The 144,179-nt window shown below is 38.6% G+C and overlaps 2 protein-coding genes across 3 annotated transcripts in view; one reads left to right on the top strand and one right to left on the bottom strand.

Annotated features, from left to right (window-relative positions):
• Positions 1–7,871, top strand: part of LOC149816651 (low affinity sulfate transporter 3-like) — a 12,675-nt gene extending 4,804 nt beyond the window's left edge. Inside the window, exons 8-13 of the mRNA XM_089986941.1 lie at positions 5,400–5,526; positions 5,636–5,922; positions 6,209–6,402; positions 6,468–6,550; positions 7,320–7,396; positions 7,488–7,871. Coding sequence (XP_089843067.1) covers positions 5,400–5,526; positions 5,636–5,922; positions 6,209–6,402; positions 6,468–6,550; positions 7,320–7,396; positions 7,488–7,631 — 912 coding nt within the window. The 3' untranslated portion in view covers positions 7,632–7,871. The remainder of the gene's footprint in view (positions 1–5,399; positions 5,527–5,635; positions 5,923–6,208; positions 6,403–6,467; positions 6,551–7,319; positions 7,397–7,487) is intronic.
• Positions 7,872–24,821: 16,950 nt separating this feature from the next.
• On the bottom strand, positions 24,822–140,987 carry LOC149816650 (uncharacterized). 2 transcript variants are annotated; one of them, XM_089986685.1, is made up of 13 exons: positions 140,786–140,987; positions 138,014–138,123; positions 137,783–137,956; positions 137,640–137,697; positions 106,921–107,010; positions 68,720–68,814; positions 68,500–68,553; positions 67,384–67,527; positions 26,897–26,954; positions 26,657–26,771; positions 26,278–26,347; positions 25,230–25,301; positions 24,822–25,136 (listed from the first exon to the last, which is right to left on the bottom strand). In XM_089986685.1, exons 1-13 carry the CDS (start codon positions 140,967–140,969, stop codon positions 25,020–25,022), a joined length of 1,341 nt encoding a protein of 446 aa, XP_089842811.1. In that variant the 5' UTR covers positions 140,970–140,987; the 3' UTR covers positions 24,822–25,019. The 2 variants fall into 2 exon arrangements, with proteins under 2 accessions (XP_089842811.1, XP_089842812.1); XM_089986686.1 differs by having other exon boundaries at positions 137,783–137,893.
• Between the last annotated feature and the right edge of the window lie 3,192 nt (positions 140,988–144,179).

Genomic DNA, 144,179 nt, shown 5'->3' with positions numbered 1-144,179 from the left:
AGAAATTTGAAGGTGCCGTGGCAAGCTATAATATCAACTTGATTTGACCATATAGATGTGCTTAGCACAGCTTGCTTTTCTAGCATGGTACCTTGCATCATGCTGTTTGAATTATGAATATTATTCTTTTTATTTTTTGAAAGAATTTCAATGTTTTACTGCAGATAGGAAGAATTTAGCATGTTATAGTAGCTTTGAGTAAGGGAAGTGATGAGATACGGCTTCCCTAAAAACAAAGAACATAGTTACAAGAGATCCCATCTAAGACCCTTCTCTCGATCCTTAGTAAGCAATTACGAGACCATAAAGTTGGTACCCTTTCCTCCACATTAACACCCTTAGGAGACGTCCACTTCCCCCTTGAAGGTGAAGTCTACCAAAGACAATTTGTACTTGGCACCACCAACTGGGAGAGCAAAGGATTCTTGCGTGTGGTAGCATCACAACGCTCTTACAGGGGAGCCAAACTGAAAAATCCCATAGATTGGCACTCCGTGATAAACCATGTAGCTTTCCGTGAAGAATATGTGTCCGATCCCAAAATGTGATCAGAACTGACTGTAGTGCCCGAAAGATGTAGCTTGCTGCGTCCTGTGTTTTTAATAGGTAAAAGCTGATGAGTATTGAACAGTCGACTACTCGCAGGGAAGCCAAGCTGAAAAGACCCACAGATTGGCAACCCGAGATAGACCAGGTTGCTTTCCGTGAATGATATTCAACTGATCCCAGATCAGATCTGACTGTAGTTCCCGAAAGATGTAGCTTGTTGCTGATGAGGCGAACCCGTATACAATCACCCACTCTGATACGAGTACGACAGTCCGACACCTGAAACCGTCCGACAGAGATACACCCACACAGGGGACACACACCCAGTGACACCCGGCCACAGTAACGCATACCCCTACAGCATAGTGACACCCACCCACTGATTCTTTCCGTCGTGAAATTTTAGGTAGATTGTGAACTTTTAATCTTTGAACTGCTTGAAAATTTTGCTTACACTATACAAACACAATTGAAGGTGGAGGCTCATTTTCTACTAAATAAATCATGTAGATCACGTGTATAGTGTCTAATCTACCAAAAGTTAAACAAAATATAAGAAAAAATTGGCCATTCCTACTCAGTGGCTTGGTACCTTTGACAGTACTAAGTGTAAAACTAAAACAAGTAAGATCTCTCTCTCTCTCTCTCTCTCTCTCTCTCTCTCTCTCTCTCTCTCTCTCTCCAGTTACCTTCATTTCTGTACTTTCTCCCATTCAATTGTCAGCATGATAGGTTTACAAAAAAATGCTAATCACAGTAAACAAATATTAAACCATTCACGCCCACAAGAGCTGCTCATCTGGTAATGGTGACTTGTGAATGTCACCAAGTTGACAGGACATTATATGTTAGAAACCCATGGGTTGCTTCCCTTGCCACAAGGCCAAAGTTGGGTGTACTCCGGCGGACAAGGGGGGGCCTCAAGGGTTTTACCAATTGGAGGCCAGGTAATGTGCAGTCGGTAATTGGGAGAGGGGGCCTTTCCCTTGGATTATATATATAAGACCATTCACAATATACTTCGTCCTCCTCCACCCTTCTTTCTCTCCATCAATTTGACCAAAGCCTTTTAGCGAGGTTTTTAAATTATATTTAAGGGGTAGCTGTTGGTGATCGGACCAATATTGTCCCATTCACTTAGTGCCATCCATCTCTTGATCATTTATGTTGTTAGCCCTTGGTCAAATGATCGTATGCTTAGATCCTGCCCACATTTTAATCATCTTTCAACAGTTCGACAATGGTTCAATCTTGAGCCAGAAAATCTTTTAGCTTTATTAGTAAAACATTTTGTCGAGTTTGATATGAGCAAACTTCTTGTTCAGAGGGAGGGATGGGAGTGAAGATGTGAGAGATAGGACATGAGGGATGGAGGGAGGTATGGGCTGCCTGGGGTGGCAAAGTTGAGAGAGAGAGTTGCTTCAGGGGAACCTTGAGTCCTAAAACCGATTGCTTGGCCAAAGAATCCTCATTTGTTAATTTCCTTAATGCATCAATGGAAGAATATTTTAAGCTCCAAACCATAATCCAAAATCCTTATGATCTTCTAAATATACACATCTCCCTTACAGTGAATTCAAACCAAAATTCAATTCTAACACTGAAAACCGTAACCTAAAACCAAAATAATCTTTATAAACTCCAGTACGTTTACTAATACTTTTTGAATTTCACTTGTTTACATATAGATAAAATCATCAAAAATGTCCTAGTTGAGTAGATCCCTAGCTTGGACATCAACATCATTTTCCTTACCTGGGTACGATTAACATTCCAATTAATGGAGGTCACGTTTTGGCATTTGTTAATGATAGGAAGATGGTGCTTTCAAATAATTGACTCTGATCCAATAATGGGTACCCACTAAAATATTTAGCTAAAGTTCAAGCAAGTAGTGGACAAACTTTTCTTAGACCAATACCAGCAAAAGCTAAAATAATTTCTTACACCATATGTGGGCTGGGAAAATAAGTCCTCATAGCTTTTGTTGCCACCATAAACTTGTGTTTTTTTTCACTCTGCAACTCCATTTTTTGGTGATTCAATATACCCAGAAACATCAACTTGACATTTGAACAGTCCTCTAATTGGCTACATCCAAAGGCAACTATGCCTAAGCAAAAACAATACTTCGCCAAATGCGACATCATGGGGGCATAGGATACCAAAACGCAGGGGGGACTGGTACCCCCATAATGTTGTAAATATAATTTAAGAGAAAAGCATAACAATAATTAGTTTGTACAATATATAGTAAAATATATGCTGCTACAATCTTTTTATTTAACAACCACACTACAGTAATTAGGTGGTCTACATGTTTTGTTTATTAGGAAATGGATTTGAGATCATGCGATTGTAGTATATAAGCAGGCGTTCTTAAAGGCTTTAAAAATCAATTGCCCAAAATATACTAATTGGTCACAGGTGGGAATGAACAATCACATCTGAGAAAGTAGACGTGATTGTTGGTCACAGTGTCAATCTTGTGACCAACTATAACAAGATATAAAGGCTAAAACAATCACAGCTGGCAATCATAATCATAACTTGTACTTTTCTCATCTTATACTTTTCTCGTCTTTTACTAGCCTTGAGAAAATGTGGCGATTCTGATTTACAATAGAAAATCCAAGTATCACATGGCATTGCAAACATGCCCTGTTCTTATGTTGGAAAAACACAATCCAAAAGTTTGATCCTTTCTACACTAAATATGTGGTCAGTTGATACAACTTGCACCTGTGATTTCCAGCTCTATTTCTTTAGCTTCATTAGTGTCAAATATTTACTCTTATTTTCACGTAGGGCAAAGGAAATGCCTAGAGGTAGACATAATGGCAAGGACGCTCATTCCCCACTCCCCACTCCCCTCCCACCCTCTCCAACCACCACATGAAAATCAAAGTGAGGAGCCAACTACCAGGGTCAAATCAGGGGTGCAGCCTACAACAAGTTTTAATCCATCTCAAAGATGTATAGGCCGGAATATGTAGGATGTGTCATGAAACAGTGGACTTCCATGAACTTGGCCACTCTAGTGATGTGGCAGACATACTCTTCGATCATCCATCTCGGAGAATGTTCCATGCCTCAGACAAAGAGGTAGGACAAATACTGTGTGCAATAAGGATTTGCGGTTTGGCTCAAAATGGAAAGACCCCAGCCTCCAAAGTTTGAGATTCAAAAAGCACCAAAGTGGTGGTCCATGGGATGTGTGTGACCAGTAGTTGGTACACCTGCAGTGGCCCACATGGTGAGCACCATTGATGGAATTATGAAAGAGAAGTGAAAACCCCAGCTACATCATTTAGAAAATGGACGCCATTACACTTGCATATGTGTGCTTGAATTGAGATTGGCCACACACGCAAAACAGAAAGGTGGAACCCCAGTGGGTCACACTTAGTTGGTTTGAAAAGCATCAACCCACTAAGAGACATCCACCACTCACAAGAGCAGCCATTGGAGGCCCATAAGGGCTCCATCATAGGGTAGGGGTGACTTGTGAACATCACCAAGTTGACAGGAAGTCATGAGCTTGAAACCCACTGAGAGGATCCCTTGCTGCAAGATCGAAGCTGAGTATACTCCCCGATGGGCCAAGGGGACCTCATTTCCCTGGGCGAAAACAAAAGGGAGCGGCTATTGGGAATTAAGGCGAGAAGTAACCACTGCAGTAAGGGAAACATAACATTACATGCTTAGGGAGTCTACCACAACTGAAAGGCAAATTTCTCCATCACAATCGACATTAGGCCATGAATGTAAGATCAAACCAACTCTTTATCAAGTTATTTGCTGAAATGGATCAAAGTGTGTTTTGTTAGATGCATCATACTGTATTCCAGTTAAATGGCAGATGTAGGAAGAAAATGATCTGATTGCTACAAGTAGCGTAGCCTCAGATTTTTTTGATGCATCTATAAATATATATTTCATTTATTCTCTATGCATCAAATATTCATTTTTGTTCATCGTGATATTTTCAAAAGCCAGAATCATCCTTAAAAGATCATGATTTATCTGATGGAAACACTTTATACTTTTTTTAGATATTGCCTTGTAGATTTATCTACTATTATATATTTTGCCTTTCTATGTAGGTTTTTTTTCAAAATATTCCTAAAAACAAAAAAAATTAATTTATCGCAAGAGTGATGATAGTCACGTCAAGAGCAAAGAAACACTGTAAAGGAAGTTGGTGTAGAGATTTAGAAATATGGAAGAAAATTAATGAAAACTGATCGGATAAGAGAAAACATCATTAGGAACATGATAATATTCTGGCATCTTCATTTTGGAGTTCTTCAATTTATGGAAAAATAATTAAAAGCAAGATAAGTCCAAATGTTGTCAATATCGAAGATTATGATGAAAACTAAGAACCTATTTATAGTTGCCTTCTATACATAAATTCACAATAGCAAGTTCATTAAAAAATATGACCCCAATTATCCAATATATTGCATTACTTCCAGTAGAACTTGTCAGTTAGTTGAAGTATCATCCAATCTTAAGGAAACATTTCACAAATCAAGGCTGTATCTTATTTACACCTTTGCAAATGAAAATTTTAATGGTTTATTTTAATTTTAAAATTGTAGTACTATACATACACAGTAGTGTTTTGCATTTGTTGGATAAGAAGGATATACCTATCATAAAAGATAGAACGTGGCTGTTAATGAAGGGGGGTGACTGCAATTACAAATGCAAACTGAGGTTCTCATTAGTGGTCAATTAATGAGTAAAACATGAGCAGCACCAGTAGGAAATCTTTTTGTTTGATATTATGCACAAGTGCTGAATGATCTGTGATCAAAAAACACTTTTTTTAACTATTTCAGGAAGCCGTTGCTGTGGGAAGATCATTTGCGTCTATCAAGGGTTACCAACTTGATGGGAACAAGGAAATGGTAGCCATGGGTTTCGCCAATATAGCAGGATCGATGACTTCCTGCTATGTTGCTACAGGTAAGCTTACCAGTATGTGGTTTGCACCTTTCCCTAGCTTATATTTAGATGCTTTCTTTACACTTTTCATATTTCATATTCTAATGCTTGGATACTGTATATTTTTTAGGTTCTTTCTCTCGAACAGCCGTGAATTTCAGTGCAGGCTGTCAAACAGCAATATCCAATGTGGTCATGTCTATCACAGTCTTCTTGGCAATGGAGCTGCTAACTCGGTTATTGTACTTCACTCCAACAGCAATCCTTGCTTCAATCATTCTCTCTTCCCTTCCAGGACTAGTTGACATTGCAGAAGCATCAAGGATTTGGAAAGTTGATAAATTTGACTTCCTGACTTGTATTGGAGCTTTCATTGGTGTGATATTTGGATCAGTTGAAATCGGTCTTCTAGTAGCGGTAGGTTGCTTAACAGTACAATGCATTTTTATTGTTTGAACTTCATGTAAATATCATGGCAAAGGGCATTTTCAGTCTTTATATTATCCCGCCTGACGTTCTGTGGTAAGATAAAAATAAAATGTCCTTCACCCGCTAGTGTAACTTTCATTAGCTTCTCTGTTGGTGTTAAGCACTAGTAGGAACACATTGATACGCTTGTTGGCACAAGCTTCTTTAGTGACAGAAGAATATATTTATTTTCATAATACCTTAGCACTAAAATGTTTTGGTTTCCATCAAACAGGTATCCATTTCCTTGGGAAAGATTCTACTAGATTCAAGCCGACCACGAATAGACATGATTGGAAGGATTCCAGGAACAGACATCTTTTGTAGCATGAAGCAATATCCATTTGCACTCAAACTTCAAGGAGTTGTTATAACACGAACAAACACAGCCTCACTGTGTTTCTTCAATGCTAGATACACTGGGGAAAGGTAGATATCATTTTCTCTCATAGACATGAGGACAGAATAAAAACTAACCACCACTTATATTTTAGGATTACAAAGTGTGTTGAAGATGAAAAAGAAAGGACAAAGTCTGAGGAGCAAAGTCTGCAAGCTGTGGTACTCGACATGTCAAGTAATGTCAATTTTCATAAATAATAGAAATATATGCATATCTCAATGTGCACACCAAACCTTGGCTCATCAATTATATTGTTAAATTTCTTGCACCATAATGAGCACCTGTCTGAGACAAGTGTGTGTGCATCTCCTAATAAAAAGCTTTTTAATTTAATGAAGATTCCTAGTTTCACAGTATATATATATATAGGGAAATGAAAACCTATAAAATGGGCACGGTGCAAAATGAAAGATGCTATTGGATTTCTGGTGTTTTTTCAAATTTCTGATCGTACAGATGTGATCTATATGCTTGTTTTTATAGGAATCACTTCTTGGAGAGTTTGATTCCGATGCATGATAGGTTTTTATACGGTTTCAAAAATCAACGGCCTACAATTTTCATAAATTTTTGAGGCCCCAAATAACATTTTTTTCATCCAAAATGCATGATCCAAGTATAGATTTCTAGTAAATCAATCATGCTGAACACATTTATGGGGTCGGAATTTCGAGAAAAAAACATCAAAAAATTCAATATCATGTTTCATTTAGCACGGTGCCCTATATATATATATATATATATATATATATATATATATATATATATATATATATATATATATATATATATATATATATATATACACACAGACAGACAGAGAGAGAGGATCATCCATCAAATGTCTTGATCACATGAAAGAGAAAAGTGTTGTATTTCATTTGAGTGGTTCCTAAAATAATTAGCATTCACAAACTTTGATTTGGCTATTTTGTTTCAACAGACATAATGAGTATTGATTCAAGTGGCATCGGTGCACTAGAAGAACTTCACAAGAAGCTGACATCACTTAACTTGCAGGTAAGTACAGACACATAATTTCTCTATGATAAGTTATGGAAATTAAAACTGTGGAGGATATAAAAGATCTAATGGAGGGTCTTACTTGCAGCTAGCTCTAGCTAACCCAGGATGGGAGGTGATACATAAGCTCAAATTGGCAAAGTTTGTGGATAAAGTTGGAGGAGAATGGATCTTCCTTTCAGTTGCTGAGGCAGTAGATGCATGTCTCAGAATTAAGAAGAGTATGGTCTGAAGTCTAATTTTTAAGATGATTTCATAGGAAGACCATATTACAAAGTTTTAGCTATTGCTCTCCTCAAACTGAAATATGAGAAAGATAATCTTTCTTCCTAGGGATAGGCGTGGTAAAATAAAAATTCAGAAACCAACATAAGATTTCTAAGATCAATATATTTCCTGGCTTTTTTTGGTGTGCTAAAATTCAACTCTACAATTACATGATGCATGAATACCTGACTGTGTTGCATTGGTCGATGGCCTTTTTACAGTTTTCCCTTACCAGATGTTCCCCCTAAAGTGACCATGTAATATGAAAATATCTAAGTGTGGCATTGTACCATGTGTGTTACCTGGTGTTATAGTTTTAGTTGTGCATGTGTGTGTGTGTGTGTGTGTGTGTGTGTGTGTGAGAGAGAGAGAGAGAGAGAGAGCTTCGTTAGTACCAAGTCTCTTTTCTTGTACCAAATATTGATTAAAGGAAGAAGAAAGAAAGCTTGAAAGTCAGCCCGGTGGTTCTGCAAAAGTCAATTTCATGCTCAAAGATATGTTTCAACTAATTCGCTAGTAATTTTTCTTTATGTGCCTCTAGTTATTTTATCAAGTTAATGCCATTGCTTACCAGATAGAAGATAAAATAACAAGCAGATTATACTTAATCCCACTCCAACACTCTATTTGCTCAATTTAAGCACTAGTTTGTACAACAGATTATTTGATTTTAAAAAGAGAACTCATATTGCACTAGATTGAATGGGATTCTGATTGCATTTCATTTATCAGAGAATGATTTGGAATAGATTGACCAAATAAAAGACAAGCTAACGTATTCATAAAATTGTACGACAATGATGGGTTTACACTTCACCACTTTGTTTCATCATGCATCACCTCATTTCTCTCAATTATTCAATAAAATAATATTACTCTACATAAACATAAAAGATCGATGGAAATAATATTCCCTCACATAAACAACTTGAAGAATTATATGCAGAAGAAATTTCAAATGAGGATTTAGGAAACTTGAAATATTTTAAGAACTTGATCGGAACAATCACACAATGTTTCTCTCACAACAGAAGTATGCCTTGGACTTACTCAAGAAGAGTGGAATGAAAGACAGCAAACCTGTTTCTGCTCCTAAAAGCATAAGGGAAGGCATACAAGCATCCTAGATTGTATAGGGGCATTGTGGGAGCCCTTCAATATTTAACTTTTACTTGTCTAGATATTTCATATGTTGTGAATCTAGTATCTCAGTATATGCATGATCCACGAGAAGGTCATATGGAGGTTGTAAAGCGTATATTAAGATATCTTAAAGGGACGATAAATGATGGGCTTAGATATGGTATCGAAAGAGATAATCTGCTGATTGTTGTTGGCTACACAGATGTAGACCGGGCAGGTGATTTAGATATGAGGTGTGAAGATTAGCCTTGGTATATGTACTTCACTTGGATCCCAGACAAGACAACGAAGAAGAAGATGATGAGAGAAAAGATGCAGAAAAGCAGATTGAGATCATTCCCTTTGGGATGCCCCTGTTATATTTATATTGGATGATGTGAGAATAAGAGGCTGAAATTACATGTATTTCTAACATACCCCCTCAAACTATACATGTGTGAGAAACAATCATGGATAGTTTGTGGTTCATAACGGATCTAACTAGGGTCCTAATTCAATTTAAACTCTTGAATTTCACTTGAATTTAACTTGAATTTCGCTCGAATATAAAAGTTAAAGATGAATCAATTCGCAGGTGTTACATATCATGTAAGGATCTCTTCAATGGGCCCCATATTGATGTCAGCTCATATTTGTCATTTTCATTTTTTTTGACATATTAAATATAATTATATAATTAAAAATTGTATTTTCAAACTTGAAAATATCGGAAAATTTTACGAGGTATTACATTGATTGAGTAAATGCAATTTCAGTTCATGGTTTAAAAAAAATTGATTGGGTTGTAAATATTAAAACTGTAATGTGCCCCGGGTCCTTGGGAGGTTTTCCGCGATTGTTTAAAAAAAAAATCTGCATTTTTCGAAGGTCAGTTTGGAGGTCGTTACAGAGTTGGTATTAGAGTCAGTCAGAACCACCACCATAAAGATCATAAACTCGCACTCTAAAAGCAGTCTCCACATCACTGGTAAGAGGTATCTTGTGAATTTTTGTTTCCTTACTGTCTTTAAATTATAGAAAAAAATTATTTTGACTATATGGGCAATTACAATTAAATCAGTGTTTGATGGTTTAATTTACATGCTTGATGTGATTATGTGTCTTTAACATGATCAATCCTAAGAGGTAGACTTGATCTAGGGGTATAGATTGAATAATATTTTTTGGTTGATTTTTTTTAAATGTATACTCGTAGTCATACGAACGTTCTCGAGAACTGGCAAGAGCAGAGGGATTTTCTAACAAATACCCTCAACAGTCTGGCCGAGACAGTGACTACGCACATCCAGGCGCAGATTGCTCAGCCTACGACATGTGTGCACCCTGCATCAGTTGTGACTTCGAACACTGATTCAGTGACGTATGAGAAATTCTTGATGTTGGATCCACCAACTTTTTTGGGGAAGGTCGATCCTGAGGCCATTGAGAGCTGGGTCGAGGAGATCGAGCGTCTTTTCCGTGTTATGCCCGTACCAGAGGACAAGCAGACAGATTTTGGTATATACGGTGGGACACCGTGCAGAAGGTGAAGAAGGCTACGAAGGAGTCCATTCCCTGGGAGACCTTCCAAGAGGAGTTCTTGGAGGCCTACTTTCCCTCCTTTGCCAGGGAAAGGATTCAGCAACAATTCCTCGAGCGAACTCAGGAGAACATGAGTTTGGTAGTCTATATCACCAAATTTCAGAGCCTGGAACGATACTGCCCCAACATGTTTACCGATGACAAGGCAAGGGCAGCAAAATATGTGAGAGGGCTCAAGGACGGGCTACGTGTTCGGGTGATGACCAGCCGCTCTACGGCGTTTAGTGATACCATTGAGTCGGCTTCCATCCTGAATGAGGAGTGTGAGCAATTCAAGGGAGGACAGTCGAAGAAGGATGGCAACAATAATGGTGGAGCTCGAAAAAACCCACTTGCTGGTGGCAAGACACAGGAGAAGAAACAGAAGACTCAGCAGAGAAACCACCAAAATCGTCATCAACAGAAGCAGCAACAAGGAAAGGCACAACAGACATGCAGGAGATGCAACAAGAGCCATCCCATCGATTATTGTCCTCTCTTCAAGGGGCTCTGCTATCAGTGCAAGCAGCCCGAACATGTCGTTCAGTACTGCTCGAACAAGCCAGGATCCTAGGGCAGCCAGCAGCAGCAAACACAACAGTAGCAGGCGCAGAGGAAGACCAATAGATGGGTGTACGCTGCTGCAACCACGGAGCAGGACGATCAAACTGATCTGATCAAAGGTATTATTGTAGTTGTTGATCACCTTGCTCGTGTCATGTTTGATTCGGGGGCAACCCACTCTTTTATATCCTCTTCTTTTGTTGGATTGCATGACATTGCACCATCTAGCTTAGGGAATGCATTAGATGTTATGTCTCCGATGGGTGTGTCTCATCGATATGCAAAGTACCTCCCTACAGTTCGAGTAGTTATAGAGGAACACGAGTTGTCAATCGATCTTGTCATACTCGAGATGACATTCTACGATATCATTTTGGGCATAGATTGGCTATCACGACATAACGCGACTCTTTAGTGCCGAAGCATGGTCTGCTTAGAGCGACCGAATCTGGCAGTGTTAGTGTTGCAGGTGACTAGGCCGGTGGGTGAGGTGAAGATTGTATCAGCGATGAAGATTTCTATATAATACAAGCAGGGTTGTGCAGTGTTCTTGGTTGTTGTGCTCGCTACGAATAGCCAAGAGACACCATTGGAGCAGTTGGACGTGGTCCGCGAGTTTGTCGATGTCTTTTCAGAGCACTTACCAGGTTTACCGCCTCACCGAGAGATCGAGTTTTCGATCGAGTTAATGTCTGGTACGACACCAATGTCACAAGCACCGTATCGTATGGCACCCGTTGCGCTTGTTGAGTTGAAGAAGTTGCTGCATGAGCTTCTTGACAAGGGTTTTATCACGTCGAGTGTGTCACATTAGGGTACACCAATTTTATTTGTCAAGAAAGACGGATCTATGAGACTCTGCATTGATTACCATATGCTGAATAAGGTGACCATGAAGAATAAGTATCCTTGGTTCAAAATTGATGACCTGTTTGATCAGTTGCGCACAACGAAGGTGTTCTCAAAGATTAATCTTCGTTCAAGATATCATCAATTACGGATCAAGGCAGAGGACATCTCGATGACAACTTTCAGGTCCAACTACGGGCATTACGAGTTTTTAGTGATGTCTTTTGGACTCACGAATGCCCCAACAACATTTATGGGCTTGATGAATCGAGTCTTATGGTTGTGGCTGGATGAGTTTGTCATTGTGTTCATTGATGACATCCTGATATACTCAAAGAGTATGAAGGAACATAGAAAGCATCTGAGGATCGTGTTGAGAAACTATGTTTTGATGATACATGATAAATATGATATGCTTTCATGATGCATATATATGATACATGATAAAAATGACATGCTTTCATGAGATATGATAAATATGATATGATTTTATATATGAAACTGAATATGTTATATTATGACTGGATATGATGTGCTATGAATCTAACGTGTATTTGATGCAAGGATCTTTGACTTGAAGATAGTGAAGGCTTTATATTCAAGTACAACATCTTGATGCAATCATACTCATGGATTGAAGAAAAAGCTTGATGAGCCAAAGAAATGCATTAAAAATTATCCAAGATGATCGGCTACTTCAAGATGCCTTTTTTCTTCTTTAGAGTTATATGTAACAGAACCTTCATTCTACATGCATATTTCATATTAGATTATATGCTTTAAAATCATACAAGCTATTCATATACAAAAAGACAAGCTTTCATAAAAAGAACGTTAGTCAAAAGCACCTTTTTGAAACAAATCATTGTACTTACTACAAGCATTTATGAAAAAGACAAATTGACAAGATATAATAGCTCATGATTTCAAAAGCATTAATTGTACTTCCTACAAGCATTTATGAAAAAGACAATTTGACAAGATATAAAACTCATGATTTCAAAAGCATTTATGTAAGAAAAGACAAAATGCATTGGTTCATAATACACAAACATTTACGTAAGAAATTTCGGTTCATAATACATAAACATTTATGTAAGAAAAGACAAATTGTGAAAAGATGTATTGGTTCATAATACACAAGCATTTATTTGAAAAATGACTATTTGTAATATAAATATTACTCAAGCATTTATTGTACTTCAAATCATTCATTTTAGAAATGACAATTTGAGAAAATAAACATTACTTTTATAACACAAACATTTATCGTTGAACAAAACATTTATTTAAGAAATGACAATTTGTGTTTATTTTATTTAAAGTACTTCAAAAACACTCACTCAAGAAGTGAAGACTTATATTTGAAGACATCTTTCTTCACTCAAGCATTTATGGTACTTTAAAGTATTTACTCAAGAAAAGATCTTTTGCAAAATAAGTACTACATAAAGCATTTATTATTTAAACAATGAAGTGACGATTTGTAATATAAATATACTTAAACATTTAATATACTACAGAACACTTATTTGAGAAATTACATTACAAATTAAATCTCATTTATAAATACACCAACGTATATTGTACCTCAAAATATTTAATTTAGAAATGACGACTTGAAGAAACTATCATTATTTAAATACACCAAACATTTATTACTTAACAATTTTTTTATTTATGGAATAGACGATTTTTGAAAAAAGCTATACATAGTACACACATTATTTTGACACCTTTTTCTCATAAAAGTTATGATGACCTAGCATCTCACATAACAAAAGAACAATTATTTCAAAGCATTTCAAAAAGCAACAACTATTTTTGAAGATCTATATATATATAGACAAAATAATATTTCAAATATACACATGTGAGCTTTCAAAGAGAAATATTCTTACACAACACACTGAAAAAGAGCTTAGAAAAAGAAAGAAAAAAAGAAAGAGAAAAGCTCTCTGACAAAAGAATCAAGTGTGTGTCTGAAGAAAAAGAGAAAAAGAATATTTTGTTCCCCAGAAAGATTATTCTGCCTATCTTAAAAAGAGAGAACATTCTGAGAGAATCTTCAAACGTGCATTCATATCCTGCATATCATTCTGAAGGTTCTATAGAAAAGTGTTGTAACTTTCTATTGTAATATTGTTGCCTTCTTATAATTAAGAAGAAGACCTCTGAAGAAGAGGGTGTTTTCCTTGTCTGTTGAGAGAAGTAGACCTATGAGAAAGAGGGTGTTTCCCTTCTCTGTTGAGAGAAGTAGACCTTTGAGGAAGAAGGTGTTGTACTATTTATCCTGTAACATGGATTATATAGTGAAAGGCTCAAGTGATTTACTTGGGGATTGAATGTAGGTCAGTAACTCGGCCGAGCCAGTATAAATCCTATGTTTATTGTGTTGTGCCTAATTGTCTTATTTTTTATATTATCGATCTGCAACAAATTACACTATTCACCCCCCCTCTAGTGGAATTTCAGATCGTTCTATAGACAGTCTGAGAACATAAGTTTTTTAAGTGTGAGTTTTGGCTCGACATGGTGATGTTCCTCGAACACATCATATTAGGAAATGGTGTTGAGGTAGATCCAGTTAAGGTGGAGGCAGTGTTGTCTTGGGAGCAGCCAAAGACAGTCACAGAGATCATAAGCTTCTTGGGGTTGGCAGGGTATTATCGTTGATTCATCCAGAACTTCTCTCGTATAGCTGCCCCGATGACGAAGCTATTGTAGAAAAGAGTGAAGTTTGTTTGGACAACACGTTGCAAGGAGAGCTTCCAAGAGCTGAAGAAAAGGTTAACCTCGGCTCTAGTCTTGACATTACCTTCAGGGTCAGGAGGGTTTTGTGAAGAATCCTTGCAAACAATCAAGTTTTCAAATAACTTGATACTTCAAATACTCAAGACACAAAATAAATGCACAGTGTTTATAAGCTTTACACTAAAAAAGAAGTGCAATAAATGCAAGTGTTTATAAGCTTAAGGAGACAAAACTCCTTACATGTAATATATATCTTTACAATGGGCTTACAACCCTTATAAGCTTAGCAACTTGTAAGAGTTGTTGGGCTGATTCCCAACAGCTCTAATTAGAGCCGTTGGGAGTCAGCCCAACGTCTCTTATTCTTCACTGTGTACAATAGTCAGTGGTTGACTGTTGTACATTGTACACTGTACACTGTCAGTTGCTGACTGTGTACAGAAATAGTACATAAAAAAGATAAAATAAAAAATGAAAAGTTACAAAAATAAGAAAAATTAAAAGAAAGAATTAAAATCATATTCAATGACATGAATATGCATAAAATGACTAAAATACCCCTACAGCTACTACAAGAAAGAAATATATTACATATATATAAGTAGATGGATACATGTACATATATATGAAATATATGTGTATATGCATCTTCTTTTATACATATAAAATATATATTAAAAAATACATTGTCTTATGGATTACAATTTAACACCCCCCCTCAAACTTAGGGCATAATGACCGAAAGTTTGTCAAGAAAGAAGTTGAATCGCGGACAGCACAACGATTTGGTGAAGAAATCTGTCAACTGATATTCGGAAGTTACATATAGAAGGTCTATGACTCCTTTAAGATATGTTTCTCGGACATAGTGGCAATCTATCTCGATGTGTTTGGTATGCTCATGAAATGTGTGGTGTTTGGCAATAAATTGCACTCTTGTTATCACAACATAGCTTGGTAGGCGCTTCTACATTAATCCCCATATCTTCTAGTAGCTGATGAATCCATACAATCTCCATGGTAGTAGTTGTCATGGCTCAGTATTCAGCTTCGGTAGAGGATGATGATACATTTTGTTGTTTCTTATATCTCCATGAGATTAGTGAGTCTCCTAAAAACATACAAAAAACAATGGTGGAGTGATGGTTATTTGGATCACCTCCCCAATCAGAATCAATATAAGCTATTAAATTTAATTCAGAAGAAGATAAAAAAATTCCCTTATTCAACGATCCCTTTATGTATCTGATGATCCACAGAATTGTACTCATATAAACGAATGTTGGTGCATGTTGAAATTGACTGGCAATATGAACTGCATATGAAATATCTGGTCTAGTAATACTCAGATACATCAAGGAGCCTACAAGTTGTCTGTAGGGAGTGGGGTCTTTGAGAAGAATTCCATCATCAATTTTCATTTTGGTTCCTACTATAGCAGAAATTTCACAAATTTTATCATCTGTAATACCTGATTTGTCAAGAATCTCATAAGCAAGTTTAGTTTAAGATAGAAAATAACCTCTATGTGAATATGCAACTTCAATTTCCAGAAAGTAGGTCAGAAATCCTAAGTTAGACATTTCAAATTTATCTTTTAAAATAGATTTTATGCTCTTAATTCCTTTAGAATCGCTTCCAGTGATTAGCATATCATCGACATATAAAAGCAATATTACTATTCCTGCGTTAGATTTTCTGACAAATAAAGCGGTGTCAGTAAAACATGAGGAGAAACCATTTTTCAACATTACAGAGTTAAATCTGTCATACCAAGCCTTAGGGGCTTGTTTTAGTCCATAAAGTGCTTTCTGGAGATGAAGTACTTTTCCTTTAGGAGTCTTCATTCCGGGAGGAGCATCCATATACACTTCTTTATTAAGATCGTCATTTAAAAAGACATTTTTAACATCTATTTGGTAAATGTTTTATTTTTTAATAGAAGCGATGGTAATAAGGCATCTTATAGTAACCATTTGTGCAACAGGGGCAAATGTTTCTTCATAGTCAATCCTGTATTCTTGACTATATCCTTTGGCTACTAGACGAGCTTTATATCTTTCTAGAGATCCATTGCTCTTGGTTTTGACCTTAAACACCCATCTACACCCTATGGTTTTCTTACCCTTAGAAAGATCTTGAAATTCCGAGGTCTTCGCTTTTTTGAGAGCTCTAAGTTCATTCTCCATAGCTTTTATCCATTCAATACTTTTTTTTGCTTCTTCAAAGTTTTTGGGTTCTACATATGAGTGAATAGCACTAAGGCAAGCTCTATGTTTAGGTGTGAATGAATCATAAGAAATGAACCTAGAAGGGACTTTTCTATTTCTCTCAGTTCTTTGTGGATTTTCCTCATTTAAAGAGGTAGTTCCACTAGATTTGTTATATTTTTCTATTGCACTTCTAAAATTATTTTTATCTCTATGGGAATATGTGATAGGATCTCTAGTTGTTTCTTCGTCAACATGTTGATAAGTAGATGGGTATAGTAAAGAGTTGTTTTCCTCAACTTCATTATCACTAGAGTTATTATGTGGGAACTCATCATCACTAGCATCATCATTTCTAGATAATAACTCCAATAAAAAAGAATAATCCATATTTTCTTTATGAGGTTCACATTTTTCAAAACCACTAACATTTTCCAGAAAACTCACATTTCTAGACACACATAATTTGTCGTTTTTAATATCATAACATTGAAACCCCTTTTGACTTTCGGAGTAACCAAGAAAAGCACATGTGATAGTTTTTGGGGAAAGCTTGTCATTCTTGTCTGTTAGAACAAAACATTTGCATCCAAAAATTCTCAACCTATTATAATCAGGTTCTTTTATGTACAACATTTCAAAAGGCGGAATTTTGTTTAAATTTTTGGATGGAAGCCGATTTATGAGATAGATAGATGTGAGAGTTGCCTCGGCCAATAATTTTTTTGGTATGTTATGTGAAATGAGAAGGGTTCGAGTAGTTTCAATGATATGTCTATGTTTTCTTTCGGCTAATCCATTTTGTTGAGGTGTTTTCAGACAAGATTTTTGACGGAGAATATCATAACTCTCAAAATATCTTTTTAATTCATTTGATAGGTATTCTCCTCAAGAGTCAGTTCTAAGAATTTTCAAGTCACCATTAAATTAGTTTTTTATCATCATATGATATGTTTTGAATGTCGTAAAAACCTCATGTTTGTGCTTAAGAAAAAATGTCCAACAATATCTAGTGTAATCGTCAACAAAAATCACATAATACGAAAACCCCCCTTTTGATAAAACAGGTGTCGGTCCCCATACGTCTGAATGAACAATTTCAAATGATCTTGTTGTAAACATAGATCTTTGATTAAAAGATAAACTTCTCATTTTTCTAAGAGTACAATCATTACATGTGAAATCACTTTTACAAAGATGTTTAACAAAAGGTAAGTAAAAAATTTTAACAATATTAGGATGTTCAAGCCTTTTATGCCATACATTAATATCTTTATGTTCGACAACATTACAAAAAGGGTTTTTTGGAATTTGAAGGAAGTCAACATAGTATAGATCTCCCTTCCTAGAGCCTTCCCCAATCAACCTCCCAGACCGGCAATCATGTATCCAACATTTATCAGATGAGAATTTTATATTGCATCTATGGTCTGAGAGTTGAGAGACCGAAAGTAAATTTAAGTTTAATTTTGGTATAAATCTAATTTTTGGGACAAAAAACCTTGTTTTTCAAAATTTCCAATTCCTTTGATTTCAAGAGAAATTTCATCCGCAGTTGAAACAAATGATAGAGAGAAATTTTTGAATATTTGAAAAATAAACAATTACTTGGAGACATATGAAAGGAGGCACCCGAATCTAAAAGCCAAGAAGTCTTACCGGGAGGAGAGAAAGTTGACATGGCGGCTCCAGAAATTGCCCCCTTGAGAAGAGGTTGAAGTGCTTTCACAATTTGATGCAAAGAAAGAGCTCCATTAGAAGAAGATGAACTTTCTTCCTTTTGGGGTTGGGATGTGGTAGTCATGGCTAGTAACTTCTTGCATTTTAGACAAACCGGTTTGATGTGCTCCGGTTCCTTACAAAAGTGGCACACAACTTTGCTATAATCTCTTTTTCCGCCTTGCCCACTATCTTTCCTTGCTCCTTCATTTTGATTTTTGAAGTAGGGAGGTTTGTAGGTTCTCAAATTGTTTTTCGGTCTTGAAACAGCATTAACACCTTCACCTTCTTCTTGGTTGGAAGGTGTTACAAGAACACGGGTTATTTTTGCTTATACTCATATGAGTCTCTTCCCTACTTAATTTAGTAATTACATCCTCAAGAGAAGGGAAATTAAAGGCGGATAGAAGAGAGGATCGTATTTGTTCAAATTCGGGTCTAAGCCCATTTAAAAAGTTGAAAAAGTAATCATCTTCTAATAGTTTATGCCTAAGCTCAATGGCTTTACCACTCCATTTGGGCTCAGGCATGGAAAGTTCATCCCAAATAGAGGACAACTCTGCGAAATACTCTCTAATAGTCATTTCGCCTTGTTGGAGGGTCAAGGCCCTTTTTTGAAGATAGTACTTGTGGGACAAGTCTCTTGAAGTGTACATTTTTTCAAGATATTGTTATGCTTGAGAGGCCTTTTTGAATTTGATAATGTTGGCATTAATTCTTGTTTCAATGGATGAAAAGATCCATGATAGGATTTTAAAATTTCTCATCTCTCATTCTTCATGCTTCTTATGACAGTCTTCAAGCGCTTTGATTCTCTCTTCACCTTCAAGAATCTTTATTTTTCCTCTTTCTACCAAGGTAATCATTGGTTCCGGTTCCGGTATTGAGCCTTGGACATATCCCCAAAGCCCTTTACCCTTGATATGGGCTTCCATATTACCGGCCCAAACATGATAATTTGAGCCATTGAGTTTGAACCCAAGAAAGAAGTGAGTCTTTTCCACCATTTTGAGAAGAAAGAAATATAGAGTGAAGAGGATCTTACCACAAGCGAGTCTTTTAGAGCTTACTTGATGTGGTATGATTCTTTCGATATATATTACAAGGAGTCTCCAAGTCGAGGATCAAGAGCAAGGTAGGTGCACGCATTTCGAGGCACGCGATCTTCTTCAACAATCACCTTTCTTCTTCAATAATTTTCAACGGCTCTGATACCATGTGAAGAATCCTTGCAAACAATCAAGTTTTCAAATAACTTGATACTTCAAATACTCAAGACACAAAATAATTGCACAGTGTTTATAAGCTTTACACCACAAAAGAAGTGCAATAAATGTTCAGTGTTTATAAGCTTAAGGAGACAAAACTCCTTATTGTAATACGTACCTTTACAATGGGCTTACGGACCCTTATTTATAAGCTTAGCAACTCATAAGAGTTGTTGGGTTGATTCCCAACAGCTCTAATTAGAGCCGTTGGGAGTCAGCCCAACGTCTCTTATTCTTCACTGTGGCTGAATGTTGTACACAGAAATAGTATATAAAAAAGATAAAAAGGAAAAAGGAAAAGTTACAAAAATAAGAAAAATTAAAAGGAAGAATTACAATCATATTCAATGACATGAATATGCGTAAAATGACTAAAATACCCCTACAACTAATACAAGAAAGAAATATATATTACATATATAAGTAGATAGATACATATACATATATATGAAATATATATGTATATGTATCTTTTTTTATATATATAAAATATATATTAGAAAATACATTGTCTTATGGATTACAATTTAACAGGTTCATGGTGTATAGTGATGCCTCGAGAAGGGGACTGAGTTGTGTCTTGATGCAGCACGAGAAGGTCATCGCTTATGATTCTTGACAACTGAAGGTGCACGAGAAGAACTACCCAACGCACGACTTGAAGTTAACAACCATTGTCTTTGCATTGAAGATTTTGCGTTACTACCTGTATGGGCAGTTTGAGGTTCTGTCTAACCACAAGAGTCTCGAGTATATTTTCTCGCAGAAGGATCTGAACTTGAGACAGCACAAGGGGTTAGAGTTCTTCAAGGACTGAGTTTTCTATCACTTACCACCCAAGTAAAGCAAATGTAGTGGTGGATGCACAAAGTAGGAAGACATCGGTTTCGGCTGCCAGCTTGATTGGTTGGAGTTGGGACTTACTTGAGGAGTTTGTTAGGTGGCAGCCGTTTGCCGATGAAGCCGAACACATCCATTGTGCAGGGATGAGGGCGTGACCCGATATCATCGATCGCATCGAGAAGCTACAATCAGTTGATTCGGACTTCGAGAAGTTATGTGAGAGTGCTCAAAAGCCGAATATGCAGTTCCATCGTGAGGAGGACGGGACCATTATGTTCGGGAATAGATGGTGGGTTTCGAAGGCTCTTCGAGAGGAGCTCATAAGTGAGACCCACAAGTCGAAGTATTTCGTTAATCCTAGTAGCACCAAGATGTTCAAGGACTTACTTAAAACCCGTGAAAAAATTCAAAAACAAAAATGGATCCAAACCCGGCACCCCCCCCCCCTTCCCATGTTTTCTATTTAAACACAGGGGGGTCTCCCTTTTACGTAAAAGGGAACCCCCACCCCACCCCGACTTTCACTCTTCCTCTCTACCTGACGCTCTCAGCCCCCAGTGTGCCCCTGTTTCCCCATGTGCTCTCTCTCCCTCTCCCTTCACCGAAGCTAGAGATGCAGCCCCCTGTCTCTCTCTCGCTCTCTTCTCTCCACCTCTCTCTCTCTGTTCTCTGATGGGGGTGTCGGCCCTCCTGTCTCACCCCCCCCCCCCTCTTTGTCCTCTCGTTAGCAGGGGAGGGGCATCGCCCCTCCCCGCTCACTCACTCTTTATTTAGCAAGGAAGGGGCACAATCCCCCTGCTCTCTCTCTCTCTCTCTCTCTCTCTCTCTCTCTCTCTCTCTCTCTCTCTCTCTCTCTCTCTCTCTCTCTCTCTCTCTCTCTCTCTCTCTCTCAGGATTCGGCTGGCAGGAGGGTCGTCGCCTGTGTTTCGGACCGACTGGCAGGGGGCGACACCCCTTGCCACCCCTATTTCAATTAGAGAGCAGGGGCGCTGCCCCTGCCTTCCTTTGTTTTTCGGCCGGCAGGCAGGGGCAACGCCCTACCTGGTCCTTTTTTTTCGACCAGCAGGCAAGGGCGCAGCCCCTGCCCTGCTTTCTTTTCTCCGGCCAACGGGCAGGGGCGCAGCCCCTGCCTTCTTTCCCTCTTTTTCTGGCCATTGTGCTTTCTTAGCCTTAATTCATTCTTATGTTGAGCTTGAGTCCTATACAGAAGCAGCAAAAAAGGAGGAGTGGCAAAGAGTCATGGTTGATTAAATGGATGCACTTGAAAAAATGCAGGCATAGGAACTAGTAAAAGCTCCTCCAAAGAAAAATATTATAGGCAGTAAGTGGGTGTACAAGGTAAAGACAAAGGCAGGCGAGACAGTGGAGAGGTATAAAGCTAGATTGGAAGCTAAGTGGTACAGTCAGCAATTTGGAATTGACATTGCAGAAACGTTTGCTCTTGTGGCTCATATGACCACGATTTGTACTCTTTTAGCAGTGACAGTCATACAACAGTCGGATCTTTGGCAGTTAGATGTCAAGAATGCATTCTTGAATGGGGATTTACAAGTATATATAGAGTTGCCACAAGGATACTGAGATCCAGAAGGCAGAGTGTGTAGATTTCGCAAAGCTCTATATGGTCTCAAACAAGCACCACGGGCTTGGTTTGAGAAGTTCAGTTTAACAGTGAAGTCACTTGGTTTTGAGCATAGTCATCATGATCCTACTTTGTTTGTATCTTCATCTGCTCTTGGAAAATGTATATTGCTTCTTTATGTAGATGATATGGTTCTCACTAGAGATGATATGAAGACTGAAGAGACCAAAAAAAATTGGCCAATATGTTCGAGATGAAAGATTTAGGGTGTTTGAAGTACTTTCTTGGGCTTGAGATAGCCTACTCTTCAAATGAATTGTACTTGTCTCAACATAAGTATGCCACGGATTTGGTTGTGAAAGCAAGATTGGTGGATGATGCGAAACAAGTAAATTCCCCCATGGAGGCTAACTTGAAGATAAGAGCAACCAATGGGGTTGAGCTAGAGGATCTTGTAGTATACAAGCAATTAGTTGGGAACCTTATATATTTGACTATATCTAGACCAGATATAACCCACGCAGTTCATGTAGTAAGTCAATTTATGAGTGCTCCCCGATCAGTTTACTTGGTAGTAGTGCTTAAGATCATCAGGTATGTCAGAGATTCTATGCACTATGGTATGTTTTTTTCGTCTTCGTTTAGCAAGGAGTTGAGAGCTTTCTGTGATGCTAATTTTAGAGGCTCCACTAGGGATCGTCTTTCCACTACAAGGTTTTGCGTTTTTCTTAGAAGCTCCCTCATCTTGTGGAAGAGCAAGAAACACCAAAGGGTTGCCTCGTCCACTGCAGAAGCAAAATACAGAGCAATGGCTAAAGTTGTGGCTGAGATTATTTGGATTTGATGGTTATTAAGGGAATTGGGAATTCTATGTGAAAAGAAGTCATCTATATTGTGACAATACCAGTGCTATTCATATTGCAAAGAATCCAGAGTTTCATGGGCATACTAAGCACATTAAAATAGATTGACATTATACAAGAAGGGCTTATAAAGATGAGATTATAGTTTTGAAACATGTCAACTCAAAGAATCAAATTGCAAATGTGTTTACAAAAGTCTTTCTCCATTACATGTCAGTTTCTTCATTGCCAAACTTGGAAGGATCCATTTACATCCTTCCAAGTTTGAAGGGAAATATTGAAAGTTTATGTAGTATAGTGTAGCATAGTGCTATGTAAAGTAGCTTTATATAAGTTAGTTTGTACATACCCTATAAAGAAGGGGCATAGTAGTCATTTCATATTTTTCACTAAAGGGGTTCGACCCTCTATGTGTAAATGTTCCTCGTTCCCGACAAGTAATAGAAGAACTTTGTTCTCCCCATTTTGTTATGCCTCCTCTAACCCTAACCTCTCTTACTCTTATCTCTTTGGATTTCTAACAGTGTCAAGAAACTTCCCCTAAATTTTGGGAATTTTATGTGGCATTGTTTAGGCATAGTGAATTTCCTACCGAAACCTGACAGAAAAACAGATACTGAAACCTGTCAGAAAAACAGAACCCTGTCTACCCGAGTTTGACTTTGACCTAACCCTAGACCTAACCGAGCTCACCTAAACCCACAAAACCTAATCCCAGACGCAGCCACACATAACAAAAAAGATTCCAAAAAATCCCAAATTCCATAATTTTAACCTATTACATTTGGTTGTTGATCCAAATCAAGTGAAAATTTGTGTGTTAGATAGTTTTTATTTTAGAAATATTATGAATATTTTTTATATTTTTATCATTTCAAAAAATCCTTTCTTTCAATTGAAACAGTGAAAAAGTTGGCGGTGACTTTCTTTTGGTATATATCATGGTAACATTGCAATGTTACTGTGATACATATTTTGGTGATATTCTGAAAATATCATGATATTTTGACTTTAATATCGGTGGAAGCCTTTTTAACTAATATCAAGGTATTTTGAAAATATTGGCGATATATGAGGCTACAAAAATACATATGCGCAAACTTGTCACCAATCTTTGAATTTAATTAAACAGCACCTAAAAAAATATATACTGAAAATCTGGTTCAGTGGGGCATAAAGACAATACTTATTAAGTGGCCCAATGACAATTTAATGCCTAGGGAAAGTAAATAAATCGTGAAAAATGTTCTGAAAAAATGTGAGATAGAAAACAGATAAAATATAGTGTAAAAAACAGAAATTTTTAGGGAAAAAAGAATTTTAATGTCATTTACATTTTTTTGGATAACTATCTCAAAATATGCTAATCAACAAGTTTTGTGCATCTTGAGCACATGTTCTGTATTTAGTCTTAATTTTCACTCACTATTTTCGGAAGGTACTTGTTTTAGTTATGAAATAAATCATGGGACTGACTTAATACATAACGATAATTTTTCCACCATTTTTCAATATGCGTCTTTGGGCTTAGAAAATTCATGAAATAGACCTGATATCTATATTAGGATAAATATTCAGTGCAATATCATAGGTTCAAGTCAGCTGCCTGCAGTTTTACATGCCATGGAACAAGCTCATGTAAACAAATCACGTCCAAATTTGCATGGGTTAACAATACCAGTAGCAGTAACAATAGCGGTAGCAGTAATAGTAGGTAACATATTATGAATGCAACTTACTATTATACTTTCTTACTTCAACAAAAGGAAAGGAGAATATTTATTATTGGATATTCTGCTAAATTAATCTAGAGATTATTAATAAAAGCAGATCTGTACATGGAAGAAGAAAAAGACCACATTTGCAAAGAAAAATAAAAGATACAAGTTTTCAGAATCAGACTGAAAGTTCCAAGTAAATATACAACAGGTTCTGTTCAACATGATCAACTTTTTAATGACGTTTGCTTGACAAACCTGCTTGAGAAACAAATTTTTACTATGGTACATGCTGAGCATGAATAGAATTCTGTATTGCATAACGACGATCAGGTGGCATTCCATTTACACGTATTTGCTCGAAGAAATCCACACGTAAAGTTTTGAACAGATATGCCTGCTTTATGTAGTATTAAACTATTAGCTATCCATTGGTTACAAAGAGATTCAGCAGCCAAGTAAGAAGAATCCAAAAGTTTCATGAAGGTACCTTGCCCTTCCAAGTAAAATCAACAACTCGATGAAAAGGATTGATCAATGTCAGTTTATCGCCTTCTTTAATCTGATGATAAATGCAGTATAATGTCAACATGGAGACGCATAATGAAATAGGCTCTTGGGATATCATGGCAAAATACAATGTGCTACAACTAAGATGCTGGCCCATTATCTGAGATTACTATTGGATTATCAAACAACTGAAGAAAGATTTGTCTACTTCAAAACTTTCAGGGGAACAAAACATTCAGCAGCGATTGCTGCAGTTTAGGGATGTAAACAGGTTGGATTCGGGTCAGATTTGGGCATTACCAAATCCTATAAATTGAATATCCAGTAATCAGAATCGAATATGCCCTAATCAGAGTGGGATACAGATTAGGACTCGAATATGAAAACACTCGAAACTGAATTTGAGTCTGACTATGGGAACAATAACCAAATTCAACTTGAAATCCACTTAAAGTGTGGTTCTGGTCAGATCCACTGATAGTGCTTATTAGAAAAATCTGCTACTTTAGTACAAGCATGTGACTAGACGTGTTTACTTGCGTTGGTCAGAAGTCATTTCATTGCCTTATGTCTCAGGTTCAAACATCTTTGGTGAAAACCTTTTGAAGGGTGTTAAGAATCCGACCAGATCATGCTCAAAAACAGAATCAGAATCTGTACCAATCAAATTCTACAATATAAAGCTTGTCCTACCGATTTCTTAACTGGATTCAAAAATTTAATCAAACCCCACTAAATGGGTTTGGATCAGTAAGGTATCTTACCCAAACCCATATCATTTACATCCCTACTGCTGTTAAAAAAATTGTAAAAACAAAAAATCAGTAAGACAATCCCATTTCATATTGGTCACAGATATTCCAGTCACTAATAAAACTTTATTGGCATATCAAGTTAATTTTGAATAGGCAGGCACGAAAACTAAAACAAAACTTACTTAGCTGATCAGTTAAGTATTAATCAGTATAATACTTAGCACAGTAATCCATAAAAAAGGTAAGTGTGAAAATGTAGGCCAAAAAATTTACCGCATCACTATGCAGCCCATAAACTGAAATAATGGCATGTGTCTCAACAGAATCAAGTACCAGAAAATATCTGCAAATGATAAAGTGAATTAATGGATGTAGATGAAAATAGACACCACTCATTTCTGTATCTTATCCCATCTGCAAATACAAGTCTTTAAACTTAGTTGCCACCACCTCCTTAGAAACATTGATACATTCTTCTTGATATAGATCAACCATTCTACTTTCCACAAACAAGGGCTCTAGTTTTGATAAAAAGGCCACTAAAAATGTTCTCATATAAGGACATGGAAGAAAAATCACATTGCTTCAATCCTGAGATTTTAAATGAACCAACGAGGAATCACATAGACCAGGATTGATGGGAGTAACTTACATAGGTGCAGTACTGTCATGCCTAATGAAAAGAAGCACAACAACTTCCAACACTATTGCTTCATTTTGACCCTCATGGAGAAGATTTATAGTGCTATTTCTGCAAGATGGATATCCTTGAGCCAAAAAAGTGAAAACAGATTATTAAACACTATATGACTGAAGAGGATAAGAAATGATAAATGGACCATACTCCATTTTAAATGTACTCAAGAAATCCATTAGTAGAATAAGTACTTACTATTAGCAGCTACCACATTTGACTGAATTGCAGCAATGCGTTTTGGCCTTATGAATCCCTGCCATAAAAGAAGAAAACATGTCAGGGTAAATGCAACTATAGAGAACAATCAAATCACTGAAGAAGTAAAACAGCTAACATGGAAACCATGCCAGATATAGCAGTTGGTAAAAAGCTCGTAGTAAAATTGCACACAAAGTGATATGACGATGCTAGTAAACAAACATGAGCAGTATTATGGAGATCATGAGGATCTCCTTGCACCTCACACAGTCTCAGGCTCAGGCTCAGGCTCTTACTCGCTGTGGTTTACAGTGCATTGTTCCTTCTTTTCATAGAAAAAAGATAATAAGGGTGCAGATCGCCTCGTCACCCTTTCTTGGTTCTCTCTTAATCTTCACTACTCTCTCCTCCTTGGCGGAGAAAACTCTTCAAGCCTCTAGGTGAGCTTAGGCAGACTCTGTGTAACGACCCCAACTCATACCCAAGAAAAAGTGGCATTTTTTTTTAAACAAATGCGGAAACAATCCCAGAGACCCGGGGCCTTACAGTTAAATACAACCACCACCACAAGGGATCTCATACTCATCTTTCATATGAAACCAAATCAAACCAAACTTTATTTATTCAAATATAAAGAGTTTCAGACATAAGCAGATGAAAGTAAAGAAAGCAAAGGAAAGAGCAATGTCATCCCAAGAATCTGCCCTGCAGTCGTGTAGTCCTCTCGTGACTCTTTTCAGAAGCAAGTCACCCCACTAGGCATCTGAGGCTGCGAAAAACACAAAAAGTAGAGTGTCAGAATCCAAAGAATGTTGCGTACGAATCCCTCTAATGAATCAAACAAGTACAAAAGAACATAAATAAAATTCATGCAATATTTTATACAAACGTAAATATAACGCATTCATAATTCAACTAATCATTCATGCAATAGGAAACAACTATTAAGCATGAGAGAACAGTTAATAACAACAGGGATCACAATTTAAGCATTAATGTAACGCCCCAAAATTTCGAACCTTATAATTTTCTTGAAATAGTTGGAAAATTCCTTTTCTTTACAGAGTTTATTTCTAAAATCAGCGGAAACGATTTCTTTTAAAAAAAGAACAGGTTTGACAACCTTGGGCACGTTAGCGAGAAAACAAAGATTTACCATGGACGATCTGCAATAATACTTAGGAAACCATTTCTTCTATTTAAAGAGAGTATCAAGTTTGTACAAAATTTGGGTTTCCTCAAGGGAGAACCGTATCAAAAACCAAAATGTCCAGGAGAAGAACTACGAGCAGAAACAGTGGATCATTAAATCATCTCGCAGTCGCGCCATCGCCTGATGCACCTAATCGTCACATGTACCAATGAAATGGGTTAGTTTTGCGACAAACTAGCAGGAGAGTACAAAGACAGATAGAACTAAATTAGGCATAGATAATTTATGCAGCAGGTAGTAACGAGCAAACTAAGCAGATAGACTGGAGGAATAAGCTAAGTACAACAAACTGAAAAGGGTGTGCATGCTCAATTTAGTTATTACTTGATAACCGGTCATGCGGGTACATACATGGCACGTGAGTCGAAACAGTCGAGTCTAAGCCGAGTGTTCATTATGTTAAGTATTTTAATATACCTCGGTTGTCTGACTGAATCCTATTCCTATGGAGACGACCGATGGTCGAGAGAGTAAGTCCCCAAGGCCTGATAGGGATGCATCCAACTTCTGCAGAAGTGTTAGGATAACTTATGTAGCCCCTATCCCTCCCCCTAACCACCGATGACTGGGGGAAAACGGGTCTTTTGCCCTTTTAAAAAGCCATAAATGGTCTGTTCATCGGAGTTGGTACCCTTCGTCCTCTCTCTTAACGAAGCCAAGTTGAATTGAGCGCGGCGGGGTTTCTTAGTCGTTGCCTCATTCTTTATGCTCTGGTCCCATTTTTTTTTTATATGTGTTTTCAACAACGTGCACTAAGCATCAATCGAGGTCATAAGACTCTCTCATCCAATCGTCGTAGTACTAACATGTCTCGCATGTTCAAGAAGTACACTTACGAGGAAAGGGATACAGGTCCTTAATAGGAGCCTCGGGAGTGTGTTTCGCAAAGATATAATGTTTTTTAAAAAGCTATTTTAACATTTCAAATCTTTCGAAACGACACACAACTTACCAACATATGGCATGTGATTTTCTCGAATCTGACAACTGATGACGCACAGTCTAGGTGTTATGCAAGTCACGACACTGGCTTTGGTAAATGGGCTTCACAAATGAACCCATCACCCAACAACTTGATCTTGCCCCAGATCGAGGGTTCTCCCAAAACATATTGGGTAAAAAGAGGAAAAGGTATTCCTTCTGAATACGCTGAGTCAAAGTCAAGGCAAAAACGAAAGACAATAATGCGAAAAGGAAGTGCCTGGGCGCGAAGCGCGACGGCAAACAGGAACTGTGAAAGTAAGGGACAAGGATCGCGAAACCGCGTCCTTGAATTAAAAGACAGTAAGTAGTAAATATGAAAGCAAAAGCCTGGGCGCAAAGCGCGACGGCAACAGAAACAGGAAGTGCGCAAGCAAAGGACAAGGACCGCGAAACCGCGTCCTTGAATTAAAAGACAGTAAGCAGTAAATACGAAAGTAAAAGCCTGGGCGCAAAGCGCGACGGCAAACTGAAATAGGAAATGCGAAAGCAAAGAACAAGGATCGCGAAACCGCGTCCTTGATTTAAAAGTGTACTTATATACGTATAAGTATATAAATATATCATTAAGTCCTTTCGATCATTAATTATTTAAGCTTGATTTAATTATTTAAGTCCTTGTGCAACTTCTCCTACCTTGAGGTATTGCGAGAATAAAGTCGTCTACGAACGTAGGTGATCGTCGGTTTAGTTCGCGGGGCGCAAACGGGCTCTGTTGCGTAAACTGCAAAAAATGTGATTTTAGAAGGCATAAACGAGCAAAGGTAGAGAGGAGACTCGGCTTCTCCAACCTCGAAAGGAAGGGGGCCTTCCCACCCCCTTCTGTTGGCCTGTCGGAAGGCAAAAAGAGAGAGAGACGAGGTCGCATGGGCCAAACGCACACCTGCGGCCCTCAGAAGATGAGGCAGAGGCCAAATGGCCCCTGCCGAGCTTTGCTTGACAGGAAAAGGGGAAGGGGCCAGAGGCCCCCATCGGGTCTCAAAAAAAAAAAAAAGGCAAGGGCCTTAGGAGGCCCTTGCTGGAATTTTTTTGAAAGAAAATGGAGGGGCAGGAAACTTCGGCTCCTGCCAGGTTTTTAAAAGAGAAAGGGGCAAGGGCCGATGGCCCCTGCCAATGGAACGAGTAGGGAGGAGGGAGCGCAGGGGCCAAAGGCCCCATGCGGCTTAATAGGAGAGGAGGCAGGGGAGTGCAGGGGCCAAAGGCCCCTGCCGAGCCCTTGCTCGACAGAAAAAGAGACAGGGGCCTCTGGCCCTTGTCGGTTAAAAGAGGGGCAGGGGCCAAATGGCCCCTGCTTGGTTTCCGAGGGGTGAGGTAGGAGCCTTTGGCTCCTACCTCCTCTCTTAAGGAGAAGGCTAGGGGCCATCGGCCCCTACGTGGAAAGGGAAGGGCAGGGGCCATGGCCCCTGCCAGAATGTTAAAAAGGGCAGGGGGCTCCGCCCCCTGCCTGCTAAGAAGAGGAAAGCAAGGGGGGCGGAGCCCCCTTGCTTGTCGAAAAAGAGGAAGGCAAGGGGACGGAGCCCCTTGCCTGCCGAGAAAAGAGGAAGGCAAGGGGGCGGAGCCCCTTGCCTGTCGAGAAAAGGAGGAAGGCTCGGCAGGGGCCGCCGGCCACCTGCCGGCCTTCCGGCGAATCTACGGAAGAAAAGAGGGGGGGGTGTTTACCTGGGCTGCCGAGGGGAATGAGGTCGCCGGGAAGGGAGCTAGTCGGGAGGGGAGTGAGGGATAGAGTCGGGGGGTCGGGGGAGAGAGCAGAGAGTGAGGGGAGAGACGAGAGATGAGAGAGAGAGTCGGGGGGGGAGCTTCGTAAGCCCTCCCCTCTCCCCTCTCGTCTTTTAATAAAGAGGGGGCGCACACAAGGCCCGCCCCCTGTGTCGCCGGAGAAGCCCCCTGCCGTGGGCTGCCAACCCCTCTGAAAAAGGAGTTTTCGAGGGGCTGGGCACGGGTCAGATCTCTTTTTAAATTTTTTTTTTTAAACTGGTTTTTACAATTAAAGACATTTAACATGCATTAAGAAACAATATTATGCATTCACCAATATATCACAGTTAAGGGAATAAGTAAATGTGCATGTTTTATGCATAGCAGGAATATGCAAGATTTCAGTGCAATGCATGAATAAATTATTATCTTTTATCAAAGTTTTTTATATATGCATATAAATATTAAATGCACACAATTTAAGTTCCTCTTTTTAATTACCATTGTCCGCGGATACTCAAAACGGGTAAGAATTTTCAAGGTCAAGTAGGATCCCCAGAGTAACTTAGCATACAATTGTATTTCATTATTGAGTTTCAAACTTAGCCCTCGACCGATATCAGGAATCAACACCATCCATCGAAACATTGGAAATCAACAACCAATGTCGGGACACTATGAAAATCAACAATCATAATGTCACTTTTCTTGGTATACCAAAACAACAGCTTTGTCCACACACCACCCCCAGGCAAAGTGGCGGATTCTCCATAAAACTACGGTCAGGAGAAGAACCTCAATATCGGGTTCAGGGACAATAACAACGCACATGGAGTTTTAGTATCCTCACGATTTTCCCAAAACCGCAATATCCAAGATTCTCACACTAAAGAAGGGACATCAAGGAAACATAAATTACATTGTTCTTTACTTTCTTTTATCTTGTTATTAATGCATCTCTTTTACATTTGCAAATCAACATACAGAATTAAAAACATAACTTGCAAATTAACATGTCAAGCTCTTCACGAGACTACAGCCTGTGGCATCATGGAACAGTGTAATAGAAACAACAATATCACATTTGATTTCTGCAATGCATTTAACAACTAAAACAAAGAGAAACCCATGCTCAAGGCTCACGCAGTCCGGGTTGATCCATTTGATCATCAATGCATTCATATGCAAAAATCATCAATCGCATGCCATTATGCATTCCTTTCAGATGCTTTTTAATGCACATTCATGTATGCAAAATTTTGAGATGTGCATGAAATAATAAAATTCATAGGCAGATGCATGAGTAAACATGTATTCAAGTTAAATGCATGTTTCCATTCAATACACACATTCATGACCAATGCATGCCTTAATTCACATGTTCATGTTGCATGCAAGCTTTCATGAAATACACATTTGAATTAAACATGTGAATATTCAAGTAATGGCGCATGTGCCAAACACATCAAATTAATGTATGCACATGCATAAGATGCAGTCTCGCAATATTGCTTTGATTCAACATAATGTATCATGTACAAGAAAGTGAAACACGTCATTCTTTTACATGCATGGGGCTGAATATAACACGTATATCGAATCTGGAAATTTAATCACATGACTGAAAACTTTGTTAATTTAACACTCATCTATGCATACAATGAACATACCGCTACGTGTTCATGCATAAGAGGACAACCTTGTATTACTACTTTTAATTCAGCAAAGACTATACAAATTAACGAGACATCTTATATGACGACCATTGCGGACGATTACATGTTTAGCTAAAATTATCGCAGCACTCAAAACCTTTCTGTCATATTGATTTCATTGATGCTTGCCTAACACTTTACATGATGCATGCATTTTGATTCCACTGTACACAGGCCTAGTAGGATGTATAAACATGGATCACGTATGCGGCTAAACAATCGGCATGTATAAACCACTTAAACACTCAAACATGAGTATATATATGTGAAAAGAAAACATCAGTTTAACCTGTGTAATTCTAGACTAACATATATATAATTATATAATGTTTCTTCTCCCTTTTTTTTTTTGAAACCACTCAACTGTACCCAGCCGGGCCACTCGGCTGGGCTGCCGAGTGTCTAACCACACCAGGTCGGGTCTGGTCCGACCAGACCCCCAGTGTAACACCCCAAAATTTCAAGCTTGCAAACCTTTCGAAAAAAAAAAAAAGACAAGAGACTAAAAAGGAATCTCTTCATCTCAAAGATGATTTACGAAATCAGCGGAAGACTATACTTTTATTAATTTCAGAAAGGCAAGCTGACAACTTTGAGCGCGTTAGCTAAAAGAACCAAAACGCACAACACATGCTACTTGCGGACACTTGGAAAAGCCACTTTCATTTAAGAAGTTCTCCAAATAGTACAAAATTAGGATCTCCCAAGGAAAATCCGTTACAAAACCCCAAACAACAGGACGCGAGCTAAGAGCAGGAAGAAGAACGTCTTGGAGCCATCTAGCCATCGCGCCATCGCCTGTGGTGTACCTAATCATCACTTGTACCCATAGAATGGGTTAGTTTCACGAAAAACTAGTAGGCGCACAAGAGAGACTACAAGGATCTGAATTATGTAATTTAATTCAGTAAGTTACACAGTTTAAAGCAAATATGCAGTTAAACATGTAAGCAATGCATGCAGATAACCAGTGCAAACGCGTAAGTAGTGCAAGCGAATACGTAGTGCAAGTGAATAAGTAGTGCAACGAATCAGTAGTGCAAGCAAGTCGGTGGTGCAAGCGAGTCAGTAGTGCAACGAATCAGTAGTGCAGCGAATCAGTAGTGCAACGAATCAGTAGTGCAGCGAATCAGTAGTGCAACGAATCTCACGGCCCAGCAACCAAAGTGAACAGACTTTATGTTCCGATATTACTGGCCTGCGGGTACGCGCAGGCAAAACATAGAAACAACTGAGACTAGTTCGGGCGTCTATTATTCTATGTATTTTCAATAACCCGAATAGCTAGTTGAGTCCGCTCCAAAGGGGACGGCTTTAGCCGAGAGAGGATTCCCCAGAGGCTGAAAAGCAGTGCCACGGATGCATCCAACTTCTGCAGAAGTGTTAAGCTAACTATTGTAGCCCCTTTCCCCTAACTCCAATGACTGGGGAGGCCGGATCTTTGCCCGTGGGGTGGTTGTTAACAACCTGTCCATTGGAGTTTTTGTACCGATCTGTCCTCTCCCTTGACAGACAACCAGAAGCGAACGGGTGCGTTAGGGGTTGCTTAACTAACGACCCATTCTATGCTGTGGTCTTTAAACCACTCGAGCATCTTGCCTGTGAAGGCGAATGTGAGGCCATTTATGTGATTACAACAGTTTGCATTTAGCGTTGTTCGAGGTCGCACGACCGTCTCATCCGATCATCGCAGTACTAGACGTGTCGTGCACGACTATAAGTACTCTACGATAAAGGGGGTATAGCTCCTCAATAGAAGCCTCAACAGGAGTGTTTCACAAAGATGTAAAGTTTATCAACTTTACTCTATCTTTTGAAACAGCAGTACCTTGTGCCAACATGATGCATGTGATTATCTCGAATCACATCCGCTATCGGGGTATCTACATGTCTCGCATGACTCGATACCGGCCTCGATAGACGAGATACGGGTTTCTCAACAGAACACCCGCTAAGAAGTTCGCTCGCTCCCGACTAAACTCTTGTCGCAAGAGGGAGAGTGGTAAATGCTCCTTGCATCCTCCACGAGGATGCCCTTAAGGCATCCGCAAAGAGCAAGAACCTGCACGTCATCTGCAACAGCCAGGCAATACCAACACGTATGCAAAAGCAAGAGGCTAGGCGCAGAGCGCGACGGCAAGGTAAAGGGCAAGGATTTGCGAAACCGCATCCTTGAGTGAAGTGGATACTCGTATAAATATATACATATATATATATATATATATTCAATGGTCGCTTTTAGTTCAATTGAACTTAATTCAAATATCCAAGTCTTCCGTGCAATTTTCCCCTACCTTGGAGGGTTACGAGCTTGCTGACGTCTGCGGACGTACACGATTGACGGCTCGGGTCGCGGAGCGCGAGTGGGATCCGTCGTAGCTGCAAATATGCGATATTAACAAGCAAACTCTGACAAAAGCAAAAGCAAGGCAAAGACTCGACTTTTCCGATACATAGGGTTGGGGCCAACCGTCCCAATTGACTCGAAAAGAAGATGGGGCAGGATCAAAAGACTCTAGCTGCCAAAAGAGGGGTGTAGTCAAATGCGAACAGATGACTCACGCTACTAGGAATTCCTCGTTGGAGACCAACAATTGTAATGATCTGTCCCCATCACGATATAGCTTCCAAAGATTCCCCGGGCTTGTCGGCCAAGGGTATCGGCTTGCGCACAAAGGGCAGGGGGCCATCGGCCCCTGCTGGCAACAAAAAGGCAGGGGCCATCGGCCCCTGCTGGCATAACAAAAGGCAAGGGCCATCGGCCCCTGCTGGCATAATAAAAAGGCAGGGGCCGATGGCCCCTGCTGACAAACTAAAAAGGCAGGGGCCATGGGCCCCTGCTGGCACAAACAAAAGGCAGGGGCCGATGGCCCCTGCTGGCATAACAAAAGGCAAGGGCCATCGGCCCCTGCTGGCATAATAAAAAGGCAGGGGCCGATGGCCCCTGCTGGCATAATAAAAAGGCAGGGGCCGATGGCCCCTGCTGGTACAATAAAAAGGGGCAAGGAGGAGGGGCTCGGCCCCTCCCCTGCCGTAACAAAAAAAACAGGGAGGAGGGGCTCGGCCCCTCCCCTACCGAAACGGAGAGCAGGGAGGGGTGTCGTGCCCCTCCCCTGCTAAAAGGGGGCAAAGGGAGGGGGTTTGACCCCTCCCGTGGCCACACAGAGAAATGAGGGAGAGAGAGAGAAGAGACGGAGAGGGAAAAAAGGGAGAAAGAAGAAGCGATGGCGTACCAGGGGGTTTTCGGAGGAACTCGCCGAAGAGGAGCTCGCCGGAAGGAAAAGGGGGGGGGTCGCCGATGTCGGTGGCGGCGGCTGTCGGGGGTCGCCGGCGTCGGTGACCGTGGACGAGCGAGAGAGGGAAACGGAGAGACAGAGAGCGAGTGGCGGTGAGGGGGGTTTCGTAACCCTCCTCCCGCCTGCCTCGCTGTCTTTTAATGACAGCGAGGGGCGGTGGCCCGGGTCGGGTCCGGGTCGGATCCGGATCCGGCCCAAACCAAATTTTTTTTTTTTTTTTTTTTTTGATATTACATCCTACCCTCCTTAAAATAATTTCGTCCGCGAAATTTCTATAGCATAAATTGGTCAAAATACAAGTCGGGGTATTTATCCCTGATATCCGACTCAAGCTCCCATGTACATTCACTAATTCCATGGTGTTGCCAACGTACTTTTACAAGAGAAATCGTCTTCGATCTGAGCACTTGGTCTCGACGATCAACGATTGCTACTGGTCTTTCCTCGAACGTCAAGTCCTTATGGATATCCACATCATCATAATGAATGATGTGCGATGGGTCGTGAACATATCTTCTCAGCATGGATACGTGAAAGACGTTGTGAATCTGAGCGTACTGAGGAGGCAGCGCAACGCGGTAAGCCGCCTCGCCGATCCGATCCAGGATCTCAAAAGGTCCGACGAATCGCGGACTCAGCTTTCCCTTTTTCCCGAACCGGAAGACGCTCTTGGTAGGAGATACCTTAACAAAAACCATATCTCCTGTTGAGAACACGAGCTCTCTACGTCGACGATCGGCGTAACACTTCTGCCGACTTTGCGCGGTACGCAGACGTTCCCTGATCATCTGCACTTGCTGAGTATAGTGCCGTAGCACTATAGGTGAATCTAGCATCCGTTCACCAACCTCATCCCAGTAAACGGGTGATCGACAAGGCTTCCCGTACAAGGCTTCGTAAGGGGCCATACCGATACTGGCATGGTAACTATTATTGTACGCGAATTCTGCCAACCCAGTATGAGAGTCCCATTCTCCCCTCCAGTCCAACATGCACGCTCGCAGCATGTCTTCCAAAGTCTGAATCGTGCGTTCAGATTGTCCATCAGTCTGAGGGTGGAAGGCAGTGCTGAATTTTAGCTTTGTGCCCAAGGCCAACTGCAGCTGCCCCCAAAACCTGGAGGTGAACCTCGGGTCACGATCGGAGATGATTGACACAGGAACACCGTGCAATCTCACAATCTCCCTGACATAGAGGTCTGCCAAGCTATCCAGTGACTGACTGAGCCGTATAGGGAGGAAATGCGCCGATTTAGTGAGTCGATCCACGATCACCCAAATCGCATCGTGTTTCCTCCGCGTCCTCGGCAAACCGACGATGAAGTCCATCGTGATGTCCTCCCACTTCCATTGTGGAATCTCCATTTGCTGCACCACTCCGCCTGGTCGTTGGTGCTCGATCTTAACCTGTTGGCAAGTCAAGCACTTCGAAACGTACTCGGCTACGTCCCGCTTCATTCCGTTCCACCAATATCTGCGCTGCAAATCTTTGAACATCTTTGTGCCGCCCGGGTGGATCGTGTACTTGGACTTGTGGGCCTCAGTGAGAATCTCATCTCTCAAAAAAGGATCTTCTGGCACCCAGAGACGATCCTTACGCCATACACCTCCTTCCTCACTCAGTCGGAAGGGGGTATCGGCCCGCTGCGCTAGAGCCTTCAGCTTATCATACTGCGCATCGATCTTCTGACTGACAAAGATCTTTGACAATAGCTCAGGCTGAGCTACCATGCTGGAAAGACTGATCGAAACTGGAGTGACCACAAACGGTTCCCACGATATCAGATCCTCGACCAGCTTCCACCCCGCAAACAACAAATTTACGAAAACGCTGGGAGACTTGCGGCTCAGAGCGTCGGCCACAACGTTCGCTTTTCCTGGGTGGTAGGACAAGGTAAAGTCGTAATCCTTGAGGAATTCCAGCCAACGTCGCTGCCTCATATTCAGCTCCTTCTGCGAGAACAAAAATTTTAGGCTCTTATGATCTGTAAAAGCCTCGAACCGCTCCCCATACAAATAGTGCCGCCATATCTTCAATGCGAAGACTACCGCTGCTAACTCCAAATCATGAGTCGGGTAATTCTTCTCATGTATTTTAAGTTGGCGCGATGCATAGGCGATCACTCTATCGTTCTGCATTAAGACGCAACCCAAACCTGTCCCGGAAGCGTCTGTGTAAATCACGAAGCCGCCTTGACCCGAAGGTAAGGCCAAAATGGGAGCAGTCGTAAGACGTTCCTTTAACCTCTGAAAACTGCTCTCACACATGTCGTCCCACACGAACCTAGTTTCTTTCTTCAGGAGCTGCGTCAAGGGTAGAGAGATCTTAGAAAAGTCCTGGATAAATCTTCGGTAATACCCAGCTAATCCAAGAAAACTCCGAATGTCACGAACATTCCTCGGTTGCTGCCAACTGAGTACAGCCTCAACTTTCGCTGGATCCACGGACACACCTTCCTTGGAGATGACATGTCCCAAAAACATGATCTCCTCGAGCCAAAACTCGCACTTAGAGTACTTAGCGAACAACCGCTCCTTTCGCAAGGTTTCGAGAATAACTCTCAAGTGCTCACGATGTTGCTCCCAGCTATCTGAATACACCAAGATGTCGTCGATGAACACGATCACGAAGGTGTCCAAAAAGGGTTTGAACACCCTATTCATGAGATCCATGAACGCTGCAGGAGCGTTAGTGAGTCCAAAGGGCATAACCGTAAATTCGTAATGCCCATACCTGGTCCGGAAGGCCGTCTTGGAGATATCATCTCCCTTAATTCTGAGTTGATGGTACCCAGATCTAAGGTCGATCTTTGAGAAGATCCTGGCCCTCTGCAACTGATCGAACAGATCCTCGATGCGCGGCAACGGGTACTTATTCTTTATTGTCGCCTGGTTAAGCATCCGATAATCGATGCACAACCGCAATGATCCGTCCTTCTTTTTCACGAACAAGACGGGAGCTCCCCAGGGCGAGACACTGGGGCGAATGAATCCCTGATCCATCAACTCCTGCAACTGCTTCTTGAGCTCTGCGAGCTCGGCTGGCGCCATCCGATATGGAGCCTTAGAAATTGGCGCAGTACCCGGCAGCAACTCGATGCTGAACTGCACCTCGCGAGGTGGAGGAAGGCCTGGCAGTTCCTCCGGGAAGACGTCTGGGAAATCTCGAACAATCTCCAAGTCTCCCATCGGGACTTGCGTCGGCCCGGACTGGATGACACTGACCAAAAAGGCAGTGCATCCCTTCCTCAGGTAGCTCTGCGCCTTCAACGACGAAATCAACTTGCTCGCCCGAACGGGTTTCAGGATCTTGAATTCCATCTTGGGCATTCCTGGTGGAGATAAAACAATCCTACTATCTCGGCAGAAAATCTTGGCATGATACTTGTGCAGCCAATCCATGCCTAGGATGACGTCAAATTCTGTCATCACTAGCAGGATAGCACAAGCCGGTAAATGCCGATCTGCTAAGACTACGTCCAACTCTGGTACGTAGGCCGCACAAATGGTATTTTTCCCAATCGGGTTATACACTTCAAGAGTATTATGCAAGGGTTTTACAGGTATGTGCAAACACTCGGCAAAATTTACCGAAATAAAAGAGTGTGTGGCACCACAATCAAAAAGCACAAAGGCCGCTTGGTTAGCGACAAAAAGGGTACCTTGCACTAGGTCGCCCTTGGTCAACTGCTCAGCCTTGGCTGAGTAGACACGTCCCGGCGCCCTCTTTTGACCGCTCGTCTGTGGTGGTGGCGACTGATACTGCTGTTGCGGCAGTGGCGGCCGAGGGAGCAAAGGTGCTCCGCTGGTCTGCCTGGAATCATCAGCCGCCTTTTTGCGGCAATCACGGACGTAGTGGCCCATCTTGCCACAATACAGGCATCCGCCTGTGTCGAGCGGGCACGCCTGCCCAAAGTGAGATCGCTGGCATCTGGGGCATACGCTGCCAGCCTGCTGCCTGGCTGGAGGATTGCCCCGTGGCCGTTGACGCTTCGAAGGAGGATATCGTTTCCTTCCTCCTTCGCTCTTTACAGGAAGGAACGGTCGTTTGCCTGAGTCGCCGGAAGGTGTCTTCGGCTCACCACCCGTAGCGGGTGGCCTCCTGCCCTGAGCACTCTTAGTGCGCTCCCATGCTTCACTCAGAACGGTAGCGGCAGCAACTGCCGCAGAGAAGGTCGAGGGCATGCTCGTTAGGACCCGATGCATGAGTCCCTCCTTCAGCCCCCGAACAAACTTTCCTGCTCGCTCGCGATCATCCGCGAACAGGTTAGGGCAGTAGGGTTCCAAACTCTGGAATTTGGCGATGTAATCCGTCAAACTCGAATTGCCCTGGCAGAGCTCCAAGAACTCCACCTTCTTCTTCTCCCTTGCGTGAGGTGGGAAGTAGTTCTCCAAGAAAGCCTTCCTGAAAGCTTCCCAAGGAATGGGCGAAATTCCCGAAAACTGCACACCCCGCGCCATGTCCCACCAACTGCGGGCATTCCCCTTCAGCCTGAAGGTCCCGAAAAGCGTCTTCTTGTCATCGGGTACTGACAAGACCTCGTACACTCGTTCTACCTCCTTCACCCAGTTATCAGCCATATCTGGGTCGGGCTTGCCGTCGAAGGTCGGGGGGTCAAGCTTCAGAAATTTCTCATACGTCACTGCGGTATGCGGGATCGGCTCAGGAACGGGCGTTGGTTCCCTTTGGGAACGAATTTGGTCTCGCATAGCCGCTGCCAGGGAACCCAGGGAATCCATCACGAATCCCCGCTGATCTGACCATTCGTCAGCAGACCCTTCGTTCGAGTTCCTTGCCATCCTTGGAGTAAACAAGGAATACCCATAATTAGAAATTTTAGGAAACTCAAAACAAGCAAAAACATAAGTACTATTCATGTTTAACATGAGTAGTTTATGAAACCCCAACAATGCTGGTATACACACAAAACACGTCAAGCCACTTAACTTAACAATGCCTTGAGCACCTACTAAGCAAGAGGAAAAGTATACTCACAGTGCGATGCGGATGCCCAATGGTCAAGAATCCTTGCTTCCCTTAGCTCTGATACCAAGTTGTAACACCCCAAAATTTCAAGCTTGCAAACCTTTCGAAAAAAAAAAAAAGACAAGAGACTAAAAAGGAATCTCTTCATCTCAGAGATGATTTACGAAATCAGCGGAAGACTATACTTTTATTAATTTCAGAAAGGCAAGCTGACAACTTTGAGCGCGTTAGCTAAAAGAACCAAAACGCACAACACATGCTACTTGCGGACACTTGGAAAAGCCACTTTCATTTAAGAAGTTCTCCAAATAGTACAAAATTAGGATCTCCCAAGGAAAATCCGTTACAAAACCCCAAACAACAGGACGCGAGCTAAGAGCAGGAAGAAGAACGTCTTGGAGCCATCTAGCCATCGCGCCATCGCCTGTGGTGTACCTAATCATCACTTGTACCCATAGAATGGGTTAGTTTCACGAAAAACTAGTAGGCGCACAAGAGAGACTACAAGGATCTGAATTATGTAATTTAATTCAGTAAGTTACACAGTTTAAAGCAAATATGCAGTTAAACATGTAAGCAATGCATGCAGATAACCAGTGCAAACGCGTAAGTAGTGCAAGCGAATACGTAGTGCAAGTGAATAAGTAGTGCAACGAATCAGTAGTGCAAGCAAGTCGGTGGTGCAAGCGAGTCAGTAGTGCAACGAATCAGTAGTGCAGCGAATCAGTAGTGCAACGAATCAGTAGTGCAGCGAATCAGTAGTGCAACGAATCTCACGGCCCAGCAACCAAAGTGAACAGACTTTATGTTCCGATATTACTGGCCTGCGGGTACGCGCAGGCAAAACATAGAAACAACTGAGACTAGTTCGGGCGTCTATTATTCTATGTATTTTCAATAACCCGAATAGCTAGTTGAGTCCGCTCCAAAGGGGACGGCTTTAGCCGAGAGAGGATTCCCCAGAGGCTGAAAAGCAGTGCCACGGATGCATCCAACTTCTGCAGAAGTGTTAAGCTAACTATTGTAGCCCCTTTCCCCTAACTCCAATGACTGGGGAGGCCGGATCTTTGCCCGTGGGGTGGTTGTTAACAACCTGTCCATTGGAGTTTTTGTACCGATCTGTCCTCTCCCTTGACAGACAACCAGAAGCGAACGGGTGCGTTAGGGGTTGCTTAACTAACGACCCATTCTATGCTGTGGTCTTTAAACCACTCGAGCATCTTGCCTGTGAAGGCGAATGTGAGGCCATTTATGTGATTACAACAGTTTGCATTTAGCGTTGTTCGAGGTCGCACGACCGTCTCATCCGATCATCGCAGTACTAGACGTGTCGTGCACGACTATAAGTACTCTACGATAAAGGGGGTATAGCTCCTCAATAGAAGCCTCAACAGGAGTGTTTCACAAAGATGTAAAGTTTATCAACTTTACTCTATCTTTTGAAACAGCAGTACCTTGTGCCAACATGATGCATGTGATTATCTCGAATCACATCCGCTATCGGGGTATCTACATGTCTCGCATGACTCGATACCGGCCTCGATAGACGAGATACGGGTTTCTCAACAGAACACCCGCTAAGAAGTTCGCTCGCTCCCGACTAAACTCTTGTCGCAAGAGGGAGAGTGGTAAATGCTCCTTGCATCCTCCACGAGGATGCCCTTAAGGCATCCGCAAAGAGCAAGAACCTGCACGTCATCTGCAACAGCCAGGCAATACCAACACGTATGCAAAAGCAAGAGGCTAGGCGCAGAGCGCGACGGCAAGGTAAAGGGCAAGGATTTGCGAAACCGCATCCTTGAGTGAAGTGGATACTCGTATAAATATATACATATATATATATATATTCAATGGTCGCTTTTAGTTCAATTGAACTTAATTCAAATATCCAAGTCTTCCGTGCAATTTTCCCCTACCTTGGAGGGTTACGAGCTTGCTGACGTCTGCGGACGTACACGATTGACGGCTCGGGTCGCGGAGCGCGAGTGGGATCCGTCGTAGCTGCAAATATGCGATATTAACAAGCAAACTCTGACAAAAGCAAAAGCAAGGCAAAGACTCGACTTTTCCGATACATAGGGTTGGGGCCAACCGTCCCAATTGACTCGAAAAGAAGATGGGGCAGGATCAAAAGACTCTAGCTGCCAAAAGAGGGGTGTAGTCAAATGCGAACAGATGACTCACGCTACTAGGAATTCCTCGTTGGAGACCAACAATTGTAATGATCTGTCCCCATCACGATATAGCTTCCAAAGATTCCCCGGGCTTGTCGGCCAAGGGTATCGGCTTGCGCACAAAGGGCAGGGGGCCATCGGCCCCTGCTGGCAACAAAAAGGCAGGGGCCATCGGCCCCTGCTGGCATAACAAAAGGCAAGGGCCATCGGCCCCTGCTGGCATAATAAAAAGGCAGGGGCCGATGGCCCCTGCTGACAAACTAAAAAGGCAGGGGCCATGGGCCCCTGCTGGCACAAACAAAAGGCAGGGGCCGATGGCCCCTGCTGGCATAACAAAAGGCAAGGGCCATCGGCCCCTGCTGGCATAATAAAAAGGCAGGGGCCGATGGCCCCTGCTGGCATAATAAAAAGGCAGGGGCCGATGGCCCCTGCTGGTACAATAAAAAGGGGCAAGGAGGAGGGGCTCGGCCCCTCCCCTGCCGTAACAAAAAAAACAGGGAGGAGGGGCTCGGCCCCTCCCCTACCGAAACGGAGAGCAGGGAGGGGTGTCGTGCCCCTCCCCTGCTAAAAGGGGGCAAAGGGAGGGGGTTTGACCCCTCCCGTGGCCACACAGAGAAATGAGGGAGAGAGAGAGAAGAGACGGAGAGGGAAAAAAGGGAGAAAGAAGAAGCGATGGCGTACCAGGGGGTTTTCGGAGGAACTCGCCGAAGAGGAGCTCGCCGGAAGGAAAAGGGGGGGGGTCGCCGATGTCGGTGGCGGCGGCTGTCGGGGGTCGCCGGCGTCGGTGACCGTGGACGAGCGAGAGAGGGAAACGGAGAGACAGAGAGCGAGTGGCGGTGAGGGGGGTTTCGTAACCCTCCTCCCGCCTGCCTCGCTGTCTTTTAATGACAGCGAGGGGCGGTGGCCCGGGTCGGGTCCGGGTCGGATCCGGATCCGGCCCAAACCAAATTTTTTTTTTTTTTTTGATATTACACCCAGCCAATTCTGGTGGAGCCTGGCAGATCATGCCAGCCGAACATGGTTCGGCTGGTCTGACAGCCAGCCCACCAAACTCTGTGAAATATTTTGTTTTTTTTAAAGCATGCCCAGCGGACTACTCGGCTGGGGCCCAACATAAAAAAAAAACAACTTATAAATTTTTTTTTCATCACACAGCCAGCACCCAGCGGGCTGGGCCAAACCCCCAGCCCAGCCAACCCAGTTGGCCGGGGCTGTCTGCACATGGCTCAGCTGACTGTGGTCGGCTGAGGCCCAACACAAAAGGAAGATAAAAAAAAATTGATAAGGAATACATTCATGTTCAGGAAACTATTTTAGCATGCGTGTACAGATTGTTTTATGAGCAGATATGCTTAAATATGCAGGCTTGGAAATCAACCAAACATGTATATGACTTTCCACTTTATGAAATATGAGCATACTCATATTTTCATAGATCAAGCAACAAATAACTAATGTTATGCAAAATCTACAGTTAGGCATGCACGTACAAACAGATTCATTCATGAGAACACATGCATATGCTTGTTTTGAGATCCCGTTATTGAGGGTTTTCATGCACTAAATCTGGGCCAGATTTACGCATGTTACAAACATGGCAAATCTGTCCCGATTTAGGGATCCACCAATACAAACATCAAGATATGTATTTTGCCCAAAATAAACTTTGAAAACAATGCAAATACATTAATCTTTAACCATGAATCTTAGAGTAAATCTCTTCTTAGGGTTTTTACTAAAACATTAGATGGGATACGAATTTTTTCCTTCTCTTTCTCTTTTCTCTCTTTTCTGAAGTCTTTTTATAGGCCCTATAGGGGAGGACGCCCCCACTTCTCCAGCCCATCTAAAAGGGCTGGAGAGAGAGAACTCTCATGAAAATAAAACTCTTTTATATGAGTTTTTCGAAAATTTTAAACTCTTCAAGTTTGACTTTTTGAAATTTTGTTAATAAAGAACTCTTAGTCTCTCAAATCCTCTTGAACTCTTCCATAGGTGTTTAAAGGCTCTTTCAAGAGTCCTAAACAAACCCCAAAATAAATTTTTGGAATTGCATTAAATTAATTAATTATTTATTTAATTAATTAATTAATATTAAATTATAAATAAATTTCCAAAAGTTTCCAAAATTTATCAAATTAATGTGGGAGGCTTCTTAACATAAATAAACCCAAATTTAAAGGTTTTTGATGAATTTAAAGTTAGAAAAATCATTGGGCATGGATTTGGATCTGGATCCGGATCCAAGATCCAAATCCATATCCGAAATCCAAATGAGTTTTAAACTGGATCAAATCCAGATTAATATGGGTTTAGGATAGGGTCCAAATCCATATTAATTTGGATCAAACCCCTCATATCCGGTTTGATTCAAGTCCGGATCTGAACCGACAAACTGCTCAATTTTTAAAAAAATGTGATTTTTGGCCCAACCATAGCCCGAATCGAGAAAAACAAAATATTATTGCGCTCAGAATTCCGCGATGCAGCCAACGACATATTACACGAATATCAAATTCTGAATTTCACCCAAAAATAACCCTAATTTTGCTTGAGTTTAAAGGTTAGAAATAAAACTTTTTCTCACGTTTTAAGTGGCGCGTTTAGACCTAGGTGATGAGACTTGGGCGAAGCCCAGACTCAAAAGCATTGATCTAAAATCGAGGTTCAAACGATTTTTCTCCCAAGCGTAGCCAAATTTTTTAGAATCTCAAATTTAACTAAGTGCGAAAAGACGCGACATTACCCCCTTAAAAGAATTTCGTCCTCGAAATTAGAACGTACCGAAAAGATGTAAGTTGGACCAGAATCAAATGTCACACAAGCCAAATAATCGACAACTAAGACGATACCTTCGATCAGATCAGTCTGATCACCCTGCATGGTAGTCGTAACAGCATAAACTCTCTCGTTGGTCTCGTACATTTACAATAGATACAATTATTATAACCTCAACATTTCTTAATTCATATCACAAGATTAAGAATTAAATCATGAATACATAAGAAATTTGCATACATTCATAAAAGTACCTCAGAGCCTTACCACTGAAGGAGACTGATCTGGAATACGAGGCACGACTTGCTGACATTCTTGGACATAGCTCATTTACCAAAAGAGAAATTTTGGTACCAAAAGAGAAATTTTGGTAAAAAAATATGATAGAATATAAGATTTTGTGGTACGCTCTGATACCAAACCTGTAACGACCTCAACTCATACTTAAGAAAAAGTGACAATTTTTTTTAAACAAATGCAGAAACAATCCTAGAGACCTGGGGCCTTACAGTTAAACACAACCATCACCATAAGAGATCTTATACTCATCTTTCATACCAATCCAAATCAAATCAAACTTTATTTATTAAAATGTAAAGAGTATGAGACATAAGCAGATGAAAATAAAGAAAGCAAAGGAAAGAGCCACGTCGTCCCAAGAATCTACCCTACAATCGTGTAGTCCCCTCGTGACTCTTTTCAGAAGCAAGTCACCCTACGAGGCATCTGAGGCTACAACAACAACAACAACAACAACTACAACAACTACGCCTTCATCCCAAAACAATTGGGGTCGGCGATATGAACCAAAAAAGAAAATCATTCTGGGTCTTCCACATGAATCCTTTTCCTCCAATCATTTCTATCCAATGCCAAGTCCTCGGTGAGGTTTAAAGCATTCATATCCTTTCTTATCACCTCCATCCATGTCTTCCTAGGCCTACCCCGACCTCTTTTAACTAATATATTTTCCCATTTCTCCATCCTTCTAACTGGAGCATCATTAGGCCTTCGCCGAATATGTCCAAACCATCGTAAACGATTCTCTCTCATCTTATTTTCAATGGGTGCAACGCCTACCTTCTTTCGTATCTCCTCGTTCTGAATCTTATCTTTTATTGTATTTCCACACATCCATCTCAGCATACGCATCTCAGCTACACTCATTTATTGAATATGATGTCTCTTAGCAGCCCAACATTCTGTATCATATAGTAAAGCGGGCCTAATAGTCGTCCTATAAAACTTTCCCTTCAACCGCAATGGCATTCTACGGTCGCACAACACTCCAGTTGCACTCTTCCATTTCATCCACCCAACCTTTATCCTATGATTTACATCTCCATCAATTTCTCCGTACTTCTGAATGATAGATCCCAAATATTTGAAACAATCATCCACCGGTATTTCTTGCTCACCAAGCTTCACTATACTCCCATCACTACTTCGTTGCTTACTAAATCGACATTCCATGTATTCTGTCTTACTCTTACTCAACTTAAAACCTCTTGCTTCCAATGTCTGTCTCCATAATTCTAACTTAGCATTAACCCCAGCTCTAGACTCATCAATCAAAACAATATCATCAGCAAACAACATACACCACGACACATTTTCTTGAATTGATCTCGTAAGCTCATCCATCACTATAGCAAATAGGAAAGGGCTTAAAGCAGATCCTTGATGTAACCCAACCGTTATAGGAAAATTGGTTGTCACCCCTCCACAAGTGCGGACATTGGTTACTACTCCTTCATACATATCTTTAATTATATTAATGTACTTGAGAGAAACACCTTTCTTCATCATTGTCCACCAGAGAACGTACATAGGTACTCTATCGTATGCCTTCTCCAAATCAATAAAAACCATATGCAAATCTTTGTTCCTCTCTCTATTTCTCTCAATAAGTTGTCTAAGAAGATGTATAGTTTTCATAGTTGATCTTCCAGGCATAAAACCAAATTGATTTTCCGATATCATGACAACCTTCCTCAACCTAGACTCAATCACCCTCTCCCAAAGTTTCATAGTATGACTCATGAGTTTTATACCACGATAGTTTGTGCAATCTTGTATATCACCCTTATTCTTATATAGAGGCACCAAAGTACTCTTCCTCCACTCATTAGACATCTTATTTGTCCGTCAAATCTTGTTAAAAAGATTTGTCAACCATTCTAAACCTTTCTCTCCCAAGCATTTCCAAGCCTCGATAGGTATACCTTCTGGGCCAACTGCCCTTCTTGATTTCATTTTCTTTAAAGCCTCTGCAATTTCTTTCTTTTGAATCTTGCGCATGAAGTCACGATTCATCTCATGAAAAGGAATGGAGAAGTCTCCAAGATCCTGAGCATGACTTTCACTAAATAGCTTATCAAAATAATCTTTCCATCTCTCCTTAATCTTCTCATCTTTAACTAAAACCCTTTGTGTTTCATCTTTGATACATCTAACCATACCCAGATCCCTCGATTTCCTATCTCTCATCTTTAAAAGCCTATAAATATCCTTCTCGCCCTCTTTGGTATCCAACTTGTCATAAACCTCCTTATATACCTTATCCCTCGTGTTCCGAACTACTTTTTTAGCTTTCTTCTTTGCTATCATATACTTCTCCAAATTCTCATTATTACGACTCTTACTTAGATTTCTATAACACTCTCTTTTAACCTTAATAGCTAATTTGACATTCTCGTTCCACCACGATGTATCCTTACCTAGCGGTGCACCGCCTTTAGACTCACCCAATACCTCATTAGCCACCTTTCTCATGTCACCCGCTATCTTATTCCACATTTATTCTGAATCCTCCTTGAGACACCAATCAACTTCCTTAACTACCCGCTCTAGAAACATTCCTTGTTTAGCTCCTTTCAGTGCCCACCACTTAATTCTAGGATATATCCTATGTCTATCTCTTTTGCAGCATTGTCTAATTCTAAGATCTAAAATTAAGACTCTATGTTGTGTAGCTACACTTTCTCCCGGTATAACCTTACAATCGATGCAACAACCCCTATCTCTCTTTCTAAGTAGGAAAAAATCTATCTGACTCGTATGAACCCCACTTTTAAATGTTACTAGGTGAGACTCCCTCTTCCTAAACCAAGTGTTTGGTAAGATCATATCATAGGACAAACCAAAATCTAAAATCCTTTCTCCACTTTCGTTTCTTTCTCCTATACCATAGCCTCCATGGATACTCTCAAATCCATCCCTACTAATGCCTACATGTTCATTAAGGTCACCGCCGATGAAAAGCCTTTCTCCATAAGATATCCCTTGTACTACTCCATCTAAATCTTCCCAAAATTGACGCTTAATGGAATCATCTAAACCTACTTGAGTTATATAAACACTAATAATATTAATAATATTTGTGCCTAATACTAATTTAATAAGTAAAATCCTATCACCCTTCCTACGGACCTCAACTACATTATCTATAAACTCACGACTCATAACAATCCCTACTCCATTCTTATTCCTATTTATTCCTGTATACCAAATCCAAAAAATCCTATGTATGAATCCCTCTAATGAATCGAACAAGTAAAAGAGAACATAAATAAGATTCATACAATATTTTAGATGGACGTAAATATAACGCATTCATAATTCAACTAATCATTCATGCAATAAGGAATAATTATTAAGCATGAGAAAACAGTTAATAACAAGAGGGATCATAATTTAAGCATTAAAAACATTTAACATGCATTAAGAAACAACATTATGCATTTATCAATATATCACAGTTAAGAAAATAAGTCAATATGCATGATCTAATGCATAGCAGAAATATACAAGATTTCAGTGCAATTCATGAATAAATTATTATCTTTTATCAGAGTTTCTTTTATATGCATGTTCATATTAAATGCGCACAATTTAAGTTCCTCTTTTTAATTATCATTGTCCGCGGATACTCAAAACGGGTACGAATTTTTTAGGTCAAGTAGGGCCCCCAGAGTAATTTAACACACAATTGTATTTTATTACTGAGTTTCAAATTTAGCCCTCGACTAATATCAGGAATCAACACCATCTATCGGAACATTAAAAATCAACAACCAATGTCGGGACACTATGAAAATCAACAATCATAATGTCACTTTTCTTGGTATACCAAAACAACTGTATCTACACACCACCCCCAGGCAAAGTGGCGGACTCTCCCTAAAACTATGGCTAGAAGAAGAACCTCAATATCAGGTTCACGGGCAACAACAACGCACACGGAGTTTTAGTATCCTCATGGTTTTCTCAAAATCGCAATATCCAAGATTCTTATACTAAAGAAGGGACATCAAGGAAACATAAATTATATTGCTCTTTACTTTTTTTTATCTTGTTATTAATTCATCTCTTTTACATTTGCAAATCAACATACAGAATTAATAACATAAGCTTGCAAATCAACATGACAAGCTCTTCACGAGACCACAGCCCATGGCATCATGGAACAGTGTAATAAAAATAATAATATCACCTTTGATTTTAGCAATGCATTTAACAACTAAAACAAAGAGCAACTCATGCTCAAGGCTCACACAGTCCATGATGATCCATTTGATCATCAATGCATTCATATGCAAAAATCATCAATCGCATACCATTATGCATTCCTTTCACATGCTTTTCAATGCACATTCATGTATGCAAAATTTTGAAATGTGCATGAAATAATAAAATTCATAGGCATATGCATGAGTGCACACGTATTCAAGTTAAATGCATGCTTCCATTCAATATGCACATTCATGACCAATGCATGCCTTAATTCACATGTTCATGTTGCATGCAAGCTTTCATGAAATACACATTTGAATTAAACATGTGAATATTCAAGTAATGGCGCATGTGCCAAACACATCAAATTAATATATGCACATGCATAAGATGCAGTCTCGCAATATTGCTTTGATTCAACATAATGTATCATGTACAAGAAAGTGAAACACGTCATTCTTTTACATGCATGGGGCTGAATATAACACGTATATCAAATCTGGAAATTTAATCACATAACTAAAAACTTTATGTGTTAATTTAACACTCATCTATGCATACAGTGAACATACCGCTACGTGTTCATGCATAAGAGGACAACCTTGTATTACTACTTTTAATTCAGCAAAGACTATACAAATTAACAAGGAGACATCTTATATGACGACCATTGTGGACGATTACATGTTTAGCTAAAATTATCGCAACACTCAAAACCTTTCTGTCATATTGATTTCATTGATGATTGCCTAACACTTTACATGATGCATGCATTTTGATTCCACTGTACACAGGCCTAGTAGGATGTATAAACATGGATCACGTATGCGGCTAAACAATCGGCATGTATAAACCACTTAAACACTCAAACATGAGTATATACATGTCAAAAGAAAACATCAGTGTAACTTGTGTAATTCTAGACTAACATATGTTAAATTATGTAATCAAACTTGTAATTTCGCATATATATTTTATATATATAAGGTAATACATATACATATATATAATATATGTATATGTTTTTACCAATTATATATATAAAATATATATATTCCTAGTAAGGGTAGTTTAGGAATTTTACACATTCTTTTTCGAGAATATGTTTTTGTATTTATTTTCCTTTTCTTTTTTCTTTATTCGTTTTTCTTTTTGCATTTAATGCATTGTACTTGCATTGGGAGGGGCCCAACCCACTATTCGTTGGACCCCTCCAACGGTCACATTTGTGACCGTTGGAGAGGCTCCAACGACTATGTGGAGCCCCTCCCAAGGCCTCCTCCAAGCCCTATATATATGGGCAGCTCCTCTTGTATTTTCTTAAGGGGTTTGGGATTATAGCCCAACCTCTTTAGTTGTTTATGAATCTTATGAGTGCATTTGCACATTTGTGATTCGGTGTGTTGTGCTTGTTGTGCACAAGTGTTCTTCGGTGTGTATGTTCACACATTTATTCTCAAGGTTATTGCGTTATCGACTAAAGTATCTTGTTGAAGATACTTTTACATGGTATCAGAGCAAGGTTGAAGAAGAAGAATTGTGATTCGCCTTCTCTTGCATTCCTCGAAAAGCGTGCCTTCAAGTTTTTTGAAATCAAAGAGGATCACCTTCTTCGAGCAATATTTTAGGAGCCTCACTTGTCAAGAAAGACGCGGAAAGTAATTAAGGTACGTACTATCCCTTGCATTCTTTCCTCTCTACAACAAATCGTAGAAGCACTACAACCTCTTCTCAAGGGAGGTACTTCCGGAGCCGCTATGTCATCCTTTTCCCCCGGTAAGACATCTTGGCTTTTAGATTCTGGGGCATCCTTTCACATGACCCCTAGCTATTGCTCTCTTTCAAATTTTTCTCAAAATTCTTTTTCATCCTTTGTATCAACCGCGGACGGAACATCTCTTGAGATTAAAGGAATAGGTAATTTTGAAAAACAAGACTTCTTTGTTGCAAAAATTCGTTTTATTTCAAACCTTAACCTAAATCTTCTTTCCGTTTCCCAACTCTCGGACCATGGTTGCGATATAAAATTTTCTTCTAATAAATGTTGGATACAGGATCGCCAGTCCGGGAGATTGATTGGGGAAAGCTCTAGAAGAGGAGACCTCTACTACGTAGATTTTCTTCAAGTTCCCAAGAGTCAATTTTGCAACGTCGTCCAACACAAAGATATTCATGTATGGCATAATAGATTGGGTCATCCCAATATAGTTAAAATCTCCTATTTGCCTTTTGTTAAACATCTTTGTAAAAGTGACTTTTTGTGTAATGAATGCATTCTTGGGAAAATGAAATGTTTGCCTTTTCCTCAAAGATCCATGTTTACGACAAAATCATTTGAAATTGTCCATTCTGATGTATGGTGACCGGCTCCGGTAATGTCAAAAGAAGGATTTTCATATTATGTGATCTTTGTGGATGACTATACTAGGTTTTGTTGGATCTATTTCCTTAAACATAAACATGAAGTTTTTTCAACCTTCAAAAGTTTTCACGCGATGATTTCAAATCAATTCAATGGATGTTTAAAAATCTTTAGGTCTGACTCTGGAGAAGAATACCTCTCAAATGAATTTAAGAGTTACCTTGAAAATTTTGGTATTCTTCACCAAAAATCTTGTCCGAAAACCCCTTAACAAAATGGGTTAGCCGAACGAAAGCACAGGCACATCATTGAAACAACTAGGACTTTGCTCATTTCTCAAAACATTCCAAAAAATCTTTGGGCTGAGGCAGCCCTTACTTCTGTCTATCTCATAAACCGACTCCCATCGAAAAATTTAAACAAAATTTCCCCCTTTGAAAAACTGTATGATAAGGAACCTGATTATAGCAGGTTAAGGGTCTTTGGGTGTAAATGTTTTGTTCTCACTGATAAGAATGACAAACTTTCCCTTAAAGCAATTCTTTGTGCCTTTCTTGGCTATTCTGAAACCCAAAAAAGGTTTCGTTGTTATGATATCAAAAGTGATAAATTGTATGTTTCCAGAAACGTGAGTTTTTTGGAAAATATTAGTGGATTTGAACGTTGTGACCCCCATAATGAAAATATGGATTATTCTTTTTTATTTAATTTACTGAATAAGGACGATGATACTAGTGATAATGAGTCTGATCAAAGTAACCCAAATGAATTTGAAACCGAGGAAAACATCTCCTTGCCTCATTCGTCACATCAACCTATTGGATTACCTAGAGACCCTATCACCTACTCTCACAGAGATCAAAACAACTTTAGGAGTGCTCTTGACAGATATAATGATGTCAGTTCCAGTGCCTCTCAGAATGAAGTGATCCCTCGTAGAACTGAGAGAAGTAGAAGGCCTCCTTCTAGGTTCATTTCCGATGACTCTTTTTCACCAAGATATAGAGTCTGCCTTAGTGTCATCCACTCTTATATAGAACCTAGAAATTTTGAAGAAGCACGAAAGTGCCCTGAATGGATTAATGCCATGGACAATGAACTTGAGGCTCTAAGAAGAGCCAAAACCTGGGAATTTCAAAATCTTCCTGAAGGCAAGAAAACAATAGGGTGTAGATGGGTTTTCAAAGTAAAAACTAAAAGTGATGGATCCCTTGAAAGGTATAAAGCTCGCTTGGTTGCAAAAGGATATAGTCAAGAATATGGTATTGACTATGAAGAAACTTTTGCTCATGTAGCTCGTATGGTCACTGTTCGATGTCTTATAACTGTTGCCTCTATCAACAAATGGAACATCTATCAAATGGATGTGAAAAATGTCTTTTTAAATGGCGACTTAAGCGAAGAAGTTTACACGGATGCTCCTCCTAAAATGGAGACTCCTAAGGGAAAGGTGTTTCGTCTTCAGAAAGCACTCTATGGCCTAAAACAAGCTCTCAAGGCTTGGTATGATAGATTTAACTCTGTTATGATTGAGAATGGTTTTTCCTCTTGTTTTACTGACACTGCTCTATTTGTTAGAAAATTCAATGCAGGGATTGTAATTTTACTTCTGTATGTTGATGACATGCTCATCACTGGGAGTGATTCTAACGGGGTTAAGAGTATAAAATCTATCTTAAAAGATAAATTTGAAATGTCTGACTTGGGTTTTCTAACTTATTTTTTGGGAATTGAAGTGGCATACTCTCTTAGAGGATATTTCTTATCTCAAACTAAGCTTGCTTCTGAGATCATTGACAGGTCAGGTATTACAGATGAGAAGCTTTGTGAAACTCCTGCGGTAGTAGGAGAAAAGATGAAAATTGATGATGGGGTTCCTCTTTTGGATCCTACACCCTACAGACAGCTTGTAGGATCTCTGATGTATCTGACTATTACCAGACCAGATATATCTCATGCAGTCCATACTGCAAGTCAGTTTCAGCATGCGCCTACATCCGTTCGTAAGATACATAAAGGGTACTCTAAATAAGGGAGTTTTTTTGTCCTCTTCTTCTGACTTAAAATTGATTGCTTATACTGACTCAGATTGGGGAGGTAACCCAAATAACCGTCACTCCACCACTGGCTTTTGTGTGTTCTTAGGAGACTCACTTATTTCGTGGAGATGCAAGAAGCAGCAAAAGGTGTCGTTCTACTCAACTGAAGCTGAATATCACGTCATGGCAACTACTACCATGGAGATTGTTTGGATTCACCAATTGCTAGAAGACATGAGGATCAAAATTGAAGGACCCACCAAGCTATGCTGCGACAACAAGAGTGCAATCTACATTGCAAAGAATCACACCTTTCATGAGCGGACTAAACACATCGAAATGGACTGTCACTATGTTCGTGAAGCATATCTCCGAGGAGTTATTGATCTTCCTTATGTCACGTCCGAATATCAGTTAGCAGATTTCTTTACTAAAGCCTTGTGCGCTCCACGGTTCAACTTCCTTCTTGGCAAACTTTCGGTCATCTTGCCCTAAGTTTGAGGGGGGGTGTTAAATTATGTAATCAAACTTGTAATTTCGCATATAATATATGTATATGTTTTTACCAATTATATATATAAAATATATATATTCCTAGTAAGGGTAGTTTAGGAATTTTACACATATTCTTTTTCGAGAATATGTTTTTGTATTTATTTTCCTTTTCTTTTTTCTTTATTCGTTTTTCTTTTTGCATTTAATGCATTGTACTTGCATTGGGAGGGGCCCAACCCACTAGTCGTTGGACCCCTCCAACGGTCACATTTGTGACCGTTGGAGAGGCTCCAACGACTATGTGGAGCCCCTCCCAAGGCCTCCTCCAAGCCCTATATATATGGGCAGCTCCTCTTGTATTTTCTTAAGGGATTTGGGATTATAGTCCAACCTCTTTAGTTGTTTATGAATCTTATGAGTGCATTTGCACATTTGTGATTCGGTGTGTTGTGCTTGTTGTGGACAAGTGTTCTTGGGTGTGTATGTTCACACATTTATTCTCAAGGTTATTGCATTATCGACTAAAGTATCTTGTTGAAGATACTTTTACAAAATATGCATAATTATATAATGTTTCTTCTCCCTTTTTTTTTTTAAACCACTCAATTGTACCCAGCCGGGCCACTCGGCGGGGCTGCCGATTGTCTAACCACACCAGGTCGGGTCGGGTCCGACCAGACCCCCAGCCGATTCTGGTGGAGCCTGGCAGATCATGCCAGGCGAACATGGTTTGGCTGGTCTGACAGCCAGCCCACCAAACTCTGTGAAATATTTTCTTTTTCTTTTTTTAAGTATGCCCAGCCAACTACTCGGCTGGGGCCCAACAGAAAAAAAAACTTAATAATTTTTTTTTCTTCACACAACCAGCACCCAGCTGGCTGGGCCAAACCCTCAGCCCAGCCGACCCAGTTGGTCGGGGCTGTCTGCACATGGCTCAGCCGACCAGGCCCAACACAACAAGAAGATAAAAAAAAAATGATAAGGAATACATTCATGTTCAGGAAACTATTTTAGCATACGTGTACAGGTTGTTTTATGAGCAGATATGCTTAAATATGCAGGCTTGGAAATCAACCAAACATGTATATGCCTTGCCACTTTATGAAATATGAGCATACTCGCATTTTCATAGATCAAGCAACAAATAACTAATGTTATGCAAAATCTTCAGTTAGGCATGCACGTACACATATTCATTCATGAGAACACATGCAGATGCTTGTTTTGAGATCCCGTTATTGAGGGTTTTCATGCACTAAATCTGGGCCAGATTTACGCATGTTACAAACATGGAAAATCTGTCCCGATTTAGGGATCCACCAATACAAACATCAAGATATGTATTTTTCCCAAAATAAACTTTGAAAACAATGCAAATACATTAATCTTTAACCATGGATCTTAGAGTAAATCTCTTCTTAGGGCTGTTTGTAATAACCTCATTTTTCTATTTATTTTTATCATAAAATCATACTTATTTTTTTTAAAAATAAATTGGGCCTGGGATCCGTGTTTAGGATCCAGGATCCACAATGGACTATATATATATAGTACTATAATAATATTATATATATATTAAATGTGTATATATATCAATAAATGGGTGAATCCACAGTTGGATCCATATGGATCCAACCCCAGGCTAATTGTGGATCCAATTGGGCAGACAAGTTGTGGATCCAACATGCGGTTAGATCTCGAGTCCCAGACCCGGACCCAAGCCGCGCCCCACGTAACTAAGAAGTTAAAAAACAAATTTATAACACAACACTAACGTTGTGCTGGCCCGATAAAGTGGGCGTTAGGGTTCAAAATGAACCCTAATGCAAGCCGATGGTGAGAGGGGGAGTGCGCAACCGCTGGGAAGGAGGGGGTAACCGCCTCCTTCCTTTCCGGAAGATTCCCCCCCCCCTACATAATGCCATGTCCACTCCCTCTTTCTCCCACACATTCTCTTTCTCTTTTGTTCTCGCACCCTTGCTCGGCAACGGAGCAATCGGAGACGAAGCACTCGACCTTCGCGACAACACTGTCGAGGCTCGGCCGACCTTCCTTTCGATGTGTCAACCGCCTCCAAAGCGTTGGCTCTAAGGTACGGGTCTCCTCTTTTGAAAATAGATGAGATATCGAACCCCGGTTCGATTTTATGCTTTTTTTGGATGGAATCCATGAAAAAAAAAATGTGTGATACCAGGGCATAGGTCGGCTGGCAGACAGCTGAGTGATACTCAGCTGACTGCCAGAGGCAGGTGATGCGCAGGCTCAGCCTGCGCTCTGCTTTGCCCGGACAAGCCCAACCGACTCAGTTGACTGGATTGGATCTGAGCCCAACCATGTGGGCTGGGTGTTGGTAGTGCCTATTTAAAAAGGCAAGGTGGGGGGGGGGGGGGAGGCGGTGTCTGTGCTGCGCAGTCTTGACAGCACCTGCACAGGCCCAGGCTGGGCTTGTGCAAGGGCTGTCAAGCCCAGCCGAAGAGCTCGGCTGGGCTAGCCCGGCTAACCCAGGGCTGGCAGGGCCTTGCCAGGCCCAGTCCGGCCTTGTGCATCGTCAGGCCCGGCCTGGGGTTGGTTTGCAACAAACCCAGCCGACCTTGGTCGGCTGGGCCTGTTGGAGCCCCAACCGATTGGGTCGGCTGGGTGTAAACCCTTATAATAATAATAAAAAAAAATCCAGATTTCTTGCCCTTGTGAAAGTCTCAACTATGTGCAGGCTAGAAAGTAATTTTTGCATGCCTATGATTGACTAATTGTACGCGATCAATAGGTGTTTAAAGGCTCTTTCAAGAGTCCTAAACAAACCCCAAAATAAATTTTTGGAATTGCATTAAATTAATTAATTGTTTATTTATTTAATATTAAATTATAAATAAATTTCCAAAAGTTTCCAAAATTTATCAAATTATTGTGGGAGGCTTCTTAACATAAATAAACCCAAATTTAAAGGTTTTTGATGAATTTACAGTTAGAAAATCATTGGGCATAGATTTGGATCTGGATCTAGATCCAAAATCCATATCTGAAATCCAAATGGGTTTTAAACTGGATCAAATCCAGATTAATATGGATCTAGGATAGGGTCCAAATACATATTAATTTGGATCAAATCCCTCAGATCCGGTCCGATCCAAGTCTGGATCTGAACCGACAAACTGCTCAATTTTTTAAAAAATATGATTTTTGGACCAACAGTAGCCAAAATCGAGAAAAATAAAATATTGTTGTGCTCAGAATTCCGAGACGCATCCAACGACATATTACACAAATATCAAATTTCGAATTTCACCCAAAAATAACATGAATTTCACTCGAATTTTGCTTGAATTTAAAAGTCGGAAATAAAACTTTTTCTCACGTTTTAAGTGGATCGTTTAGACCTAGGTGATGAGACCTGAGCCAAGCCCAGACTCAAACGCATCGATCTAAAATCTAGGTTCAAACGATTTTTCTCCGAGACTTTGCCAAATTTTTTAGAATCTCAAATTTAACTAAGTGTGAAAATACGCGACATTACACTCTGTCTCTTTATTGGTAGTAGGTGGCCGAGCAAAGCCCCATACTTAAGCCAGCGGCCCCTACCCCACCAAAGATGAAAAAGGTAACATTTACATCGTGACATTATGGTTTCCAGAGAACAGTGAATGCTTCCAAAGGCAACCCTCTAGAGTTGAAAAAGGGAACCTTTTGAACAGTGACCATCTCCTTATGTGTATATCTTTATTTTACTCTTCTTCTTTCCACACTTCACCATCCTTTCCATCTTCCACTATGTACATGGTTTCACGACGGTGGCCTGGATGCCACACTACATTACAAGAAGCATATCTCTTGCCTTAAGCACTTTAGCATGCACTTCCTAGGCACTTCTTTGACATGCACATCTTTTAACAAAATTTACAATTTGCAGTGATGTGGAAGACTCACTTAAGGGATCATCACTTAATTCTTCTTTGTGCGCTAAAGGTATTGCACACTCAATATCCTGTATATGGATTTCTTTGCTAGGCAAGCCTCTTGAATGTTGTGATAGAACTCCAAGTCACCGTCAAGAGCTCACGGTCATCCTCAAGCATTGAAACAAATACTTTATACGCTAAGCCCCGCAAACTGGACAGAACCCAATGTATATTCTTTAAGGTCTCCTTGAGCATGTTTAGGCTATCCATGGTCATCCAAATATGTCTCTTCATCTAGCCTTTTCTCAATGCTGGCATAGAGTGTTTAAATCAACTCAATTATGGCATTCGGTTGATTGTGGGTCCTTCAGAAATTATGTTTCTAGCAGTATCCACTGTGATTCTATGTTTATTTTGTAGAAGGCCTTGCAAAAGTCATTGCACTTTATGGATGTCATGTGACCCTGAAGATGAAATTTCCAACGGTGTACTGAAATTGTTTGCACTTCTCCTATTCAAAACCTGGATTTTTGTACAACTTTTGAAGAATTTTAGATTTGATACTTTATAAGTATGTCAACAGCCTCTGTATGGAATTAGCTATACACAAAACCTGTTTTAAACACAGCTGTTTCAGATCAGTCTGCAAAGTTTAACTTCAGATGGGACTTCCAAAAAGTATTTTGGTCTGGTTCTTGATTAGGTTTGCATTTACACACTGCGCACGATCCGGTGTATAGCTATATATATAGATATAGATATTCATATATATGTAATTGTATATATTGATGTAATAGGCAATACTCATCAGGGGTATTTTGGTCTTTTTGTCTATGTAATAGGGTCTGTCCAATATGGACAGATTTGTATTTTTTTCTTTTATTTTTATTTTTCTTATTTTTGTCTTTGTGTTATTGTGTAAGGGCTGTATGGTCTTTTGACCATAGAGACGTTAGGAGCTCTCAACATCTCTATTGGGAGCTCCCCAAGGCCTCCTCCTTGTATATATATGTAATGAAACATGCAGAAATACAAAACGAGGCAAGTCCAATTAAGGGACAATACAAGGGCACAAAGGGACTACACAAGCATTAAGTGCATTCAAGACATCAAAGAACTAAAGAGAGGAACACAAAAATAAAAAATATTCATCTTATTAAGCATGAATGCTTAAGAAAAACATTAGGAAATGAAAGGGGATAAAAGCTCCGATTTATACACATACAAGAGAGGAAGTGTAATGCCCCAAAATCTCAAACTTGTAAACCTTTAGGAAAAAATTGAAACTTTGCAATCAATCCTTTTTCAAAATTTAAAATGGTAGTTCAGCGGAAAACAGTGTTTGAAAGAACAAGACAATGGACCTTGGGCGCATTACAGGCGAACTTTTCTTTACACAATAGATTTGTATCTGCATACAATCATTGAAACCACATAGATTCAAAACAAGGTTTTTGATAATTAAAGTTTACACAAAATGAGGTATTACAAAAGAAACCCTTATACAAAACTACAAAACGTGCTCAGGAGCGAAACAACAGAGAGAGTGAGTTTTTGATATCATCACGTCATCTCGTCATCGCGTCATCGCATGCCGCGTCAACCTAATCATCACTTGTATCCCATAAAACGGGGCAGACTTATGAAAGCCTAGCAAATAGCAAATGCATAAATATCAAAAGTCATAACAAAACTACCATATGTGTTATTCCTATCGCGACGTGCAGTTTAAGAATAAGTAAAATAAGCATGATAATCTTGTTTCGATAATTACTGACCTGTTGGTACGCACAGGATAAACGTAGAAACAACTGACATTGTCTGGGGGTTTGTTATTCTATGTATTTTAATACCCCAGATAACTAGCTGAGTCTGCTCCCAAGAGGACGGCCTATTTACCGAAAGAGAATTCTCCAGAGGCATAAATGACAAGGGAGCATCCGAACTTCTGCAGAAGCCAATGGGATCTACCATCTAGGATAATATTTGGTAGCTCAGTCCCCTAACTCCGATGACCGGGGACACTGAGTCATTGCTACTCGAGGATTGTAGTTGTTAACAACTTATCCATAGAAGTTTTTTGTACCATTTCATCCTCTCTCTTGACAGAACCAAAGAGACGAATGGGTATGTCAGGTCTTATTTTAACTGACGACTCATTCTACATGCTCTCTTTTAAACAAAATTGAGCATCTTGCCTGTGAAGGCGAATATTTCATTAATGTGATTTCCTTTATTCAGGAGCTATGTTGCACTTTGAGGTCATAATAAACTTCTAGTTCATTCATCGTTGTAGTAACATGTCGTGCATGTCTAACAGTAACAATCCGATGGGGACGATACGGGTTTTCTCAAAAGGAAAACCCCAACCATAACGATATCCCATGCCTTAGGTCGGGATCAGTTTGGAAAGGGAGGTATAGAAAACTTTCTAATACTAGATGATTTTTCCAGTAAGAACGAACGTGACATCATTGGTCCAAGTATGCAAGGGAGTCTTGCCATAAACTTGGGGTAAGTTATATATGAAATTGCTAGGCGTTGCGAATATGCAATCGTAAAATATTTGTTTTACTTTTCCAGATATCGAGGAAATGCGAGCTTGAAATCTCACTTGGGGATTCTTTCAATAAACATTGAATCACGGTGAAGATACACAAATCTACATCTTTAAATATATATATACAACAACAACAACTACGCCTTCATCCCAAAACAATTGGGGTCGGCGATATGAACCAAAAAAGAAAATCATTCTGGGTCTTCCACATGAATCCTTCTCCTCCAATCATTTCTATCCAATGCCATGTCCTCGGTGAGGTTCAAATCATTCATATCCTTTCCTATCACCTCCATCCATGTCTTCCTAGGCCTACCCCGACCTCTTTTAACTAATATATTTTCCCATTTCTCCATCCTTCTAACTGGAGCATCATTAGGCCTTCGCCGAATATGTCCAAACCACCGTAAACGATTCTCTCTCATCTTATTTTCAATGGGTGCAACGCCTACCTTCTTTCGTATCTCCTCGTTCTGAATCTTATCTTTTATTGTATTTCCACACATCCATCTCAGCATACGCATCTCAGCTACACTCATTTTTTGAATATGATGTCTCTTGGCAGCCCAACATTCTGTACCATATAGTAAAGCGGGCCTAATAGTCGTCCTATAAAACTTTCCCTTCAACCGCAATGGCATTCTACGATCGCACAACACTCCAGTTGCACTTTTCCATTTCATCCACCCAACCTTTATCCTATGATTTACATCTCCATCAATTTCTCCATACTTTAAATATATATATGCGAGCGTAATTTTAAAAGCAGGCAAGAGTGTGCAAAACTATGTTCCTTGTTAAAAACATAAGCCTATGCACATTTCAGTGTGACGACAAGGTAAATAACATAAAGCAAAGCCCGATGTGTGAAACCACGCATCGATCTAATTAAATTGCGTGAAGCAGTAGCCTGTGCACATTACAGCACGACGGCAAAGTAAATGACATAAAGCAGGGCTCGATGTGTGAAACTACACATCGAGCTAAGTAAATTGCAAAAAACTAGAATCTATGCGCATTTCAGCGTGACGGCAAAGTAAATGACATAAAGTAGGGCCCGATGTGTGAAACCACACATCGAGCTAAATAAATTGTAGAAAGTTGGAGCATGTGCACATTTTAGTACGACGACAAGGTAAATGACGCAATTTTAAAAGTGGACAAGAATATGCAAAACTGCGTGCTTTAGTTAAAAGTATATATATATAGCGTAAATATAATACATATATTTCAGAAGTGTTCCGACATTGTTCTCGCATGCAACTTTCCCCTACGTCAAAGATGGTTTGAATCTCTGATGATTCCGAGTATAGGTTCTTAAAGGCTCATGCCTCGGAAAGCGTGTTTCATCCGTTGTGCCAATGTAGAGCGCTAAAAAAAAAGGATTTTATCGTGTTGCATAAATAATGATGTTAAAACCTTATTTTAGCAGACGAGGCGCTGATTGCGTCGCAGGGGTCGAACCCAAACCCAATTTGAGTCGACCAGACCGCGTCGAGCTCGGTATAAGAAATCAAGTTTGTTGCGCTAGCAAGCTGAGCTGGCGGAACGAGGCATAAGAAGTTGGTTTGGCAAGGAACCGAGTTGACTAGGTTTGACCAAGCTAGACTCTGTACCAAAAGGATGGATAAAGCTGAGTTCGGCCCTTGCCGAACTCAACTTGGTTGAGCCAAGTAAGAGGCAGCCCTAAGTTGCCTCTTGACCAATCCAGGCTCTGCTTGGTCGATAGGAGCAGTTAGTGCACGTTACCTTGTGTTAGAGCGTTGCAGGTTCAAAACCCAATGGTGTAGAGTATAACTGGTAGGGGTCTGCCTAACCCAGCTTGCCTTTCAAAAAAAAGGAGGCAGGCGCAGGTGGTGCCTGCTCTCTATTCAGTCAGAGGGTAGGAGGGAGAGGCATCAGGCCCTCCCTCCAGCTACCCCTTCTTAGAAAGATGGCAATAGCCTCCGGTTGCTGCCTATCTTGCCAGAAAAAGGAGAGGGTGCTTGGCACCCTCTCTCCTGGCGAGCCAGAGCCACCAATGTTGGTGGCTCTGGGTTTGCCGGCGAGATATAGAGAAAGGGAAGAGGGAGGGCGGCACCCGAGAGGTGCTGCAGCTCCTCATGGTGGAGCAAGAGAGACAGAGAGAGAGAGCAGAGAGATTGAGAGAGAACTTACAGGGGAGGGAGCTTCTGGCGAGAGGGAGGCAAATTCGGGGAGAGAGATCCGTAGAGGGAGAGAGTGAGCGCGTAGAGGGAAGAGGGCGTCAGCGTGGAGATTCCGGCGAGGGAGAGAGAGAGACGGGAGGGAGTCGGGGGGGCAGGGTCAGGTTTTCTTTTAAAAGAAACCCCCTTAGAGGTGTTTAAACTTTAAATAGACTAACGGGGGGGGGGGGGGGAATGTCGACTGGTTAGTCGACATCCAACCTAGATCCAAACCCAATTTTTTTTTAACCCATGTAAAAATTAACACAGGAAGACCTCAATAGAGCTTTTGGACTGTTATAGTGATTGGATTGTTCCAATAGCTCTATTGACTAGTCAACTTTATGTTAACTAGTCAAAAAAGAACCCAACAACTATATTTGGTATTTGACCAGATAGTCCCTATAAAAACACAAAGGACAAACAAAAGAATAAAGTAAAAGTACTAATGTGCCCCTTAATGTTCACAACCTATTACAATGATTAAAATAACCAAAAATACCCTTAATAGGTATTTTATAACAAAATTGCACCGATCCCAAAGCACTCCATAATGAACTCTAAGAACATAATACATTTGAACAAAAAACATGAGAGCTAAAAGAATATAAAAAATGTGAATGAATAACTCTATTCATAATGGACATTAAGAATATGGAAGGAAAATTATATTAGTGAGTGGATAACTCTAGTCATAATGGACACTAAAAATACAAAAAAAATTACATTTGAACCTCACTACAAATACACTCAACACACAAACTTAATACTACCCATCACTCTCTCAACCCTTACACATTCATACACACCCTTATTTATAGAGCAAAAAGAGAGAAAAGTTGAGAGAAGAAGAGTGAAAATGAGAGGGGAAGTCCTCTCTCATTAAGGAATGAGAGAGAGCTCCCAACGACTATAATTATAGCCCAAGGTTGTGAGACTACAAAGCAGAAGCGGGAAACGATACGAGAAGCGGACGCGAGAAGCAATGCATTTTAAAATGTATAGTAAGCGTGAAGCGAGGAATAAAAAAAGCAATATAAGAATTGAATGAAAATCAAAACAGAATGCAAATAAAAACTAAAATAAAAGTAATTATTCTTAAATTTCATGATGTTTTAGTGTAAGAATTAATTTTTTAACAAAATCTAAAAATGATGACTGCCAATTTAGAGAAAGCACATGGAAGTGAGTGACAAGCGTGCGAGAAAACACATGAAAAACATTAAAAGTAGAGTAAGAGAATATATAAGAAGAATAGATGAAGCATGTAGAAAGCATAACATAAGCGTGGGAGAGTCGAGATTCTCATCAAGTTTCAAAAGCGAGGAGTATCGCGATTCCGAAGTGAGTTTTTGGGAAATGGGCTTCCCGATTATCTAAGAAGCTTCTAGTAACTCTGGTCTAGCCGTTAGGAGCAAGTCTAGTTTTGACTTGACTCTCAACATATATATTATATATATTTACAATATATAATATATATTATTACATATATTATATATAATATATTATTATAATATATAAAATATATATTATTATATATATTAAACAATATATATGTATACATATATTATATATATACATATATAACAAAATATTACATTAATCTTAACACCCCCCTCAAACTTTCAGTGACTCCCTGTAAGTTTGCAAATACAAGCTAAGAACTCATTACATTTGGATTCAACAAGTTTGAAAATACAAAAAGAATCAATGGAAATTATCAAAGTCTCCATGTTTATGTCGCATCAGAGAATTTTGCAAATACAAGTCTCTGAATGTGCTCTTTTCATGATATGATGCATCAAATATATTCTTTTCTCAATCCATCGCATTTTTAAGAACCTGCAGAGAGAACAAAACAAAGGTTCCAACTACACAAAGGAAAATATCCTAACCCAATAGTTATAAAGTTTTTAAAACAAATATATTTTTTAACAAGAGAAACATTAGTTAATCATTAAGAAAGATAAGAGGAGCATACCTTAAGGATAACTTTTTATGAAATCAAATCATAAACCCAAAATCAATATTTTTTTCAAGAAAAACATAAATATTGATCATAAGAGAATTTAATCACTAAAGGACATATAAATCATAAAGAAGAGATAAACAATTATGCATAAATAATATCCCAATGATTTTTAGAAAAGCATTTCAAATGAAATAACAAATCATCACTGACAACATGCATATAAAATATAACAATTGAAAAGAGCCCCCAAGAAAAGAGAAAATAATTAAATTCATGCATACAACAAATATGAACAAGATAATTAATATGAAACACATATATATTCAATATGCAATTAAAGCATATTTAATACACATAATAATGAAAGAGAGCAATCTCACAAATCACAACCCACTAAGATTCATTCACACAACCAAGAATGGGCTTAAGCACAAAGGACCAAACATCAATATTAAAATTACATATTTGGAAATTACATACGAGGGGTCATATGAAAGGATGCTCCGGAGTCTAAGATCCAAGAATATGTACTGGGTGATGACCATGCTAACACAAACATTTACATGGTATGTTTAAATGTTCCCAAGTTAACAAGGTCTGGTCAAACTCAATTGGTTGACTGACTAGAGCCTCAAGTCATTACATGAACCATAGATTTCATCCTTAGGCCTACCTATTGCTTGCAAACAATCAAGATGAACTATGTTTGCTTCAATTTATTTAACCCTGTAGAGCCCCAAATATTACTCTTTCAGACCATTAATATTTCAAGTTCATACCTACGTTCCCATACAAGTCCTAAGCCAAGACATCAGGTGCTTAGACATAAAGCATGACCAACATTCATTGCATTCACAAATCTAAAAATAAAGACTTAAAGCCCTTCTACATATCTATGCTAGAGGATAGTTGTCAATTCCGCATAAACGGTTCAAGCAAGTATGACTCAAAAGTTTTTCTTTGAGAGAGTGAGTTTTAGAGAAAGTTCAAGAGTCTTGAATTATTCAAATAGAATGAAAGTCATTACAGATCAAAGGTTGGGCATGCCTATTTTGGATGATGATATTTAAATATAGATTGTGAGATGCTTTGGATCCACATATCTCCATGACCATGTATAATACTCAGGTTCCTAGACCCATGTTCGATGAACTACACACATGCTCCCTAAGCGTGAAAAGATGCTTAACATCTCGTCAAAGAAAGAAAGAAAATTTGTACAAACATTTTACATGATATGTTTAAGTGTTCCTAAGTTAACAAGGTCTGGTCAAAGTCAACTGGTTGACCGACTAGATCCTCAAATCATTACATGAACCATAGATTTCATCCTTAGGCCTACCTATTGCTTGCAAACAATCAAGATGAACTATGTTTGCTTCAATTTATTTAACCCTGTAGAGCCCCAAATATTACTCTTTCAGACCATTAATATTTGAAGTTCATACCTACGTTCCCATACAAGTCCTAAGCCAAGACATCAGGAGTTTAGACATAAAGCATGACCAACATTCATTGCATTCACAAATCTAAAAATAAAGACTTAAAGCCCTTTAGATGTTTTGGTATATGAAACTAAGAAAGTGTAAGTATGTTGCTCTAATGCTTCAGTGGTGAAAGAGATGACCTTTCTTGTTACAGAATCTTCCAACTTGTTAAGAAGATTGATGATCTTTTCAGCTTCTTCATTAGCATTGAGGGATGGGTCTCTTAATGCAGCAGCTTCAAATCCACTAAGAGCCCTCTCATAATTTTCCAGATATCTATTCGCCTGTCAAAAATGAAAGTTAGAACTTAGCTTTGAAACCCTGAGAAAAGAGAAAAATAGAAGGAAAATATAAATTACAAGATTGCAATAAGTAACAGATTAAATGCTTAACTTTCAAACAAAACAAAAAGTTGCTTTAATTCTGTTGACATCATAATGAATCACGCATCCAATCATGGACACCATGTCGCAAGGACAACTTCTCAGTGATGTAAAAACCAATTTATTCTAGAACATCACATATAGAATTATGTCTAATTCTTTACTCATCCAGTTGTCTAATTCTTTACTAATTTTCAGTGACCTTTAAACCCTTTACTGCATCTTGCATTGTTTTCTGTTATGAAAACATAAAGCACCAACTATATATTGTCTTTTCCTCCACTCTTTTTAATTCTTTTCTATGCTGGAGGATAGTTGTACATATATACATATATTGATATATATATATTCATGTACAACTTAACAGTTCACACATTCAATCTTCTCTATGTAGCTTATTTATATATGACATATTTTATGCATTCAAGCTCACTTTCAAAGAGTTGTTATAAGAGTTAATTAATCTTGAACAATGTCGTCCTGAGTTTGGAAGATCCAAATCTGTTCTGGATTTAAGTGGATGCAACTTGCACCCATACAACCTGAGTTGTTATCATCATGACATTAACCAAAGAATAACCAGATGAAACCACTTCTAATCGAAGGTTGGAGACCAATTATTTGATTGTTAGTCGTAATCACATCCAAATAGAATTGGAAGGTGAAACTGCCTACATGAAATAGTCACAATCAGTGTAAACATCCATCATGAGAGTAATCATAATTACAAGAGATTACATATGCAAATAAAACTACACTTCAAGCTGTGAAAAAATTAAAGAATCTATGATAAGCATGATAAGATACATTATCTTGTACTTTCAGTCAGTATCATACAGAAACTTCAACAGAAACAAAAGCAGGTTGACTTACTATTGCAGAGTTGAAATACAGATCGGGGTTGGTGTTCATCTGTTCATCTTTTTCCTTGAAAAGAATTCATTGAAAACTTGTGAGTGCTCTGTAATGAATAAATTTTAAATTTCATCAAAAAATTCAGATTTTTTTCTCATTCAAACAAGAGACATTCATACAAGCATAGGAATTACCCAACATTCAAAACAATCAGTTCCAGAATATTTTGCTAACTTACTGCATTTTGATAAGCTTTAATGGACTGCAAGAGCTTACTCTGTTCCCATGCCCCAGACACAAAAAATCTTGTAAGATATGCATTGCCTAGGATGTCTGGTACAAATCAAAAATGGGAAAGTGAAAAGAAAATGGTCAGAGAATGTAACCCTCAAATAGATGGAAGCTTGAATATTATAATCAGACATCAGAAGCACAATAAAAGTCTCTCCACATTGTACACTAGAGATGCATGTGAATACATTAGAGAGGAATATGCAAGGGTGATCATGGAATTATGCTGGAAAATACTGCAATGCCCAGAGACGAGAAAAGCTTTCCAGCATGAGATAAAAAAAACCAAGCATATCTCATGCAGGGGCAACAAAAGAAAGTAGAGGAAAAGATAGATATTAAAAAGCAACCTGAAGTGCTCTCATATTGATAACGAGCAACAAAAACAAGGTTGTTCACTATCTTGTTTTGACAATTTCAAAAAATGTTTCTCATAAATCTGTAGTAACTCACCACAATGTTCAAGTTTCTCGGTCACTATAGGAAGCAGTTGAATTAAATGGAATTCTTCATAAATCCACATATGAATTGGCAACTCCAAATTAAATGTCATACCCAAAACCCACATTGAGCCATCAGCAGGTCCTAAAACTTCCTAAAGGCCATATTTTTAAGCAAATTACAGGTACATTTTACACAGAACACAACATGCCTTCTCTCTCTGGTTAGAGCCCTACCAACCTCCGTCACTGGCAATCTTTTATGCATGATAAATATTTCATTTGTCTAGACCAGAGTTACCAGTCGAGGAAGCGGGAGCGGGAAACGATACGGGAAGCGGGAGTGGGAAGCGAGACACTTTCAAAAATTTAGGAAGCGTGGGACCACTTAGAAGAAAATTCCGAACCGTCTCGGAAGCGACCTAGGAAGAGAACTGGAAGCAACCTAGGAAGCGAACCGGAAGCGAGGGGGAAGCGAAAAAAATGGAAAAAATGGGGAAGCGAGGGGGAAGCGCGCTTCTCATAAAAGGGAAGCGTGCTTCCCAAAAAAGGGGGACGCTTCCCCTCACGCTTCGGAAGCAAGACGTTTCGTGCTTCCGAAGCACGCTTCCCCTTTTACCTAGGCGCTTCCGGTAACTCTAGTCTGGACAGTTCAGCCAACCTCGTATATCAACTGCAATCTAGGTTGGGGATTAAAATTCATGTTCACAATAATCTTAGAGGTGTTAAAATCTGTATATAGATGATCACACCAGTGTGAAGATTAACAAATTATCTACATGTGGCCAGATCAAACATGTTTAGCCAGACATACATTTTGAAAGATACTAGATAGTGATCCTGGAAATAAGGATATTATGCATGTAACAGCACAGGCACATGGTTGTTTGCACTTGTAGCTGGTCATACAAGTGCGGACCTACAGATTTATATATATATAGCAGTCAGCCTGTATACTGATCTGGATATATATATATATATATATATATATATATATATATATATATATATATGTCAACCAGTGTGTATATATATATACTTATATATGCATATATAATGTTGCAATTAATACTTGAAAAAAATTGTTTGATGTATGGTTCTTTATTCAATGAAGTGGTTATGCATGTTATGTTTGACTTTCCGTTTTAGTCGAGTCATGCATAAATTCGGTCAGTGAATTACCATGCTGCAAAATTGGATTTTTATTGAAATTGTGAAGTCTGATTTGGTTTTGTTCATTCATCTAAAATTGAGATGAATAAATGTTTAAACTGGTTGATTCTAAAGGTTGAGTTTTTGGCTAATGTGATGGATTTGAAAAGATTGCATTCATTCATTTGCCATAAATATGCATTGATGATTGTGCATTATGAATATAAGTTTGTCTGTTTGTAGTTTATGTATACTGAAATTTTGCAATGACATGAATTATTTGTGAGATTGATTAAAGGTTGTATGTGAACCACTAATAAGCCTATGTAGGCCAGAATCATGTGTTGTTCATGTGTTACTGAAAATGTTTATGCATTGCAAAAAGATTTTTATAAATGATTGGTTTTTCCAAAATTAATTACAATGTTGAATTGATAGGGCAAGAGCCCGAATTAGTTATTGCATGCTGATTTGCATAATTGTTCGTGTGTAAAGAACTTTTAATTGATTAAAATGGTAAAAGAGACCAAACAGTATAATAATGTTCTTCCTTAATGTCCCTTTAATAGTGTGAGAATCTTAGATGACGGTTGTGAAAGACCATGAAGATACTAAAAGAACGTGTGTAATTGTTGTTTTCAAGAACCTGATATGAGGTTTACATTCCCAGCCACGGTTTTAGGAAGCTTTCAGCCACTTTGCCTGGGAGTAGTGTTGTTGACTCGGCTATACTTATTAATATACCAAGAAAGTGGCGCCAATGGTTGTAGATTTTCATTGATGACCCGACATTAGGTGAGGATTCTTAATATTCCGATGGATAGTAAGGACTTCTGATATCTGTTGGAGAACACGTGTAGAACCCAGTAATTAAAGTACAAATTGTGTGTTAAGCTATAACTGGAAACTACCTTGAACCTCAGAAACTATATCGGTTTTTTAGTATCCGCGAGTTGTAAGGAAAAGTGAAAATTAAATTTGTGTGCATTTAATAGGGACATGAATGCAAAAGTAACTCTGATAAATAACTTAAGAAGTTATTCATGCATATGCATTGATTCATGCATCCCTTACTGTTCAGCATTAGTTTCATGCATTCTTGAATATTTGATTTAGCATGATATTATAAAATGCTTGAATGGTAAGTTAGCTCTAATAAATTATTGCTTGTGATTTTCTCTTAAATTGTGTTTGATTTAATTTATGATATTTCTTTACCGTTGGATTTTTAGAGGAATTTGTACGAGGACTTGGTTCTTACCTGTTTTCTAAAAATGTTTTCAGACACGGAGGCTCAATGATAAGAGGACTGGCTGGCTGGAGGACTCGAGGCTTTATGACTTGGTGGCTTGAGTTCAGACGTGTGCAGGATTGGATGGAGTCAATTTTTGAATTTTGAACTTCTTGACTTGTTGATTAAATAAATGAAATTCAATTCATTGTTTTTAATTGACTCTATATTTGGAATGGTTATAGAATGGGTATATTAAATTTGTGATGTGCCCCAGGTCCTTGGGAGGTTTTCCGCAAGTGTTTAAAAAAAAATCTGTATTTTTTCGAGGGTCAATTTGAGGTTGTTACACTCTACTATATGATTGAGCTTTCTCTCAGCAAGACCATTTTGCTGAGGTGTTTGGGGACAAAATACTCTTTGATTAATTCTATTTTCTTTAAGGTATTCAATAAAGTCATTTGAAGAGTACTTGCGTCCACCATCACACTGGAAATTGAGGATAGGCAACGAAAAGTGATTACGAACCAAAGCATGAATGTTTTTAAAATTTTTAGAAACTTTGTGTTTGTGTTTCATAAAGTATATCCAGGTATACCGAGAGTAATTGTCAATAAAGATAACATAATAATAGCTCCTACAAGAAATATTGGGAGTTGGCCCCCATATATCAAAATGAACAATTTCAAATAATTTAGAAGCTCTTTTATTACAAGAAATAAAAGTAAGTGCATGACTCTGAGAGACTTGACAACTAGAACATATTTTATTGGACTCATGATTCATACTGGACAAAGAAATTAAACCATTAGAAACAAGTTTCTCAATAAAAGCCTTATTACAATGTGCTAGGTGACTATGCAAGACTTTTGGCTGATTTGACTCTAACTAATTGACAAAACAAGAAGAAAAAGAGCTTTTGAATTTTTCTGCAGGCTTATTCGGAATTCGTAGCAGTGGATTCTCCTTGAAGAGATACATATTCTCTCATCTTTCTCATTCAGTGAACGTCCTCTTTATGTGAAGATCCTTCACATAAATCTTCACATAAACAGGAGTAAAAACGATGCAAGAATTGGTATCATCAACAAGTTTAGAGACAGACACAAGATTCTTTTTTATATTAGGAACCAGAAACACATTTGGCAAATGGAGATTGGAATTGGACATAGGAATGAGAACTTCTCTTGTGTATGTGATGGGATGACGAGTGCCATCTCCAATAATAACTCTATCTCTACCAAAAAAAAGGATTCAAAATTTTAAATTTACCTTCATTCCTGGTTATATGGTTCGCTACGCCCGAGTCCACGTACCACACCCCCTAGTCATTTTGCTTTAAATTCAGCCCTGCAATAGCAGCCAAGAGAAGCAGATTGTCTACTGGTAACTGTAACTGCTCTAGATGTACTTAGTGTATTCTTTGCTTGAAAATTTGCTTCCCTGAGATATCTCGGGTCATCCTTATACCAACAGTTGGCTTTAACATGACCCGGTTTCTTGCAAACATAACAAGTGGGAATTCTCCTGTCTGAATAAGAAATAGGAGTATTATTAAGTGGAAGCAATCCATGACCTCCATGATTTCCTCCTTCTCCTCTCATACATCATTTTCCTCTCCCAAACTGAGTATTTAATATGAGCACATGATGATGTTGAGATTAAGAGGTTTTAAGTTTAAGTTTTCTTAGATTAGAGGTTATTTGATATTTTAATTTAATGAGGGACTTATATGTAATTTCTCCTTTTGGCCTCTCTCTATTTAACATAGAGATTAGCCCTAATAACAGTTAACGTGTTCTCTTATTTTTGCAGCCGTCTCTCTCTCTCTCTCTCTCTCTCTCTCTCTCTCTCTCTCTCTCTCTCTCTCTCTCTCTCTCTCTCTAGGTGTCTGCGCATCTCATCTACCTTCTACATGGTATCAAAGCCAGGTTGATCTCGGGAGCGTGATCAATAGTGATTGATCTACACCAATGAAAAAAAATATATTGAAATCATGTTTGTTGTTTTTTTTCTGTGTAAGATCTGATAACAGATCTGGGATTTGACCAAGGTCATGACCTAGATCTGTCATCAGATCTAAGGGAGCAGATGTGGATTCGTGTCTTTGGTCTGGTTGCCGTAACCCTTGAGCTCCTCAGTTTTGGATTTTTTCTGCCGTGATTTCCTGCGGTTTGAGAGCAGCGGCAATCTCATTTCCTGTGTTGTTGCTTGTGATCGAGATATGACTGATTTGTTTAACCGTGCCCTGAAGAACTGATATTCTTGTTAGTTGTCGAGCTTTATATGTCTGGGAGCAGCAGCTGTCGTGATTCCTTTTCTGCGTCTGCATATTATCGTTGGTCGTGATTCCCTGGATTTTAGTTGGTTGTTTTATTTCAGAATATGGATTTCAGCAGTCGTGATTCCCTGTTGTGTCGTGGGTTTTTTTTAACATGCGTGTTGTGAAAGAAGCATGTTAGTATCAGGTGTCTTTCTGTCGTGGAAACAGCAGGCGTGATTCCCTGCTGTGTTGGAAAATATCCCTGTTTGTGGGCTGTTGTTCTTTACTGTCGTGGGATTCTGTGTTGGGTACAACTGCTGGTTGTTATATTGACTGATGCGTGATGGTAACACACGCTATTCCCTGTATCGCTTGAAGCCTGTCCAAATTCTATCTCTGGTGTGGAAAACTGTGTAGTCGTGGACTTGCCTGACGCGTGATTATAAAAACTTGTTGTTCAAGTGAGTGAATCTGAATTTTTTTTGCAGCTGAAATAGAATTAAATCTTCAGTATGGCTGAAACTTCGAAATGTGATTACAAAATTGAACATAATGGGGAGTATAAGGCTTTTGTCAATCCCTTCTCGTACAACTCTTCTGTAAGGTTGAATGAAACTAACTATGCCAGGTGGTCCAGAATTTTTATGATGTCGATATCTGGACATCGTAGAAAACATATTTTGTTGGAAGACGAACCCACTGAAAAAATGGGAAAATATGTTACTTGGGATGAAGATAATCACATAGTTATGTCATGGATCATGAATAGTGTCGAACCCCATATTGCAGATGGTTTAATTTACTATAATACAGCCAAACAGATGTCGGACAATCTTCGAGATACGTACTCACAAGAGACTAATGTGAGTCGTATCCTGCAAGTCGAACAGGAGATATATAATTTACAGCAGGGAGATCAGACCTTGGCCCAGTACTATGCCTCTGTCAAAGACTCAATGCTCATAGGCCTCTTTGTTGCTCGAAGCAAAAGGATCATCAAGAACAGACAATGGTTGTTCGGTTTCTTACAGGTCTACCTTCAGAATTCTCTGTTGCAAAAGTCCAAATGTTGACTGGATCAGATGTACCTACTCTTGCTGATGCATACAATCGTCTGAGTAGACTTGCGATCTCTCTTCCACAATCTCAGCCTGTGACTCAGTCATCTGCTCTAGTTGTCTTATTTGGTTATGGGCGTGGAAATATTCAGAATATTAAAGGACGAGGTTGTGGCCGAAGTATGGGAGGCAGAGGAAAGCTTCAATGTACATTCTCTAGAAAATCTGGACATTTAGAAGATCGTTGCTGGGATAAGCATGGTTGGCCAACCACTTCTTCATCAAAGCCATATGCTCCTAAAGCAAATGTTATTACACTAGAAGCAACAAATATACATGATAATATCTCTGCAAGTGACAGTATCACCCTCAGTCGAGCAGAATATGATGAGTTGATAGCTCTTTGCCCCTTGAGTTTCGCCCCTCCTGTAGCCGGTGTTGCCTACTCAACAGGGAATCATCTTCATCTGAATGACAGTAAGTGGATTATTGACTCTGGTGCATCCAAACACTTGTGTGGAAATTCGCTTGTTTTTTCAGATCTAAAGGATATTACTGTTCATCGAGGAGTCTCATTAGCCGATGGGAGTTTCTCACCGGTTGTTGGTCAGGGAAACATTTCTATATCCTCCTCCTTACAGTTAAAAAATGTTCTTCATGTTAAAATGTAAAACTGTACATATATGTATATATAATAATATTATATTATTATATATATATAAATACATTTTTCATTTCTTTCATTTCTGTAATTTTTTTCCTTTATTTTTATTTTTTGTCTTTATGTCATCTAGTTCAGTTTGAACTAGAATGACTGTTGCTAGTCAAGTCCTGTCCAGACTTGACTAGCAATAGAGCTGTTGGACTGTGCCCAACAGCTCTATTGAGTCCTCTTTCAGCTGTGTATATAAAGGGGTGCAGCCCCTCTTGTATTTTACTCCAATGCTTCTTAAGCAATTGGTTTTTCATATCAATAAAGAATACATTTTTATTTTTATTTTGTTTCCAGTTATACCCTTTTTAAGGGTTATGCTTTAGTGTCATTCTTGACACTTGCTCTTGTTAATCTAAGCTCGTGTTTCGAAGATCCCCATTTCATTTCATGGTATCAAAGCCGCAGAAGTACTAAATCTTGAGGGAAAGCTGCCTCGGTTTCCGTGCCCGTTTGCAAAAGTGTTCGCCACTTGAAGAGAAGTGTTTTATCACTTTATTGGAGAGGATTTCACATCTTGTTGTATTGTTTTTTTTTCTTTCTTTTTCATTTTCCTTCTTGTTTCTCTTCTATCCCTATTCTTTCTCTCCTTGTAATCGATGGATGACAATGATAAAGTCACCATCATGCCTATGAAACTAAGTGATACGAACTATGTAACATGGGCTTCAATCATGAAGCACCATATATGGGGAAAAGGCTTATGGGGGATTGTGGATGGTTCCGATTCGGAACCTAAGCTATCTCTTACTAAAAAGGAGGGAGATAAAAAGGTCCCTCTATCGGAAGAAGAGAAAATCAAGGCTATTGCCTCATACGAGAAGAAATGGAAAGAATGGAGAATATCTCATGCGAAGATAATGTCATGGCTTATCAATAGCGTTGACATTAAAAAATGCTCAAGTCTTGCCAAATTTGATCATGCTGATAAGGCATGGAAATACCTTAAGAATATGTATTCCCTTAAAGATATTGCACACGTGTGCAACCTCCAAGAAAAAGTTCGAATGATGACACAAGGAGACAAAACTATTCGTGAATATTACAATGGGTTGTCCGAACTTTGGGAAGAACTTTCCCTTTTAGAACCAAAGTGGCATTGTGCCGAAGACATCGAGCTTCGTCAGAAACAACTCGATGCTGAACATTTTTACCAGTTTATCACTGGATTAAGGCCGGAATTTGAAACCACTAAATCGGCCCTACTTCACCGGGGAAAAATTCCTTCTATTGTTGAAACTATTGAAGAGTTAACAATGGAAGAAAATCGTCTCCGGAAAGGTTCTTTAAAAATTGAAGATGATTCCGTTTTAGCCGTGTCTAGACCAGGGAATCATGTTCGATCATATAGGCCTCCTCACTTTAACCGACAAAATGGTGACTATGATAAGAAGAAAGTTATTTGTCATCACTGTCATGAACCGGGACACTACAGGCCACAATGTCCCAAACTTAAGGAGTTGAGAGAAAAAAGAGCTGCAATTGCTGGATCGGAGCCTAAAGATCAGGATGCACCAGTTTCCCTGGCCCAACTAATGGAGATTCTTCAGCCTCTCATCAAAGGTGCCTCTTCCTCATCTGAAGCTTCAATCGGCGCAGCAGCCTCATCTTTTTCTGATCTAGGTAAAATTTCTTGGCTTCTTGACTCTGGTGCATATTTTCATATGACCCCAAATAATCAAAGTCTATCCAAATGTGTTAAAAATAAAACAAGTGTGTCAAAGGTCTTTACTGCTGATGGGACTTCTCTTGAAATAGAAGGAATAGGAAATTTTGAAAAAATTTATAAAACAAAAAAAAAAATTATTCCAGAAATTAGACATGTTCCCAAATTAAATTTAAATCTTTTATCTGTATCTCAAATTTCTGATTATGGGTGTAATATTTCTTTTTCTTCTCATGGTTGTTGGGTATAGGATCGCCAGTCAGGCAAGCTGATTGGGGAAGGCCATAGAGAAGGAGGACTCTATTACATGGATTTTTTGGAAATGCCGAAGAAAGCTTTTTGTTATAATATTCAAAAAATAGAGTTGGAACTGTGGCATAAGAGACTTGGTCACCCACATATAGCCAAAATCCAACATTTTCCAAATCTAGGGAAATTTTGTAACTCTGAATCATTTGATTGTAAAGATTGTATTCTCGGCAAAATGAAAAGATTACCATTTCAGAACAGAACCTTTTTCTCTTCAAGACCACTTGAATTAATACACTCGGATGTTTGGGGTCCTGCACCAGTACTTTCTAAAGGAGGATTTGTTTACTATGTTATTTTTGTCGATGATTTCTCCCGACATACGTGGATGTACTTTCTCAAACATAAGTTTGAAGTATTTTCATACTTTCAAACTTTTCATAATATGGTTAAAAACAAGTTTCAAAATGATATTACTATTTTTCGCACAGATTCAGGGGGAGAGTTTTTATCCACAGATTTTCAAAATTATCTTAAATTGCATGGCATCACACATCAAAGATCTTGTCCTTATACACCTCAACAAAATGGACTGGCAGAACGAAAACATCGCCATATTATAGAAACCACTAGGACTTTATTAATAGCAAATCAAGTCCTGAAAGACTTTTGGGCAGAAGCTGCCTTAACTGTCACCTATCTCATTAATAGGATGTCATCTTCTTCGTTACAAAATATCACTCCCATTGAAAAACTTATGAACATTTCTCCAGACTACTCTAGACTAAGAATATTTGGGTGCAAATGTTTCATATTTACTGACAAAAATGATAAACTTTCCCCTCGTGCGATTCCCTGTGCCTTTTTAGGATATGCTGAAAACCAGAAAGGTTATAGATGTTTTGACTTCAAAAATAATAAACTATATGTGTCTAGAAATGTTTCCTTTCTTGAAAAGGAGAGCTTCTTTGATTTTAGAAAATTAAAAGACGTCACTGAGTACTCCTTTTTGCTAGATCTAACATCAACATCTGATGAATATGACCTTGACTGTAACTTTGATGATGATCAAAGAATTATTGATCTTAATGTTGAAAATGAAGAAGTTCATAGAGATACTAGTATTCAATATTCCAGGCGACAAGAGTCTAATCCTCCATGTGCACTTGAGAAATATTCTAACATTCCAACTAGACAATCAACCCGAATCTCGAGGCCTCCAGGAAAGTTTGTATCATACGAGTCTTTCTCACCCACATATAGGGCAGTTATTGCATTAATTCACTCATATGAAGAACCATCCACATATTTTCAAGCAAAAAATGATATCAAATGGATAGAAGCCATGAAAGCTGAATTAGATGCACTTGAAAAGGCTTCTACATGGAATATTCAAGATCTTCCTCCAGGGAAGAAAACTATAGGATGTCGATGGGTTTATAAAATTAAAACCAAGAGTGATGGTACTCTTGAAAGATATAAAGCTCGTTTAGTAGCCAAAGGTTATGCCCAAGAATGTGGGATTGATTATGAAGAAACCTTTGCTCTGGTGGCTCGTATGACTACTATCCGAACCTTAATTGCCTTAGCTTCTATCAAAAAATGGTTTATTTTTCAAATGGATGTCAAAAATGCTTTTTTAAATGGAAAGCTAGTTGAAGAAGTATATATGGAACCCCCTCCTGGTCTAAGTATTCCTAAGGGTAAAGTCCTTCGCTTAGAAAAAGCTCTTTATGGACTTAAACAAGCACCAAAAGCTTGGTATGATAGGTTTAGTCGTGTTATGATTGATATTGGTTTTCAATTCTGTTTAACTGACACTGCTTTGTTTATTAAGAATTCTGATGCAGGGATCATTGTGCTTCTTCTCTATGTGGATGATATGATCATCACCGGAAGCGATAAACAGGGAGTTGAAACAATCAAAACACTTCTTAAATCTCATTTTGAAATGACTGATTTGGGTTTGTTGAGATATTTTTTAGGCATTGAAGTTGCTTATTCTCCTAGAGGATATTTATTATCTCAGACTAAATTTGCTTTTGATATTGTTTTCAGGTCTGGTATTACTGATGATAAGAAAGTCGACACTCCAGAAGTTGTTAATGTTAAAATGAAGATTGATGATGGAGAACTTCTTGCAGACCCTACTCCTTACAGACAGCTTGTCGGGGCACTTTCCTATCTATCCATTACCAGACCAGATATAGCACATGTTGTTCATACAGCAAGTCAATTTCAACATGCTCCTACTTCTGTTCATATGGGAGCAGTCATGCGTATTATCAGATACATCAAGTTCTCTCTTTCACGAGGACTTATCTTCCTCCTCTTCTCTTGATTTAATTGCATATACTGATGCTGATTGGGGAGGTGATCCCAATAACATACACTCAACCACTGGCTTTTGTGTCTTTTTAGGGGAATCATTAATCTCGTGGAGGTGTAAAAAGCAGCAGAAGGTATCTCTCTCATCCACCGAAGCTGAATACAGAGCCATGGCAACCACGACCATGGAAGTAGTTTGGCTCTGACGACTGCTTGCTGACATGGGAGTTGAAGCAACAAAGGCTTCACAAATGTGTTGTGACAACAAAAGTGCGATCTATATTGCCAGTAACAGAACATTCCACGAACGCACCAAACACATCGAAATGGATTGTCACTACGTCAGAGAGGAATATCTACACGGGATAATTGATCTGCCATATGTCACTTCAGAATATCAGTTAGCAGACTTCTTTACAAAGCCTCTTGCTGCTCCCCGATTTCACTTTCTCTTAGACAAACTTTCGCTCATTGTACCGTAAGTTTGAGGGGGAGTGTTAAAATGTAAAACTGTACATATATGTATATATAATAATATTATATTATTATATATATATAAATACATTTTTCATTTCTTTCATTTCTGTAATTTTTTTCCTTTATTTTTATTTTTTGTCTTTATGTCATCTAATTCAGTTTGAACTAGAATGACTGTTGCTAGTCAAGTCCTGTCCAGACTTGACTAGCAATAGAGCTGTTGGACTGTGCCCAACAGCTCTATTGAGTCCTCTTTCAGCTGTGTATATAAAGGGGTGCAGCCCCTCTTGTATTTTACTCCAATGCTTCTTAAGCAATTGGTTTTTCATATCAATAAAGAATACATTTTTATTTTTATTTTGTTTCCAGTTATACCCTTTTTAAGGGTTATGCTTTAGTGTCATTCTTGACACTTGCTCTTGTTAATCTAAGCTCGTGTTTCGAAGATCCCCATTTCATTTCACTTCATGCTCCCAATTTTCCTCAAAGTTTACTCTTTGTTAGCTGCCTTACAAAAGAATTAAACTGTAGAGTGATATTTGATCCGATGGGTTGTCATTTTCAGGATTTACTGACGGGGAAGAAGATTGGTGGAGGATATGAAGAAAATGGAGTCTACTACCTACATCATCCAGTGGGAACTGTTCATGTTGTAGTGGAACACTCATCCAGTCATGTTCAATGGCATCGGCGTCTTGGTCATCGTTCATTGTCAAAGCTTCGGTCTGTTTTTCCTCAAATTCCTTCCACTACATCATTTCAGTGTGAAGCATGTCAGTTGGGCAAGCATCATCGAAGTTCGTTCCCTTCAAGTCAGAGTCAGTCTAGTCATAAAGTCTTTTAACTTCTTCATGCAGATGTATCGAGTCAGTCTAGTCATAAAGTCTTTGAACTTCTTCATGCAGATGTATGGGGTCCAAGTAAGATTCCTACTAGGACTCATTGTCGATACTATCTTGTTATTGTTGATGACTTCTCTAAGTTGTCATGGGTGTTTTTAATAAAAGAACGATCTGAAGTTCCAAGTATTATCAAATCCTTAATTCTTGAAATAAAAACTCAGTTTGAATCTATTGTCAAGATTGTTCGCACTAATAATGCTCTTGAGTTTAAATCAAAACTTATGTTACAATTTTACCAAGATCATGGCATTCAACCCCAAACTTCCTGTGCCTATTCATCTCAACAAAATGGGGTGGCTGAGCGAAAACATCAGCATCTGCTTGATGTTGCCAGGACCATTATGATTCAATCCAATGTTCTTGCGTTATATTGGGGCGATGCGATTACCATTGCTTGTTATCTGATCAACAGCATGCCTTCATCTTCTGTGGGTGATCAAATTCCATTACATATCCTAAAACCTAATGCCACACTCTTCTCTTTTTCACCAAAAGTATTTAAATGTGTTTGTTTTGAACACAAACTTGGTCCTGACAGTGATAAATTATCTGCTCAAGCTACAAAATGCATATTTATAGGTTATCCAAAAAATCAAAAGGGATATCGATGTTATGATCCTATTTCTCGCCGAGAGTATGTCAGTGCGGATGTATCTTTCTTGGAATCCACTCCATATTTCTCTAGTATCGGTTCCTCGCTGCAGGTTGGTCCAGCTGACCATTTTCCCTTACCTACACTTCCTTTTCCTTTGGAATTTGTGCCCTTGGTACCGAACCAAACCTCATTCTCTTCACGATTTAATAATCCTCCATTGGTATATGTACGTAGGGATTCACCTCTGCCCGTGCCTCCATCCGCTTCTTCTCCTGAGGTAAGTACTACTGACAATAGTGATCTTCATGATGATGATAACAAGCCTATTGCTCTACGCAAGGGGACACGACAATGTACCTTATATCCCATATCTCATTTTGTCTCCGATGTCAGAATTGGAAATCAGATGAAAAATTTTATTTCAGCCTTATCTGCTGAAATGATTCCTCTGAACTATCAACAGGCAGAGCTAGATAACCGCTGGAAGCTGGCTATGCAAGAAGAAATGGATGCTTTAGTGTCTCAGCATACATGGGATTTAGTTGATTCCCCAGTAGATGCTGACATTGTTGGATGCAAATGGGCATATACAATCAAGTACAAATCAGATGGATCTATTGAAAGGTATAAGGCAAGATTAGTAGCAAAAGGATATACTCAGACATATGGTATTGATTTCTTTGAAACCTTTTCTCCTGTTGCACGGATGGGCAGCATTCGTCTTGTTCTCTCAGTAGTTGTTCATCATGGTTGGAGCTTATGTCAATTAGATGTAAAGAATGTGTTTCTATATGGGGATCTATCTGAGACAGTTTACATGCAACAACCTTCAGGTTTCGAGGTTGAGGGGGAGTGTCAGAAGGTGTGTAGATTGCAAAAGGCGATTTATGGCTTGAAACAAAGTCCTCGTGCATGGTTTCAAAAGTTGTTTGAAGTGATGTCACACTTTGGCTTCAACAGGTCAGCTGCAGATCATACACTATTTATCAAGAAAACTAACTCAGGCATAGTTGTTATGGTGGTATATGTGGATGACATCATTCTTACAGGAGACGATGTGAAAAATATTGAAGTCACAAAGGCTCATCTTCAAAAACACTTTGTTACAAAAGACCTTGGTTCACTTAGATATTTTCTGGGTATAGAAGTTGCCAGGAACCGTGAAGGGATGGTTTTGTCTTAACGGAAGTATGTTCTTGACTTATTAAAGGAAACGGGAATGTTGGGAGTTAAACCAGCAAATATTCTCATGGACCATAAAGTTCAGTTGTTTAAAGAAGGGTCAAAACCGGTTGATAGCAAAAGCTATCGCTCACTAGCAGGGAAGCTACTGTATGTAACTCTTACCAGGCCGGATATTGCTTTAGCCGTAAGCAAAGTCAGCCAGTTTATGAACAAACCAACTGAGGTACACTGGAATGCAGCTATAATGATTCTCAGGTATTTAAAATCTTCTCCTGGAAAAGGGTTATTGTTCAAGAAAGGTGAAAATCTGGAAATAGTGGCTTATTCTGATGCTGATTATGCAGGATCTATAGTGGATAGAAAATCTACCACAGGATTCTGTGTGTTTCTGGGAGACAACCTGATTTCATGGAGAAGTAAGAAGCAAAATGTGGTTTCTAGATCGAGTGCAGAATCAGAATATAGGGCTATGGCCCAAACAGTTGCTGAATTGATGTGGGTCTGTACTGTTCTTCATGATCTTCAGGTGAAAGTTTCCTCTCCTATGACCATGATGTGTGATAACAAGGCTGCCACATATATAGCGAACAATCCTGTCTTTCATGAGAAAACAAAGCACATTGAGGTTGATTGCCACTATGTAAGAGATATGGTTCAAGCTGGTTATATCTCTACCAAATATCTAAAGTCGGAGGACCAAGTTGCATATATGTTTACAAAGCCTCTTGCTAGACCAAATTCCTCAAAATGTTGTGACAAGCTGAGCATGATTGACATCTATGCTCCAGCTTGAGGGGGAGTGTTGAGATTAAGAGGTTTTAAGTTTAAGTTTTCTTAGATTAGAGGTTATTTGATATTTTAATTTAATGAGGGACTTATATGTAATTTCTCCTTTTGGCCTCTCTCTATTTAACATAGAGATTAGCCCTAATAATAGTTAATATGTTCTCTTATTTTTGCAGCTCTCTCTCTCTCTCTCTCTCTAGGTGTCTGTGCATCTCATCTACCTTCTACAATGATTATCCATTGTACCTGAAGAACTTTCCATTGTACCTGTCAAAATCATTTCAAATTGAAGATTTTTGGGAGGCAAAGCTTCAAATGTGGAAGGGCATCAAAGCATGACAAGGTGGTATAGAAAACATTATATTCAGGTTCTAAACCATTGAGGGTCTAATGCGCCTTGTCTTTATCAGGGATCTCATATCCGACCATGGCAAGCTAGTCTGTAATTTCCTTTATCTTCTTAAGGTACTTCATAATAGACATAGATCCCTTTTTAAGATTTAGAAAATCTTTCTTTAAAAACATCACTCTAGCCTCTGAAACTTGTGAATATGTCTGCACAAATCTAGCCCATAACTCCATGATTGTACAATCATTAGGAATACTTATCAAGACCTCCTGTGATATAAGCAACTAGTGCTAGATCACGTTTCATCCAATAAACATAATCTGGGTTCCGAAAATGCATTGTGTCGACCATAACTCCTTTTTTATTCTTTTCCTCCCTCAAAATTATGGATGGCAGTGGACCGGGGCAGGGCGGGGAACAAGGTTTCCACCCCCGCCCCGTCTCAAAAATTTAACCTTCATCCCCGGTCAATCCCCGTGGCCGGGGAGACTTTGGACCTCCACCCCCGCCCCGTCTTAAAATATGAATCCCCGTCCCCACCCCACCCCCGCCTCGCCCCCGCCCCCGCCCCCGCCACATCCCCACCCCATCCCTCTTCTCTGATCTTCAGTTTGCTCCCCCTTCACCAATATGGATGTCTTCCATTGACATCCCTGATCTTGTCTCTGCTGAATTCATTAAACATCTAAAGGACTCACCATACGCTAAAACATATAAAGGACTTATGACACTAATAAATAAAATAAATCAAAATGACCACCTGAGCAAGACCACAGTTAGTACCAGACGATACCAACCCATCCAACTCAGGTTGTATGCCTGAGTATCAGATCATTTCCTTTATAAAGTATATGTGCAGTAACACCACCACCTTGTAACTTCTTAATAAAATCAACAGATGAAGCCAACCTTCACAGAACAACAGCAAGAGAAAAGACAAACCGCTTTATGGCCATGGGAATCTCTGACAACACCAACAGAGCCATGATGCAAAACACCGAAAAAAAAATAAACAAAGATATTTTACTAAGAAAAATTATTTACAGATCACACAATGGAACATAAGGCAAACTTGCAAACAATAGGTTACAAAAATATAACATTTAGATCACACAAAAAATTAGGCATTTCCACATCTATAGAAATACGTTCAGAAAGATACCAGATCTCGATAAGGTAAAAGAGCACCGAAAAACTCCACCATAAGATCCCTTGAACTGATTGAATACAATGCATTTTTCATTCTAGCTGGATCACTAACCAGAATAAACTTATGATTTGTTTTCCTCGTTCAAACAGAGCAAAAAAAACCATTTACCTTCTCTCCCTCTCCTCTGGACGGCGACAGCGACGGCTCCGACGGATAAAACATAGGGTTAGGGTTAGTAAGAGAAGAGTATTTATGAAGGTTGGTATTTTGTAATTTTATTTTTTGATTTAGGGTATTTTAGTAATATCATTAACGGGCGGGCAGGGGAAAGTGTCGGTCCATCCCCGCCTCCATCCCCGAACGGGGATGGATTTTAACATTCGTCCCCGCCTCCATCCGTGTTTCATACCCTTCATCCCCGGTCCAAACGGGGCGAGGCGGGGCGGAGCCCCACTTTCCCCCGGTCCAGTGCCATCCCTACACAAAATAAACCCTAGTGGGATCTTAACCGATTTATCTAGGTGTCCAAAAAGATCTTGGCTACGAATAAAAAGAATTATTTGACGTTTTTAAGTAAGAAAATTCGATGTAGTTAATTTTGTCAAGATGTACTTATATGTACATATACGTATATGCATATGTGTATATATATATATATACATATACGTATACGTATACGTATAAATTTCTGTAAACCGAAATACCCATAGAAGGTATTTTGGTCTTTTCAATGTAATAGGTGTCAACCCTCTAGGGGCTGACATGTTTTTTTTTATCTTTTTTACTTTTTCTTTTTGTTGTTTATTGTTGCGGCTTTTTGCTTTTTGGGAGCAGCTCCAAAGTAGTTGTTGGAGTTGCTCCCAACGGTTATAATTCTAACCGTTGGGAGCAGCCCAGCAACCACTTTGGGCTGCCCCCCTTGTGGTGATTGTAGTATAAATAGGCCACTAGTGGCCATGTATTTAATAACACTCTTTTGAGTGATTATATGCAATAACAACATTCTTTAGACCCTTGGGTGGGTGGTTCGATGATTCAATCAAGCATTTTACTTGATTGAAGGTGTGTTCTTGCATGTATATTGGATTCTATCCATTTCATTACATGGTATTAGAGCTTTGGTGTTCCAAAGGGCGTTCGTTAGAAGGAAGATCGTGATCAAAAGGAGGATCTTGGACTTGGCAAAATTCTGGTTGCTACATCGGGAAGTGGACCATTATCACATTCTTTTTCTCTCTTCCTCTCTTTCTCGTCTTCTTTAGTTGTTTATTTCCACTTGTTGTAAATGGAGAATGAGAGGGAAGTGATTGTCTCCATTCCCATACGCCTAAATGACACCAACTATATGACGTGAGCCTCCATAGTAAAACATAAAATATGGGAAAAGGGGCTTTGTTGGGGATTGGTTGATGACACCGACAAGGAGCCTAAACCCATCCTTACAAAGTTGGAGAATGAAAAAGAAGTTGCGCTTCAAAGAGAGGAAATGGCTAAAGTCGTTTTCGAATATGAGAAAAGATGGAAGGAATAGAGGACGGGTCATTCCAAAATTATTGGATGGCTCATCAATAGTGTGGACATTCACAAATGTTCTAGTTTGGCGAAGTTTGACTTCGCTAGTGATGCATGGAAATATCTTAAAGACATGTATAGTCTTAAGGATATTGTGTATATATGTAATGTCCAAAATAAAGTAAGAACAATGAACTAGGCACTCTCTCTCATTTGGGATGAATTGGCTCTTCTTGAGCCAAAGTGGCATTACCCACAAAATGTTGAGCTTCGCGAAAATCAAATCAAAGCGGAGCATTTTTATCAATTTATAAATGAGTTAGGCCCGAATTTGAAGGAACTAAATTCGCTCTTCTTCGTAGAGGAGTCCCTTCCATAGTTGAGACACTTGAAGAATTAACTATGAAAGAGAATAGATTGAAAAGACCATCTACTTCTAAGGATGAAGAATCTGTGTTTGCTATGTCAAAGCCCGAAAATCATACAAAAAGTTATAAACCACCTCAATTTGTAAGAAATGAGAATGGTAGAAACCCTAACTATTAAAAGAGGGGTGATCCCGAAAATCATACAAAGAGTTATAAACCACCTCATTTTGTAAGAAATGAGAGTGGCAGAAACCCTAACAACTATTAAAAGAGGGGTGATCATGAGTCAAAGAAAGGTGAAAAAATTATTTGCTACCATTGCTATAAACCGGGACACATCAAACCTTTTTGTCCCAAAAGAAATGAGTATTATAAAGAAGACAAAAGAGTGGCTTCGGTTGAAAGGAGTGAAGTGGACGACTCCAAATGCATCGGTTCACATTCCTTAGCTCAATTGATGGAGGCATTGCAACCTACGTTTAAAGCTCAATCTCCTTCTTATTCGGGAGCAGTCATATCGACAAGCGACAACCATGGTAAGACCTCTTGGATCTTAGATTCCGGTGCTTCATTTCATATGACCCCTAATGAGTCCATATTGTCTGAATGCAAGAGTAATTCAAATTATTCTTGTGTTTCAACTGCCGATAACACTTCTTTAAAAATCAAAAGTTTTGGTATTTATCAAAAAACACTTATATTTCAAGTACCAAATATTAGAGTAGTACCAAAATTAAATTTAAATCTCCTATCGGTTTCTCAAATTGCGGACTATGGTTGCAAAATAGTTTTCTCATTTAATGATTGTCTAATACAGGATCTCCAGTCCGGGAAGCCGATTGGGCAAGGCCATAGAAGAGGAGACCTCTATATTATGGATAATCTTGAATTACCGAATAACTTTTTTTGTAATTTTATGGAAAAGAAAGATGTAGAAATTTAGCACAAAAGACTAGGACATCCTAGTGTGACCAAATTACAATTATTTTCATTTCTTTCAAATTGTAAAAGAGAAAATTTTGTATGTGAAGATTGCATTCTTGGCAGAATGAAGTCTTTACCTTTTGGAGTAAGACATCTTATAACTAAGAATCCATTTGAATTAGTACATTCGGATGTATGAGGACCCGCACCGGTTGTATCCAAATGAGGTGTTTCGTATTATGTTGTGTTTGTTGACCACTATAGTCGACACTCTTGAATATTCTTTTTAAAACACAAATCGGAAGTATTTGATTGTTTAAAAAAAAATCATAGTTATATACAAAATCAATTTAAAACCCATATTCAAATTTTTAGAACTGATTCTAGAGGAGAATTTGTGTCAAAAGAATTTAAAATTTATCTTGACTCAAATGGGATTGTACATCAAAAGTTGTGTCCATATATCCTTCAACAAAATGGTCTTGCCGAAAGAAAGCATAGACACATTATTGAAACCACTAGAACACTTCTAGTATCTAGAAATGTTCCAAAATGTTTTGGGCCGAAGTCGCCCTTACGACAGTCTATTTGATAAATAGAATGCCTTCCAAGAATATTGAAAACATTTCTCCTATTGAAAAACTTTGTAAAATGTCTCCCGATTACAAAAGGTTGAGGGTTTTCAGAAGCAAATGTTTTGTTCTTACCAAAAAAAATGATAAACTCTCCCCTAAAGCCATTCCTTGCGTGTTTTTAGGCTATGCTGAAAACCAAAAAGGATATAGGTGTTATTGTGAGAAATCACACCAGAATTACGCAGAAGAGAGAGAGGAATTGTTATGGAGGAGGTGCTGACTGAAGAATATTTTCTTTGTATTTTGTATTGTGCCCTATGTTCTCAATATATACATAACATATGGGTTGGGTCTGGTATGTTATATCAGACCCAAATACAATAAACGACCCAAACCTATCAATAACATACACACATATGGATCAATCTCAATACCCTCCCTCAAGTTGTGCATGGTATTGTACCATGGACAACTTGTTCTTTAAAAACCAAAATTTTACACTTGTAAGTCCCTTGGTGAACAAGTCAGCGATTTGATCTGTTGTCGGAATGTAAGTTGGTTCAACTTCCTTGTCTTCAATTTTCTGTCGAACAAAGTGTTGATCAATCTCTATATGTTTCGTGCGACTGTGATGGATGGGATTGAACGCGATCTGTATAGCACTCTGGTTGTCACACAAGAGGGTAGTGGGAAAAACATTTTCTCCTATTTCAGTTAAGAGATGTCTCAACCATGTAGCTTCTGTTGTGGCTACTACCATAGACCGATATTCAGCCTCAGTGCTAGACCGTGCAATGGCTCGCTGTTCCAGGCGATAAAATTCCCATCAATAAAAACGCAGTACCCTGACACCGAGCGCCTGTCATCCGGGCCTCCAGGCCAGTCTGCATCTGTATACACAACTAGCTGGTGTGGTGCACCTTTAGTTTTAGCTAGATGATAAACTAGACCATCCCCAAGGGTTCCTTTCAAGTATCGAAGAATCCGCTTAACGGCATTCATATGCTCTGTGCGTGGCTCATGCATAAACTACGAAACTTGATTTACTGCATATACAATGTCTGGTCTAGTAAATGTGAGATATTGAAGCATACCTACAAGACCCCAATATTGTGTGGGATCTCCATGTACTTCCCCATCCTGGGAACTCAGCTTATAATTAAGCACACTAGGAATACCGAGAGGTTTACAATCTTTCATGTCTGCCTTATCCAATAGATCCAAGGTGTATTTATGTTGGGTTAGTGAGAGACGTTCACCCTGTCTATCAACTTCAACTCCTAAGAAATATCACAAATTCCCCAAAACTTTCATCATGAACTTCCTACTTAATAGAACCTTTGTGAGTTCTATGTGGTCATTCGAGTTCCCAGTGATGATAATGTCATCCACATGTATAAGTAGGAGAGTGGTTACCTGATGATCTCGAAAGATAAAGAGAGAGTGATCCAAATGAGACCGAATGAATCCATGCCTTTGAATTTCAAGAAAGAAATTATCAAACCATGAGCGAAATGCTTGCTTTAACCCATAAATGGACCTTCGTAGTTGGCAAACATGTGTGCTAGAACTATGTTCTGCATAACCGGGAGGCTGCTCCATGTACACTTCTTCTTTCAGACTGTCATGCAGAAAGGCATTTTTGACATCTAATTGACTAAGAGGCCAGCCATAATTGACAGACAGAGACAAGATTAATCGAATGGTTCCCATCTTGATCACTGGGCTAAAAGTTTCTTCGTAGTCTTGACCATATTCTTGTGTGAAGCCCTTGGCTACTAGCCTCGCCTTGTAACGTTCGATAGATCCATCAAGTTTGTACTTTATTTTATAAACCCATTTAGACCCGACAACATTTTTATCTAAAGGTCTAGGGACAACATTCCAAGTCTCGTACTCATGTAAGGCCTCCATCTCCTCATTCATAGCCTCCACCCACTTGATTGATTTAGATGCTTGTGAAAAGTTGATAGGTTCATCCTACTTTTCAATTTGAGACATGAATAATTGTAATTCCGTGGAGAAATTATCATAATTGACCCACCTTTCAATGGGATGATGCACCCTCTCAGACTTCCTAGGTAACACATCAAGTCTTTGAGCATTATTCATGTTTCGCCGCGTATAGACAATCCCTTGAAATTTTGTGATATCTGGGACAGATCTAGTAATGATTTGTTTGCCTCGCAGCTCTTCCCTTCGTGCTTGTATATCAGTCTCATTCTGCTCAATAGGTTATATAAGGCTCGGCAAAGTACCTTGTGTTTCTGTATGGTCAAATAGCTCAGCAGCAAGCCATGGCTGGTATTCTTCAATATTTTTGTTGGGTCCATCTGTACTCATTAAGACCTCAGTATTAGTCTCATCAAACACAATATTCCTCGAGACCCTGATGTGGTTAGTGACGGGATCATAGCAACGATATCCTTTGTATTGATCAGCATATCCCACAAATTTACATTTACACGCTTTATCCTAAAACTTTTTACGTTGGGAGATGTCAATATGAACATAACACACAGCCAAACACTTGGAATTCATTGTAATCAGGGTAAACTTCAAATAATGTAAAATAGGGAGATTGATTTTCTAATAGTTTCATTGGCAGGCGATTTATGATATATACGACAGAATGGAAGGCTTTTGTCCACAAACTGAGAGGGATACTACTATCATGTAGCATGCTCATTGCACTTTCAACAATATGGCGATGTTTTTTTTCCACTACACCATTTTGTTGTGGTATACGTGGACAAGATATGCGATGACTGATTCCATTATCTTGAAAAAATTCAGTAAATTCCTTTGATAAATACTCTCCCCCACCATCACATTGGAAATGTTGTATTTTAGATGAAAAATGATTACGAACTAGAGCATAGAACGAGCGAAAGAGCTTAAACACTTCGGATTTATGCTTTATAAAATAAATCCAGGTATATCTGAAATAGCTATCAATGAAGATAACATAATAACGACTTCCAGATAAAGAAGCTTGAGGAGCAGGTCCCCAAACATCAAAATAAATAATTTCAAAAGGAACAGAAGCTCTTTGATTTATTGAATTAAAAGGGATAACAAGACTTACACAATTGACAGCTAGAACAAAGTGAAGCATCTGACTCAAGATTCAAACTGGACTACGGAACAAGCCCTCTTGACACAAGTTTTTGAATAAAAGAACGATTGCAATGAGCTAAACGACGATGCCAAATTTCTGGCTTATTACACTGAGAGAGACTAAAAACATTTTTAGATGATAATGACGCAGTTGACTGAGTTCTTTGCAGGCTTGGGAAATTATCACGAACAGAAGAGGCTTCCTTGAAGACATACATGTTTCCCTGTCGTTCTCCTTCAACGAGCGTCCTCTTCGTGAGAAGGTCCTTGACACATACAGGAGTAAATTCGACAGAAGAATTAGTATCGTCAACAAGTTTAGAAACAGAGAATATTTTTTACAATGTTGGGAGAATGATAAACATCAGACAAAAGTATGAAAGAATTAGGTAATGAAAGAACAACATTTCCAGCATGAGAGATAGGATGGAGGGCACCATCTCCAATTTTAATATTGTATGATAAGGAACAAGTTTTGAAATCTTACCATCTCCTGTGACATGGGCGGCAACCCCCAAGTCAATATACCAAGTCCCTTGCTCACTTTGTTTGAAGCTTAATCCTGAAAGTGCAGATATGAGGAGATTCTTCACATTATCTTTTTCATCATCCTTATATCCATCCCCTGGCTTTCCTCGAGCAGAAGACCCAACACCATTGAATCTACTTTTATTATATGGATTAGACCAGCAATTCGCTTTAATATGCCCCCTTTTGTTGCATTGAAAACAAATTGGTACATTCCTGGAGTTTTGGTTCCCTGTAAAAGAATTAGGCTGCATGTTAGGGGTAGGCAGTAATCCACAGCCCCCTTGACCAATCCTTCCCTATCCATGTCCTCCCCGGAAACCTCCTCGTCCCCTGCCTGACATCATCCCTGTGACTAGTACTTTATGGTTGTTTGAATTTAAAGTCATCTCCTCGCCTCTGATAGAGACTTCATACTGAAGCAACTTTGCACGAAGATATTCAAAACTAGGCATTGAAGGTAGACACAGGAGAGATGTGACTAACATGTGATAATCATGGCCAAGTCCATTTAGTGCATGTTGAACCTTATCTTTGTCGAAAATTTCGCAACCCGCCATGGCTAGTTGATCCGTAATGGTCTTCGCTTTATTCATATACTTTGTGACAGATAGAGAGTCCTTTCGCAAAAGTTGAAATTCTCTTTTCAAATATAAAATTCTAGCCTCTAAGATCTGAGAATACGTCTCTGCCAATGTTTGCCAAAGCTCCATGGCCGAACACTCATCTGGAATGGCCACCAATACCTCCTGAGACAAAGCAGAAGTAATGTAGGCCACAACTGCCTGATCTTTTCTCCTCCACGTAGTAAAATCTGGATTTCGAACTAATTTACTAGAAATTTCCCCTTTGTCATCTCGCTCCTCTTGCAAAACAAATTCTGGTGGGACATGAACTGTCCCATCAAGGTATCCGAAGAGATCCAAGCTTCTAATAAAAGGCAAAATTTGCCTCTTCCAGGTTAAGTAATTTGAATTATTGAGTTTTTCAGAGATGAGTTGGCCAAGAAAGCTCGATGGAAGAGAAGGGGAATCCATAAAGAAAGAAATTTGGAGAAGGCCGACGCAGCAAGCAGTCTGACACAGCAGCAGCATGTAATGAAGAGGGGCGGAAGCACCAATAAAGCAAAACACTCTTTAAGAGTAATCACAAGAGCCAAGAACACAAACACTAGAAGTGTATACAAAAAACCCACAAAAGGAGAAATGACTTAAAGTCATAAGTTGGATATTATTGAAGAAAGAAAGAAGAGGGTAAAAAACCCAATGCTCATACAAGGGAAGGCCTCCTCTATTTATAGAGGAGGAAGCCAAGAACAAGGGACCACAAGGGGGCTCCCATCTTGTCGTTGGGAGCCCCAACGGTCATAAATATGACCGTTGGGGCCCCAACGACAAGAAGGGTGGGGCCCTTTGTGGTCTTACAAATAGTAAAATAAAAAAAGAAAAAGAAAAGGAAAAAGTAAAAAAGTAGAGGTGAGGGTTTATATGAGGATTTACCAAAATACCCCTATTGGGTATTTGGAAAATAAGAAAACAAAAAAAGAATTATGTATATATATACATATATGTATATATATACTTATATATATATATGTATGTATATATATATAAGTATATGTATATATATATATATATTTATATATACATAATTTAACATGCCCCCTCAAACTTTACGGGGAGAAGGCCGAAAGTTTGCTAAGAAGAAACATAAATCGTGGAGTTGGGAGCGCTTTGGTGAAGAAGTCAGTCAGTTGATATTCTGAAGTAACATATGGTAATGTGATAGTTCCCCTGAGATATTCGTCTCGAACATAATGGCAATCCATTTCGATATGCTTGGTCCTCTCGTGAAAAGTATGATTGCTTGCAATGTATATCGCACTTTTGTTATCACAGCAGAGCTTGGTGGGAGAGGAAATGAGGACGCGCATGTCACCAAGGAGACTTCTGAGCCATACGATTTCCATAGTTGTCATTGCCATGGCTCGATATTCAGCTTCAGTGGATGATAGTGAGATCTTCTGCTGCTTCTTACATCTCCACGAAATGAGAGATTCACCTAAAAAAATGCAAAGACCAACAGTTGAGATACGATCATTGAAATTTCCTCCCCAGTCAGCATCAGTAAAAGCAATTAATTCAAGAGATGAGGAAGAGGATAAGAAGAGTCCCTTAGAGATGGTATTTTTGATGTATCGCACAATTCTCATTACGGCCGCCATATGAACTGAAGTAGGTGCATGCTGAAACTGGCTTGCAACATGAACCGCATGATCTATATCTGGACGTGTGATGGATAAATAGGTGAGAGATCCAATTAATTGACGGTAGGGGGTTGGATCCTTAAGAAGAACACCGTCCTCAAGTCTCAGTTTTGCATTGATAACTTCGGGAGTCTCAACTTTCTTTTCATCAGATATCCCTGACTTGGTACAAATGTCTGCTGTTAATTTCATTTGAGATAGGATGTATCCTCGCGAGGAGTAAGCCACTTCAATTCCTAAAAAATATCTCAAATATCCAAGGTCAAACATATCAAAAGTTTCTTTTAACATAGACTTCACATCATTTACCCTCTTTCTGTCACTCTCAGTGATGATCATATCATCAACATACAACAGAAGAATAACAATGAAATCACCTGTCTTCTTAACAAAAAGAGTAGTGTCAGTATAACAAGAAGTAAATCCTAAATTAATTAATACATTACTAAACTTGTCATACCAAGCTTTAGAAGCTTTCTTGAGTCCATATAAGGCTTTTTTTAATTTTAAAATTTTTCCATTTAAATTCATACCCGGAGGTGGTTCCATATATACTTCTTCATTTAAATTTCCTTTTAAAAAGGCATTTTTGACATCAAGTTAAAAAATTGGCCATTTTTTAATAGAGACTATTGCAATAAGAGCTCGAACACTGGTCATTCAAGCAACTGGGGCAAAAGTTTCATCATAATCTACCCCATACTCTTAGGCATATCCTTTGGCCACTAACCTAGCCTTGTATCTTTCTAGTGAGCCATCACTCTTAGTTATTACTTTAAAAACCCATCTGCATCCAATGGGTTTCTTGCCATTGGGAGGGATCAATGATTTCCCAAGTTTGTGCCCTTTTAAGTGCATTAAGTTTCAGTTTCATTGCTTCATTTCAATGAGCATATTGTTTAGCATCATTATAATGAGATTGTTCATGAAATGAGTGAAGAGCTAGCAGACATGCTCGAAAATTTGGAGAAAAAGAATCATAAGATACAAATCTATTTGGTATTTTAGAAATACGATTTGATCTTCTTTGAGAGGATTCTTCAATCGACTCATTTTGAGAGAATTTTTCAAGGGCACAAGGTGGATTACTTTCATTCCTTATAGAGTAGACTTGTATTTGTCTTGGTACATTTTCTTCTAAACTTTGGTCATCATTTGGCGATTCAAAATGATCTTCTATGAGAGATTCACTAGATTCAACATGACCATCTATGATGTTTTCTTGAGGTAACAAGTCAAATAAAAAAGAATAGTCAAAATTTTCATTTGGTTTATGCGAAAAACCATTTTCTTCTTCTAGGAATGTGACATCTTTTGAGATATAAAGTTTGTTTTTGAGTATGTCAAAACATCGATAACCTTTTTGATTTTCGCCATATCCTAAGAAAATACATTCAATTGCCCTAGGAGAAAGTTTATCATTTTCGTGAGTTAGAACAAAGCATTTACATCCGAAAATTTTTAGTCTTTTATAATCGGGAGACATATTGTAAAGTTTTTCAAATGGAGAAAGATTTTTCAAAGAAGATGAAGGGGTTCTATTGATAAGATATGTTGAGGTTAGAACCGCTTTGGCCCAAAAGGATTTTGGAATATTTTTTGAAATTAATAAAGTTCTTGTGGTTTTTATTATATGTCTATGCTTTCTTTCCGCAAGACCATTTTGTTGCGGAGTATTTGGACAAGATCATTGATGGCAAATTCCATTTTCTTTCAAATAGATTTGAAATTCATTGGACATGTATTCGCCTCCTGAATCGGATCTAAGAATTGATAGATTTCCTAAAAATTGATTTTTAATCATTGCATGGAATTCTTTAAAGAAGGAGAAAACTTCGGATTTGCGACTCAAGAAGTAAATCCATGTAAATCGAGTGAAGTCATCAATAAAGACCACATAGTACGAAAATCCTCCTTTGGATAAAACAGGGGAAGGTCCCCATACATCGATATGAACAAGTTCAAAAGGTCGAGTGGTGAAATAACTTCTTTGAGGGAATGGAATAGCTTTAGATTTCCCAAAAATGCAATCTTTACAAGTCATGTGTTTGTCTTTACAAGTATTGTTCAAAAAAGAAAAAAGAGACATCTTTATAAAATTTGGATGACCAAGTCTCTCATGCCAAATTTCAATACTTTTGTCCTTTATAAGATTGCAAAATGACTTTGATGGAAGAGTCAAAAAGTCCATAAAATAAAGATCACCCCTTCTATGGCCTTGCCTAATCAGCTTCCCTGACTGGAGATCATGCACGGTGCAATCTTTAGGTGAGAAAGAGACTTGGCATCCATGATCGGTTATTTGAGAAACGAAAAAAAGATTTAGATTAATTTTTGGAACGATTCTCACTTTAGGAACGAAAAAGTTTTGAGACGTCTTAAAATCAAGTGTTCCAATACTTTCAATTTTTAAAGATGTCCCATCGGCCGTTGAAACATAAGAGGATATGGGTTCGGAAAAAACATTAGAAAGAGAGTTTTTATGAGATGTCATATGAAAAGAAGCACCGGAGTCTAGAATCCACGTACCTGGAGGTAATGAAGAATAGGCGATGGAGGCTCCGAATGTTGAAGATGAAGAAGTCTTGAGAAGATGTTGGAGAACCTCGGAGATATGATTAAGAGTTTCTTTGATATCTCCCTGTTTGGCACTTTCTTCTTCCTTCTTTGGAGAAATTTCTCCAACCGTGGCCACTTTTCCCTTAATCTTTGGGCAAACCAGTCTAATGTGTTCCGGTTCATTACAATAGTGACAAATCACTCCCTTTCTAGATCCATTATTTTTGTTAAAGTGGGGAGGTCTATATGCCTTTACATTTGATCAGGGCCTAGTAATGGCCAAAACTTCATCACTCTTAATACTTAGGCCAAGTCGAGTTTCTTCTTAGCATAATTCGGCAAGGGCGTCCTCAATGGGTAAGGCTTTACTCCTATGGAGAAGGGATGCCCTAATATGTTCAAATTCCGGTCGAAGACCATGGAGAAATTGGAAAAAATGCTCTTTTCCAATTTGTTCCCTTCTCAACTCAATATCTTTCAGAGCCACCCATCTAGGCTCAAGAAGAACAAGTTCATCCCAAAGAAGGGTTAAAGAGCTAAAGTAGTCACGAACACTTATATCCGCTTGTCTAGAGGAACGGATTTTTTCTTGACAAAAAAATTGTCTAGCAAGATCCTTTTGGGTATACATACCCTTAAGAATGAACCATGCCTCATTGGCTCTTCCAAATTTAGCAATGTTGGCACAATTTTTGAGGTCCACATTGTTCGTAAACCATGCCAAAATTTTGGCATGGTTACTTTCCCAATCCTCAACTTTGGATTGATGGTCATTGATAGCTTTGATGCACTCATCGCCATCTAAAGCTTTTTCAACCTCATTTTCAATTTTAGTGAGAACAAGAGAGGGTTCAGGAGTAGTTCCCATAACAAAACCCCAAAGTTTCTTACCTCTTAGATGATTTTCCATAGCGGAGGCCCACATAAGATAATTGGATTCATTGAGCTTAAAAGAAAGCTCAACTTTAGAATCGTGTTCCATAGGTACCAAATAGTCTTCCTTTCTTCAAAAGCTTGAGAGGCACACGTCCCAAGATAAAAAAAAAAAGAGAAGCCCGATCACCAACCTTGCTCTGATACCATGTAATGAAGAGGGGCGGAAGCACCAATAAAGCAAAACACTCTTTAAGAGTGATCACAAGAGCCAAGAACACAAACACTAGAAGTGTATACAAAAAACCCACAAAAGGAGAAATGACTTAAAGTCATAAGTTGGATATTATTGAAGAAAGAAAGAAGAGGGTAAAAACCCAATGCTCATACAAGGGAAGGCCTCCTCTATTTATAGAGGAGGAAGCCAAGAACAAGGGACCACAAGGGGGCTCCCATCTTGTCGTTCGGAGCCCCAACGGTCATAAATATGACCGTTGGGGCCCCAACGACAAGAAGGGTGGGGCCCCTTGTGGTCTTACAAAAAGTAAAATAAAAAAAGAAAAAGTAAAAAAGGAGAGAAAAAGGAGAGGTGAGGGTTTACATGAGGATTTACCAAAATACCCCTATTGGGTATTTGGAAAATAAGAAAACAAAAAAAGAATTATGTATATATATACATATATGTATATGCATACTTATATATATATATACGTATGTATATATATAAGTATATGTATATATATATTTATATATACATAATTTAACACAGTAGTCTATCTGTCACCTCTTTTTTTTTGTTTTTTAAGGCGTCAATGTAAAGTGCTACTCCGACGTTACGTGAGAGGCGTCCAGCAATGAACCCTCAAATGTAAAGTGCTGCTCAGACGTTACGTGAGAGGCGTCCAGCAATGAACCCTTTCTTGTATTGAAAAGACTACGCAAACGATGGCTCTGATTTGCACAGATTATGATTAGACTTGAGATCAATTCCAAAGGTGTAACAGAAACAAATTTAAAATTTGATGTGGATAATCGTGACAGAGAAAGGGCCAAAGATTGATTTACGATAAAAATATATATCTATATTTCTGAGATGAATAATCAGATCTCGTGTTTGAGAAAGTAACGCAGATCTGGGAGTAACAATCAGATTTCATATTTCTAGAAAAAATATATAACTAACGACATAAGAGACTTTGATGAACTAATTAGGTCAGGGTATAACAAAAAAAACAATGCTATTTATGAAATCAAGTCTCAAAACAAAAGAGAAGATGAAGACACAGAACTGAAATCGAAAACAGATCTGAAAGATAGGATAAAGAAACGACAAATAAAGAAACCCAGAGGTATTTCTTTCCCAAGATCAAGGATATGGATATTGTGCGAAGGCTCGAGAGAAACGATGATAAAATGAAACCCACGATGAGATACGATAGAAGGAGTTAGACAAGGGCGAGGAGGAAGATCCGAGTGGAGAGACACAAGAGGAGTTAGGGTAAAGGAAAAAATATAGGGCAGAATCACACTAACCTGGAATGTGAAGACCAATCTCTCGAGACACATTCTGGGATCAACTTCACGCCCTTAAACCAGATGCCAGACGAAGCCCTGCTCTGATACCATGTGAGAAATCACACCAGAAGGTGTTTACGCAGAAGAGAGAGAGGAATCGTTATAGAGGAGGCACTGATTGAAGAATATTTCTCTGTATTTTGTATTGTGCCCTATGTTCTTAATATATACATAACATATGGGTCGGGTCTGGTGTGTTATATCAGACCCAAATACAATAAACGACCCAGACCTATCAATAACATACACACATATGGATCGGGTCCCAGAACCGAATGGGAACAATAGATCATTCTTAATTGTTATGATATTGAAAGAAACAAATTGTATGTTTCTAGGAATGTTACGTTTTTTGAAAATGAAAATAGGTTTACCAAAGATAATATCCAAGAGAGTTGTGATTATTCGTTCCTCTTTGACCTAGTCAATGATAAGAGTGAAAATATTCAAGAGAACCAAAACATACACGAGAAATGAGAATGCGAGTAGGAGTCTTGACAATATAAACCTATCTCACGATAATTTACAAACCTATGCTCGATATACTGAAGATCACCCACTATGTGCTCTAGAAAGATACTCCCAAAACCAAGAAGAAGATCCTTCTAGCCTTAGAAAATCCATAAGAATTTCGAAAGCTCCTAGTAGATTTGTATCATATGATTCCTTTGAACCAAGGTTTAGATCTTGCCTAATGGTCATTCACTCGTATTTCGAACCTCAATCATATCATGAGGCTAAACACCATCATGAATGGATTAAGGCCATGAATGACTAGTTGAAAGCATTAGAAAGAGCAAAAACTTGGGAGATCCAAACACTACTTAAAGGAAGAAAAACTATAAGATGCAGATGGGTTTACAAGGTAAAAACCAAGTACGACAAAACTTTATAAAAATATAAGGCTAGGTTAGTAGCTAAGGGATATAGTCAAGAATATGGGATTGACTATGATGAGACATTTTCCCCAATTGCTCGCATGACTATGGTTAGAACTCTCATTGTTATAACATCGATTAGGAAATGGCCTATATTTCAGATGGACATTAAGAATGCCTTTTTAAATGGCAACCTAAATGAAGAAGTGTACATGGATCCCCCTCCTGGTTTGTCTTTAGCAAATAGAAAAACTCTCCGATTACGTAAGGCCTTGTATGGCTTAAAGCAAGCTTTAAAAGCTTGGTATGATAGGTTCAGTGATGTGATGACACAACTTCATTTTAAATCTTACTTTACTGATACTGCATTGTTTATTAAGTCTTCTAATGCAGGAATGGTGATTCTACTACTATACGTAGACGATATGATAATCACAGAAGATGATAAGCATGAAGTTAACCATATCAAAGATGTGCTTAAAACCTTTGATATGAGAGATCTTAATTTTTTACAATATTTTCTTGGAATAGAAGTTGCTTACTCACATCGTGGTTATTTTTTGTCACAGATATGCAGCGGAGATCATTGAAAGATCAGGACTCTCGGATGAAAAATTGGTCGATATTTCAAAAGTCATAAATACCAAAATGAAGATAGATGATGGAGAACCCTTGCAAGATCAAACGCCCTACAGACAGATGATTTGAGCTTTGTCTTATCTTTTCATTATTCGTCTTGATATATCTCATGTTATTCATTCTGCTAGTCAGTTTCAGCATGCTCTCACTACAGTGCATATGAGTGTTGTAATGAGAATTGTTAGATATATTAAAAAATCAATTAATCTTGGCCTATTTTTATCATCATCCTCTTCATTAGAAGTCATTGCATATTCTGATTGGGGAGGGGATGTCAATGATAGACGCTCAACCACTGGTTTATGTGTATTTGTAGGTGACTAATTTCATGGCGATGCAAAAAACAGAAGAAGTGTCACTCTCCTCCACTGAAGTCGAGTATCGTGTCATGGCAACCACTACGTCTGAATTAGTATCGCTGAGACAACTTCTTGAAGACATGGGAGTTGATATTGCAGAACCTTCAAAATTGTTTTGTGACAACAAGAACGTTGTATACATTGCAAGCAATCATACGTTCCATGAAAGGACGAAACACATTTAGATGGATTGCCACTACGTTCGTGAAGAATTCATGCGGAAGACTATCAGTTTGCCTTACGTTTCATCTGAATATCAACTAGTAGATTTCTTCACCAAAGCGCTACCATCACCCAGATTTCACTTCTTACTTGGCAAACTGTCGGTTATCGGACCATGAGTTTGAGAGGGGGGGGGGGTTAAGATGTACTTATATGTACGTGTCCGTATATGCATATGTATACATATACATATATGTATAAATTTATATAAACTGAAATACCCATAGAGGGTATTTTGGTCTTTTTAATGTAATAGGCATCAACCCACTAGGGGCTGACAACATGTTTTTTTGTCTTTTTTACTGTTTCTTTTAGCTGTTTATTGTTGGAGCTTTTTGCTTTTTGGGAGCAGACCAACAGCCACTTTGGGCTGCCCCCCTTGTGGTGATTGTAGTATAAATAGGCCACTAGTGGCCATGTATTTAATAACACTCTTTTGAGTGATTATATGCAATAACAACATTCTTTAGACCCTTGTGTGGGTGGTTGGGTGATTCAATCAAGCATTCTACGTGATTGAAGGTGTGTTCTTGCATGTGTATTGGATTCTATCCATTTCATTACAAGTTTCTCATAAACGAGTTGATTAAGAAAACTTGTTGAGATTCTTGAGAATAGAAGGGGACGAAGAATCCATTTCAAGAAGTTTTAAGAGAAAAGGAATGTTGCTGCTGTAAGTGACACAGGTCTGACTGTGTTTTGTTTTCAGTACAGAGATAATCACAAATGATAAATACTGTAAACAGCAAATAAAGGAAAGCCAACTTCAAATAAATGTGAGAAGGGGTAACAGATAATCAAGGGAATATCGAAATAGTAAATGAAATTTGATTCAGAGGTGAATCAGATTTAGATCTGAATTAAACATAAACAAAAAAGATAGAGAATCAAGAAAGGGGAAACGGAATTTTTTTTATGTATTAAATTTTTAACAGCAAGGAACGAAAACCCAATGGTCAAGAAATATCAATTTGGGTTTTATCACGAAGTTGACGTCTCTTGAAAAACTGATATGGGTGACATCAATCCAGAAAAAAAAAATGTGATATTGGGTTTACGATGAACAAAATAGGATTCACAGCTAGGTTTCCTTTTAGAAAAGAGAAGAAAGAAGAAAGGCATGATTCACAGGGAAAGAAGAATAGATGAGAAAAGAAAGAAGAAATAAGGGAGAAGAGGACAAAAGAAAAGCCAAAATCATTCAAAACTTACCTGGGTGGAAGATCAATGATCTGATACCGTGTAAAACCAGATCGAATCACCTAGAGCAAGAAGGAAGATGAGAGAGTAGAATAGGATCTGTAGCAAACTGATTTCCATGCCTTTCCTTGGTAGGTCGTGGGTTTCTTTATATCACTAATCATGAAATATTACAGTAATACCCCTATTTAAAATACACAATAACATACATAAAAAAAGCACAATAATAGAAAGCACATGACTTACAAATCTAAGATCCAAACATTAACTTGGGTCTAGATGTGGATCTAAATCCAGACGTGAAACCTCACATCCCAATATGTTGTTCTACGACTAGAATTCTATAATCAAAGGGCTATCAAGAATTCTAAAATCAAAGGGCTATTTCTTCCTTTTTAGAATTAATTGCTTATATTAATGCAGATTGGAGAGAGAGTCCTAATGATAGAGTCTCAAATATTGGTTTTTGGTAGTTTTTAGGGGATTGTCTTATATCTTGGAGGTGTAAGAAGCAACAGATGGTCTCTCTATCATCCAACAAAGCTGAATATCGACTCATGCCAACAACAACTATGAAGATTATTTGGTTGCAGAGTCTTTTCAAATATATGGGCTTGGTTATTTCTAGTCCTTCGAAGATTTGTTGCTTCAATAACAGTGTTATCTACATTGCAAGCAACCACACCTTCCATGAATAAACCAAGTATATAGAGATAGAGTGTCATTATGTCCGAGAAGAATATCTAAAGAGAATTATTGAGTTGCCCTATGTGACTTCAAAATGTCAATTGGCGGACTTCTTCACTAAGGCCTTGCCTTCTCTTTGTTTTGTATTTCTTCTTAGCAAACTTTCGGTGATTGAGTCTAGGTTGAGGAAAATTGTCATGATATCGGAGAATCAATTTGGTTTTATGCCTGAAAAATCAACTATGGAAGTTATACATCTTCTTAGACAACTTATTGAGAGATATAGAGAGAGGAACAAAGATTTGCATATGGTTTTTATTGATTTGGAGAAGGCATACGTTAGAGTACCTAGAGATGTTCTCTGGTGGACAATGATGACGAAAGGTGTTTCCCTAAAGTACATTAGTATAATTAAAGATATGTATGGAGTAGTAACCAATGTCTGCACTTGTGGAGGGGTGACAACCAATTTTTCTATAATGGTTGGGTTACATCAAGGATCTGCTTTAAGCCCTTTCCTATTTGCTATAGGGATGGATGAGCTTACGAGATCAATTCAAGAAAATGTGACATGGTGTATGTTGTTTGCTGATGATATTGTTTTGATTGATGAGTCTAGAGCTGGGGTTAATGCTAAGTTAGAATTATGGAGACAGACATTGGAAGCAAGAGGTTTTAAGTTGAGTAAGAGTAAGACAAAATATATGGAATGTCGGTTTAGTAAGCAACGAAGTAGTGATGGGAGTGTAGTGAAGCTTGGTGAGCAAGAAATACTGGTGGATGATTGTTTCAAATATTTGGGATCTATCATTCAAAAGTATGGAGAAATTGATGGAGATTTAAATCATAGGATAAAGGTTGGGTCGATGAAATGGAAAAGTACAACTGGAGTGTTGTGCGATCGTAGAATGCCATTGCGGTTGAAGGGAAAGTTTTATAGGACGATTATTAGGCCCGCTTTACTATATGGTACGAAATGTTAGGCTGCCAAGAGACATCATATTCAAAAAATGAGTGTAGCTGAGATGCGTATGCTTAGATGGATGTGTGGAAATACAATAAAAGATAAGATTCGGAACGAGGAGATACGTAAGAAGGTAGGCGTTGCACTCATTGAAAATAAGATGAGAGAGAATCATTTACGGTGGTTTGGACATATTTGGCAAAGGCCTAATGATGCTCCAGTTAGAAGAATGGAGAAATGGGAAAATATATTAGTTAAAAGAGGTCGAGGTAGGCCTAAGAAGACTTGGATGGAGATGATAGGAAAGGATATGAATGCTTTGAACCTCACCGAGGACATGGCATTTGATAGAAATGATTGGAGGAGAAGGATTCATGTGGAAGACCCAGAATGATTTTCTTTTTTGGTTCATATCGCCGACCCCAATTGTTTTGAGATGAAGGCGTAGTTGTTGTTGTTGTTGAAACTTTCGGTGATCACACTGGAAGTTTGAGGGGAAGTGTTAAAATATAGTGTGTGTGTGTGTGTATATATATATATATATTATTTTATATGTAAACTGAAATACCCATCAGGGGTATTTCAATCTTTTCTCTTATGTAATAAGTGTCAACCCTCAAGGGGCAGACTTAGAATAGGTATTTTTTTATTGTTCTTACTTTCTTTCGTCCCAACAGCTATATTTATAGCCATTGGGGCTGGTCAGCTAATTGGACCAGTCCATTTGAACCTTGAGTGCCTGTTTAAAGGCACTCTCATTCTTGTATTTTCCAATGCTTCTCCAAGCATTTTTCTAAGTGAATATATATATATATATATATATATATATATTATGTTGTGCTTGCCCTTATTGACTTTTGTATGAACTTGTAGTATTTTTTTTTATTGTTCTCACTTGGATATTGTATTGTCCCTTGGTGAACTAGTGCTTGTGCACTCTTTATTGTTACTGGTTTTCCCTTAGTGGGTTTTCTATTGTATTTCCCCGTGCTTTATTACATTGACACCTTGAGTTTGAAAGGGAGTGTTAAGATACGTATAAGATTGTACATTATATATATATATATATGTTTTTATTTTTTTATTCTTTAGAATGTATTTTAGGGTTTTTGTAATTTTAGTTTTGATTAGAGCATATAGTTGTTAGGGCCTCCCAATGGCTAGATTTCTAGCCGTTGGGAGCTCCTCAACGGCTATATTGGGATCTCTTACCCCTTGTCTCATGTATATATATATATATATATATATATATATATATGAGACATCTTGTCCCCTTTATGTCATGCTTCGCTTAAGCATTTGTTATAAATAAAATATTTATTTTTTAATTGTTTTGTGAGTGCTCTCTCTTTGGCCCCTAGTGGCTCTTGTGTTTGTGCCTCTTGTAAGGTGAGTGGACCTGTGTTCTACTTCATTACAATTTTGACTCCATTTTTTCATATTCCCTCTTTCCAAACCTCATTTCTAAGCAAACCCATTGATTTTTAAGATCAAATCGACCTCAAAATTTGGGGATTTTGATAGATTTGGGCCCTAGAGGTGATTTACTCAAATCTCACCCATTTCCATCCTAACCAACTTTTGTTCGCCTCTAACACTTAAAACTGAGCCCTAGAAATGTGATTTACCTTAAAGCCCTTCATTTTCATCCAACACAATCATTTTTTGACCTCCAACCCTGAAAACCGAGCCACAGAAGTGTGATTTACCCTAAAAAACCAGTGTTGTTAAAATTGGTTTTTACAAGGTGACATGTTTCTTAAAGCCATCCAATTAATCACAGTAAGTAGAATCAAGTTGAATAGATTTTGAATTAACCAACAACACTAATAAATACTGAATGTCCTCTTAATTTATTAAAAAAATCCCATGAACATGGCTGCAATCCAGTAGATAAGGGCCTGTAGTTCCCTAAAAATGTTGTTCTACCAACCTAAGTTTTTCACTTGACCTGTCACATATCTCACCAAGAAATTTGGTGCAAAGACAGTAATAAAAATATTTTTTCAGATGCAGATAATGTAAAATGAGAATTAGTGATAGCAATTTTTGTGGAAGGTCTCCTTTTTGATGATTAAAGCATTCCATTTCATTGTATCTTGTTTTTCAATAAATTGACTGTGATATTAGTACATATACAAAATTCAACTAAAAGATATCAGGATGCAAAAGTTTCATATGTTTTGGTAAATTTCATTCAAAGCACAGATATAGCCAGAGTTCACTAGGGAATTTCTACACCTTATAGACATTTAGAAAATATCAACTGCCAACATTTTGCTCTCTCAATCATATGACTATTATATATGTTCTACATAGTCAATAGGCTGCTTATAAAAGTAATAGATTGCCTTACACCAAGAGTATCCATCCTTTACATCCAACATGACAGCTTCCTTTGCATGTTTAATGCTTTCATCAACCATATGGGCTTGATTTTCAGTGCCTGAAAAATCAAGGGTATGAGTGAGATGCAAAGTAACTTGGCATGTGTTCATAGATTTATGAACAGATAACATTACCTCATCTCATGAACAAATTAAAACATAGAATTTGTCATCAAACCAAATAGTGGTCTCATCACGCCTCAACAAGAAATTAAAATAAAAACAAACAAATTAACCATTGTGACTTTCTGTAGATATTATTGCCAAGTACAGATACTCATAACTGAAAATTTTTAAATTCTTCAAAAATTATACAAAATTATACATCAGCTGAGAAAAATAAGAAGGCTAGCAGAGACAAGTATAGAAAGCCAAATCTTGGCTAGATAATCAACATTGCCTGAAATAGAAATGCATAGACTAGTGTTTGCCTCCAAAGAAGATGATGAGGTAGCAATATTTTTATCATTAAACCTTGAGTTGTAGTGGAGCACAATGTACATATATATAGGGAAATATTTATTCACATTGCCAAGATGTCATGTCTAACAGTAAACACCATTTTCGTCATATTTTCTGGAATTCTTTTGTGGATCAAACAATGTTATAAAAATTGTACCGCATTGTATGATACGACATGGTGTATTATTATACTTCTAGTCCATGAAATACGATATAACCCCAATATGCAAATCATGGTATATTGCACCCTATCACACCGTATCATAAGATACACACCATATTTGTAATATCATGTATTTTTTCATGATTTTTAAAATCGATAAATATATATTTTATATTATATATTTAATTAAATTGATAAAATCATGAAAAAAATAGTTATTTTATAGGTGATGTCAGCTGGGTCTGGGCGTGGCCTAGAGCCCACTGACAAGACCGAGTAGTTTGAGAAATTTTTCATTTTTAACTTTTAAATTCAAGCAAAAATTGAGCAGAATTCAGGCAAAATTCTGAGGCAAAATTCAGGTATGTACATCGTTAGATGCGCCTTGGAATACTGATCGTGTTGGTGGCCTGTTTTTCCAAATTCGGATTACGGTTGGCCCGAAAATTGTATTTTTCAAAAATGACCCGTCTCTATTTTTACTTTTTCTGGATCGGATCGGACTGGATCCGCTCCATTTGATCCAAGTTAATATAGATCTAAACCCAGTCCATGATCCATATTGACTAGGATCTGGTCCAAGTAGGATCCATATGGATTTGAATCTTGAATCCAAATCTGGATCCGAAATCCATCCATGGCCAATTTAAAACTTTAAAATCAACTTTAATATAAAAAAGGATGAGGTAGAACCCTACCCCATAGAGACTTCCTAAGGGGGGGCAACATCCTCTGAAATATTCTTTAGAATATTAAATTAAATTAAATAATAATTAAATAAATTTTAATTAATTAAGATTATCTAGAAGCGGTAGAGTTCCACATTGAGTAGAACTCTATTCTCTTAGGCCGTATCTAGAGGGGACGTCACCCCCTTTCAGATTAATTCAAGTTAGAAAAAAATAAAAAGAAGATAAAATAAAATATTAAATTTATTATATAAGGGGTTAGTCTCTCCCTCTCTCAAGAACTCGTGTTTGAGAGAGAGAGTGAGTTAGAGAAAAAAAAAAGAAACCCCAAAATCGTGTGAGAGAGAAAAGGGGAAAAAAATGAAAGAAAAAGAGAAAGAAAATAAAGAGAGAAAAGAGAAGGAAGAAAGAAGAAGAAGAGATCGTACATCCATCGATTTTTCGGTCTTTTTTTCTGAACTTCGATCAAGGTACGAGTTTCTCTCTAAGTTCTTACGGGAAGAAATAGGTATAAATCCAATTTTATGTATAATTTTAGATGAAAAAGGAAAATCTGATTCAAAAGAATATATACATATATAAAGTAACGATTTTATATATATATATACATATACATGTTTATTTTTTGAGATTGTTGATTTTCCTAGAGTATCAAATCCTGAAAATTTTTATGTTTTTTATTTTCATAGATGTCGATTTTCTTGATTTGATGTGAGCATGCTATATGGGTTAACAATTTTTCCCTGTTATGCATATTAATCTTTTGTGAGATTTTATGCTCACGCAAATCCCATGATATATATATATATATATATATATATATATATATATATATATATATATATTCAGGTTTGTAGAGCTCTCTTGCTCACGTAGCCTGAATATATATTTATAAATTTTTGGATTTGACGGGTTTCATGATTATGCAAACAGATGCCGAATAATTTCAGATCTAAGTATTTCTTTGTTTTTTCATCAAAAAGAATTCATACTAGACTTAGGCTTGTTTATTGTGCATGCATGTAAATGAACTTGTCGATTAATTTTGTTGTGTGGCACAATCATGTGTCGGATATTATTGCACACTGTATTTCATATTTATTCATGCTGAATATATATATCTATATATATATATGATCGGTCATGTCAACCTTATAATGTACAACAACAACAACTACGCCTTCATCCCAAAACAATTGAGGTCAGCGATATGAACCAAAAAAGAAATTCATTTTGGGTCTTCCACATGAATCCTTTTCCTCCAATCATTTCTATCCAATGTCATGTCCTCGGTGAGGTTCAAAGCATTCATATCCTTTCCTATCATCTCCATCCAAGTCTTCCTAGGCCTACCCCGACCTCTTTTAACTAATATATTTTCCCATTTTTCCAACCTTCTAACTGGAGCATCATTAGGCCTTCGCCGAATATGTCCAAACCACCGTAAACGATTCTCTCTCATCTTATTTTCAATGGGTGCAACGCCTACCTTCTTACGTATCTCCTCATTCCGAATTTTATCTTTCATTGTATTTCCACACATCCATCTAAGCATCCGCATCTCAGCTACACTCATTTTTTGAATATGATGTCTCTTGGCAGCCCAACATTCTGTACCATATAGTAAAGCGGGTCTAATAGTCGTCTTATAAAAGTTTCCCTTCAACCGCAATGGCATTCTACGATCGCACAACACTCCAGTTGCACTTTTCCATTTCATCCACCCAACCTTTATCCTATGATTTACATCTCCATCAATTTCTCCATACTTTTGAATGATGGATCCCAAATATTTGAAATAATCATTCACCGGTATTTCTTGCTCACCAAGCTTCACTACACTCCCATCACTACTTTGTTGCTTACTAAACCGACATTCCATATATTCAGTTTTACTCTTACTCAACTTAAAACCTCTAGCTTCCAATGTCTGTCTCCATAATTCTAACTTAGCATTAACCCCAGCTCTAGACTCATCAATCAAAACAATATCATCAGCAAACAACATACACCACGGTACATTTTCTTGAATTGATCTCGTAAGCTCATCCATCACTATCGCAAATAGGAAAGGGCTTAAAGCAGATCCTTGATGTAACCCAACCGTTATCGGAAAATTGGTTGTCACCCCTCCACAAGTGCGGACATTGGTTACTACTCCTTCATACATATCTTTAATTATACTAATGTACTTGAGAGAAACACCTTTCTTCATCATTGTCCACCAGAGAACGTCCCTAGATACTCTATCGTATGCCTTCTCTAAATCAATAAAAACCATATGCAAATCTTTGTTCCTCTCTCTATATCTTTCAATAAGTTGTCTAAGAAGATGTATAGCTTCCATAGTTGATCTACCAGGCATAAAACCAAATTGATTCTCCGATATCATAACAACCTTCCTCAACCTAGACTCAATCACTCTCTCCCAAAGTTTCATAGTATGACTCATGAGTTTTATACCACGATAGTTTGTGCAATCTTGTATATCACCCTTATTCTTATATAAAGGCACCAAAGTACTCTTCCTCCACTCATTAGGCATCTTATTTGTTCGCCAAATCATGTTAAAAAGATTTGTCAACCATTCTAAACCTTTCTCTCCCAAGCATTTCCAAGCCTCGATAGGTATACCATCTGGGCCAACTGCCCTTCTTGATGTCAACCTTATAATGTGATGAATTTTTTTTAGCATGTTTTGAATATATTTCTTGGATCAGATTTGATGTGTGAAAATCTAATCAGACTTGCTGAGTTTCATTAATGAGTAAATCTGATCAGACTTACCAAGTTGCACAAGTGTGCAAATTTGATCAGACTTGTTGAGTTTCAGTAGTCAGTAAATCTGATCACACTTGCCGAGTTACACAAGTGTGCAAATCTGTAAGACTTGCTGAGTTTTAGTAGTCAACAAATCTATTCAGACTTGTCGAGTTTCGCATGAGTGCAAATCTGATCAGATTTGTTGATTTTTATATGGGTGTAAGTCTGATCAGACTTATCGATTTTTATATGTGTCCAAACATGATCGGACTTGCCAATTTTTATTGTGTGCAAATCTAATCAGACTTGTTGTGTTTCATGTGTATACAAATCCGATCAGACTTGTCGAATTCCATTAGCATGCAAATCTGATGAGACCTATTGAGTTTGCATACATGAAAATCTGATCAGTTTCGCCAAGTTTAGGTGAAGTGTTATGGATCAGATATGCCAAGTGTATGTATTAGGTAGATCTGGTCCAGATCTACCGAATAGATGATTATTTGATTTATGAATTCAGATCTACCCAGTTGTTTACTCGATAAGAAATTTCTACAAAGTTGATTTAGTACATGAATTTGATCATGTACATGTTTAAGATTTGATGTATGCATTTTTTTTAAATGATACATAAACATGATTTTGGTTTAATTAACTTGTAGTTGTACATATCATACGCATGAAATGTGAAATTTATTTGATGTTTGCATAAATATGATCATATGCATGTTTGATTGTTTGTGTATAGAATTGATCGTATTAACGTGTTCTGCAAGCATCTATTTGTATGCGTATGCGTTTGGTTTCATGTGTATTTGAGTGTGTATTATGAACATAGTTGGAAACAATGTTTGTGTGTGTTGCATGTTCACTGAAATTTTGCAAATATGCATAAATCACTATTGAGTTGTGTTGGTGGTCATATGTGAACCACTGCGGGCCGTGCAGGCCAAGAGCATGTGTTGCTCTAATTGTTGTTGATTTTATTTAGGCAATGCAAAATTTATTTATGAAAATGAATGGTTTTTCCAAAATTAATTGCACTGTTAAAATTGTGTGGGTCAGGGCCAAAATTTGGTTTTGCATGTTGATTTGCAAAATGGTTCTTGTGTAAATAACTTGACATTATTTAAAAAGGTAAAAAAGACCAAATAGTATAATTAATCTCTTCCTTGATGTATCTTCTATAGTATGAAAATCTTGGATGGTAGTCTTGGGAGACTGTGAGAATACTAAAACTCTGTGTCCGATTGTGCCCCTGAACCCGATATGGTAGTTCACTTACCGGCCACGGTTTTAGAGAGATTTAGCCATTTTGCCTAGGGGTGGTGTTGCTGACTCAACTGTAGTTATTGGTATACTAAGAAAGTAGCATCAGTGGATGTTGATTTCCCAAATATCCCGACATTAGATGTTAATTTCTAGTGTTCCGATGGATGGTGTTGATTCTTGATATCAGTCGATGAACAAGTGTGGAACCTATTAATAAAATACAAATTGTGTGTTAAGCTACAATTGAAACCTAACTTGGACTTCGAAAATTTTTCCCCATTTTAAATATCCACAGGTTTAAGGAAAAGTGGAAATTAAACTTGTGTGCATTTAATAGGAACATGCATGCAAAAGCAACTCTCATAAATAACTTAATAAGTTATTCATGCATCTGCATTGAATTATGCATATTTACTATTCAGCATTAGTTCATACGTTTATGTTTATTTTGTTTCGCATGATATTTGTCATTGCATGATGTTTGGTTAAATGCCTAAATGGTAAGTTGATTATGGTAAGTTGTTAATCATGACATTCATCTGAAATTTATGCATGAATTTGGTTTATGTTATTTCATTTACTGTTTTGATTTTTAAAAGAATTCGTACAAAGTAGTTTGGTTCTTACACGTTTTCTTAAAATTGTTTTTCAAGCTCGGATGCTCAGTAATGTCCTGACTAGCTAGCTGATGACTATGAGCCTTGTGACAGGTTTCTAGTTCATGACAGAGTGGCTCCACTGAGATAAACGATGTTTACAGTCATAGACTATTTGACATTTTTATTGAATTAATAAAGTTTGATTATTCTTCATTTGATTCAATGCCCAGTTTGGTTTGTGGTTTGGTATATTAAATCTGTGAGGCCTCGGTGTTAAATTGTAATTTATTATCATTGTAATGCCCATATATATTTTTATATATATAAAGAAAGATACATACATATATATATATATATATTATATATATATGTATCTATCTAATAACATATATATGTATATCAGCCATAGGGGTATTTTTGTCTTTTCCTCTCTTTACGCATATTCATCTTTTGAATATGTTTGTATTTTTTTTTCTTTTCTTTTTTCTTTTTTCGTTTTTCTTTTTTCTTTTTTAATTTTTGTACTTTGTGTACTTGGGGTCCCACATATAGTCGTTGGGCCCCTCCAACGGTCACATTTGTGACCGTTGGAGGGGCTCCAACGACTACATGTGGAGCCCCTCCAAGGCCCACAAAGTGCTCTATAAATTGAGTCCCTCTCCCTTGTATTTCCTTATGGCTTTGGGTCAAAGTCAAAGTGTTCAATAAAGTTTTTATTCTTTAATGCATTTGTGAGATTGATTGGGTTGTGCTTTTGTGCACAAGTGTTCTAAGTGTTCTTATTGTGCATGTGTGCACTTGCCTTTCATCAAGAATGTTGGGTCTTGATCATAGTATCTTGTTGAAGATACTTTCACATGGTATCAGAGCCAGGTTGGAGAAAGAAGATAGAGTTGACTCTCACATTTTTTTGGTGCCTCGAAAAACATGCCCTCAAATTTTTGGAGTTTGGCGTGGATTCTCTTATTCAACCAATATTTTAGAGGCCTCTTCTATCAATAAATATCTAAAATGCTCTTTCGGTACCTAACTTTTTTCTTTATTTCTCCTCTCTAATGGGTGAAAAAGACTCCCATTTCTCTATCCATTTCAAACTTAATGGCTCCAATTATCATGTATGGACGGGAAACATGGAAACTCATATTAAAGGAAAAGGGCTTTAGGGTTATGTTCAAGACTCAATTCTGGAACCGGAGCCTAAAATCACTTTGATGGAGAGAGGAGAAATAAAGATCCTTGAAGGAGAAGAAAGAGCCAAGGCGCTTGAAGACTGTAGTAAAAAGCATGAAGAATGGGAGATGAGGAACTTTAAAATTTTCTCATGGATTTTTTCATCCGTTGAGACAAGAATTAATGCCAACATTATAAAGTTCAAGAAAGTCTCTCGAGCGTGGGAATACCTTGAAAAAATGTACACTACAAGGGATTTGTCTCACAAATATTACCTTCAAAAAAGGGCCTTGACCCTTCAATAAAACGAAATGACTATTAGAGAGTATTTCGCGGAGTTGTCTTCCATTTGGGATGAGTTTATCATGCTTGAGCCAAAATAGAGTGGAGAGGCGGAGAGGCTATTGAGCTTAGGCATAAACAATTAGAGGAAGATCGTTTCTTTAATTTCTTGAACGGGCTTAGGACCGAATTCAAACAAATTCAATCTTCTCTATTATCCGCTTTCACTTCCCCCTCTATTGAATATGTAATTACTAAACTAAATGGAGAAGAGACTCATATGGGTATAAGTAAGAATAACCCAAGTGTTCTAGCAACACCTTCCAATAATGAAAAAAATGAAGGTGTTAATGTTGTCTCAAGACCGGGGAGAAACTTAAGGACCTACAAGCCTCCTCACTTTAAGAATCAAAACCAAAGTTCAAGTGGTCAAGGTGGAAAGAGGGATTATAGCAAGCTTGTGTGCCACTTTTGTAAGAAACCGGGAAACATCAAACCGATTTGCCCAAAGTGGAAGAAGTTGCTAGCTATGGCTACCACATCCCAACCTCAAAAGGAAGAGTGTTCATCATCTTCAAATGGAGCTCTCTCACTACAACAAATTGTGGATGCACTTCAACCTCTTCTCAAGGGAGCTATTTCCGGAGACGCTATGACAACCTCTTCTCCTCTCAGTGAGACCTTGTGGCTTTTAGATTCGGGTGCTTTATTTCACATGTCTCCAAGTATTAGTTCTTTTTTCGAATACTCAAACAGTCTTTTTTCATCCTTTGTTTCAGCCACGGATGGAACATCTCTTGAAGTAAAAGGAATTGAAAATTTTGAAAAACAAGGTTATTTATTCCAAAAATTTGATTTATACCCAAATTAAACTTAAATTTGTTTTGTGTTTCTCAACTCTCGGATCATAGGTATGATATAAAACTTTCTTCTAACAAATGTTGAATACTGGATCGCCGATCCGAGAGGTTGATTGGGGAAGGCTCTAGGAAAGGCGATCTATACTATGTCGATTCCTTTCAAATTCCAAAGAACATGTTTTGTAATGTTGTTCATCAAAAGGATATTAATGTACGGCACAAGAGACTTGGACATCCAAATGTTGTAAAAAAAAAATCTCATTTACCTTTTGTTAAAAATCTATGTAAAAGTGATTTCACTTGTAACGATTGTATTCTTGGAAAAATGAAAAAATTACCTTTTTGTCAAAGATCTATGTTTACAACAAGACCTTTTAAAATTGTCCATTCAGATGTATGGGGACCGATACTTGTTTTATCAGAAGGGGGTTTTGCATATTATGTCATTTTTGTTGACGACTACACGAGATATTGTTGGATATTTTTCCTTAAACATAAATATTAAGTTTTTTTTTACTTTTAAAACCTATCATATGATAATTAAAAATCAATTTAATGGAAACCTAAAAATTTTTAGAACTGACTCTGGTGGAGAATACCTTTCAAGTGAATTCAAAAATTATCTTGAAAGTCATGGTATTCTCCACCAAAAATCTTGTCTGAAGACCCCTCAACAAAATGGATTAGCTGAAAGGAAGCATAGACACATAATAGAGACAACTCGAACATTACTTGTTTCTCAAAACATCCCAAAAGGTTTTTTAGCTGAAGCGGCTTTAGCATCTGTCTATCTGATAAATCGGCTACCTTCTAAAAACTTTAACAATATCTCGCGTTTTGAAAAATTGTATACCAAAGAACCCGACTATAGTCAGTTAAGAATTTTTGGTTGCAAGTGTTTTGTTATTACTGACAAGAACGACAAGCTTTCACCAAAAGCTATTGAATGTGCCTTTCTTGGATATTCTGAAACCCAAAAAGGGTTTCGATGTTATGATATCAAGAATGATAAGTTATATGTTTCCAGAAATATGAGTTTTCTGGAAAATGTTAACGATTTTGAGAGTGAACCTTATAAAGAAAACATAGATTACTCTTTTTTATTTGAATTGTTAGCACAAAATGATGATAGTGATGATGAACTCACTCATAATGATGCTAATGATAAAGAAGATAAAGAAAATATTTTCTCTCATCCACCTATTTTCCAACATATTGATGAAGGGGCATCGAGAGACCCTATAACATATACTCATAGAGACTGGAACAGTTTTAGAAGTGCAATTGAAAAATACAGTAAACCTAGTGGCCCCACTTCAATAAATGAAGAAAACCTACGAAGAACTGAGAGAAATAGAAAGGTGTCTTCTAGATTCATCTCATATGATTCCTTTACACCTAAACATAGAGCTGGACTTAGCGCCATTTACTCCTATGTAGAGCCCAGAAACTTCGAAGAAACCAAAAGCAATGATGAATGGTTAAAAGCAATGGAATGTGAGGTTACGACTCTCAATAGGGCAAAAACTTGGGAATTCCAAGACAACGTTTTAAAACCCGTGACTCGGGACTCGACTCGTTCTTTATTGAATCGTTGTAATGAAATGGTGGTCTTCAACAAATGCACAAATAACTCACAAACAAGTGTCTATTGGAGACACTACAAGCATGACCCTTGAAAGGGTATAAAAGGAAGAACACTTGAAAAATAAGAGTCCTCGTGAAAGAGAGGATTTTAAGTATCTAATAATACGCAAAATCGCTCACATGTGCACGGAGGTGGGAGCATGCTGAAACTGACTGACTGTATGAACCGCATGAGTTATATCTGGCCTAGTAATGGAAAGATAAGAAAGAGCTCCAACAAACTGTGTATAAGGAGTAGGATCATCAAGAAGTTCTCCATCATCAATTTTCATTTTAACATTGACAACTTCTGGAGTGTCTACTTTCTTATCATCTGTAATTCCAGACCTGGAAACGATATCAAGAGCAAATTTAGATTGAGATATCAAATACCCCCGAGGGGAATAAGCAACTTCAATGCCTAAAAAATATCTTAATAAACCTAAGCCAGTCATTTCAAAGTGAGTTTTAAGAAGAGATTTGATATTTGCAACTCCATGTTCGTCGCCTCCGGTGATGATCATATCGTCCACATAGAGAAAAAGAATAATGATGCCTGCATCAGATTTCTTAACAAACAAAGCAGTGTCAGTTAAACAAGGTTGAAAACCAATATCAAGCATAACATGACTAAATCGGTCATACCAGGCTTTTGGAGCCTGTTTAAGACCATAAAGAGCTTTTTCTAGACGAAGAGCTTTACCCTTAGGGATACTAATACCAGGTGGGGCTTCCATGTATACTTCTTCAACGAGATTCCCATTCAGAAAAGCATTTTTGACATCTAATTGAAAGATAGGTCATGTTCTAATGGAGGCCAAGGCTATTAAAGTTCTAACAGTGGTCATACGGGCCACAGGAGCAAATGTTTCTTCATAATCGATGACATACTCTTGAGCATATCCTTTTGCTACTAAACGGGCCTTATATCTTTCCAGGGTCCCATCACTTTTGGTTTTGACTTTGTATACCCACCTACAACCTATAGGTTTCTTACCCGGAGGGATATCTTGTATCGTCCAAGTATTGGCCTTTTCTAGTGCATCCAATTCTATTTTCATGGCTTCTATCCATTCTATATGATTTTTTGCTTTAGAATAGGATGATGGTTCAACATATGATTGTATTAATATAATGGCGGCCCTATACGTGGGTGAAAAAGATTCATAAGACACATTTTTCTGGAGGTTTAGAGATTCTAGACGTTCTTCTAGGTGAGACTTCAGAGTATTTTTGTAATGCACATGGAAGATTTTGCTCTCTACGTCTTGAATATTGTAGACTAACATCCCCATGGATTTGCTCTTCATTATCATCATTTTCAACAACAATAGGACTTTGATCATTGTCAAGGTCACATCCAACATCACATTCATTGGATTTTGAAGTTGGATCAATTAAAAACGAGTATTCAGTGACATCCTTGGATTTTTCAAATTCAAAGGAGCTTTCTTTTTCCAAAAAAGATACATTTCTTGACACATATAATTTGTCATTTTGAAAATGGAAACACCTGTAGCCTTTTTGATTATCAGCATATCCTAAAAAGGCACATGGGATTGCACGAGGAGAGAGTTTGTCATTTCTGTTGGTGAAAACAAAACATTTGCATCCAAAGACTCTTAATCTAGAATAATCTGGAGTTAAATTAACAAGCTTTTCTATTGGAGTTGTATTCTTTAATGAGGAAGATGGCATCCTATTAATGAGGTAGGTGGCAGTTAGGACCGCTTCAGCCCAAAAACTTTTTGGAACTTGATTTGCAATTAGCAATGTCCTAGTAGTTTTCATAATGTGCCGATGTTTGCGTTCGGCTAGGCCATTCTGTTGTGGAGTGTGTGGACATGATCTTTGATGTGTAATACCATGTAAATTGAGATAGTGTTTGAATTCGTTGGACATAAATTCTCCCCCTGAATCAGTGCAAAAAACAGAAATATCATTTTGAAACTTATTTTTAACCATTTTATGAAATATTTGGAAGTTAGCAAAGACATCAGATTTATGTTTAAGAAAATAAATCCAAGTATGTCTAGAAAAGTCATCAACAAAAATGACATAATATGTATAACCACCTTTGGAAATAACTAGTGCGGGGCCCCAAACATCCGAATGTATTAACTCAAGTGGTCGTGAGGAAACAAAAGTTCTACTAAGAAATGGTAACCTTTTCATTTTGCCAAGAATGCAGTCTTTACAAGAAAAATTTTCAGAATTACAAAAATTTTCCAAACTTGGAAAATATTGAATTTTAGACATATGAGGATGGCCAAGCCTTTTGTGCCATAAATCCAATTCTAATTTCTGAATATTATAACAAAATGCATTCTTGGGTAATTCCAAAAAGTCCATGTAATAAAGTCCTCCTTCTCTATGGCCTTCCCCAATCAGCTTCCCTGACTGGCGATCCTGTACCCAACAACCATGAGAAGAGAAGGAGATATTACATCCATAATCAGATATTTGCGAGACAGATAAGAGATTCAAATTAAGTTTAGGGATATATCTAACTTCTGGGATAAAAAATCTTTTGGATTTTTGAAGATTTTCAAAACATCCTATTCCTTTTACTTCAAGAGATGTGCCATCGACTATAAAAACCTTTGACACACTTGAGTTATTTGTAAGACATTCGGATAGACTATTAACATTTGGGGTCATATGAAAAGAAGCACCAGAATCTAAAAGCCAAGGAAAGTTACCTGGACCGGAGAAAGATGCAACTGCCGCTCCAGTTGAGGCTTCGGTTGAGGAGGATACCCCTTTGAGAAGAGGTTGAAGGATTTCCATCAGTTGAGCCATAGACACAGGTGCATCTTGATCTTTTGACTCAGATTCAACAGATGCAACTCTTTTTTCTTCTCTTCTTTTTAACTTTGGACATTGAGGCCTATAGTGCCCCGGTTCATGACAATGATGACAAATAACTTTTCTTTTATCAAAGTCGCCATTTTGCCTTCCAAAAATGAGGCGGCTTGTAAGTACGAGTATGATTTCCCGGTCTAGATACAGCTAAAACGGAGTCATCATCAACTTTTGGAGTACTTTTTCTAAGTCTATTTTCCTCCATAGTGAGCTCTTCTATAGTATCAACAATAGAAGGAATTTTTCCATGATGTAAAAGGGCCGATTTGATGGATTCAAACTCCGGCCTTAGACCATTCACAAATTGATAGAAATGTTCCATATCGAGTTGCTTTTGGCGAAGCTCGATGTCTTCGGCACAATGCCATTTGGGCTCAAGAAGAGCCAACTCTTCCCAAAGTTCGGACAACTCATTATAATATTCTCGAATAGTTTTATCTTTTTGAGTCATTGTCCGAACTTTATCTTGTAAATTGCATACATGTGCAATATCTTTAAGGGAATACATGTTTTTGAGGTATTCCCAAGCCTTATCGGCATGCTCAAACTTAGCTAGACTAGAGCATTTTTTAATGTCTATGCTATTGATGAGCCATGACATAATTTTTGCATACCCTATCCTCCATTCTTTCCATTTCTTTTCATAAGTGGCTAACTCCTTACTCTTCTCTTCTTCCGTTAGAGGAACCTCTTTATCACCCTCTTTCTTGGTAAGAGATAGTTTAGGTTCCAAATTGGAACCATCCACTATACCCCACAAACCTTTTCCCCAAATGTGGTGCTTCATAATCGAAGCCCACATTACATAGTTAGTATCATTTAGCTTCATAGGAATGATGGTGATCTTATCATTGTCATCCATCTTTTACAAGGGTAAGAGAGAAATAAATAGGAGGAGAGAGAGAAAAAAATAAAAAGAAAAGAAAAAAAGTAGACAAAGGAATAAGAGAGGATACAAAACCAAAATTTTTTGTAGCACAAGTTCGTCTTTCTTCAAACAAATCTTCTTGAGCCAAGAACAAGGTGATGAAACACCTTTTGTAAATGTGGCACAGAAATCGAGGCGGAAGCACTTCAAGATCTAAGGATTTCGTAGCTCTGATACCATGTAATGAAATGGTGGTCTTCAACAAATGCACAAATAACTCACAAACAAGTGTCTATTGGAGACACTACAAGCATGACCCTTGAAAGGGTATAAAAGGAAGAACACTTGAAAAATAAATAATACTTTATTCATGAACAAAATGCTTAAGAAGCATGGGTATTTACATTGAAGGGGTTCACCCCTATATATACAAAAAAGTGGAAGAGAGAGGAGAACTCATTTTGAGCTCTCCAAAAGAGACGTTGGATTCCAACGTCTCTTAATATAGCTGTTGGACTACAGTCCAACAGCATTTATTATTATAGTTGTTGGACTATAGTCCAACAGCATTTATTATAGTTGTTGGAACAACAGCTATTTGCACAGTCAAGTTCCAACAGGAACTTGACTGAATCAAATATCTAGTTTCTATTGAAATAGATGCTAAAAAAGAAAATAAAGAAAAATAAAAAAAGAAAATAATATAATAATATTAAATAATATATATATTACAGTTTACATTTTACCACTCGTGACTCGGCGGGTCAACTCGGTGACTCGGACCGGGTTTTGTTAACTTTTGATTTGACATAATTACTAGTGACTAGTAAAAAATATATAAAGGTTTGTCATTTAAATTGTCATTACTAGTGACAAACAACAAAAAAATATGACCTATACATTGGAAATTATAGGAATATGCCCCTAATAAATTGCCTCAACATGTTCCCTATGAAGGATTTCCAAAAGTATAAGACTATAAGTACATTAAAGCATATGTAATACAAGTAGGAATATAGATTATTTTGCAATTTGCAAGTCAATTGAATGAATAACACTAGTTAATACAGAACACGGACCATGAATTGAATTTGGCCTTTTATGGATCATAAATCCTGAATCTGTGGTCTTTATCATCGTCACAAACACCACAAAACAACATCGCCGAGCCTTATTGCATCTATATGAATTAGCCTTTAGAACATTGTCTTAACATAGATACCAGCTGATGAAATTTGAAATCGTGAATATAATTGATAGATTTTAAGAGCATAACTTTGGGTAAAAAACTAAAAAAAAAGAATTTCAATCTTATATGTTTCCAATGAAGTTTTTTATTCATTCTAATGTTGTGTGCTTCTTAGCAAATATAATAAACACATCTGATAATTTTCATATGTACTAAATGTGAGATAATTTTCATATGCACTAATAAACACATCTGAAAAAAGAAAAAAGTGCCCAAAACTCGCGAGTCAAGCCGAGTCAAGGCTGAGTTTTTGCAAAACGAGTTTACCTTGCCGAGTTGACTCGTTGGAGGGCTGAGCCGAGCCGAGTCACCGAGTTGACTGACGAGTTTTAAAACCTTGTTCCAAGATCTTCTCAAGGGTAAGAAATCAATAGGGTCTAGATGGGTATTTAAAGTAAAAACTAAAAGCGACGGATCTCTTGAGAGATATAAAGCTCGACTAGTTATGAAAGGATATAGTCAAGAATACGGGATTGACTATAAAGAAATATTTGCCCTTATGGCCTGAACGGTCACTGTCAGATGCCTCATCATCGTTGCCTTAATTAACAAATGGAATATCTATCAAATGGATATCAAAAACGCATTTTTAAATGGTGATCTGAATGAAGAAGTATATATGGATGCCCCGCCTGGAATGGAGACTCCCAAAGGTAAAGTGTTTCATCTTTGAAAAGCACTGTATGGTTTAAAACAAGCCCCCAAGGCTTGGTATGATAGATTTAATTCTGTAATGTTAGAAAATAGTTTCTCATCCTGGTTCACTGACAATGCTCTGTTTGTTAGAAAAAACAATGCAGGGATAGTTATTCTGCTTTTGTATGTTGATGATATGCTAATAACTGGAAGTGATACTAAATGAGTTAAAAGCAGAGTTACTTGAAGGGCCTAGGTAAAAGGGGAAGCGTGCTTCGAAAGCGCGAAACGTCGCGCTTTCGAAGCATGCAGGGAAGCGTCGCTTTTAAATGGGAAGCACGCTTCCCCCGCGCTTCCCAAATTTTTTTCATTTTTTTCCATTTTTTTCAATTTTTTATTTTTTATTTTTTATTTTTTATTTTTTTTTATTTTTTATTTTTTATTTTTTATTTTTTTTATTTTTTATTTTTTCGCTTGCAACTGGAGTGTTGTGCGATCGTAGAATGCCATTGCGATTGAAGGGAAATTTTTATAGGACGACTATTAGGCCCGCTTTACTATATGGTACGAAATGTTGGGCTGCCAAGAGACATCATATTCAAAAAATGAGTGTAGCTGAGATGTGTATGCTTAGATGGATGTGTGGAAATACAATAAAAGATAAGATTCGGAACAAGGAGATACGTAAGAAGGTAGGCGTTGCACCCATTGAAAATAAGATGAGAGAAAATCGTTTACGGTGGTTTGGATATATTCAGCGAAGGCCTAATGATGCTCTAGTTATAAGGATGGAGAAATGGGAAAATATATTAGTTAAAAGAGGTCGGGGTAGGCCTAGGAAGACATGGATGGAGGTGATAGGAAAGGATATGAATGCTTTGAACCTCACCGAGGACATGGCATTGGATAGAAATGATTGGAGGAGAAGGATTCATGTGGAAGACCCAGAATGATTTTCTTTTTTGGTTCATATCGCCGACCCCAATTGTTTTGGGATGAAGGCGTAGTTGTTGTTGTTGTATTTTTATTTTTTTCGCTTCCTCCTCGCTTCCTAGGTCGCTTTCGGTTCGCTTCCGAAACGATTCCCGACTCGCTCCTAAGTGGTCCCACGCTTCCCGCTTCCTAAAATTTTGAAAGTGCCTCACTTTCCGCTTCCTGTATCGCTTCCCGCTCCTGCTTCCTCAACTGGCAACCATGGTTAAAAGCATAAAATCAATCTTAAAGGATAGATTCGAAATGTCTAATTTGGGATTTGTAACCTATTTTTTGGGTATTGAAGTAGCATACTCTCATAGAGGGTATTTTTTATCTCAAACTAAGTTTGCCTCTGAGATTCTTGACGGGTCAGGTATTACTGATGATAAGTTTGTGAAACTCCTGCTATAGTAGAAGCCAAAATGAAAATTGATGATGGCATTCATTTCTCTGATCCCACTCCCTATAGGCAGCTTGTAGGATCACTGATGTATCTGAGTATTACTAGACCAGATACTTCTCATGTATTTCATACTGCAAGCCAATTTCAACATGCAACAACATCGGTTCACATGAGTGCCATTTTGCGGATCATCAGATACGTAAAGGGTACACTAAATAAGAGAGTATTTTTATTTTCTTCTTCTAAATTGAAATTAATTTTTTATACCGACTCTGACTGAAGAGGTGACCCAAATAACCGTGCCTCCACTATTGGTTTTTGTGTGTTTTTAAGAGACTCGTTGATCTCATGGAGATAAAAGAAGCAGCAAAAAGTGTCTTTATCCTCTACTGAAGTTGAATATCGAGCTATGGCAACTACTACCATGGAAATTGTATGGATTCATCAGTTATTAGAAGATATGAGGATCAATATTGAAGGGCCCACCAAGCTATGTTGTGATAACAAGAGTGCAATTTATATTGCCAAAAATCATACATTTCATGAGTGGACTAAACACATTGAGATGGACTGACACTATGTTCGAGAAGCATATCTCAAATGAGTCATAGATCTTCCGTATGTAACTTCAGAATATCAATTGGCAGATTTCTTCACCAAAACTTTGTATTCTTCGCGGTTCAACTTTCTTCTTGGCAAACTTTTGGTCATCATGCCCTAAGTTTGAGGGGGGTGTTAAATTGTAATCCATTATCATTGTAATGCCCATATATATTTTATATATATAAAGAAAGATACATATACATATATATTTCATATATATGTATATGTATCTATCTAATTATATATATAAATATATATCAGCCATAGGGGTACTTTAGTCTTTTCCTCTCTTTAAGCATATTCATCTTTTGAATATGTTTGTACATTTTTTATTTTTTATTTCTTTTCTTTTTTCTTTTTTCTTTTTTAATTGTTGTACTTTGTGTACCTTAGGGGGCCCACATATAGTCGTTGGGCCCCTCCAACGGTCACATTTGTGACCGTTGGAGGGGCTTCAACGACTACATGTGGAGCCCCTCCAAGGCCCACCAAGTGCTCTATAAATTGAGCCCCTCTCCCTTGTATTTCCTTATGCTTTGGGTCAAAGCCCAAGTGTTCAATAAAGTTTTTATTCTTAAATGCATTTGTGAGATTGATTGAGTTGTGCTTTTGTGCACAAGTGTTCTTATTGTGCATGTGTGCACTTGTCTTTCATCAAGAATATTGGGTCTTGATCATAGTATCTTGTTGAAGATACTTTCACACCCGGATCCTTGGGTTAGTTTCCGCAACTGTTTTAAAAAAAATCATTATTTTTACGAGGATCAGATGTAGTAGTTATAATATCGTTTGACATGGCTTATTTTTTATATTTTTGGGTTGAAAAAAAAAGGCTTTATTAGAGACTTATTCACCTATTTTAGAAGCTAAAAAAATTTAAAAAATTATTCTTTGTCTATTGTGATTGGTGAAGACAAGAAAGAAGAATACTATCACACAAAAATATCCAATATTTAATTTTTTGTGTCTATTGTTATTAATGAAAGTGTTAAATGAAAAAAATTATAAAAACATATATTTAATGCTTAATACTTCTCAAAACTTTGTTTTACAAATAGTCTACTAGATGTAAAACATTCCATATAGTAAATATTTGATAGTTGATAATTTGTTTACAATTTCAGCTCTAACTTATTACTTTTTTTTTGCTTTTCAATGTCTAATCTAAGACCCATATGATACATTTAATGTGTTTTTTAAACAATTGTATCTCCTAATTTGACATACTTATTCATGTGCTATTTATTTCATAATTAAGTTTACTTAATATTGCAGTTCAACTGCTAAAATGCATTCTATGTCTCTTTGTGGTCATCTTTTTGCTTTTTTGGTTTGTTATTTGATTGATTAATGTTGGATTCATGGATTGTTAAGTGATGTATTTAGAGATTAGACCTGTTGTTAATGACTTGATGTGATCGTTATATTATGTTTGTTTTCTTCGTTGTTACCTAACATGCTCAGTAGTGTACATCTAGGTTTAATTGATGTTCTAGTAGTTTTACTGCTTAAATCTTTTTTAAATTCTATGAGTTTTTCTTGATTTTTTCCATTTTTCAATTTTTAGAGTTTATGAATTTATAAAAAGCTTTTTCCATATGTTATGATACAATACAATATGATTTGGCATACTGGTACTTTACACAATTCTAATGCAGGTTCCAATGCCTTTTACAACATTAGACCAAACCCTACCGTCAAAGTCTACACAGCTTACATGGTTTGTTTAGTAGAAAATTGATTTTAAATCATGATTGTAATGTTTAAGCAGGTTCTTGTTAGAGTATGTATATATATTGTTAATACAATAAATATATGATGCAGTCCGGAAGGATGTGATATTCTCACGATAAAGGGTACCAACGCACTGGCTTGACGCTATCGTAGATCTGTCTGGTGCCCGATCAGTTGTGCGATGGCAAGATAAGCAAAGGAGTGCACCGTAAGGGATCAGATCAATGGATCTGATCAACGTCTTTTTATTCAAAGGACCGACAAACTATTACAATGTTCAAAAGGTAAACAGACTGACAACTATTGGTTGAATGTAAAGAAATAAATGCAAACAACGTGAAAAGAAACCTACAGCTGAAGTGAACCACCAGAAAATGACAAACAGAAGAAGAAAAACAACAGTAGGAAGAAACAGGCGTGCGGCTAAAAAAAAATCAAATGACAGAGATTATGAGTTTTCCCATCCACCACTGCACGCAACCCTAAGTTGGGTTATTTAAAGGGTTTGGCTGGATCCGGGTCTTAGGTCCGGACCCGAACCCGAGACGACTCTGCCTGTTGTTGGATATGGAGCGCTCTATGCCTGGGACCTTTGTTTCTCACCTGGATTAGGTACGACGGGACCTCTTCCCCGCGCCTTGGTACAGTGGTCTGGATTGGATCCACCACCTGGATCCGATCATCAACCCCTTGGAGCAAATTCGGTCCAAAGCCTTAGTCTTGTTGTATGGATCTGGGTTCATCCTGCTCTGCATCATTCTCTCCTGGTTGGAAAAAAGTCGGCTCTAACGACTTGTTGTCTCCACAGTTAGCATTTAGATCAAACACATTACATGTAGGAGAAAGGTGCCAATTTTCTGGCAGCTCAAGGAGGTAAGATCGGTCAAATAAGCCCGCGAGCCGGGAAAACCCGGTATCCTGGTATCTTTGTTGGAAAGAAGAACTATCTTATGACCCTTAAAGACAAATGTGTACGTGTTTCTATGGTCATCATGGATGGTCTTACGGTCAAATTGCCAGGGACGTCCCAAAAGGATGTGACACACACTCATAAGGGTCACATCACACCACACTTCATCGTGGTAATGCTCCCCCATGGAGAACCGAACTAGACAACGCAGGGTGATAGGTACCTCGTTCCCTTTCTTGAACCATGTCATCTTATAAGGTTGGGACAATTTTTCCGTTTTTAGGTTCAAAGTGGACACGACACTCTCGGATACCATATTCTCGCACGCTCCGGTATCAATGATAACATCACACATGCGCCCCTCACAGTTGCACCAGGTTTTAAAAATATTATTCCGCAACCATTTTGCCGGTGCCGACTCTCGGGATGTGGTCAAGACATGACGGATGGTTAACAAATTTTCGATGCTGCCATCAAACTCTACAGCTTTTATCTCGTCATCTCCCTCAACAAGCGATTCACCCTCGCTCTCACTGTCGGACGCAGACTCAACAATGCCCTCTGCTAGATGGGTGTTCTTACTCATGGTGGGACACTTGGACGCAATAAGACCTAACTCTTGATACCTAAAACAAAGAACGGTGGACTCACTAGGCTTACCTTTGGATCGGGTGTGGTACGCGGGTCCAGACTAATCGAGTTTGCTAGGGTCGACTCCAAGTGTGGACTTTGAGTCTTCTTTCCTAGGGGAGCTCGCTCCCCTGGTTGGGAAACTCGACTTAGGTTGACTGCACTGATCACTACGGGGTGCTCTATGTTCCTGCCTCCTTTTCAATTTATCCTTCAGATTCATGGCATAACTACTTGCCTGATCTAATGACTCGACTGTGATACAACTGAAGTCGTCAGAAATAACAGGATGGAGACCAGAAATATACCTTGTGACCTGCTGGCGGGCGGTCTCCTCGATCTGCACTCGTAGGGAAAGACGATGGAACTTAACAGTGTACTCTGTCACCTTATTGGTGCCTTGACGCAGGGTCAGGTACTCCTTGTAGGCTCTTTCGGTGTGATCTGACGGCACGAACTTAGACTGCATCAACCTCTGCATCTCTTCCCACGACTGCACGCGCTCTAGTCCCTGCCGCTCTCTCGCGACCTCTGCAGTTCAACCCACCACGTCTGTGCTAGGCCTCTACACCGAGTGGAGGCTAGGGAGACACGACGATGCTCAGCTACATCGTGGTAGTCAAAGAAGAACTAGATGGCATAAGACCAGTCGAAGAACTGCTCCGCATCAAACCGACCTGCGTACTCTGGAAGCTCCAGCTTCACCCCGTACGTGGAGGGGCGTTCTGGTGCACTTTGTTGTCGGGCCTCCACCAGTCCTGCAGGATGCTCGTTCCAGAAAGTGTCATCATCCCACACTGCTTCATCTTTGCGGTCCTGTTCGCCTGGCTGCGGGTGTTGGCGTACTCCAATGATGGGTGGTCGACGCTCAAGTCGCGCCGGTCCTTGCTGAATCTGTCTCGGTCTGGCTTGTCCGTGGAGGGGAGCCATCTGTGGTCGGTGTTGTGGCATCGGGATGACAAGAGGTCCAAGGTAAGGTGGATAAGTTTGTCGGGTCTCGGGCACTAGGTGGGTAGGAATGGGGTAATATGGGTTTGGATTAGGGATTGGATTGGGGTAGGGGCAGTGAATTGGGTTTGGTATTGGGTTTTGGATCGGGACTGGGTTAAAGGCTTGGGTTTGGTGAGGGTACAGGGTTTGGGTAGTGTAGTATTGGGATGAATCACTCGATTGGATCTTGATCGGGTCTAGTCCTAAATTACACGTCGGACCCAGATTTGGATAGGTCGGATCGGGGATCGAGTTATGGGGATAAAAGGCCTGGTTTGAACTCGATCCACGATCCAGATGAGTATGGGTCTGGTTCTGACCCGGCTCAAATCCAAACTGGAGCTCTGTTTGGGTCCGATATGGGTTTCGGTCGGTATGGAGTCCATTTTGAGGTTCAAAATTAATAGGTTGGGTCAGATTCGGAGCAAACCGCGAACCAAACCCAACTGAGTAAGTCGGGTAAGGGGCTTCGACACTCGGACCAGCTCCCGGGGACCCAAAGGGTGGTCCCCGAAACCCGAGCCCGGGTCCTATTTTCACGAACTCGGGTCTGGACCCTCTCGGGTCTGGGCCCGGCCAATGGTTGGCTACCTTCTTGCTTCCACGCACAGAGTCATGGTAAAAAGTCTCCTTCCCGGGTCGGGCTGACACACCCGGGTCTGCAGCAAGGCCCGGCGTGACGCTAGGGCCCTGGTGGCACGACCCACTCGATGGTGCCATCCGAGTGGCTCGCGGCCACGAGCCCGGACCCTCGGCAGGACCCAACGTGACGCTGGGGTCCTGCAGAGCAGGTCCGGCCTGCAGTGCAGCCGCAGGGACCAGCTGCAATGATGGTGGGACACCCGAGTGATGGGGCGTACCTGCTGTGATTCCCTGATTCGACTAGAGTGGACGATTCAGATCAGAATAGGGAGGGAGAACCGAAGGCGGGGCAGTGAATCGAGCAGGTTGAAGGTGCATCGGCTGACCCATTTCTACAACGATAGGGTTCCCACGGGTCGCTGCGCTGTCGACCAGATCTACCGCCAACGTTGGGGTTGAAGTCGTGCGTCTCTCCACCGGTGTTTCAAGGGCGACTGGTCAATCTTCGATTTTGTCTAGCCGCTTCGATATCCCGACTATCTCTCTGTTCATTCGCGACATGTTTTCCTGTATTCTGGTCATCATCTCCATCATACGCAACATTGGACCCTCGTTGTCGTCATCCTCCTGCTCGTTTTCATTCGCCGGATCGCTCCTCGCCTCTTGAACCATATTGCTGACGAAGGAGGACACGCTGGGCTCTGATACCACCTTGATGCAGTCCAAGAGGATGCGATATTCTCACGATAAAGGGTACCCACGCTGTTGTTCCAGAGTGCAGCAACAAAAACGAGTCACCCACGCACTGGCTTGACGTTGTCGTGGATCTGTCTGGTGCCCGATCAGTTGTGCGATGGCAAGATAAGCAAAGGAGTGCACCGTAAGAGATCAGATCAATGGATCTGATCATCTTCTTATTCAAAGGACCAATAAACCATTACAATGTTCAAAAGGTAAACAAACTGACAACTATTGGTTGAATGTAAAGAAATAAATGTAAACAACGTGAAAAGAAACCTACAACTTAAGTGAACCAACAGAAAATGACAAACAAAAGAAGAAAAGCAATAGTAGGAAGAAACAGGCGTGCGGCTAAAAAAAAATCAAATGACAGTGATTATGAGTTTTCCCATCCACCACCGCATGCAACCCTAAGTTGGGTTATTTAAAGGGTTTGGCTGGATCCGGGTCTCGAGTCCGGACCCGGACCCGAGACGACTCTGCCTGCTGTTGGATCTGGAGCGCTCCGGCCTGGGACCTCTGTTCTCGCCTAGATAGATACGACGGGACCTCTTCCCCGCACCTTGGTACAGTGGTTTGGATCGGATCCACCACCTGGATCCGATCATCAACCCCTTGGTGCAAATCCGGTCCAAAGCCTCGGTCCTGTTGTATGGATCTGGGTCCATCCTATTCTGCATCAATATATATACATATATATTTTCTGTTGTAATAAGTAATACCCAACAGGGGCATTTTGGTCATTTCATCTCTTGTAACTAGGTTTGTCCAATAGGGACAGTTTAGTTAGTTTAATTTTTGTTTTTTATATAATTGCAATTATTAAACTATAGAGGGGCTCTATTGTAAACTACCATAGTCGTTGGAACTTGGGATAGCTCTCAACGACTATAAATGTAGTCGTTGGGGGAGCTCCCAAGGCTCCTTGCCTCTTTTATTGATGTGTATAAATAGGGACACCTTGTCCCCAATCTTTTTATACTTTTTGCTAAGCATACTATCAATAAAGTCTCATATTTCTTATGTTTGTAGTTGTTAGAATGTGGGTTGTATATATATATATATATATATATATATATATATATATATATATATATATATATATATGATGTATTACTCTATAGGGGTATTTTTGTCTTTTTGACCTATGTAATTTTTTGTAATAGGTGTCGCCCAATAGGGGCCTTTTTTATTTTAACTTGTTGTTGAGATTAAGAGGTTTTATGGTTAAGTTTTCCTAAACTAGAGGTTATTTGATTTTTTATTTTAATGAAGGACTTATGTGTAATTTCTCTTTTTGGCCTCTCTCTATTTAACATAGAGATTAGCCCTAATCATGATGAACGAGTTCTCTAATTGTGCAGTCGTCTCTCTCTCTCTCTCTCTCTCTCTCTCTCTCTCTACCTAGGGTTCGGTGCATGTCATCGATCCTTCAACATGGTATCAGAGCTTTCGAACTTGGGAATATGATTTCGGTGTGTTGCGCGAGACACTCTCTAACTAAGTTTTTGTTCAAGGGTGTTGGTGCTAACATCCTGCGTGTTGTAGCTGGTGCTGGTGTGCTTGCTGGCTACGACAAGCTGCAGTTGATCGTCTTTGGTAAGAAGTATGGATCTGGTGGCGGTGGCTAATGGGTGTTCTTGGTATGACCCATTTCACAGATACTGATGAAATACAAGAGCTCCTTGGAGTGCTTCTTGGTTATCTTAAAGAACGAGGGTGCTAAGTCGTTGTTCAAGGGTGCCGAAAAATGGTCGTTGATCTGCATATTGTGGTGCAGACCCAAATAGGAAATCAGGTCTGGTTGTAATTTCCTGTGTCGCTTGTGGGTGCCGAAAAAAAAAGGAGGAAGAATCAGATTTGACTGAGTTCAGATCCGATTATTTAGTGGATCGTGGGAGTAGACTTGAACAATGCTATTGCTGTTGTACACTCTTGGGAACGTGTGAAGGCAGAGCTCGTGAAGGTTGATCGCGTGAAGGTGATTTCTGGATTTCTTTTTTGACAGATCGTCTGTAGAAGATCGGATCTACAAGTCGTGATGAATCCATGGGTTCCTGATCTGGTGAGTGGTATGGATGTTTCGCAGACGTCGTGAAGCAGAGTAACAGTTTTTTTTTGGTGTGGACCTGCATAGTGTGGAGTTTTTTTTGTCGTGGTGGAGACAAATTAGTGTCATCAATCTGAGTACCTGTTCGTTTTTTAACCCATTCTTTTCCTTATGGATCAAGTGGTTAAATCAGATGCGGATTGCTCCAATGATTATATAACTCTTAGTCGGGCTTAATATAACAAGCTTTTTGCTTTATGCTCATCCTCTTCAAAGTCTTCTGTTGCTAAGGTTGTGTGCTTGGCAGGTGATGGCCTATCTGGCAAAGGTGGTAAGTGGATCATTGATTTTGGAGGATCCAGACACTTGTACGGAAATTCGAGTAACTTTTTAAGTTTAAATCCTGTAACCGATCAAAAAGGGGTAGTACTTGTTGATTGCAGTTCTTCCCCAATTGTAGGGCAAGGAAACATGTCTATTTCCCCTACCCTTCAACTGTCAAATGTTTTTCATGCTCCTTCTTTTCCACATAATCTATTATCTGTCAGTAGAATGACAAAAGAGCTGAACTGTAGGGTAATTTTTTATCCTATGGGTTGCACTTTTCAAGACTTGCTTACGGGGAAGAAGATCGGTGGTGGCTATGAGGAAGGTGGTGTGTATTATCTACATCAACCAGTGGGTTCTGTCTATTCTGATGTTACGTCTTCCTCGAGTCCTTTGTTATGGCATCATCGTCTGGGTCATCTTCCAGTGCCAAAACTTCGTCGAGTCATTCCTCATATACCTCCCTCAGTTTCTTTTCAATGTGAAACATGTCAATTGGGAAAACATTGCCGAAGCTCTTTTCCCTCTAGTCAAAGTCCATCGAGTCAAAGATTGTTTGACCTTCTTCATGTCGATGTATGGGGTCTGAGTAGGATTCCTAGTAGGTCTCAGTGTCGTTATTATTTGGTCATTGTTGATGATTTCTCAAGGTTATCGTGGGTGGCTATGAGGAAGGTGGTGTGTATTATCTACATCAACCAGTGGGTTCTGTCTATTCTGATGTTACGTCTTCCTCGAGTCCTTTGTTATGGCATCATCGTCTGGGTCATCTTCCAGTGCCAAAACTTCGTCGAGTCATTCCTCATATACCTCCCTCAGTTTCTTTTCAATGTGAAACATGTCAATTGGGAAAACATTGCCGAAGCTCTTTTCCCTCTAGTCAAAGTCCATCGAGTCAAAGATTGTTTGACCTTCTTCATGTCGATGTATGGGGTCTGAGTAGGATTCCTAGTAGGTCTCAGTGTCGTTATTATTTGGTCATTGTTGATGACTTCTCAAGGTTATCGTGGGTGTTCTTGTTAAAAGATCGGTCTCAAGGCCCTGTCATTCTTAAATCTTTGATTGTTGAAATAAAAACTCAATTTGACGTGTGTGTTAGAATTGTTCGCACTGATAATGCTCTTGAGTTCAAATCCAAAGACTTGCTTCAATTCTATTCTGATAAAGGGCTTCAACCTCAATTTACATGTCCTCATACATCTCAACAAAATGGTGTGGCTAAGAGGAAACATAGACAAATTCTCAATGTCGCTCGGTGCCTAATGATTCAATCCAATATGCATGCGTCATACTGGGGAGATGCAGTTTTGACTGCTGGTTTTCTTATAAACTGCATGCCTTCAAGTTCTGTAGAACAGATCCCAATCCAAATTCTCCATCCTGAGGTTCCTCTCTTTCCTATCCCCCGTAAAGTTTTTGGATGTGTGTGCTTTGTGCATAAGCTGGGTCCTGAACGAGATAAACTTGTTTCACAGTCTATTAAATGTGTTTTCCTTGGGTATCCTAAGAATAAAAAAGGATATCGTTGCTATGACCCTATATCCCATAAAGAGTATGTCAGTGAGGATGTTACCTTCTTTGAGTCTACTCCATATTTCACGAGTACTACTCCAAGGTTACAGGAGAGTCAGGGTGATGTCTTTCCTCTGCCAATTCCTCCTTTTCCTTTAGAGTCGTTCACTCCACAGCCTGTGGCTCCATCATCTGGGGAGTCTCGATACAAAAACCTTCCTATAGTGTATACTCACAGGTTACCACCTACCTCCATGCCCCCATTATCTCCTTCTCCTGAGGCAAGTATCACTGAGCATACTGAAGTTTCTGCTCTTGATGAGGATCTTCCTATTGCTCTGCGAAAAGGGAAAAGACAGTGCACCCTTCATCCCATTTCTCAGTTTGTTTCTGAAGTTAATCTTGGGGCATCTATGAAGAATTTTATCTCGGCTTTGTCTGCCTCCTTTGTTTCGCTTCATCACAGTCAGGCTCTATTCGACCCCAAACGGATGCAGGCTATGCAGGATGAGATGGATGCCCTATGCTCTAGGGGCACTTGGGACTTGGTTGATCCTCCAACTGATGCAGATATTGTTGGTTGCAAATGGGTATATACCATTAAATATAACTCGGATGGGTCAATTGAACGATACAAAGCCCGGTTGGTTGCAAAAGGCTATACTCAGACTTATGGTGTTGACTTTTTTGAAACTTTTTCCCCAGTCGCTCGTCTTGGCATTATTCATCTCGTTCTCTCTATTGCAGTGCACTATGGATGGCCCTTGTCTCAGTTGGATGTCAAGAATGCCTTTTTGTATGGAGATTTACATGAAACAGTCTATATGCAACTACCCCCAGGCTTTAAGGTTCAGGGGGAGTGTCTGAAAGTGTGCAAGTTGAAGAAGGCTATTTATGGCCTGAAGCAGAGTCCTCGGACATGGTTTTAAAAATTATTTGAGGTAATGTCGGATTTTGGATTTGTCAGGTCAGCCTCAGACCACTCCTTGTTTATCAAGAAAACTAGTTCTGGAATTGTGATTATGGTGGTATATGTCGATGACTTTGTTACTAAAGATCTTGGTTCCCTTCGATATTTTTTGGGTATTGAGGCTGCAAGAAACAAAGAGGGCTTAGTTTTGTCACAAAGAAAGTATCTGATGGACCTATTAAAAGAGACTGAAATGCTAGGAGCGAAGCCAGCTAACATTCCTATGGATCGCAAAACTCATATGTTCGATGAGAAATCTGAATATGCGGATAGTACCAGTTTTAGATCCTTGGTGGGTAAGTTGTTATATGTGACCGTTACTAGACCTGACATTTCATTAGCCGTGAGTAAAATTAGTCAATTCATGGATAAACCTACCAAAGCTCACTGGGATGCAGCTATGATGGTTCTCAGGTACTTAAAGTCATCTCCTGGTAAAGGACTGTTGTTTAAACAAAATCCTTCCTTGGACGTTGTTGCTTACACTGACGCAGATTATGTGGGGTCTATCGAAGATAGAAAGTCAACAACTGGATTCTGTGTTTTTGTGGGAGGAAATCTTGTTACCTGGAGGAGTAAGAAACAAACTGTTGTAGCCAGGACGAGTGCTGAATCAGAATACAGAGTTATGGCTCAGACCGCAGCTGAGATCATGTGGGTAAAATCAGTTTTGACCGAACTTCAGGTGAAAGTATCCCTACCTATGGTGATGGTGTGTGACAATAGGGTTGCTACATATATTGCCAACAACCCAGTTTTTCATGAAAGGACTAAACATATTAAAGTTGACTGTCACTATGTACGTGACTTGATTCAGGCTGGTTATATTTGCACAGATCATGTATCTTCCGAAGATCAAGTTGCTGATGTCTTTACCAAGGCCCTTGCGAGGCCTAGTTTCTCCCATTGTTGTGACAAGCTGAGCATGATCGATATCTATGCTCCAGCTTGAGAGGAAGTGTTGAGATTAAGAGGTTTTATGGTTAAGTTTTCCTAAACTAGAGGTTATTTGAATTTTTATTTTAATGAGGGACTTATGTGTAATTTCTCTTTTTGGCCTCTCTCTATTTAACATAGAGATTAGCCCTAATCATGATGAACGAGTTCTCTAATTGTGCAGTTCTCTCTCTCTCTCTCTCTCTCTCTCTCTCTCTCTCTCTCTCTCTCTCTCTCTCTCTCTCTCTCTCTCTCTACCTAGGGTTCGATGCATCTCATCGATCCTTCAACACTTGTAATATGTTATAATGTCAAGGGCATTTCTGCCCTTGACAAATATAACAGCTATATAGCTGTTGGGGCTCCCGAACAGCTAGAAATCTAGTTGGGAGCTCCAACAGCTATATTGGGAGCCTCTCACTCCCCTTTGTGCCTATACATATGGGGCTTAGACCCCTTGTAATATAATACATTTTGTGTGCATTTGATCCTCAATAAAGACAATATTTTTTATATTGTGTGTTCATTTCTTTAAGCCCATAAGTAGCTAGTGTCCTTGTGCTTTTGTCCCTTTGTGTGGGTTTGTATTTGCCTTTTGTTTGAGGTGTGTGGAAAGTTCATGATTTCATCAGAGTTGTAAGCCCTTGTAGGCTGTTTGTGTTGTCCTTAGTAGACTTGTGATTGTGCACATTGAATTGTGCTTTTGTATGCCCTTATTAGGCGCTTATTATCTTTTGTTCATTTCATTACAATGATACATGGTATCAGAGTTATAGTGCTTTTGGTCTCGTGGAAAGCATCTAAAAGTGTTTGTGTGTTCTTGGTACTTGCGGTGACTCAAGTGAACGTATTCTTCCACACTTTTCTCTTTCTCTCGATCTCTCTTCTCTCATTCAAAATGAAACGTGACCACAAAATTGATCTCTACTTCAAACTCAATAGTACCAACTACATTATGTGGGCCTCCGTTATAAAGAACAACCTCAAAGGAAAGAAGCTTTGGGAATATGTGATGGGCACTATTCCCGAGCCTCAACTCAAGCTCATCAAATTAAGAAGTCAAGAAAATACTCTAGAAGGAGAAGATTGAACTAAGGTTATTGAAGATCATCAATCAAAAGTACAAGATTGGAAGAGTAACCATGCTAAGATTCTTGCATGATTTAGGAATAACGTTGAAATAAAAATCTGTACCAATATTGCCAAATTTAGAAAGGCAAATGAAGCTTGGTTGTTCATGAAAGGCATGTATACTCAAAAATATCTTACAAGACAATATTACTTGCAAGAAAAATTAAAACAACCAAGCAAGGGGACATGAATGTCTGTGATTTTTTTTAGTGACTTATCCCCTCTATGAGATTTATTGGCACTTTTGGAGCCTAAGTGGTTGGCCACCGAAGATGTGGGGAGACACTCTCCATCTCTCACTGACCTTTGAAATTAAGAATAAAGTTCCTCTTACTTGAAGCAAGTGGTCATGATAACGGAGAGTGACAGGATGTCCTATAAGAGAGCCTCAAGGTCAAATGCAGCATATTTCTGCCAGTTGCATCAAATCTGGATTGTTGACAAAGGAAAAACTGTGGGATTCAACATGCAATAGCATAAAGTTGTCAGAACATAATTTTTAAAATCAAAGTTTAGTGAATCATTTCCATGGTACATGCTTCTACAACTCAGTCAGTGAAAGTAATGACTCGTGCACCAGTCACTCACTGAAAAAGTAACAGGCATATTCTCCAAAGCAAGAAAAACTTATCAATTCGACCAATAACACAGATTAATGACACTAATATACAGGAAAGGAAGATATCTTGCCTTGAGCCAGTCTTCTTTCTAGCATTGACAATTGAGAAAGTATCTTTTTATTTGGACCCTACAAGCAAACAATGAAATTCGTTTACTTACTATACATTGCATCTAGTTAAGATGTGTGCAGCATCATGAATGATGGAAATAACCTTAAGCAAAGCAAGGGAAAAGCAGTTCTTAGCAGCAGATAGATCCCCCTTCTTCCAAATGCAATTGCCCAAACATAACCAAGCATCTGAAAGAGAAGGATTCAATTTGACCTGGAGATACAATATAGAGTGCTTCATTATGAGTTGCTTTTCCACTGTGGAAGGAGAAGAAGGCTGCATTATTAGAAATATCATTTTAGTTCTGAGTTTGAAATTTTATTTATCACGTACTGCTTTTGATAGATGATCTTCTGCCTCTTTTCTATATTCAGGATGTACATCAAGTATCTTGCCTCTCAAAAACTCAAAATTAGCACGCTGCAATGGCTCTTTCCTTTGATCTGCATAAAAGTTCATACTGTAATAAACAAAGACTTGAGAGTGAAAGAACGTGTAGCAAGAAATTATAAATAGAACTCTGAAAAAGCCTGAAATGATAACTGCAGGATCCAAAAAATGTAATTGGTCAGAAGTGGGATCATAGTTAATATGTTTTAGCAGGCATGCTGATAGCAGTGAACCATCCAATAGGAAAAGGAACGAATTAGGAAACATTCAACTTTCTTATGACACCAAAATCACAAAATCCTTAATCACCTCCGGTATAAACTAAAGTAGAAATAGAAAAAAGGAAAAAATGGAATTTTGACAGTGTTTTTCACCATCTAAAGCTTTAATAGGTATTTCATTGTTAAGCAATCACTAAGTACCAGATTCTAACTAAACTTAAGGTACAAATGAAAATCACATTTCCTTACACCTAGCACATGCACGCATGCACATTCACACACACACACACACACACACAACCTATGCACCCATGTGCGGACAGCCGGACACACTCATACAAGCAGAGACAAACACACCAGGCATACACACAGGAATGTGAATACACGACACAAACACAGGCATATGCATGTACAGGTGTGCATCATCATTGACACATTGCCTATTCTAATCTCTATAAACAAAATGCCTTAATAGATTCAACCTTTTAATAGTTTTACATGTTTCAGTTGAATGTAACCTTTCTCATAGTTTTTTACATGAAGTTGCATCTCAATTTGAGATTCAGATATTAATGGAAGCTATAATCGTGTATGTTTATGTAAGCATGAACTCTTTTCTTGTTTTTCAAGATCACATTATTCTTGTAGTTTTATAGAAAAGCTTAACATAGAATAGGTGGCAGCTAATAACTGTGCTGTGAACAACAAACTGAAGTTTGACCAGTTGGTCTTCTCATGATGTGCATATTGAGCAAGGCCTTCTTTCTAGAAAAGGAGCACGTACTTCATATCTTTGATTGAAGTAATGGTTCATGTTCAAAATGGGATAAACTAGTGAATCAGTACTTGATGTCATTCCTGATGTTGTAAAAATTGTATCGAATATCTGTACCACACTGTATATGTTCTAGAAAAGTTTTAGATAAAAATTTAAATCAAATATAACTTATTAAGGGGTTGGATGATATAACTGGATGGTTTAGCTCGCACAATCATAATTGAGGGATCTCAGGTTCAAATCCCATAGGGGTTATCCCCCAGATCTCATATATACTAAATGTGAAAGTCAAGAAAAATAGGGAGAAATATATAGAGAGAGAGAGAGTGGTAGCTGTGCAACCCTTAGGTGTGCAGCTACCAGAGCAACCATATTGCAAAAATGTGTGTTTTCTGCTTTTTTGGCTTTAGTGGCGGTCAGAAAGAAACTGTGGCCTTTGGTGACAGGTTTTTGACCATCACTAAAGGTCCTAGTGGAACCTGTCACTAAAGGTCCCAGTTTCCACTGGGACCTTTAGCATCGGTAAACTGGGACCTTTAACAGCTGTAAAAAAAACACCACTAAAAGTTATAAATGCACAAAAATATGTATTTTTGTGTGTTTTGGCACTGGTTGTCCATCAAGCCTACTATATCTATATATATATATAGAGAGAGAGAGAGAGAGAGAGAGAGAGAGAGAGAGGGAGAGAGAGAGCAATGGGTAGGCGTGAAATGGTAGGTGCGAATTGATACGTGCCAAATGAGTTTTTCAGGGTTTTTTCATTTTATTTTTTAAATTTTGACCATAAAGATGTGATCTATATACTTGATTTTATAGGGATCAGCTCTTGAGGTGTTAGATTCCGATACATGGGTGGGTTTTTATAAGGTTCAAAAAATCAAGGTCAAAATCTTGTAAATTTTTTGAGGCTCCAAATATCATTTTTTTCATCGAAAACACAGGATCGAGGTGTGGATTCCTCCTAAATCAACCATGCCCAACATATATGTAGACTACAAACAAAAAGAGAACAAATACACATGCATCAAATAAGTAGAATGCAGGTAATGGTAATGCATGCTGAATTATGTCTGCAGGTAATGGTTATGCATGCTGAATTATGTACTGAATAATGAATAACATGCCCCAAGAGAGGTTGCCGTAGTGGGGTGGGGGGCCTTGGTCACTAGACGGGTGGTCAAGGTTCTATTCCCATGGACGTCTCTCTCTGCGCAAGCCAATGCCCAGCATAGGCCCGGGGGCGGGGGTCCTAGCCCCTGAGTTTTAGGCCATCACCACATTGAAGCGCAACCAGGTCTTGTTGCCGGGTGCGGTTTCTTCTGGTTATAAATCCAAAAATAATAATAATAGTAATAATAATAATAAAGAATAACACATAAAATCATGAAAAATTAACAAAGAAGCTACTGGCACTTCATATTCATAATGCAGTGATACCTACTTAGCCAAACAGAAAAAAAGAGCAACTATTCACTAAGGCATCAATAAAACCATAAGAAAAATTAGGGTCAAACTACATTAGCCATGAGGGGGTATATCACATGTCTTTATACCAGAAAACACCAACTATGATATTCTTAAGAATATTGCGACTACTACACTTGTTTCATTCGGGAAACTAAATCGATTGTCGATCATTGGCCCCAAATCCACAAAAAGGAGACCCCTTGCGGAGGGTTTCACTGGAAGAAGAAGAAGAGAAACAAAGTAAACCTGGAGGGAATGCATGATCGAGGAGGCTGACGGCGAGGTCGGCTTGTTGCTGGATGGCGGCGATCTTGTGGTTGGGGTCGGCGGGGAAGTAGGTGTCCCGCAGGTGGTACAGATCGTCTGCTGCCTTCTTTGCCCTCGCAATCGGATCTCCGTCGTCGTCGTCGCCTGCTCCGCCTTCCGCCATCAAAGCGAGCACCAAGCAACCCCGAGAGAGAGAGAGAGAGAGAGAGAGAGAGAGAGATTTACGAAGAGGAGCGCGCCGCTGGCGAGAGGATACGACATATGACCCGATTTCGACCCGTACCGGATTTTTGGTAATAAAGATTCAAGTCTGATGAACTACTCCTGTCGGAGTCATTGGGTCTGATTAGCATATTGAGTTGCGTATGGTTCATGAAATTTCTTACTAATCTTGAGTTGAAGACAATTGAGATTCAAAGCTCTTTTAGTGCAAAAACATAAAAGTTTATTAATTTAATCGGTTTGCTTCACGTTCAGTTTGTGTTATTCTTATATGACCTGGGTATGGTTTTGCGTATGATTGGTTTTCTTGTACCTAGTACCACCACCTCAAAATCGGATCTGGATTTGGACTCTCCTAGTATTGGTGAAGGTCTAACCGCTTATGCTCCTTTGGTGCTTCCCTTTGTTTCTGCGGTCATATGTCGGACCTCTTTTGATAAAGGTTTAACAAATGAACTTGGCTGCTCGTACAGTAATTAACTTGTTTTAGTTGGAAAGAGGAAAAAAAACTCATATTAATTTCATTAAAGGATTTGCTTTATCATTATTTACTAGAAAATAGTTATATGAAATGATTAGGATATACTTTTGTGTGTATTGGCATATGGAAGATAATACTTTTGTGCAGGTATGATAAACACACAAAGAGCTGAATCTATGCATGTCACACTGAAGAAAACCTTGTATTCATGTTTAACAATGTTTCGCTTCATAGAACAATAAGAATTATTTGTAGGCAGTCTTAGACAAAATGAGCTTGAACAAGATGTGAAATGCTTCAATACACGCCCTGTAACTTTGGGCATAAAAATATTGATGTGACCTGCAGATCTGTATACACTAACTGTATTTGAATGGATTAAGAAAGAAGTTATACATCTCATGAATTGCAACATAGAAGGATGCATGCAAATCAAGAATATGCACAAATATCATATTGTATGGGAGGGCGAAGAGCATCATAAAAGGCAAGAAGCACATGTCACGTATAATGTTAACAATAAAGCAGTTGAATATATATGCAAAAAGTATGAATTCAAAGGTATTTTATGTCATTATACATTAAAGGCACTTAATCAAGAGAAGATACGAGAAATACTTGAGTCATATTTAATGCAAAGATGGAGGAGACCAGCAAAGATTAAACTGCTGGATACAGATAATGTCAATCAATCTGGTGTTGATGAGAATTGCCACACATCCTCTTGTTACCAACAACTGTGTAGGTCATTTATGCATGTTGCAAATTTGGCATCGAAAAGTAAATAAGCCTATGTATGCATAAGAAAAGCGTCAAGGGAGTTACTTGAAAACATGCAGTTAATTTACCATCAGTCTATTGCAGGTCATGAAGACGAGTTGAAGAAAATGGCAACGAACAATGGAGGTGAAAATCATGCTTCCCTTGACACTCCTAAGAAGTTGCGCCGAAGTGTAAACATCATCTTCAACAAATCAAAAGTGAACATTGTAGATTATGATAAAAAAATTCACCTAGCAAAGGGTATCAAAAGAAAACCTGCCTTTGATCACAATCGTCAGAGGTCAATGGGTGGACTAGAATTGGTTCGCAAGAAAATCTCTAAGAAACAATCAACCTCTAAGCAAAAGCAACCAAGCCCTTCGCATGAATAGGTATGTAAGACATTATATTGCTTCTCATGTAAATTGCATTACGTGAAGCAATATCTAACTTGTGTAATTTTCAACATGTAGCAATACCCTACGGACGTAATTTTCAATATGAAGCAACACCTTACGAACGTAATTTCTAACGTTGTAAACTTTAATCCTCCCGACCATTTTTTTTGGAATGATAACTTCAGTTTTACAAGTCTTTTGGTATGTAATCAATTTTGAAAGGATGTTTGCATTTCCTGTTAAACTTGATGTAGTGTCTTATATAATTATGTTTCATTATAGGCTGAGATCAATTCGAAAGTGAACTATGGAATACAGGAATTGCGTGTGAATTCTGTTTAAGTCTTACCATAAAGTTAGTTGTCATGCCTCTTTGCATGACCTAATTTTTATATTGTCGATTTTGTTAAGAGTTTGACAAAATAGGAGGTGAATATGTTTATACACTAGATGGTCTTATTAAGAAAGAGTTTTTGGATAAAGCCATTTTCATGAATCGTGAGCCACAAAAATAGAATTGTTAATATTTTTATGGATCAGCGTTCCTGAAAATGGCTTCATCCAAAAAACTATATAACAAAGGAATCACATGTGAACTCCATTTAATAATGTATCTTTCACATATATAAATCCTTGTAATATGTATCATTCACATGTATAAAATGTCGTTAGTGAAAATTGGGTATGAAAATCGGGTACTGTATGTGAACTCAGTGTTTACACAATTAGTGATAATCATTGTCTCATCTAGCCTTCACATATACAAATCGTTATATATAAACTGTATCGTCTATATTGTATAAGAGGGCATCTACAACATCCGGTATTGTCCAAGAATAATTTATTCACAAACAAAGTCACACGATATAAAAACTTAGTAAAGAACAAATCAAGAATAATTGTAACGCCCCAAAGTTTCGACTTGTGATTTCGAAGACATTATCGAAAAACCATTTAAAGTTTTCACTTTTAAAAGCGACAGCGAATGACATTTAGAAAGGAGCACAAGTGAACAATCCTAGGTACGTTAGCTGAAAAACCATCATTCACATGAACAACTACTTAAAAGGAATTGAGGAAATAATGCAATAGATTATTAATAAAATTTACAGTTTATTACAAGATGAGCAATTTCTCAATGTTCAAAAATCTAAAGAAAAACTCAAAAACTCAGAGCCAATACACCAACAGAAAGAAGAGAAATCTTGAGCCATGTTGCACCACGCCATCGGTCGCTTGTGAAGTCCTACTCATCACCTGCCAATGAAATGGGTCAGTTTCACAACAAACCAGTAGGTGCACGAATAGATAAGTAGAATAAAACAAGGCAAGACATTTATAAGATAAACATTTTATTGTATTAAAACAACAAATACAATTGTAATATATTCTAACAAGTGTAACATATGCAAGGAGTTATTATTTGAAACATTTCAAGCAGTGTAAGTCTCAATCATCTACAACTATTTAAAAAGATATTCTTTATGTTCTGATATTAACTGGTATGTGG

This window comes from Nuphar pumila, chromosome 14, assembly GCF_984573655.1.
Source record: "Nuphar pumila chromosome 14, dmNupPumi1.hap1.1, whole genome shotgun sequence".
Lineage (NCBI taxonomy): Eukaryota > Viridiplantae > Streptophyta > Magnoliopsida > Nymphaeales > Nymphaeaceae > Nuphar > Nuphar pumila.
Note: the sequence above shows the minus strand (reverse complement) of the source record. Positions and strands in the feature narration are given on the sequence as shown.

Excerpts from the sequence above, each read along its gene's own strand:
- LOC149816650 (XM_089986685.1), bottom strand. The coding sequence starts at position 140,969 with ATGGCGGAAGGCGGAGCAGGCGACGACGACGACGGAGATCCGATTGCG. Across the intron at positions 137,957-138,013 it reads AAGATCATCTATCAAAAGCA|CCTTCTTCTCCTTCCACAGT; the intron begins GTACGTGATAAA and ends CTAATAATGCAG. Across the intron at positions 26,955-67,383 it reads AAGATTCTGTAACAAGAAAG|GGATTCATAAGGCCAAAACG; the intron begins GTCATCTCTTTC and ends CTTTTATGGCAG.